The sequence below is a fragment of the Schistocerca serialis genome, chromosome 1, assembly GCF_023864345.2.
Source record: "Schistocerca serialis cubense isolate TAMUIC-IGC-003099 chromosome 1, iqSchSeri2.2, whole genome shotgun sequence".
Taxonomy (NCBI): domain Eukaryota; kingdom Metazoa; phylum Arthropoda; class Insecta; order Orthoptera; family Acrididae; genus Schistocerca; species Schistocerca serialis.
Window position 1 is genome coordinate 1197799064 of NC_064638.1, and position 144179 is coordinate 1197943242.

The 144179-nt window shown below is 42.9% G+C and overlaps 1 protein-coding gene across 1 annotated transcript; it reads right to left on the reverse strand.

The window, feature by feature from the left end:
• Window positions 1-29028: 29028 nt before the first annotated feature.
• Window positions 29029-103972, reverse strand: LOC126456537 (double-stranded RNA-specific editase 1-like). Its single transcript, XM_050092288.1, has 7 exons — window positions 103885-103972; window positions 72496-72693; window positions 72318-72419; window positions 39297-39466; window positions 29713-30093; window positions 29332-29521; window positions 29029-29222 (listed from the first exon to the last, which is right to left on the reverse strand). Exons 1-7 carry the CDS (start codon window positions 103925-103927, stop codon window positions 29149-29151), a joined length of 1158 nt encoding a protein of 385 aa, XP_049948245.1. The 5' UTR covers window positions 103928-103972; the 3' UTR covers window positions 29029-29148.
• Between the last annotated feature and the right edge of the window lie 40207 nt (window positions 103973-144179).

Below are 144179 nucleotides of genomic sequence, written 5' to 3' on the forward strand. Positions count from 1 at the left end.
CTCCACCTCCCTGTCCCACAATCTCCAGACGCTGCACCTGTTGGCATTCTAGTCCCTGCACAGTCCATCAGACAGCATTCATCTCTCGCCATCCATATACTATATCCCTCCCCCTCCCTCTCCCCCCTCCCAAATTGCTGTTTGCATCCCACGTGATAGTTGCTTTCTGGCCACAGATGCTGGAGTTGTCGAATGTGTGTGTGTGTGTGTGTGTGTGTGTGTGTGTGTGAGAGAGAGAGAGAGAGAGAGAGAGAGAGAGAGAGAGAGAGAGACTAATAAAGGTTGTGTCCGAAACCTCTGCATAAGTGTCTTTTAATTGTGCCTGTCTGCAGCTTAACATAAATTCTCTGAGCCTATAGATACTGCAATAACGAATTGCTCAGGATGCAGTTCAATTGAAGAGGAATCGACATCTCTAGAAAGGGCAATCACAGAAATTGGAGAGAAAAAGGTGTAGAAGGAGGGTAATGTGAAGAAACCATGGGTAACGAGGATATGCTTTAGTTCATCAGTGAAAGAAGGAATACGAAAATGTCACTTAGGACCGAAATGTATAGGAAATGCAGGGAAGCTAAGGTGAAATGAGTGCATGAAAAATGTGAAAAAATTGAAAAAAGAAATGATTGCTAGGACTGACTCAGCATATTGAGAAGTCAAAACAACCTTCGTTGAAATTAAAAGCAAGGCTGGTAGCATTAAGAGTACAATGGGAATTTCATTGTTAAATGCAGAAGAGAGAGTGGATAGGTGGAAAGGGTAAACTGAAGGCTTCTTCAAGGAGGAAGACTTGTCTGATGAAGTGATAGAAGAAGAAACAGGAGTTGACAGAGAAGAGTTGAGGTATCCAGTATTAGAATCACAGTTTAAAGAAGCTTTAGAAAAGTTAAGATCAAATACAGCAGAAGGGGTAGATAGCATTCCATCAGAATTTCTAAAATCATTGGGGGAAGTGGCAACAAACAGACTACTCACACCGGTGTGTAGAATGTATGACAATGGTGATATACCATCAGGCTTTCAAAAAATCATCATCCACACAATTCGAAGACTGCAAATGCCGACAAGTGCAAGAATTATTGCACAATCAGCTTAACAGATCATGCATCCAAGTTACTGATGTGATTAATATACAGAAGAATGGAAAAGAAAATTGAGGATCTGTTAGATTATGAAAAATTTGGCTGTGGGAAGGTAACAGCCACAGAGGCAGTTCTGGCATTGCAGTTGATAATCAAAGCAAGACTGAAGAAAGAGTGAGACATTTTCATTGGCTCTGTTGATCTGGAAAAAGTGTTTGAAATTCTGAGAAAAATAGGGGTAAGCTGTAAGGAAAGACAGGTAATATCAGTAAGTACAAGAACCAAGACGGAACAATAAGAATGGAAGACCAAGAATGAAGTGCACAAATTAGAAAGGGTGTAAGACAGGTATGTAGTCTTGCAACCCCTGCTGTTCAATCTATACATTGAAGAAGCAATGATGGAAGTAAGAGAGATTAAAGAGTGAGATTACAGCTGAAAGAATATCAATGTCAAGATTTGCTGATGATGACACTGCTGTTCCTCAGTGAAACCTGGACCTGTTGAGTGGAATGAACAGTCTGTTGAGTACAGAATATGAATTGAGAGTAAGTTGAAGAAAGGTGAAAAATAATGAGAAGTAGCAGAAATGAAAACTTCTTTAATTTGTAGTTTGATGTTGGATAACAAATGACAAAAAAAAAATTATTTCAAGTGATGCAGTTACAGATTAACATTTTCTCATTTTTTCCTTTACTTGTACTGTGATAGCTTGCTTCTTGTCATATTTCGTTATTCTAGGCCAACAAGAAGCACCCTTTAGGTTTTGGTGAGTGAGTATGCAAGTATCAAAATGTGTGACAAAAGGTCACATCATTTGACTGCATTCACGTAGAAGCTTCATTTTTTCATACCACCAGGGGCAATAGGCCTTAGTATGGGACAAATTTCAACTTAGTAAATCTACCCATTTCTGAGAAAGTGATACAAACGGATGGGCGGATGGACATACATACATCGTATAAGGGTTCCAGTTTCACTGACTAAGGTAAGGAACCCTAAAGCGCTTGTGATAAACTCAATTTATCACAAAAGTAAACAATCAAATCACAAGTCTCCTACAACTTGGAGCTCTGCTTTGATCCTACCACTAGATTCAAATCGGCAAATTGCAGTATGCAACACAAAAACGTTGTACCAATGGTGCTCAGGGTGCTACATATCTCCCCATCCCTCTTATCTGCTGCTTCCGAAATCTTTAACAGCAACAAATACCTTAACTAATTGCAGTGTTTAGTTGGTACATTACTTACTTTAAATTCCTAACTGTTTTAATTCATCAAATACTGAGTCAAAAAGAGAAGACGAATTGCCGGTATCTGTCTCTTAACAGCTTGTTTTAGACTTTTAAAAAATGGGAATCTTTGAAAGAAAGGCAACGTAGTTCTTGCACAACCCTGTCGCCCATTTTGCTATAACTGTTTATATCATGAAGGGTTCATGAGACCAGGACTTCTACAAAGGCATATTAGCAGTATGCAATGAAAAAATGAACTAATAAGGTAATATACACAGATACACTAAAGAAGTTTCAAAGTAACATTTATTTAGGCATAATCCATATCACTTCAGGCAGGGGGTTACCTTCATAGCGTTTCGTGTTACTGCATTTAGCATTTGTTAAAATTCAGGAGTAAGTAAAAAACACATATTTTTTTTGTTTTCTCTAAAAAAATTCCTGCTCCAAGATAGAGGCCTCCAAAGATGACACTATAAACACCATTTTGAAGATGTGAATTTCAGGAACATTTTTAAAATTCTGTATCTCTGTAGGAATTAGCTGATTAGAAGAAATTATGTACACAAGCAAGACAAGTTGGACTGCAGTTTCACAGCCTCCGACAGATGCCTACAAAATGAAGTATGGACCACAGTTCACGACGTACTGACATAAGAATTCTGTGTCTAACATATATATGTGTTTGGTTTGCACTTATGAAACCTTAAGATACTATTCCTAATACTTACAGTACACACAAATAAAATGAGTCTTCACTCAATTTACCACAATACCCATGACTTTATCCAAAAAGAGCTGCTGACAATTAAATTTAATTATCTTCTGCAGAGTACACAGGAATAATAATAATAATAACAATAATAATATTTAACACTAACAGCATTCTAAAATTTATTACTAGATATTTAATGGCATTGTCCCATTTCAGAACTGTAACAGGGTATACCCATTTAGTCGCTTGGCATATGTGTATCAAATTCTAAAGCACAAATCTATTACAAAACAGAATTATATAGTTGTATGAACCTGCAAATATAGTGTACATTTTCTTCCAGGCTAGGGGTCTCTAAGTATCCATGTTTGAAGGCCTTGTCTTCTATAATAAAGTTAAAAGTATCTGATATTTTACCATCTTGCTTTGCTTACCTGTACCTCTTATCTTTACACCAATAATGGGCATTTCCACAAAATTCTTACTATTGTAGTGGCTGGGTGCCAGGAGGTGTCATATTAAAACTTAGTGAGAACTTTCCAAGTAATTTATTGTTTCCAACAACAATGTTCTCAATGTACACAAGCAAGACAAGTTGGACTGCAGTTTCACAGCCTCCGACAGATGCCTACAAAATGAAGTATGGACCACAGTTCACGACGTACTGACATAAGAATTCTGTGTCTAACATATATATGTGTTTGGTTTGCACTTATGAAACTTTAATGCTGAGGAAGCACCCCAGTGGCCTGTGTAACGCAATGCTGTGTCGTGCCAGCCTTGGCAGGCCCGCTGAGTTCCGATGATGTCAGCATGGCTGCATCAGCAGCTGACTCAGCAGCCACCATCCTCGTTGTCTCAGCGCTGATCCACCTGAGCCGTAGGCTGGCCCTGCTGCTGCTTCTTCCTCGCTGGCGTAGCTGAGATTGTGGCACCAGCAATACGGCGTCCGAACCTGTGGCCCTCTAGCTCTTAACTTCTTTGGGTAGGCACCTGTGGCATATTTCCTTACTATTAGAAAACTTAAATGTGGTCTAGTGCCCTCTTAAAACCATGACATGAAACAAAATGTAAAAATTCCTTACTGGTCAACCACTGCTCGATCAACCCCTTACCTACTTGTCTCATGCCCTCGGTATCCAATCTACTGGGACTTGGACTACCTTTGGTTCCCTTTTGGAATTAGCTCTCTGCCTGATCAGAAAGAAGACAACACACAAAAAAGTTAAGGCTGTGATGACACTTGGCACAGAGGTGCTCAAAATGATCATTATTTGCTGTTGCCTTCACCTATACTGCACGACATGTTGAACAAGCTGTTCAGCTGATATGCACCCCTCTTGCTCTAAAATGAACTGGTTTACAGATATCAACAGACCCGGCTCCAGAGTTTGATTTAACAAGGTCAGACTCCGCATTGGCAAAAACTCTAAGGTGGCTTCTGGCCAGTACAGCTGTGGCTGCGTAACATTCAATTGCATGACTCCTGAAACTGGCAGGTGGAAGGTTGGTCCTATTATGTTACACTTAGTGCCATTGATTAAAATTCTGCTCCCCTTGAGCTCTATATGTTTCGCATCTGCAAATACTCCTCGCTCAAAACAACTTGCTACTACTACCAAATTCTCATACGTGGAGAAGATCCAATGGATCTTGAACCCTTGCAAGCTCAATCTTGGCTTCACAATGTCCTTTGGACAGTCTATTCCTTTCCCTCTAGCTATAAATAACTGCACCATGCACGTGTCCCATATTTGTAGCTTCACAAATTTTCCTCCAACATTCACTATTTTTGACCCAAACTCAACACCGATTGTGTAACTACTTTCATCCTTAAATTTACATTATATGAACTGGTGCAATAAACACAACTTTCCTGACGAGCACTGTCGATAACTAAAAATTTAAACAGGAAATTGTACAACTCTTGACATCATTCAATACATATTTACTACAGCTTTGCCACAAAATTTACTCTGGCGCATCTTTTTCTCCAGAACTGTATTTGATTTCTCCTCCAACAACACTCCACATACATCAGACACTCACTTCCCTTTTCAGTGACCTGAGGACGAGGATCACCATCACCCTTCCTCCCTCGTCAAAAGACTGCTGTCCCTAGCAGGCTCACAATACTCGAAAACACATATAAAATACAATGCCTAATTAATCTATGCAAACACAATTATACATAACCAGAAAAACAACAAAACTACAAATACTCTACTACTTTCTGGATCATAAAGCATACGATACTTCATGCTGTACACTATCTTCCTGGTTTTCTCTGTGTTTAGCACCTCTCTTCACTCTCTCTTTCTTCCTCTTTCCTTTCTGTGACATGCCTGCAATCACATCCGGACAACTCTTACATGGCCGTAACCACCCAATGCATACTATCATTGTTCTAGTTGGCAGCTGAAGCTTAACATTAATGGGGGATGTGGTTTCAAAAACTTGGTGTGGCCCTTGATATCTTGAGAGGAACTTCTTTGTTTTCCATTTTTGCGTATAGGGGATGGACAGCATTACCCATTGCCCCACTCTATACTGTGGTAAACTTCCTTTCCACTTAACTGCATCTTCCTGCCTTTCCAAAACCTTTGTATTTACCTTTTGTACCACTTTCCAAACATCCCGAATTGTCCTCGCGAATTGAAGTACAGATTCACCAGTCCATCCTTTCTGTAGCTTCACTAAACCAAACGCTAATGGCTTTTTTCACCTGTACACTACCTCATATGGAGACAAACTGGTATATTTATGGACTTTTGCATTGTATGCACATATAATATGCTTCAAATACTTGTCCCACTGATGTTGATGAGAATCCACATAAAAACTCAGCATCTTCCTGATTGTTCTGTGTACCCGTTCTGTCCTTCTGTTGGCCTGTGGATGCAACGCACTCGTCCTCAACTTCTCTACATTCAACAATTTACACAGTTCCTTCATTAAATCTGACATGAAGTTTGTCCCTTTCTCAGTAACTATTGTCTCTGGTACACCAGACTTCAAAATCCAGTTGTTTACTTATGCTTGTGCAACCAATGCTGCCTGTTGACTTGGCATAGCCACCATCTCCACGTACCTGAAAAAATGGTCTATTATTGTCGGAATGAATCTGTTCCCCAATGGTGTTTGCCTAAAATGTCCCAAGACATCAATCCCCAATAAAGAGAATGGACATGTTGCTTCCAGTAATCGTTGTAGCTGTATCTGTTTCTGACTCAAACCTGCTCTCTGCGCACATGGTATACAATTCTTGACATACTGATCCACATCCAATTTCCTACTTCTCCACCGATACCTCTCCGCCACTCTCCTATTCGTCGCTCTACACCTTCCATGACCAGATAACATGTGATCATGTGCTTCCTTTAAAACCTCATCCCTCAACTCCACTGGCACTACTACCCTTGGCCCTAACTTCATTTCCCTGCACACAAGACCGTCATACACATTAAATTGTGGCTGTGTTCGGTACAATTTACAATCATTGTCCACGTCCTGTAATTCTTGCCATACTGCTAGGTCATAACCTATGACTTCTACTTTTGTCACCTTCCTACTTAGTGCATCAGCATTACTGTGCTTCTTCCCAGGCTTGTGCACCACCTCGTAGATGAATTCACTAAGCCTCAGAGCCCATCTAGCAAGCGTAGTGGATGGATCCTTCAATCCCAACAACCACTTCAATGCAGCATGATCTTTCATTATCCGAAATCTTCTCCCATATAAATAACGTTTAAAATATGTGATTCCATAGATTACGCTAAGCCTCTCCCTCTCAGTTGTTGAGTAATTCTTCTCTGCTCCATTCAACTGCCTAGACACATAGGCTACAGGATGTTCTTTCCCATCAATTTCCTCACAAAGAACACACCCTAATGCTTGATTCAATGCATCGAATGCTAGTATAAACTCCTTTTCAAAATCTGGAAACATAAGAACCAAACTTGATGTTAACACTTGTTTCAGTTTGTCAAACAATTTCCGACGCTTTTCTGTCTACTCAAATTTCACACCATTCTATAACAATCGTATCAACAGCTGTGCTAAATCTGCAAAACCCTTCATGAACTTTCGATAAGTCATAGGGTCAGTATTGCCTCATGTGTTCGAATATTTTTACGGAATCCAAACTGATCTTCCCCGAGGACGGCTTCTAATAGTATTTCCATTCATCTGTAAAGAATTTGCGTTAGTGTTTTGCAGCCGTGACTTATTAAACTGACAGTTCGGTAATTTTCGCATCTGTCAACATCTGCTTTCTTTGGGATTGGAATTATTATATTCTTCTTGAAGTCTGAGGGTATTTCGTCTGTCTCAAACATCTTGCTCACCAGATGGTAGAGTTTTTTCAGAACTGGCTCTCCCAAGGCTGTCAGTAGTTCTAATGGAATGTTGTCTACTTCCAGGGTCTTGTTTCGACTTGGGTCTTTCAGTGCTCTGTCAAACTCTTCATGCAGTATCATATCTCCCATTTCATCTTCATTTACATCCTCTTCCATTTCCATAATATTGTCCTCAAGTACATTGCCATTGTATAGACCCTCTATATACTCCTTCCACCTTTCTGCTTTCCCTTCTTTGCTTGGAACTGGTTTTCCATCTGAGCTCTTGATATTCATACAAGTGGTTCTCTTTTCTCCAAAGGTCTCTTTAATTTTCCTGTAGGCAGTATCTATCTTACCCCTAGTGAGATAAGCCTCTACATCCTTACATTTGTCCTCTAGCCATCCCAAGACATATGACTGACATTTCAGGATGTTTAAGCCTTTGAGATATCAGAGTTTCAGTTATTTTAGGTGCAGCAACCATGTTAACTTCTCATCAAAGATAAGACCCAGATACTTCACCTTTTCCTTAAGAGAGAGATTGGTGTCCCCCAGTTTTAAAATGGGTAAGTTAAACAGACAGTGGGAACAATTAAAATCAACACAAACTGTTTTCTCTAACAAGAATTTAAAACCTGTGGTGCAAGACCATTCCTCCAACTGCCTGATCGTCACCTACAATTGCCAAGTAGTTGTGGCGAGGCTGGAGGATGGAGAGGTCATCCACAAATAAGGAACATAGTACTGGATCTCACACTGTGGATGTAATACTATTGATTGCAATGGCGAAAGCTGTGACTCTTAAAACACTGCCTTGCTTGAAACAGTCAGACAGGACATGCCCAACCTTGTATCTAAAATAGCTGCCCATGAGAAAGGACCATATTAAGAACAGTAGACGTCCACTGGATCACCACTGATGAAGCTGCGACAAAATATTATACCTCCAGGTAGTATCGTAGGCCTTTTCCAAAATGAAGGAAACACTAATAAGGTGTAGCATATGAAGGAAAGCTTGTAAAATTGCAGCTTTGAACAAGGTCAGGTTATCGAGTGTGGAGCAAAACCTCCTGAACCCACACTGGGAGCAACTGAGTAGGGACCTTGTTCCAAGAACCCACACTAGGGGCCGACTGACTATACGCTCCAGTGTCTTTCCTATGCAGCTTGTCAGGCTAATTCTATGCAACTAACAGGGTCTGTCAGATCCTTTCCTGGTTTTAAAATTGGGATTAAAATAGATTCTTTCTATGAGTTGGGAAAGTTGCTAGTTATGGATAATTTTATTGAAGAGCTGAAGGGGGACCTCCTTCAACTGTCAGTCCAACTGTTGCAACATGCTGTAGGTTATCAGGTGATATCCAGGGGTCGTATCACAATTAGCTGATGATGCAGAATCCAGCTCCCACAAGGGAAAGGCTGGTTGTATTCTTCAATGTTGGTGGAACGGAAATCGACATCAGCCTTCTCCTGTGCCTCCTGATGGTGACGGAAGGCGGGATCCTGGCTGGAATCAGCCATAATGGATTTATATGATTCAGCCATTGTCTGAACTATGCCCCTCATCGATGTTACAAGAGACCCCTGTATTCGTACAGCTGCTATTGGTGGTCGAGAGCTGTGCCTTGAGATCCTCCTGGTGGCTTCCCATACTTTACTTGCTCGAAAACAGCTAACTGCCTGTAAAGCATCCAGTTAGCCTTCTTGAATAACCATCTTGGAGGCTTCAGGATCTGCTCCATCAGGCAGATGGATGCAGATAGGGAAATGGTCCTCACCATGAAGGTCATCGTCCCCAAGAGCAGGCGAGCAGAATGGGAGGTCTGTGGCGGAAGACAAACCTGTAGCAGTACTAAAATGTGTAGCTTGACCCATGTTCAGCAGTATGAGATCTGCTGTGTGCAGTTGATGCTCAAGTGCTCGACCCTTGGGGCAAGTGGTGCGAGAACCCCATAGTGCACTGTGTGCATTGAAGTCCCCCAGAAGGAGAAAGGGGCAGGAGAGTTCATCAAGAAGGTGAGTGAAGGCCCTGCTGTCAAGAGGTTCATGAGGTGGTAGGTACAAAGAGCACACTGTGAAGTCAACATGGGCCACTATCCGAACAGCAACCGCCTGTAGTGTTGTTGTTAAAGGAATAGGTAAGGAGTGAAAAGGAATAGGTGAGGAGTGAAAAGGAATAAGTGAAGAGTGGAAAAGGAATAGGTGAGGAGTGAAAAAGTGCCCTTTACAAACACTGCAACCCCACCTTTTGCACTATCACTGGTAAGGTCATCTTTTCTGTAAAGATGATAGCCCCCAATTACACAGGTGTCAGTCTCTTTAAAATGAGTCTCTTGAAGGCAAAGGGAAAAGGGTCTATCCTGTACAAGGAGTCTCAATTCCTCCAGATGAGTCCTGTATCCATTGGAGTATGGGATCCAGTTCATCATTGTAGTCTTGATTTACTCCTGTCTTTGCACCAAGGTTGTGAGATGCTTGTAGAGTGAGGTGGAGTGGTGGGGCTGACTGCGTCTGGTGATGAGGCATCAAAATCCATGATGTCCTCATCAGTCAGACGTGCCAGAATGGTGTCTGATGGTGCCCGGGTCATCTTTTGACCCAAATGTTGAGTTCCTTTCCCTGCTCCCTTTCCCAGCAATGATGAGGGGAAGGAAGTGGTGAGAACCACCTTTCTTTGAAGAAAGTTGGCGTCGAGAGGCACTCTGCTTTTTGGGGTGCCTTTGGGCTGTGCACTGCGGAAGGATTACTGGTTTCTTCCATTATAGCTGCCTGGATTCCTATGTCTTTCACTTAGCTTTGGCACATATAGGTGCAACTACAGGTGCTAGTGGTAGATAATGATACACTAGACATCGTCTGAGTCGAAGTGTCGACCTTAATGACAGGTTTCTGCACCAAGGAAGCATAAGAAGTTGGAAAGACATGGGGTTAATGCCTGATAGTCCTTTTTGGCTTCTGTGTAAGGGATCTATTTGGTCACTTTGATTTACTGAATTTTGCGTTCCTCTGCAGAAGCAGGGCAGGTTCGGTTCTAGACTGGGTGGCTCCCAGAGCAGTTAATGCAGACTGCTGGAGATGGGCAGTCAGTCCTAGCTTCATGGACTGCCTTTCCACACTTCCCACAAGTTGCTTCGCCTCTGCAACTAAGCGTCGTATGGCCAAAAAATTGCATTTGAAGCATCACGTGGGATTAGGTACATAGGGCCGAACCCTAAGTCGGAGGAAACCTGCCATGATGTGTTCATGTAGCGTTGGAGAATTGAAGGTCACAATAAAAGTGACAGTCTTCTCAGTCTCTCTGTTGTTCTTGCATGTCCTTTGTTCCACATCTATGATCCCCTGTGGTGCCCATTCTTGTCTGAGTTCAGCAACGTCTATCTCCATAATATCAAGGCAGTTTACTACACCTTTGCTGGAGTTAAGCAACTCAACAATGATGTTGTACTCACCCAATTTCTGTGACTTCTTAAGGAGGTCCACCTGGTTGACCTAGTTAGCCTCTACAAGCAAGGAACCATTTCGCAACTGCTTAACAGACTTTAGGCTACAAGCCAGCCCTTATAAGCCTTTATGGATATAGAAGGGGGACACTTTTTCAAACGTCCCCTCCTTCTTCTTGATCACTACAAAGACATTGTGATTCATGACTCCTTAAGCCCCATTACAGACAACAAGTTGATTATCAGGAGGACTAGCCTCCCTTATTCATTTTGATGAATGGGTGTGAGAACTCCCAGGTGGTACACCCATCACACTGAGAGGAGAAGCAGAAGATATTGAGGGTTCCATCTCGGTCCCACAAGCAGCTAGGGAAATAAGGGTCCTCTCAGACAGATCCCCTCGTGCCTGAGTAAGCCTTATATAACTGAGGTGCGGCAGGTTCCCCAGAGGTTGCCCGCTAACGACTGTCCCACCTCAACAGCCATGCTTCTCATCAGCACGCAGCACACCTTGAGATTGAGTTTTTTTTTTATATAGAAGTTCATTCCATCCTCACGATCCAGGCAGTGAAGCCAAGATCCCTGTTCCCTGAGACACATAACGTTCCACCACCATGCCACACAGTGGTCACTGAACCATGCCCAGAGCTTATGTTGGCAGAGGGCTGATGGCATGCACCAGTCCTCAGCTCAGGAACCCTGGGGTCGCCAAGCCTGTATCGAGCAAACAAATGCTGAGCTCCTGAGGGCCCAAACCTGTCACTGACTTTCAGTCTGTCTGTAGATGCATACCAGATTAGAAGAATCACAGATGACTGAACATAACAGGCATTGGAGAATGGTAGGATAAGTATCCTTCTTGAGCACACGAAAGAGGTCCATCCGTATCACAGGACATGGTACAGACCATGCAAGGGGTGGGGAAGGGGGGTTTAGAGGGAGTCGTGGGAACACAGACTAAAGGAGGCTGTTGGAGGTCCTTCAGCAGAGTATTGAGTTGGATTCCAGCTGGCTTACCAAGTTTTGGGTGGTGTGCAAGCAGTATGAACTGTTGGTTATGGAACAGAGTTGAATGACATGGGTGAGTAGGCATCTGACACTGTGACTGGGTAACTAGCAAGAAGCTGCCGTCTAACCCGGAGTGGTGGGGCAGTGGCTTCCGCCAGCAGGCTGTCAACAGGGCTCATACGGATGCACTCTTTTGCCAACCACACACCAGTGTTGTGGACAGGGTCCAGGAAGCTCAGTACGTACAGTGCTGACAACCCACAGGCAACACATTCATAGTCCAAGCAAGATAAAATCTTAGCAGAAACAGTTGGGGAAACAGAGCATTTAGCTTCTTCACCCAAGTTGCCTTGAGCCACCAGACATGTGGCAGCCAAGTTAACTTGTTGTCAAATAAAATATCTAAGAATTCAAAAGTTTCAACAACTTCAAGTAAATGGTCACCAAGATAAATTTCTGGGTACAGGTGCACAGTCTGGAGTCAGCAAAAATACACAACTCGTGGTTTTGCAGCAGAAAATTGATAGTCATGATTCAAAGTCCAGTTATGTACTCTCCAGACAGTCCCTTGCAGTTGGTGCTAAGCGGTGCACAGTGATGCAGAGCCATAGTACAGGGAAAGGTCATCCACATACAGTGACGGAGAGACTGTGGGGTCCAGTGCATTTGTGATGCCATTGATAGCGACAACAAACAGCGTTGTGCTCAGGACCGATCACTTGAGGTACTCAAGTTCCCTAAACACAATGGTTGCTGGGAACTGAACCTACCCACACATAAAAAAGGTCCAAGAGACAGAAAATACTGTTTAAAATGGGTAAATTGCCCCAGAAACCTCACTTGTGAAGTGTAGGCAGGATGTGATGTTGCCAAGTGGTATTTTATGCCTTCTGTAGGTCAAAGAACCCAGCAATCAGATGTTGGCAATCCAGAAAAGCATTCCATATTACAGATTCCATATGAATCACGTGATCTGTGGTGGACGAGAAAGCCTGAAAGCCACATTGGAATTGTGATATATGCCATCCGGCTTCATGGCACCAACAAAGATGGCAGTTGACCATTCATTTAAGTAGCTTAGATCAGGTTAGATTTACTTTCATTCCAATTGATCCAAAGTGAAGAGGTCCTCCATGATGTAGAACATGTCAGAAAAACAATAATACATGACAAATATTTACAACTGAAACAAATAAGCTAATGTACCATCCACAGATCCCAAGTGGAATGATTGTCTTTTTTTTAATGAACACAATATGAAAGAATCATTTTACAAACACTAACGCACTGAATTTAAAATTCTTTTTTTATTTATAAGGTAATAAACATGTAAAAGAACTACTATAATGAGTAGAAGGAGTTGACCACCAATAAATCCTTTAGGCTTCTCTCAAACTGAATTTCATTGGTTGTTAAGCTTTTTATGGCTGCTGGCAAGTTATTGAAAAGTGTGTTCCTGAATAATGCACATCTTTTTGTACAAGAGTAAGAGACTTCAAATCCTTGTGAAGATTATTCTTATTTCTAGTATTGATTCCATGAATTGAGCTGTTGGTTTGAAAAGGTGATATATTTTTAATGACAAATTTCACTAAGGAATAAATGTATTGGGAAGCAGTAGTTAGTATCCCCAGTTCCCTAAACTGGCTTCTGCAGGATGTTCTTGAGTTCATACCACATATAACTCTTACTACATGTTTTTGTGCCCGGAAAACTTTAGTTTGGCTTGATGAATTACCCCAAAAAATAATCTCATATGACATTATGGAATCAAAATAAGCACAGTATGCCACCTTTTTCATTTTTATATCCCCTATGTCCGACACAATTCGCATTGCAAATAGAGATTTGTTAAGACGCTTCAGCAGTTCTGTGGTGTGCTCCTCCCAGTTCAATTTATTATCAGGCTGTAATCCCAAGAATTTAACACTGTCCGCTTCTTCTATCTGCTTGTAATTGTACATTAGGCATATACTCGTGGGACACACCTTACAAGTTCTGAACTGCATGTAGTGTGTTTTTTCAAAGTTTAGTGACGAAGAATTTGCTAGGAACCAGTGATTAATGTCCACAAATATTTTATTAGCCAATCTTTCTAAGACTACAATTCATTTACTATTTATTGCAGTGTTTGTATCATCAGCAAACAAAAAAACACCCTTTGTTTCCTGCCAGAGATAGATACAAGATTTGAACCATTTTGCAGCATTTCCTGTTTCACCACAATATTCTAATTTACTTAAAAGGATATTGTGATTTACAAAGTCAAATGCCTTTGACAGATCACAAAATATACCAGTTGCCTGCAATTTTTTATCTAATGAATTAAGTACACTTTCACTGTTAAGTGTAGATAGCCTTCTCAATATCAGAACCCTTTAGAAATCCAAACTGCGGCTCTGACAGTATGTTATTTGAGATAAGATGGTTATAAAGCCAATTGAACATTACGTTTTCTAAAATTCTTGAGAATGCTGGCAAAAGTGAAATTGGACTGAAATTTGATGCTATTCCTTTATCTCCCTTCTTAAACAGTGGCTCAACTTCAGCATATTTCAACCAAAGCTAAGCCCAAGGAACACTGCCATCCCCTCTTTATCAAGCACATGATATTAACTGTGGTGAATCTATACATCTACACAGCCCTGCTTTATGTCAAAAGCAACTTAAATGAGTTCGAGACCAGAGAGAACATACATCCCCACAACACCAGAGGCAAACTGGACTTTGACATACCAAGACACAGACTCACAAAGACTGCAAACTCACACAAAATAATGAGTTTAAAACTCTTCAATAAACTTCCAGCATCTGCTCGGTCACTGACCAATAATATTTTCAAACGTAAGGTTTATGACTGGCTTCTCAAACACCCATTTTATAAGATAACAGAATATTTTGAAATAAGCATTGACATTAGTATATAAGAATATTCCTAAAAGAAAAGGAATTAAATTGTAAAAACTTTACTGTAAAGTTGTTGTTAATTGTATATTTAATGTTCAGACCTATTCCGCTGTAAGTGGTCAATGGTGAATAAACTGAATAAACTTTCATTCAGGAAATAATGTACTGATAAATGACTGGTTACACAGATAGCTTAATGTGTTACTTTGCTCAGAATCACATTCTTTAGTTAACTTTGTTGATATTTCATCATACCCACTAGATGTTTTTGATTTTAAAGATTTTATGATTGACATTATTTCTGCAGGGGTAGTGAGTGTCAAATTCATAATATGGAAGTTACTTGAAATGTCTGGTCTGAGGTATTCCATAGCAGCATCTACCGAACCTGACAATCCCATCTTTTTAGTAACAGCTATAAAATGTTTGTTAAAAAGTTCTGCAACACTACACATCTGTCACCAATGTATCATTTACTCTTAATGCTATTTGTCCCTCTTCATGTCTGGTTCTACCGGTCTCCTCCTTTACTATATCCCATATTGTTTTTATTTTGTTATCTGATATGACTATCTTTTCCTTGTAATATATTTGCTTCGATGTCCGTATTACAGTCTTTAATATTTTGCAGTATTTCTTGTAATGCGCTATAGCATCAACATCAGCACTGTTTCGAATTGACAGATACAGTTTTCTTTTTGTTTTACAAGATACCCCTATTCCTTGAGTAATCCATGGCTTCTTTGTAGACTTTGCTCTAACCTTGGTTAGTTTTGGGGGTGAAGAGTGTGTTTGGGTTGGTTGCACCAGTAATCACACCTCTTTAGCAGTAGTTCATTTATTAACCTTAACACATACAAGGATCACAAAGGACTGAGCTGAACATGGCGGAACAGCCAAAGATAATGCTTAAAAGTCCAAAGATGAATGCATCTTCATCACCCCCCCCCCCCCCCCCCCCCCCGAGTAGCACAAGGGGAAGGGCCTCCATCCATAGTGTGTCGTGGCATCGAAGAGTCGCCTTGAAAGTGCGGTGCCAGCGCTAGACTAGCTCGTTACTTTGTGGGTGTGGGTGATACGCTGTGACACAGATGCGTCGGATGCCTTACAAATCCCGTTGAACAGGGCCGACTCAAATTGTCTGTCCTGGTCAGTCATGATGATAGCTGGACATCCGAAACGTGATACCCATTACTCGGCGAAAGCTCGAGCAGCAGTTTCTGCCGAAATATTGGGGAGGGGGACAGCCTCGACCCAGCGAGTTGTTCGGTCGATAGATAAGAGAACATAACGAAAGCCATTAGAGGGGGAGAGAGGGCCAACAATGTCAATATGAATATGTTGGAAACGCCCAGGAGGGATCAAAAATGTGCCGGGGAGGGGGGGGGGGGGTGAAGTGTGCTTGTGTACTTTGCAGCGTTGGCACACGACGGAGGAACGTGCCCATTGCTGGCAGTCCTTGTTGACATTTCTCCACACAAAGTGCTCCGCTACAAGGTGGGCGGTTGCACGAACACTGGGGTGGGCTAAATTATGCAATGCACTGAAGACAGCTCGATGGAGCATGGTTGGGATGAGGGGGCGTAACGTGCCCGTACTGTCATCGCACCAGATCTCACCAGAAATGACAGGGAAGGTGGTGCGGACGAAGCATAGTTAAGAAGTAGAGTCTGAAATCAGGTTTTGTGTTTCCTCATCAGCAGGTTGGAGGTTAGGCAGTTCAGAGAGGTCTAACAGCAAATGGACGGCATCGACTCATGAAAGGAAATCAGCAACTATATTGCCAGCACCCTTTACGTGTCTGACATTGGTGGTGAACTGAGATATGAAGTCCATGTATCTGACGCGGCGAGGAGGCAGGTCAGCTGGCGGGTTTGTAATGGCTGCAGCCAGGGGTTTGTGGTCCGTTAAAACATAGATAGGGCGTCCCTCAACATCAGTCTTAAAATGCTTCATCACTTCATAGACCGCCAGCAACTCCCTGTCAAACGCGGAATATTTCCATTGTGCATTGGTGAGCTTGCGCGAGAAGAACTGGAGAGGCGAAGTTTGACCGTCGATTGTCTGGCTAAGGACAGCGCCGATGGCAGTATTGCTCGTGTCTGTCGTGCTGAAAGGCTGCGCATTGGGATGAGGATGCGTGATGGTGCAGGCCTCAGCACAAAGATTTTTGAGGGCAGTGAAAGAGTCAGTCATTGCAAGGGTCCATGGAACGGGCAGAGATCCAGAAGTGTTGTTGCCTGCCAAGGCGTCCGTCAGTGGAGCCTGTTTCTCTGCAGCCCGAGGTAGATGTCGGCAGTAATAATTAACCATCCCCAGAAAACGCCGGAGCTCTTTGAATGATGAAGGTCTGGGTAGGTTTAGTATTGTTTGTACTTTCTCAGGGGGCGGTGAAATGCAGTTGGCAGAGACCTGAAAACCAAGAAAAGTGACAGCAGGTTGATGTAGCTGCAATTTGTCCTGGTTGGTCTTGATGCCTGTTGCCGCGAGAGAGTTCATAACAGTTTGCACATGTCGAATGTTGTCCTTGATGGAGGAGCTGAACACAAGAATGTCATCAAGATATGCAAAGCAGAATTTTAGGTCGAATAGCACTTCGTTGATGAAGCATTGCCAGGTCTGGGTTGCGTTTTTCAGACCGAAGGGCATGAATCGAAACTGAAATAACCCAATTGGGGTGGTGATTGCTGTCTTCTCGATGTCTTCAGGTGCCATGGGGATCTGTTGGTAGGCCCATTTGCAATCAATGATAGAGAACGTGGTCGCACCTGCGAGGGAACTGGTAAAGTCGGCAATGTTGGGTATGGGGTAGGTGTCCATAATTGTTTGTGCGTTTAGTCGACAGTAGTCTCCACACATGTGCCAGGACCCGTCTTTCTTGAGTGTCATATGTGTGGGTGTAGACCAGCAGCTGGCAGAGGATTAGATGATGCTGAAGCTTAGAAGTTCAGAAATCTGCTTTTTAAGGTCCAAGAGGCACTCGGGGCAAAGTCGACATGGTTTGCTGGAGATCAGGGGACCTGGCATGAGGTGAAGCTTGTGAACCATGCCGTTGGTGACGACGGAATGTTGCCAGCGGCACGGGAGGCGGTTTGTTTACAATGTGTGCTGGGCGAGGCCGGCGAGGCGTGGTCGTGGTGTTCGGATCCACTCGGCGGTTCCGACGGGAGCCAAGGCGGCAAAGTGTCCCAGGAGTCAACGTGACAAGATAGCCGCCGGCCTGAAGCAGTGGCACTGTGGTCGCGGGCGAAACGCTTGGTGCAAGTGCACTGTTTGTGTTGTCAGTGGTGGTCACACGGTGGCGCGCAGGAGCTGAAGTTGCGTAGTTTGAGGTGCTGTCCATGAGGGGCGGGGTAGGAGCCGTCAGTTCGGCAACACATGATGCTCATTGCGCATGTGCACTTGTGTCCGGCCAAGTGTCAAACGCTGCCATGTTAGGAGGGTGTGGCCCTGCGGAACTGTCAGTACGTGTTATGGCAGTCTTGATAGCACAGTTGCGAGGGGTAGCGGGAGGTAAACACATGGAGGCTCGATTGTTGGTACTGCAAGCAGATTCGGCGCACTTACTGACCTTGCTTTGTCCTTGCTGCAGTGTCTGTAATTCCTTTCCTGCATCGGAGAGCTGGAGCTGTGTTGCGTGGAGCCGGAGGGAGAGCTTAAAGTTTTCCTTGCATAAGCGAGCGGCGTGTTCAAGCTCGACAAGGCACTTGTGCGTGGTTTCTTGCAACATAGTCGACAGAGACAAGCATGTACGGATGAGATGAGCCTGGACCGATGTGTCATGGGGGGGGGGGGGGGGGGGGTTTGCTCGACGGAGCACAGGGGAAGTGAGTCTTGCACGGGTGACGAAACTCGGTGTTTCACACTAGGTCCGGTGAAAGTTTGTGGTGTCGCAAGAAGTCAATGCCTAGTACAGGTTCGTCAATTTTGCACATTAAAAAAAGTCCACTCAAGTTTGCAATTTGCGGAGAGTAAGATTATGTGGGAAGTTGAACCCGAGCATTGCAGTTTCATTGAATTCACGGTTTGCAGTGAAGTATGATGAGGGCGGATGTTCGATGATGCTAAGGACGTAGGCAGCAGCAAAACATCGTCGCCTGTGTCCACCAGGAAAAGGTATCCCGACAAAATGTCTTTTATGTAAAGTCGTCCACAATTATCCGGTCGTTCCTGGACAGAATGGAGCACTGGGGGCTGCCTGTCATGTTGTGCGCAGGAGGTGGCACCCGGACCTACCTGCGATTGGCATTTGGGAAGTAGCAGGGTGGTCTGCAGTTATGTGCTGCCTCACCAAACCATGTGTGGAAGTAACAGTACGGGTAGTGCTGTTGTATTTCCTGCAGAAGGTTCATGGCCAGTGGCGGAGGCCGAGGTTTGGTGGCCACAGGCCGAGGTTCGGTGGCCACAGCAGGTTCGGTTACAGGAGGGGGGCGTGACCGTGGGTGGAGCCGGTGACATCCCAGTTGCTTGTTTACTGCTTCCCAGAGCGAGCGGAGCGGTCAGCACAGTACGGCCGTGGCCGCGTCTGGACGCAGGGCGATGAGCCTGAACCTGAGACTTGTCAGGTAGGCAGTGGCTGGCTAAATAGAGCAGTGATGCATCGTGTAGCTTGTCAGCAATTGTCATTCTTTGCTCGACAGGTTCAGGAGACCTTTGAGCCAGAGCAAAGTGGACGTGAGGATATAGTTTATCTGACCCGATGGCAAGTGAGCTGTGTCAGAGAGTAGATTGGCGCTGACCAGGGCACGTAGCTGTCTCCAGAGCTGGGAAGGTTTGTCATTGCCTAGTTGCTTGACGTGGAGCACTTGCCGTATTGCTGCCCCAGTTGAGCGTGCATGCCGATGTAGAACTGTCTTTTTGGCTAGAGTGTACTGGGTAGGTGAGTCTGGGGCGTCGACCAGGACAGCAATCAAGTCATCCTGGTCGTGCAGGTGGATGATGAGGCACAGAAACCAGGTTGATTCGAGGAGTTTTTAATGGTTGAACACTTCGTCCACAATTTTGAACCAGGTTGTAGCTCTGTTGGGATTGAACGGCAGCAGCATCGATAAGCATTGTAGAATGTTCGGAAGAACAGGTTGAGTTGAGTTCGTCGGGGCACTGCCTGAATCGAGCTGTTGTTGTAGTATTCCAGGAGAGTGTGCCTCCAGGGGATGTGGCAACGACGGCTGTTCGGGTGGCAGTGTGAAGGTGACACGTTGTGGTTTCGCGTGATCAGTCGCGACGCAGAAGGCAGACGCGGGTGAGACACCGTAGTGTGTCGATTGGAATTGCAGAAGCTCAACATGTTGCGGGTGTGTTCGGATTGATGCGTCGTGGAAGACCGTCGCGGATGAGGCACCATGATGTGACGAGAACGGTAGTGGAAGCTCAACTGGAGCCGGCGCGGGGTCGACAGGTGAGAAAAAGTTCAAAGTTTGAGAATGCGTGTTAGTCCATGGAAAGCTCGATGTATGAGCAGAGCCGGGGGCCACCTGTGTTGCAGGGAGGCTGCGGAGGTGTGGGCTGTAGAAGCACAGTGTGGGAAATGATGTCGAACGTGGGATGGACCGTGCGAATGTTCACTGTTCATAGTCACTCCACTTAAAACGGTGTGCAAGTAAGATGAATGTCATAGCACAAAACACTGAGGCGTAGAGTGGGACAGAGATGAAGGTCAGGCGCAGATAAAAAGTTATTGTTCCTGTTGCAGGCTGAGGTATCGAAGTAGGAAGGCATGTGCTGATGCTGAACTGAGGCACGCGCGGGCGTGGTCGGATGATGAGGTGGTTGACCTATGAATGAAGCAGTTCTGGCCACGTGGCAGGTATCCGCATGGTACTGCACAGATTTCAGTGTGAAAAATTGTTGTCCTGGCGGTAGTAGGTTGTCCAACGAATCAGTTGCAGAAATCGGCATTGGTCCCACACTGCACAGAGATCCATAAGAGGTAACTGCACAGTTGATGAGGGAGGTCACATGTGGCGTGAACAAAGGCGTTTGATAGCTGGAGTCATGCACACTCCTAACCTCATTTATTGTTGCAGGCTCGAAAATTTCCGGCGGAATCATCGAGTGAGAGGCATCGTGTTGCAGTCCTAGCGGGTGTACATCGCCCGCAACATGATGCATGTTGATCACAAAATCCGGCATTAGGTGCTGGGCTGAAGTCATTGTTTGAATGCTGTGCCGATGTAATACATGCAAAAATAACCGACGCGTAGGTCGCGGAGACAGTAAAACAGCCAAAATGGAAGATGTTAGAACTCGGGGTCACCAGTGAGGAGTGTGTTCTGGTTGGTTGCACCAATAATCATACCCCTTTAGCAGTAGTTCATTTATTAACCTTAACACATACAAGGATAACAAAGAACTCAGCTGAACATGGTGGAACAGCCAAAGATAAAGCTTAAGAGTCCAAAGATGAATGCATATCGATGTTGGTGTCTATTTCATCGGCGCCACAGGGGAAAACAGTGTTCTACTAAGGTAAGCATTTTATTAGCAAAAGTGTTATATATTTTTCATTCATGCCATGAGCACTGTAAACATCAGTCCAGTGAATGTCTCTGAGGAGTGTCCTAAAATAATCAATTTTTGGCTTATTGATTACCCTCTTGAGCTCAGATTTAACAGATTTTATATGCTGTTCAGTAGTAATATTTAACAGAAGGAACTGCATGTCATGGTCTGAGAGGCCATCGACTATTGGTTTTGTAACAATTTTTTTCATTGAACTTTCCTATAAAGAAATTATCGATGTCGGGCTGTGAGCAGTTGGCTACCTTATTGGGGAACTTTACAGTGGGAATTAAGTTGAATGCTAGTGCTACTAACTGAAGTAAGTTCTTATTGGGAGAGACTAAGGAAATCTACATTGAAATCAGCAGCAACCAATATTTCTTTGTTTTTGGTTGTTAAATGGGCCACTACAGCTTCAATGTAGTTTATGAACAGATTAAAGTTACCTGCAGGTGCTCAATATACACTTAATATTATGAAGGAATTTTTGTGAAATTCTACTTCCGTTGCACATGCTTCCATATGCTGCTCTGGGCAAAATTTATGAATGTCTATGTTCTTAAATTTATGACAGTTCCTGATGAATGTGGCAACTCCTCCTTTCTCCATTTCTGCTCTACAAAAGTGAGATGCTAACGTAAACCCTGTAACACTTAAAAGTTCTATACCAGAGGTCACATGATGTTCAGAAATGCAGATTATGTCAGCTCGGTTTGAGGACTAGTTCATCTCTGCAGATAATTAATTCATTAATTTTATTTCTCAGTCCTCGAATATTTTGATGCAATAAAGATAGCTGACATTTCACATTGACTGAGTTAAAATTGAGTAGAGTTGAAATATCTGCTGACTGTTGGAAATTCTTAACCAATAGCCGTTTATGCTGATGTAATAAGCTAGAATTATGTTTTTTTGGTTTCTTTCTCAAACTGAAGGTTTGTCTCAATCCTAACCTCTTTTAAAATTTGGTTTCTTTCTGTCCTCCCTACCCTAAAAAAGGGTCTTTTCTGAACCCTATAACCACTGGTATTTTATCACTCTGACAGTGCCTCCCCCTGTAACTTTCCTGCTATTTTCCCTGCCAGTTTGCCCTTCCCTTTCCTCTTGAGGTGAAGGCCATATGTAGTATAATCCCACCTACTGAGAGAATCAACAGGAACCACACCAATGTGTGACCCTGCACCCGACATAACCAGCTGTTCCAACTCCAAATTAACTCTCTTGACAGAAGAGTTTAAATGAGGTCAGTCATGGTGCCCAAGAACAGATACAAACTGAACACTAGTATGCTTCGATGCTGATACAGTCTTTGCCAGGTCACACACTATACTGTACCCAGGATTACCTGCCCCACCCACTATAACCACGGTGTCTTCCTTAGTGAAATCTTTGCAAAGTGATCCTAAATCCTCTGTCATGTGCTCCAGACCAGCACTAGGTTTAAAAAAATTGGTGACCTGGTATTATGATCCTAGTTCATCCTGCAAAAGTTGGCCAACACCTCTTTCATGAGAACTACCTAACAACACTTTCTTTCTCTTTACTGATTTCCCTACATTCTTACTTTTCCATTTGCTGCTGAAAGTTTGTTGTGCCCTGTCTACACCTGCAACTGCTTGACACTCACCAGTTTCTAACTGAAGCAACAGGTCAAATCTATTTTCCACATTCACCACGAAGCTGTGAAAGTTCTAGGCCTGTTCCTCCTGTTGCCACTTCCCACCTCTCTTTACCCTTCTCCCTCCTTAACCTGTCAAGATCTCTCCTTACACAGCCCATTCATCAGAGAGACTGGTCGGTAGTTAAAATATGTGGGTCCTTTACCTGTTTTAGGACCACTGAGGTGGAAATTCTTCTTCCTCCAAAATACAATTAAAAAGTCTGAGGATATGTTTCATGCTGTGGGTGCAAAGATTTTTGAGCATTTGGTTGTGGATTTTTATGGATCCAGGGGCTGTACCTCAACACATTGCCAAAGTGCTGCAAAGCTCCTACACACTAAAAGGGGCATTGTATAAGAGAGGGAGACCTGTGTGGATGGAAGGATAGTGGGCAGTGCAACTTAAAATGTTTCAGGGCCAGGAAATGAGGATGATAATTACTGCAAATGGACACTTCAGTGAAGTGAGCTGCAAAACAGTTGGCAAGTACTGTGGGATCAGTGCAGATGTTACCATTGACAAGGATGCCAGAAACTGCCATAGGTAGTGGAAGCTCAAAAAATATGGCAGAGTTTAGTCCATACTTGGGACAATGGGGTGTGGGATTGCATGATGATACATATTGCTCATAACACTCCTGCTACCTTTTCTTTATTAAAAACTGTGCTTCTACCCAGAGTCTCTTGAATCCTGTTAAATTATCCATTGAAAGGTGGCACTTGGGTCATTAAAAACCCCTGCTGCAGTCCCTGATAGCTATGGCTATATCTCCAGACCACCACAGCACTGGTGGTCATTGGGATGAGCCGGAGGCCTAGTGGATCACTGCTGCTGCAACGTGAATAATAGTATCAATAGTATCGTATACCAATTTGTTGATATCTGTTGCATGACTGGCTGAAAAAGTGGCTGTAGAGGAGAAAGCCTGCCAGTCACGTTTACAAAGTGACCAACATGGAGCGTGTTTCCGATGTGTGTGAGTGGAGAGGGAGAGTGATAGGAAACTGGTCACTGTCACAAAGATCGCCATGGTTCAATTGCTAAATCAGGGGTAAGACACTTGGGCTGCAAACTGTGACATCAGTAATTGAGTTGTTCTGTGGGCCACACTGAAATGTGTTGGAGCTCCAGTGTTGAGTAGGCAGACATCCAATTCTGAAAGATGATGTTCTGGTACCCGGCTCCATGGGACAATGTCATCACCCCACAGAGGATTATGGACATTTAAGTCCCCCTGTAGAAGGCAGGGGGAAGGTAGCTGTTCCACTAACAGCTCATGATAGTGGGAAGGTCCATCTGGGGGTAGATAAACACTACATATTGTCACCCAAATTGACTGGCAGGCTTTAATGGCGGTGGCCTCTAGTTCAGTGGTGAGGGGCACCTGCTTACTGAAAATATCAAAACATACGAGGATACAAACCGCACCAATCGTCCTCTTGACATTAACACGATTGGTATGGTAAGGTAATCAGTTTTTCAGAACAGGGAGAAATGTTCCAGTAGACACTGCCTCCTTAAGTGCTATGCCAATTGTGGACTAAGTAGCCAGTAAATGACAGAGTTCATTCAGATTGCAATAGTAGCTGTTACAGTTCCACTGCTGGAGCATTGGTGTCAGGTATGAGAAAGTGGAGAATTGAAAATATGGGTGTGATTACTTTGCCACCAGACCAGTCTGCCCGATTGTGTGATACATTGTGAAGGTGCATAGGTTTGACCTTTGCAGAGGTGGGAAGCAGAATATCCAAAGCCGCAGAAAGTAATTTTTTCTGCTTATCCTTATTATCCTTGTGAGACTGATTTATGTGAAGATTTCCCCAGTTTATCTTCCAAGAGTGAAGAAGACTGTAGTTTTATTTGGCCTGCAGCCTGCGGCTTCTGGCTCTTGTCTTGAGAGGTGGGGGGGCTCGTTGGCAGGTGTCCTCATCCCTGAAGATGCCAGGGGATGAGCAGGCATCTCTGGCCACACCAGTGGTGTGGGAAGCACTGGTCCTACAGGGGTAGTGGGCATGGGAGCTGTCTTTCCCTCTCGCAATTGTGTGGCAGGTCCCAGAATACCTCCAGGCCTAGGAGGTATCATGCAAGGCCTTGTCATCGCTTGAGGTGTGTATTGACAACATTCGCAAAATTTAAGACCGTATCAGTTGGGTGACCTCTTTCAAAATTTTTCTTTGCTTCTTGACAAAACAGGTTGTCAGATGTTTTATACTCTTGAATTTTCTTCTCCTTCAAACACTGAGCATTGCAGTGGACAAGAATGGTGCAGTTATAGACAGTTGACATGTTTAGGGAATTGGTCAGAAGGTCTGCACTCAAGGGGACACCCGTCTACATCCCAACAGATAGCCTCATTAGAACAGTGGGAGGACATGTGTCTGAACCTCTGGACCTAAAACATCTCATTGGAGGAGGAAAATAAGGCCTGACATCATACCTAGAAGCCATGATCTTAATCTTCTCAGGCAAAATGTTGCTGTCAAAGACCAGGATAAAACCTCCAGTATCCACTGTTATCTTTGGCTCATTTCTGGATGAGGCACACAGAATGGACTCCATGCCATGAGAGATTATTATGCAGCTCTTCATCAGTTTGTAGTGTTGGGTCCTGATGGACACCTTGAAATCTATTGAGCATGTTATGAGGAGAAATGGTGACTGGTATATTTACTATCTTTACACAGGCCTGAAGTGCCTGTGATTGGTTGGTGTGCGATGTTTTGATCCACAAAAATCAATTTCTGATCTTTTCTGTCGCTGCAAGCTCCCCAAATTGATCTTCAGTAATTTCAACAGAAATCAGTGGTTTTGTTGTACTGAAAAATCTGCTGTCAGTTTGGGAACAAACCAAGAACATCAAACTGTCCACTTCCATTTGTCATTACCTAGCTCCTGTCTTGAGGCATGATCAAAGACAGAAGTGCCACAGGATTGTACACTTATGCATTTAAACCACTGTTCCTGATTGTAGAGATGGCCATGTTGGCATGACCACCATAAGTTTGATCTGTTTCATTGCAGATCATTCAGCCCAATGCCACTTGCTCTGGTCAGAGGCTCTCTCCATTTGTGCCACCCACCCAAGGCAAAGGCCATCTGGTACAGTAGCCATTGCCCTGAGTCCCAGCACCCTGAAATTGATAGGCACCTACTTCTTGGCTGACATGGGGAGGTTACAGCTCAGGCATTGGCAATGTGATCACTGCATTGTCAATGGGCTACCACCAAGACATCCCCACCTCAACAGACTGGCTACCATGCTGGACATAGGTGCAGAGGTAGATCAACTCGACTGGTAGGTGCAAAAGGTAACAGTGCACAGTGGAGAGTTAATGCACCACAGTAAGATGTACTTCCCCAAATGGCATGCACTCTGTAAAATTTGGGAAGTGGAGGTCAAACACAAAATGGGCACCAGAATTTAAAAGCGAAAAGAGGTGAGGGGAAATGGTGTTCAAAAAGTGAAAAGAGTGAAACGTTTGGAAGTCCAAAATATAGCCAAAATGCCAAGGTGAAAACATAACCAAATAAAGACACTCCTATTAGTCACATTTAACATCAGGCAATGAAGACCATGCATATATTCTAGCTCTCAACACCACAGGGTCTTCTTAGAAAATCAGTTTGACATCTTTCACAGAAAATATTAATTTCTTGTGGCTTTGTTCAAATGGCTGCGATGTCACTGTAGTTCTAGCCCTAAAAAATAACTGCAGTGCAAGGACTGAACTGGGCGAGTCTGCAGAAAGGTCACAGTTTTGTGAATGGATTTTGAATAGAGTGCACAATTGAGAAATTGACCCTTACGTACTTCTTTTCAGGTGAATCATGGTTCCACCTAAGTGGATAATTTAATTCACAAAATAACCATTATTGGAGTTCTGAAAAGTGTAGTGTAGTACACAAGGCATCCCTGAATGAGCAAATAATAGGAGTGTGGTACACTGTTAGTAGTGAGAGAATAACAGGCCTTTTTTCCAGGAAGCAGTTAACCATGAGAGATATGTGGAAAGCATTCTGTGGCTTTTTTTTGCCATTTCATGGAGAGAAAGTGCTGTTGTGACATTCACCAGGACTCTGCAGTGGCACATACAGCCAATTTTGTATTAAAAGAAACTCATGAAGTATTTCAAAGTATAGTTAACTCTAACATATGGATTCCTCATTCCCCCAATTTAACCCAATGTGATTTTTATTTGTGCGGGACATTAAAATAGGGTACAAATCAAATCCACACATGTAAGATGAATCTGAAAATAACATTTGTCAAAAATTGCTGCCATTACTCAGATGGAACTGCAGAGTGTGACAAGCAATTTCCTAAAGAGGTGTCAGTAATGCTGGAACAATTAAGGGAGGCAGTTCCAGCATCTCCTTGCTTAATATTACATGAGTAATTCACTTTAAGTGTTTTTGTTATGTATGCTAGAAGTAACTGACACTAAAAACCTTACTAAATTTGCTGTGGACCTGTGCTGCGCACACAGCAGCTGGCCTCACCAGCCAGCCATACACCACAAAAGCAGTTGTATTTATGACTCACCATCCTGTAGTTACACCAAATCTATGATATCACTTCACTGATTTATAATAACCACGTAATTTCTTTGGTAGACAGACTGCTATGGAATATGTACCTGATCATGCCATGAACAGACTATGTGTTCAAATAAAAAGTACCACTATAAGAGCAGAGGATCTGAACCACTGTGATGAAGCAAGCTGGGATATTTTTTACTTCCCCTCTTGTTTTGCCATCTTCCTCCTTAAAATTCATTTTGTTCATAACTAATCACTATCAGTATATGTGAGTATAATCTGCATTTTCATAAAAGGAAGGTTGGCCCTCAGTTTTAAAGAGTATAACACCAGATCTAATTTTGAGCTTAGTTTTATGTATGTAATTGATTTTCTAATTTATTTTGACTATTCCTAGTTAGTATCTTTATTTATAGGGTGAAATCAGTAACTGTTTTGTAACTTAAATTCTATTGTTGGTGTATAAACAAATATAAATTCAGTACTAATTATAAACATTTGGAGGAACAACTAATAGTATTCTTAATGGATCTATTTGGGTATTCGAAAACATGTTAGCAAAGCCAGCTCTTAATTAATGCCAAAGTAATTAACAGTTTTGTCAAAAGTATTGTCTGCATAATGATATATGTTAATTTCATCATTTAAACAAATAATTCAGACTAACTCTTTTAGAAGAAGAAAATTATTGTGAGGGTATATAAGGGCCCAATTTTTTGTCCTGAGACAGACAGTCCATGGCTGAGTTTCAGACAAGAAACCTGTGTTGGTTAGAACAACATTGCTTCAGCTTAACTGTGAAATAAGTGTTACACAATTAGGCTTTGTGTTAAAACAATGACAGTGTCTGCTCCATACATACCTTTCTATTCTTCAAGAACTGTGAACTTTGTGGTTAGGTTTTTACTGCTTGCAGATGTACAATAGTAAAATAGTAAAATATTGTATCAGTATGTGGAGGTTTGCCTGCAAGCTATTAATGAGGCTTATGGAAAGATTAAACAACAGTGCACTGGCCATATAACTGTAATGTAATGGAAATTTTGTGGTGCAGGTAAATACAAATAAGTAAATATTTAAGTGAGCTGGGTGGGTATATTAAATGCAGTCCATATGAGGCTTGATCCAATGGATTTCCCACTAAAAAATGTGTTCATTTGCAAATCAACAAATATGCAGTGTTCAAGGATATTTTATTATTTAATCGCACAGAACAATTTGCTTCTATATCTCTCATTTGGAAGGTACATTTGGTATTTCATGTACATAATGCAGCAGTCACAAAAATACAGAGGATATACTTTAATTCATAGAAAGGAAATACAGCTGTAGCTCATCTACAGCTAAGAACATAGCTTAAGGTTTGTCATAAGTAATGAAGACTTCATGTAAAAGACCAGCCTAATACACACAAATGTGCAACACCAAGGAAAACCATAAACAAATCTTTCATGTATTGCAGAAAATGTTATAATATGTGATCTCTTACTATCAGATAAGAAATTATTTAGTTATACCCTGGCCAACAATGGTATACTGTCATTAATAGATGAAGTGAAAGTGAATTACAGCTAATTTACTGCCTTAAGACTTCAGTGATTGTTGGAAACAGGTTTCAAAGTCAATATTACTACAGATATAACCAAGTCTTTACTACAGATCAGAAATTCCATGTGAGAAATGCATTATGTCCAAACAATATTGTTTACTGTCAGAATGAGTTAGTAGCATATCTTGAATGATCCAGCAAGACATGCAATAGCTGCTGCTTTCTTTGCCTCCTTTTTGGTTTTACCTGTGGACAAACATTATATTAATACTCAGCAATTAAATTTCCATTGCTATGTCAACAATAAAATCTTATCAAATTTTAGGAATATAAACTTGAACAATCTATTACTTACCCACACCACTGTAAGTCTTCCCATCAACAGTTACTGACATTGTAAATCTCTCATCTAGATGTGTGTGTTCCTGCCTAGCTTCAGTGAACTGTATTCCTGGTTTTAAATGATGTAATAAGAGAACAGGATGACAACCAGTTGGGTTTTCTGGAATTTTTTTCATGGGAGAATGTGCTGCCAGAACCAGAGGCTGTAACTGACATTAAGATTATACACAGGCACTGGAAAATGTTTTTCAAACATCAGATTTACAAAACGTCTGGCAATTCATTACTCACAGCAGATCAGCAAACTTCCAGGATAAAGCTGAAAAGGAAGAAAGCAGCGTGCTAGGTAGTGTTATGTGTAATATACCTGTCCAGCTGCTGCCACTGCATCCACCCTTGCTGGAGGTGGCAAAACTGGTTTCTGTTTACAAAAAGGAAGAGGTACATGTGTACCTTGACTCTGCCATTCAGTAAATAACTTGTACAGGGCAAATGAAGCCACATTTCCCCATGGCACATCATCCTCTGGGACTGGTGGCTTTCCCAATGCTTGTGCACTTTCAGCGATACTTCCATCATCAGAAACACCACTGCCAGCTGCATTGTTCACTTCCTGCTGCATGGGTTCAACAACTTCTGCATTATGCCATTTCTGTGTTTTCACTGCTGCATCAGACATTCTTTCCAAAAGTAAGTCTTTTAGAGCTTTTTCAGCAGCATTTTGCTTAGCTATTGATTTGGATAAACCTCCACCTACATACACCTTCCCATCCACCTGCAAAATAAATTTTAGAATACTGCCAGACACACATGGCTGAGTGATATACAGGGTGATTACAATTAAAGTTAAACTTTCAAAATGCTGTAGAAATAACACCACTGGTCAGAATGACGTCAAATTTCAACAGAATATTATCGGAGAAGGGGGAAAATTATGGCAGAAGAAAAAAAAATAGTGTGAAAATTGATCAGTAGATGATGCTGTGTGTGTCAGAATACATAAATGAAAACACCTGTTATGTGCACGACCCATTGGAGTTGTTATAAACATGCAGGATACACGGCTTTTCCTCCTTTCACGTCTGTGAAGTTTGCAATGATTGTCTCAATGCAGGACCGCACTCTGTTTGTATAGCTGTATTACACGAACGATGTCTGCACACGTCACACTGCAGAAGTTCTGGACACTTAAGGGTTTGAAGAAAGACATTGGTCTGATGACTGCTGTGGGTCTGGAGAAAATGATTCAGAAATTAAAAAAGACTGGTTCTTTTGGTGTGCAACCTGGTAGAGGGAGAAAATGAACTGATTCAACGTCAGTGGAAGCAGTGGCCACAGCAATTCATGAGGAGATGAGTGGTGGTGTGCAAACGTGTAGTGCATGGAGAATTGCCTGAACATTGGACATGCCTATGAGCACAGTGCATAAAATCTTATGAAACATCCTTCTTTGCTATCCACTGAAAATTATGCATGTGCACCAATTGTTTTTCCTGTTGACCTACCAGCAAGAAAGACCTTTGCTTTAAAATTTCTTGCTTGCATGGAAGTGGACAATGATTGGCCATGGAAGATTTTGTGGATAGAGAAAGCCCACTTCCATCTGACAGGATATGGCAATACACAGAATTGTTGAATATGAGCAACTGGTTCATACCAGTATCACTTCATCCCGAAAAGGTCACTGCGTGGTGCAGGTTTACGGCATCTTTTATCATAGGGCCATATTTTTTCAGAGAGACAGGTGCTTCCAGTTCTGTTACCTGTAATGTAACTGGTAAGCACTATGAGTGTGTTTTGCACAACCACGTCATTCTAGCTCTCCAACAGCTTGGTGTGTGGATAGGATCATTTTTATGCAAGACAGCACAACTCCGCACATTGCAAATCCAATGAAGCAACTGCTGAAGTGCCATTTCGGAAATGCTAGAATTCTCAGCCACCATTTCCCTACAGCCTGGCCATCCCGATCACCTGATCTTAATCCATGTGACTTCTGGCTGTGGGGCTATCTGAAAGATGTTGTGTTCAGTGTTCTGATTGCAAACTTAGCTGCATTGAAGGCATGCATTGTGCAACATTCTGAATGTGACCCCAGAAACACTTCGATCAATTGTGGAACATACTGTTTCTTGATTTCAACTTGTTGCAGAAAAACGGTGGACAGCATATTGAGCATGTTTTGCACCAGTAGCTCTGAAATTAATAATCCAATCTGATTTTGATTTATGCTTTTTATGTGGTTTTTGGCCTCAGGACAGTTAAAAACCAGTTTTTCCCATCCAATATGATATGACCTTGGGGTGGTGGATGGGCTTACATAACTAACAGTATCACACCTGTACACCAATGCACACTGTATAGTGAAGTTAGTTTGGTGTCAGACATACACCTTAGGCATTGTTGTATGAATCATTTGTCATTTGTAGTCAACCACTATTAAATTATGATGCTTACAGTGCCACCTATTGCTGCATTTTGTAATTATTTATTTTTCTTCTGGCATACATTTTCCCCCTTCTCCAATAATAGTCTGTTGCAATTTCATGTCATTCTGAGAAATGGTGTTATTTCTACAGTGGTTTGAAAGTTTAACTTTAATTATAATCGTCCTGCATATTAATGAATATATATTGCATTATACTGTGGACAGTCTAACATTATGGAAATGGCACAATTTTAATTGCTATTTTTTCAAAGTGTCTTTTAATGACAGTAGAAGTTAACAGCAGGTTAAATGAAACAAACTAACCTGAATAGTACAACTAACTGAACTGGTGTTCTTCAGTTTCTCATAGAATATTTGTAACGAAACAATCCACAGTTGTTTTGCCAGTTGTTGGTGTCCAAGGGACACAACATTTCAGCAGTTTATCATGTAACTCATCAGGCTCAGTCATCAAAACATTATGTCCTTTGGACAGCAGCAAGTGGCAGTATACCTATGGACTTGTGGCGGCAGCACCGTCCAACGCACGAAGGGCTGAACTACGGCACTGCCGACACAAGTAGGGGCAGCTGTACCGTTACGCCGAATTTCGGCAACGGTGCGTCGCACACCGGACCGCACGCGAACAAAGCTGCCACCAGTGCGAGCTAGTCGACGCGACGCGACACACGTCTCCCCAGTTCTTCCGCCGCGGACCACGTGCGTCGAGTCAACGTGACTCCGCCGTAAATGCGTACGCGCGGGCGTAAACGCAGTCGCCGTTAAATTGTCTTTCGTTTCTTCGCGGACGTTACGGCGCCTCCGGTCGCGCCAAGAGCAGAACATTCTGTGACGCGGCCTTTTGTCTCGCTCGGTCCATGCGGTCGCGCCACGGCTCGTCACTGGAGTGTACACCCTCCGGGATCGGTGACCGAGCCGTGCCGCCGGTGCAACGCGCCTATATAGGCGGACATTAGCGAAGTACATTATTTGTCATTTATTGTAACGGCAGGAAAAATAAATGTGTCCTGTCCAGAAACCGCTTTAGTCATTTATTGCCACAAAGCCTCTCCCATGAGCATAGTGCGTGGGCGCGGCGATAAATGCCGGTTCACTGCACATGAGCGACTGTAAGCGGGGATACCACACGTTCTCGCATCACTGGTGACCCCGACGTGATCTGAGGCTAAAAAACACGTGGTGACAAACGTTCGTCGGTACGAGAGACGTGGAACCGCGAGTAGGCTTGCGCGCATACGCCCGCGCTGAACAGTGCTCCGAAGTAATTTTTTTTTTAACTAACTTTTTTTGTATTTTTTTTGTGTGCGTATATTTTGATCGCGGACTGCTTAGTGTTATTTTTTTCTTTTCGTGTGTTTCCCTTGTGTTATTTTCACTGTGTGCTTTCCTCTTGTACGAGAATTCGACTCTGAACTAAGATGGCGACACTAGAGGAGTTGCGAAAGACCGTCGAAGAACTGCTCGCACGCAACACGAGGCTAGAGAATGAGCTACAGGCACGGACTACACGCGCGGACGCCGCGCAGCCGCAGACAGCTCCGGACAACGTTAGCGCGCAAATCCCCGCCACACCGACGCCTCCTACGACCGCCGGAACGCCGACAAGCGCTGGACGGGCATTGATCAGGCTGCCTCCCTTTTGGCCGCGCGACCCCGTGATGTGGTTCAGCCAGGTTGAGGCGGTATTTATGAGCAACCACGTGACCTGCGACCTGGCGAAATTCGGGCACGTGGTGAGCCAGCTGGACCAGAACTATGCGGCCGAAGTGCGGGATATAATCACCGCCCCACCGACGCAGTCGAGCTACAAACGGCTCAAGGAAGAGCTGATCCGGCGGATTTCGTCGTCAGAGGAACAGCGTGTGCACCAACTGCTGCGGCAAGAGGAATGCGGCGATCGGAGGCCCTCGCAATTCCTGCGCCACTTGCGGAGCCTCGCGCAGTCCGATATGGTGCCAGATTCGCTGTTGCGCACTATCTGGGTGCGCAGCCTCCCAGCTCAGGTGCAGGCGGTGATAGCCGCACAGACGGAGATGCAGCTGGACGCCGTCGCTAACTTGGCCGACAGGGTGCACGACGCGCTGACAACGGCGCCTAGCACCGCGGCTGCGGCAGCTTACGACTCCGTCCCCCCACCTCCGTGGCGGCCAGCGCCTCCCGCACCCGCATCGGATGCCGACCTGCACCAGCTAGTGCAAAACTTGATGGCACAGGTGGCAGCTCTCTCGACGCAAGTCGACCGGTTGGCGCGCTCGCAGCAAGAGGGCAGCACGCGCCGCAGCGGCAGCAGACCGGGCGATAGGCGGCGTGGCTCGCGCAGCCGGCAACGCAGCAACAGCCACTCCAACGGTACCCCGCCGACGTCACAGCACGCACAAAGCGGCTACTGCTGGTACCACGCCCGCTTCGGCAACGAAGCAACCAGGTGCCGCGCTCCTTGCTCGCACCCAAACGCCAGCTGCGACCGGACCTAGGCGCACCCGGCTGCAATATGATATCGAAGCGTCTGTTTGTTGCGGAACGGGGGGCAGGCGTGAGGTACCTCGTCGACACGGGTTCGGACCTCTCGATCTTCCCCCGTTCTATGTTACGAGACCGCAGGCGGGCCGAGGCACTCTGCCTTACAGCGGCGAACAACTCCACGATTAAAACTTACGGCACACACAGCCGCAATATAGATCTGGGCCTACGGCGCACGTTCTCGTGGACTTTTACCGTGGCCGACGTCAATGAGCCGATCCTGGGCGCAGACTTTCTCGGCCACTACGGGCTACTAGCCGACATCGCAAACGGCCAGCTCATCGACGCCACGACTAAGTTAAAGATAGCGGGACAGCGCCGGCAGGCTGCATACTACAGCGTTAAACCCGTGAAGTGCCCCGGACCGTACGCTGACATTCTGGAACAATTCCCCGACCTCACCCGCCCAGCCGGTGCACCGAGAGACATCAAACATTCGACGGTGCACCACATAATAACCACACCCGGACCCCCCACATCGTGTCGCCCACGTCGACTCGCGCCGGACAGACTCGCAGCAGCAAAGGCAGAGTTCGAGGCCATGCTGCGGCAAGGCATCGTGCGACCATCGAGCAGCCCATGGTCATCGGCGTTGCATTTAGTGCCCAAGAAAGACAATTCGTGGCGCCCGTGTGGGGACTATCGCGCCCTTAATTCGCGAACGGTGCCGGACCGATACCCGGTCCCACACCTTCAAGACTTCAGCTACGCCTTGGCGGGCTGCGCGGTGTTCAGCAAGATTGACTGTGCAAAGGCGTACACCCAAATTCCGGTGGCGCCCGAAGACATCGAAAAAACAGCCATCGTAACGCCCTTTGGGCTTTTCGAAAGCCTGTTTATGACTTTCGGTCTTCGGAATGCTGCCCAGACTTGGCAGCGGTTCCTGGACGGCGTCTTGCGAGGCTTGCCATTTTGCTTCGCGTACCTCGACGACATCTTGGTGTATTCCAAGTCGCCCGAACTCCACCGCCGCCACTTAACGACCATCTTTCAGCGCCTGAGTGAAGCCGACATCGTCATTAACCCCGCTAAATGCGAGTTCGGCGTGACGGAAATTGAGTTCCTCGGCCATTTAATTACGCCCACCGGATCGACACCGCTACCGGAGAAAGTTAAGGCAATACAGAACATGCCGCGTCCGCAGACGCACAAAGAATTACGACGCTACCTCGGCATGTTGAACTTTTATCGTCGACACCTGCCCAACGCCGCAGCGGTGCAAGAGCCGCTGACTAAGGCGTTACAAGGTCCTATCTCTAAAGGGAAGACCCTCGTGAATTGAACAGACGCAATGGAGCAGAGCTTCACGGACTCAAAAAGGAATCTCGTGGAAGCGACGCTGCTCGCGCACCCGGTACATGACGCGGACTTAGCTGTAGTCGTGGACGCCAGCCAGGCCGCCATCGGCGCGGAGTTACAACAGCGCGTCGGCGGGAGTTGGCAGCCTCTCGGTTTTTTCTCCAAAAAGCTTTCCGATTCGCAACGTGCTTGGAGCGCTTATGACCGAGAGTTGCTTGCGGTGTACGCGGCGGTGAAATACTTCCGACCGTCCATAGAAGCCCGACAGTTCATCATTTTCACCGATCACAAACCCATTACCCACGCGTTCGAGAACAACCACACTAAGTGTTCACCGCGCCAACTCCAGCAGTTAGAGTACGTGTCGCAATTCACGACTGACATTCGACACATTTCGGGGATAGACAATATCGTCGCCGATTGTTTGTCCCGAGCGTGTGCCGTTATTTCACCCCCTGTGAACTTTGAGGACGTGGCCCAAGTACAGGAGAGTGACGAAGAACTACACCGATTCCGTCACGACACTTCCAGCGGCCTGCAACTGGAGCTGGTGCCTGTCCCCGGCTCCGCACGGAAGATTTGGTGTGACACCTCAACCGGCATGCACCGACCGTTTCTCCCGGAGAAATTCCGACGCAGTGCCTTCGACCGTGTCCACGGACTGTCACACCCCGGCACCAACACCACTGCGACGCTCGTGGCTGCGCGTTTCGTCTGGCCCGGGCTTCGGAAGGACTGTCGCGAATGGGCGCGCACTTGCACCGCATGTCAGCGCGCCAAAGTCGTGAGGCACACCCACGCACCCGTGGGCACCTTCCCGGACGCGACACGCCGATTTGCACACGTCCACGTGGACCTCGTCGGCCCGCTTCCTCTCTCACAAGGCAAGCGGTACCTCCTAACTATGGTGGACCGCTTCACTCGCTGGCCGGAAGCAACGCCCGTCGCGGACGTCACAGCCGAGACCGTCGCCACCGCATTCGTCGACACCTGGGTGGCACGCTTCGGATGTCCCAGTCACGTGACAACTGATCGCGGCCGCCAGTTTGACTGCGCGTTGTTCACGCACGTCGCCAGACTGTGTGGCACCCAGTTACACAGGACAACCAGCTACCATCCGGCGTCGAATGGCATGGTCGAACGGTTCCACAGGACTCTCAAAGCCGCTCTAACCTGCCACGACACCTCATGGCCAGAGGCGCTCCCACTGGTGCTGCTCGGCCTGCGAGTCACGCCGAAGGAGGAGATCGGCGCGTCACCTGCCGACCTCGTTTACGGGCAATCTCTGACAATCCCGGGCGATTTTGTCGAAGATGCAAGTCTCCCACGCGACGCCGTGGCACCCACTCTGGCGGAACGTCTGCGCAGTCACATGGCCGGCCTCCGAGCGCACGCACCGACGCGGCACGGCACCGGGAAGATATTCGTCCACGCCGACCTGCAGCGCTGCACGCACGTCATGTTGTGTACCGACGCAGTACGGCCACCTCTCCGACCGCCCTACAGTGGGCCGCACCGCGTGATCGCCCGAGGAGACAAAACGCTGGTCCTCGAGTGCAACGGAAAGCCGTCGACAGTGTCAGTCGACCGCGTCAAACCAGCCTACGTCTTGCCCGCTCCATCAGCCACGCATTTCTTCGACCCGGCAGAAGATCTGTTCACGGACGACACTCCCTCTGCCAGCGGTCAGACGGAACCGGCACCCGGAGCCGCCGGTGACGCACAGCTGCAGCCTGCTGTCATCGCGCCGCCACGTGCGCCTCCCTCCACCACGCCCAGGCAGCCGGTACGGCCGCCCGGACCGCGCCCACCACAGGCGCACCGGTCGCCCCCACCACAGCCGCCAGCGGACTACGTCACGCGCGCCGGCCGCCGCGTCTGATTCAAACGGCCGTGCTGCGTCACCAGCGCGCCACGACACCCAAACCGGCAATCACGCGTCTGAGCCGCCGAACGCCGTCAGAATTCGGCGCCCACGAGCCGCCGTCCGCTGTAGAGACCCGACCTCCAGCTGCAAGTGCCTTCGGCCGGTAACTCCAGTCGAGCGTTCGTCACAGCTCCTGGACCCGCGTTCGCGTCTTTTGCCTCCGCCGCGTCGGGCGTTGAGGCCGGATCGGCATCCGCGCCTGCTTACCTCATTCGCTTCTCCGTCGAGCTCCGGACACCGCGCACCACACCGCCCGGCTTGTCCGTAGTAGCCCCCGGACCCGCGTTCGAGTTCCGACGGTACCGCACTCGTGCAAGCGCCTTCGAGACGTCACCACCAACGACCTGCAACGCACGCCTTCACGCACATCGCTACGGACAGTCGCAGCCAGTGCCTGCTGCCGCTGTCACATGCCGCCAGTTAGGTAACGCCCACCGCACGCTCGCCGGTCCGGCGCGCTGACGTCACGGGCCGCCGCCCTTCCGACGCCGACCGACCCCCGCCAAAGCTGCCGCACTGCCATCACGCAGTGCACGAACTTTTAAACACACGCACGCCACCGAACGATCGCCGCGTTTTCGCAGCTACGGAGCTCCGCTCTCCAAGGGGGGATCTGTGTGGCGGCAGCACCGTCCAACGCACGAAGGGCTGAACTACGGCACTGCCGACACAAGTAGGGGCAGCTGTACCGTTACGCCGAATTTCGGCAACGGTGCGTCGCACACCGGACCGCACACGAACAAAGCTGCCACCAGTGCGAGCTAGTCGACGCGACGCGACACACGTCTCCCCAGTTCTTCCGCCGCGGACCACGTGCGTCGAGTCAACGTGACTCCGCCGTAAATGCGTACGCGCGGGCGTAAACGCAGTCGCCGTTAAATTGTCTTTCGTTTCTTCGTGGACGTTACGGCGCCTCCGGTCGCGCCAAGAGCAGAACATTCTGTGACGCGGCCTTTTGTCTCGCTCGGTCCACGCGGTCGCGCCACGGCTCGTCACTGGAGTGTACACCCTCCGGGATCGGTGACCGAGCCGTGCCGCCGGTGCAACGCGCCTATATAGGCGGACATTAGCGAAGTATATTATTTGTCATTTATTGTAACGGCAGGAAAAATAAATGTGTCCTGTCCAGAAACCGCTTTAGTCATTTATTGCCACAAAGCCTCTCCCATGAGCATAGTGCGTGGGCGCGGCGATAAATGCCGGTTCACTGCACATGAGCGACTGTAAGCGGGGATACCACACGTTCCCGCTTCAGACTATTTTATTAACTGAACTGCAAATTGCAGTTGCACTTCACTGATAAAGTAGGTCAACAGCATTACCTGCTTCACAAAGACATTAATAACTCGCTGGTGATTTCTGTCAGAACCATATAAAGAAGTTCTATTAGTTTCATATTAATATCTAGGACACTACTGGGACACACTTAACCAACAACCAAGATGATCCATTTTGGTTTATGTAAGACACAGGTGTAGTCTTTTGTAATTTTAAGAATTACAATATTAGTTTTCTGACAATACTGTAACATTATACCAAAGGTTTGACTTATTCAGTTTATTTTATTTTTATACTATTAACTTTTGCTTCTTGTTCAATTTTCTTCCTCCTAAGCTGAAAATTTTTCCATTCACATTTGTTGTACGTACAAATCAAAAAACCACCATACGAAATAAACCACATTATTGTTAGCACATATATAATCTTATAGCTGCACTATATTTAATTAAAAAAGTGTAAGTCAAGTATGTTGGCATTGGATATATAAAAAGTAAATACTAACCTCAGCACTAACAACAAACATAGTTTGTGTTAGAGCATTTGTATGCTCCTGAAATGTAAAGTTTATTCCAGCTTTCAGTTCACGCAGAACCATCATGGCATTCTTTGGTTGCAACAGCTTCCTCAGTCGTGCATTTTGTTTTCTTTTTCTTAACTTCTTTTTCAACTGAACTATGATTGAAAGAAAAGCTTTAAATTAGTTTTTAATTTTTCAGGGTGCACAGCAAACTTTTATAACCACAAGATTATTTCAATTCAACACAGTTTTTGGAAAGGCTAATTTTTATGATTGTCCACATTAAGTTGTTATGGTTATTAAAAAGATTAAAACTGATACATAACATCACTAAGATATATTTCTATTCGTTGGGGGTGGATGAGGAATTTATTACTACTAGACAAAGCAAACCCTAGGCCCAGATGACAAAATTACGTACAGCCACTTTCCAGTTCACATTATTACCTCCACAGTGCAAGCACAGAAAATGATCACAGATACTGCATTTGTGAGTAGCTGCAACAGCTTGCTGTGAACCTCGTTAAATTTATCGACAATGAGTAGGGAAAGGAGTGGCAGCTTTGACAAAATGTGAAAGCAAAGCGTTGAAATTTAGCAACTCACTGGTTTGCAAATGTTAGGGGCAGATACATGGTGCCAAGCAGGCTGACAAAGTATCTAGCCCAGAGTAGAAATAAGCTGTACATGGCTATCCCATTAGTTATTTATTTACTTATTTTTTATTCTTGGATCACTTTTGGTAGAAATATTGGATACATCAATGTATTTTAGCAGCACCACCGTTTAGGATAGGGAAAGTTAGTTTTGTGCAACATTCTGAGCACAAGCTACAGCCAAGTGTGGACCGGATTGCAGCGAGTTACACATACCAACATTTGCCAAGTAGGATAGAGGCCACAGGGCTATCAAATTGCTGAAAGAATATACATAGTGGTTTTGCATGCCACAAATCACAGGCAGAAGGGGCCCACTGGCCAACCTAGTGTGTTATGATTACATGACATGAAGGGGCGCATATGGCAAAACAAAGGCACACAGCCACTTACAAATAGATGCGGGTTTCTAACAGGATTCATTCAAGTGTGGCAGCGCTCCTGGATGGCAGGGCATGTCACCACACCAGCTACACCCAGCAACAGATGGGGGCACCAGCATTCCAGTCCAAGGCGGGTCGCTGGTTCAACCATCTGAGGTTGATGCGGGGTATGTAGCCAGCCAGTGGCAAGACACTACACGGCTCGCTAACATGGGCAGATGTCCTGGCTTCCAACACACACCGGAGGCATGCTGAGGCCAGGTTGTGGGCGCTTGTCGCGATCTCAGCCATGCTGGCGACGATGCCGAGTCGGCAGGGACGCAGACCGCTGAGTCGATTGCCGCCACCCTGATGATGCCGTTACTCCACTGGCATACAAAGCCAACACACATTGTGAAGTGGTGTCCTCACCATTGCAGGACCCGGTGACGCAGACCAAGAGGAACGCAACGCTCTAGTTGGAAACAATGAAGCACTTGGAAAGTTCAGACGAGTCTTAATATGGTGCCTTCTACCTCTTCACACTACATTTGGTGTTGCTGTTACATTTGTGGCAAAAGTTGCCACTATATTTAGTTACAGAATAGCAGACATTGTCTGTCCAGTACAACGTTCGACCCCAATGCCCGCATTACATTCACAAGATGTGGTGAGTTTTGACCAGTTTTCTTTTGAGTATTGGACATTTCCTTGCCTTTTTCTGTTTTTGAGTATGGCTCATGGCAGGCCATTGTAGATTTTTTTTTTTTAGGGCTCAAAACTGTTATGGTCATTAGCGCCCGGTCCGTGACTTAGGAAACAGTAAAAAACTGAAAATGGAAACCAGCAGCAATGGGAACGAAAGTCATAAAATTGGAGAAACTAAAAGCAAAAGGAAGGGAAACTAAAAGCAAAAGGAAGGGAAACTAAAAGCAAAAGGAAGGGAAACTAAAAGCAAAAGGAAGGGAAACTAAAAGCAAAAGGAAGGGAAACTAAAAGCAAAAGGAAGGGAAACTAAAAGCAAAAGGAAGGGAAACTAAAAGCAAAAGGAAGGGAAACTAAAAGCAAAAGGAAGGGAAACTAAAAGCAAAAGGAAGGGAAACTAAAAGCAAAAGGAAGGGAAACTAAAAGCAAAAGGAAGGGAAACTAAAAGCAAAAGGAAGGGAAACTAAAAGCAAAAGGAAGGGAAACTAAAAGCAAAAGGAAGGGAAACTAAAAGCAAAAGGAAGGGAAACTAAAAGCAAAAGGAAGGGAAACTAAAAGCAAAAGGAAGGGAAACTAAAAGCAAAAGGAAGGGAAACTAAAAGCAAAAGGAAGGGAAACTAAAAGCAAAAGGAAGGGAAACTAAAAGCAAAAGGAAGGGAAACTAAAAGCAAAAGGAAGGGAAACTAAAAGCAAAAGGAAGGGAAACTAAAAGCAAAAGGAAGGCTTAAAAATCCACTACAGAAAGGGGTTGGTTGTCCCCTAAAAAAAGCTTCAAATAACTGACGTCATTTCACTGGCACTAATAAACTCAAGAACACGATCGGCTGAGCGCGTGTCATCTGCTAAAATCGACGATATATCAGGCGACAGCTGTAGACGGGAGCGTAATGGATTAAAATAGGGGCACTCAATTAAAAGGTGTCTTACTGTCCACAGCTGAGAGCAGTGGGGACAGTGGGGGGGAGGATCGCCGCTTAAAAGATGTCGATGGCTAAAAAGACAGATAACATACTGTATCCGCTGATGGCGGCGGATGTAGTGGACAGCCTGGAGAACAGCGTAAAGCTCCGCAGTATAAACCGAACACTGGTCGGGAAGCCGAAAGTGATTTGGGGTGTCGCCAACAATATAGGCACTCCCTACACCTAACGATGTTTTTGAGCCATCGGTGTAAATAAATGTGGCTTCCTTCATTTGTGCACATAGAGCAGCAAATGCCCGACGATAAACAAGTGAAGGGGTACCATCCTTGGGAAATCAACAAAGGTCACAGAGCAGGCAGATCCGGGGACGGAGCCAAGGCGGTGCTGTACCCCAAGTTGCCAAGAAGGTTTTAGGAAAGCGGAGGGAAAGAGAATGGAGCAGTTGACGGAAGCGGACTCCCGGTGGTAGTAGGGAGGAGGGGCGGCCTGCATACCCTACATCAAAGGAGGTGTCTAAAAAAATGTCATGGGCTGGATTAGTAGGCATGGAAGACAGATGGCTAGCATAACGATTCAGAAGGACTGCTCGCCGATTGGACAGCGGAGGTTCAGCAGTCTCAGCATAAAGGCTTTCCACAGGGCTGGTGTAAAAAGCTCCAGACACTAAACGTAATCCACGGTGGTGGATAGAGTCGAGACGTCGAAGAATAGACGGCCGAGCAGAGGAGTAGACTGCTTCCATAGTCCAATTTCGAGCGCACTAAGGCGCGATAGAGGTGGAGAAGGACCACTCGGTCCGCTCCCCAGGAGGTACCATTCAGGACACGGAGGGTGTTGAGGGATCGCAGACAGCGAGCCGAAAGATAGGAAATGTGGGAGGACCAGCACAGTTTTCTGTCAAACATAAGACCCAAGAATTTAGCAACGTCTGAAAACGGAAGGTTGACAGGTCCTAGATGTAAGGAGGGTGGAAGAAACTCCTTACGTCGCCAAAAATTAACACAAACGGTCTTACTGGGAGAAAAACGGAAGCCGGTTTCGATGCTCCAAGAGTGGAGGCGATCGAGACATCCTTGAAGACGTCATTCAAGAAGGCTGGTCCGTTGAGAGCTGTAGTAGATCGCAAAATCGTCCACAAAGAGGGAGCCCGAGACACCAGGAAGGAGACAATCCATAATTGGATTTATGGCAATGGCAAATGGTACAACACTCAGCACGGAGCCCTGGGGTACCCCGTTTTCTTGGGAGAAAGTACGGGAGAGAGTAGTGTTCACCCGCACCCTAAATGTGCGCTCTGCCACAAATTCGCGAAGAAAAAGGGGCAGCCGACCTCGAAAGCCCCAAGAGAATAGTGTGTGGAGAATGCCTGTCCTCCAACAGGTATCGTATGCTCTCTCCGGAGAAAATTGTTCATGATATAAGTGGAGAGAGCAACAAGATGGTCAACTGCAGACCGATGCTTTCGGAATCCGCATTGGGCAGGTGTTAAAAAGACTGCGGGATTCTAGCCACCAAGCCAAACGGTAATTCACCATACGCTCCAAAACCTTACAGACACTACTCGTGAGAGAAATGGGGCGATAGCTAGAGGGGAGATGTTTGTTCTTTCCAGGTTTCGGAACAGGAATGACAATAGCTTCCCGCCATCGTCTGGGAAAAGTACTGTCGGTCCAAATTCGATTATAAAGGCGAAGGTGGTAATGCAGACTATGGGTTGATAAATGGAGCAACATTTGGACGTGGATACCATCCGGTCCTGGGGTGGAGGAGCAAGAAGAAGAGAGTGCATGTTGGAGTTCCCGCATGGAGAAAACCATATTGTAGCTTTCGCGATTTTGAGAGGAGAAAGCAAGATGTCGCACTTCCGCTGCACGTTTCTTCGGGAGAAACGCTGGCAGGTAATTTGAAGAGCTCGAAATCTCAGCAAAGTGCTGACCCAATGAGTTAGAAATTGCGCCGGGGTCCACTAATGTATCATGCACGACAGTGAGCCCAGAGACCGGGGAGAAACTAGGCGCGCCTGAGAACCGTCGAAGCCGACTCCAAACTTCCGAGGAGGGAGTGAAGGTGTTAAATGAGCTAATAAAGAATTTCCAGCCTGCCTTCTTGCTATCGCGGATGACACGACGGCATCGCGCACGGAACTGCTTATAGCGTATATAGTTGGCCAAAGTAGGATGGTGGCGGAAAACGCAAAGAGCACATCGCCGCCCACGTATTGCGTCATGGCATGCCTCGTTCCACCAAGGAACTGGGGGGCACCGGGGCAATTCAGAGGTGTGTGGTATTGAACGTTCCGCAGCTGTAAGAATAACGTCGGTAATATGTGTGACCTCATCGTCGAAGCTGGGAAAGTGACGGTCATCGAATGTCACTAGAGACGAAAAAAGTGTCCAATCGGCTTGGGCAAACTTCCAGCGTCGCGGGCGCATATATGGCAGTTGAGGCTGCAGTCTAAGGACACATGGAAAGTGGTCACTCGAGTGTGTATCATCAAGGGCGAACCATTCGAAGCGCCGAGCTAGTGGAACAGTACCGACCGCAAGGTCCAAATGAGATACATTTGTCAGAGGCAGACAAAAATGTAGGGACCCCAGTGTTGAGGCAAACTAGATCCGCTTGGTGGAAGACGTCTAGCAATAGTGAGCCACATGGACAAGGATGTGGAGATCCCCAAAGTGGGTGGTGGGCATTGAAGTCCCCAACCAGCAAATAGGGGGGTGGAAGCTGACCAAGAAGATGAAGGAGATCAGCTCGTGCCATTGGTGTGGACGATGGTATGTATACAGTACAAAGAGAGAACGTGTATCCAGAAAGGGAGAGATGGACGGCGACAACTTGGAAGGAAGTGTTTAAGTGGATTGGGTGATAATGGAGAGTATCATGGAGAAGAATCATGAGTCCTCCATGGGCTGGAGTGCTTTCAACAGAGGGGAGATCATATCGGACGGACTGAAAATGAGGGAGAACAAAGCGGTCATGGGGACGCAGCTTTGTTTCCTGAAGACAAAAGATGACCGGCAAGTAGGATCGTAAGAGGAGCGACAATTCATCCTGATTGGCTCGAATGCCGCGGATATTCCAGTGGGTAATGGACATAGGGTGAACAGAAAATGGAGGAATGTGACCAAGGTTGCCGTCAACTCAACGACTGCTCAGAGCTTGCGACCGACAGCATGGAATGGCATTCAGCTGAAGGCAGAAGATCCTGATCCATAGGTTGTTCAGGAGCAGCTCCTGCCACCAGCGATCGGCCGGTTGATCGGCCACCAGCATTGCGCCTCGGCAACACAGAAGACAGCCGAGGGCGATTTCCGCCAGGTGGTGCTGTAGATGGGACACGCCTTGGCGGAGAAGGAGATGAACTGGGTTTCTTTGTAGCCTTCTTGGAAATATGATGTTTAGATGAATGAGGAACCGATGGTTGTGAAATTGGGGTATGTAAAAAATCTTCACGAGTATGCTTTTTTTTCGAAGTCTTGGTGTCTGACTTTTGGGCTCGAGATTTAGCAGAACCCGATGAAGGGTGAGCCATAGAGTGGGCAGGCGAAAGTGGTGAGGTTGAACGGGCAATCTTTGCACTGGCCGATCTGACGATCGTGGCACTAAAGGTGAGGTCGCAAGTCTGCGTGGCCGCCTCCTTTGTTGGCCGAGGAGAAGCAAGGACAGTGCTGTATTTTCCTGTCTGAGGCACGGTGGGCTGTCGACTGGCGAATAATTTTCGAGCAGCAAAGGTCGACACCTTTCCCTTCACTCTGATTCCCTGGATGAGCTTTTCGTCCTTAAAAATGGGGCAATCTCGAGAGGAAGCAGCGTGGTCACCCATACAGTTGATGCAGCGAGGGGATGGAGGTGGACAAGCACCCTCATGGGCATCCTTGCCACACGTAACACATTTGGCCAGATTGGAACAGGACTGGCTGGTGTGATTGAACCGCTGACACCAATAGCAACGCGTAGGGTTTGGGACGTAAGGGCGAACGGAAATTATCTCCTAGCCTGCTTTGATTTTCGATGGGAGTTGAACTTTGTCAAATGTCAAGAAGACAGTGTAGGTTGGAATGATGTTCGTGTCAACCCTTTTCGTAACTATGAACAGCCGTTACGCCCTGGTCAGACGGGTAGTGCTGAATTTCTTCGTCAGACAATCCATCGAGGGAGCGTGTATAAACGACTCCATGCGAGGAATTTAAAGTGCGGTGCGCTTCAACCCGGACAGGGAAGGTGTGGAGCAGTGAAGTACGCAGCAATTTTTGTGCCTGGGGGGCACTGACTGTTTCTAACAACAAGGTGCCATTCCGTAATCTGGAACAAGACTTTACAGGACCTGCAATTGCGTCGACACCTTTCTGAATAATGAAAGGGTTGACTGTAGAGAAGTCGTGACCTTCGTCAGACCGAGAAACAACAAGGAACTGTGGCAACGATGGAAGAACCGTCTGTGGCTGAGACTCAGTGAACTTACGTTTGTGAGCAGACATAGTGGAAGGTGAGGAAACCATTGCAGAAGAATCCCCCATGATTACCGGCGTCTCCGATGGCGCGCTCCTCCCTTGTGGGGGCCCTCTCTGAGGGCACTCCCGCCTTAGGTGATTGTTCACACCTCAGGTCACACCTCCCGACAAACGGGGCGGGGAATTACGCGTTACCCCATCACCGGCTATGCACAAAAATGCGTGGGTCGGCCTTCAGACACGCACAGGGAGGAAGAAAGAGAAAGGGAAAAACAAAGAAAGGGAAAGGAAAGAGGAGAGGTCTCAAATGCTGCAGCGGAGAAAAGGGTAAAGAGAAGAGGTAAAGAGAAGAGGTAAGGAAAAGACAAGGGCAAAGGAAGGATGAAGACATACAAGCAGAGAAGGCGAAAAATGCGTTACATTTACGACCGTCCGTCTCCAGACGTAGGCACGAACCATACTCCCAGAGGGGGAGAAAGGGAAGGAAAGAGCCAGAGGTGAGGGGAGGAGGGGCGAATATGGGGGAGAGGAAAGGATGCGGAAAAGGAAGGTATGCAGCCTGGAAAGGAAGGAGGGCCACATTAGCTCGGGGTCCCGTGCTTGCTACGCACGTATCCACAAAAGAGTTGTGGACCCCCTGGGGGGCATTTTAAATGTTTTGCATAGACATATTATTATTTTTTTTGTCAGAATAAGTGTTAGTGTATTAAGGGCAGTAAGCTTTATTTTTTTCGTGGCATTTAATTACTTTTGTATTGGTTTGAGTATGTTACCGAGTATGATGATACTGAAGCATAGGGAGTTGGGTTATTCTTGTACTTAAATGTTTTGTTTCAGGACTAACTGTGAACAAAAGCAACACAATGGCAGAGTCAGGGATGCGAGGTACGTCTGAACCCAAAGCAGTACGGATTTTGTTGGAAGAAGTAGCACAATTGACAGCGGACAATACGCAGTTGAGAAATGAATTAATATCTAGAAGCGAGCGGGAAACCACATCTGATCAGTCGTCGTTGCCTAGGGTGCAGGAGATTGATCCGGCTGCCGTGAGTTAGATTATTCCATTTTCTGGCAAGGCATCTGAGAATGTGCGTTCATTTGTGGCAGGCTTGGAGGCTTCAGCAGTGATGAATGTTTGGTCTGATGAGCAGTTGTTACACATAGCCAAGATTAGATTAACGGGTGAAGCAAAAACATATGTAAGGTGTGTTCTGAGGCCTTAAGGAAGGCAGGACAGTTAAAGAAGTTAAAGGAAGGGCTTTTACAAATGTACAAAAAAACAGAATAGCACTCAATACTTTAGAGAGAGGTTAAGTAAAATGTCAAAGAGACAGGGGGAGACAGTGGAGAAATTTGCGGACAGGATAAGTGAAACTAATGAGTATACTTTCAAGCTGGGTCCAAGTGATGAAGCAAATAGTAGGCTGAGCAAAGGGCACTTTATGAATTTTTTAGAGGGTTACCGGTGTGTATGTGATGGAAACTGCGTGAAGGGACTCCTAAAGATTTGTATTTGGCCATTCAGCTGGCAATTCAATGTGAGGAAATAGACGTCGCAACAGGGGTATGCAAGAGGCAAACAGTGTTTACAGTGGATGTGAAATGTTTTAAGTGTGGTTGTATGGGACATGTGCAGAGGCAATGTACCTAGTCACCGAGGAATAAAGGAAGCGGAGGTTGGAGAAGTGGAGATAGGAGAGGTGTTAAATGGTAGAAAAAGACCCACCTAAGTGAACTCCCGTTTAATTTCAATGCTATGAATACATATGCAGAGGTGGAATGTTCAGGGGTTGGATCCATAGGAACTAAACAGTTTAAGATTTTGTTGGACACGGGGGCTCAAGTGTCAGTGGCTACTAGGAATATAATGGGATGAAGAAAGTTAGACCCATCACGTTATAGGTTGCGTGGAGTGGGGGATAAGGAGGTCACACCTTTGGGGTTGGTGACTGTTGACTTTCGAATAGAGAAAGTCTGATTTAATGCATGCATGGAAGTAGTACCATGGGTAAGAGAGGGCTACGACATGATCCTAGGAGTAGATTTCTTGCATTAACATCATGCCAAAATTGACCTTGAACAATGAACTGTGAACTTGGTGGAATGTTATTTCAGCTAGGGGAAACTGTTGTCAATGCAGAGCAGTCGCAAGGGGTGTTCAACATAATGGACAAACCAATTTAACCACGTACATTAGCATTAAGGCTTAATTCACGTGTGTGTGTGTGTGTGTGTGTGTGTGTGTGTGTGTGTGTGTGTGTCTGTCTGTCTAGTGGCAAGGGGAAGTTGCTTGGGGTAAGTGCGGAGTCAAATCTACCTGTGAGTACAGTATGTGTTATTGAACCATAGGATAATGAAGTTTTGGGTTCACTGGCTTCTTTCATGAAACTTAGTGTTGTACGTGTACAGGAGAGAAATGAAGGGTGAGTAGTTCCCATGAACGTGGATAATTTTAGCGCTGTAGACGCGAATTTGAGGAAAGGAGCTGTAGTAGCAAAGGGCCGTTACCAGCAACTACATTAGTTCAACATAGGATACCAACAGGGAATGAAGCACCTGTTTACCATAAACCATACAGTATACCAAGGTATTTGCATCCGATTGTGGAGGATCTCATTGATCAGCAGCTTGCGAACAGTATTATAGAGCATAGTGATAGTTACTGGAGAGTGGGCATTGTCATTGTGCCTAAAAATCTAGGGATGGAACCGAGAAATACAGATTCTGTTGTGACTACTGATACCTCAATAATGAGACAGGAATGGACGCATACCCTATTCCAAACCTATCAGAGACTTTGGATTACTTAGGACATTGCCAGTACTTTCCTACAATGGATTTCACAAGTGGTTGTAATCAGTTACATGTGGCTCCAGAGGATCATCCAAAAACTGCTTTCTCTACTCCTGGAGGCCATTACCAGTAAATTAGAATGCCATTTGGTTTGAAAAACGCTCTGGCATTGTTTCAGAGGTTGCTAGACAGTGTCTTGAGGGGGTTTGAAACCAAGGCAGTTTCTGGTCTATTTAGATGAAAGTGTTTTCAAGTAGTATGGAGCAACATAGACAGTGGTTAAGGGAAGACTTTATGAGGTTAAGAGAAGCTCATTTGACATTGAGCCTGGAGAAGTGTCATTTTGCATTAGAAGAAGAAAAATATTTGAGTCATATTATCAGTAAGGACGGAGCGTAAACAGACATGAGGTTGGTACAAGCTGAAAGGGATTTTCTGGAACCAAAAACAGTTAAGGAAGTGCAGTCACTCATCGGATTCTGCAATTTCTATCAAAAGTTCGTGAAGGGATTTTCAGATGTAGCACGGATGTTGACACGATTGTTACAGAAGGGTGTGGCAAAAATAGAAGTCATATGTTATGACCTAGCAGTAAGGCAAGAATTACAGGACGCAGACAATGATTGTAAATTATACTGGACATGGCCACAGTTTAATGTGTACAATGGTCTTCTGTGCAGGTAAACGAAGTTAGGGCCAAGGGTAGTAGTGCCAGTGGAGTTGAGAATGAGGTTTTAAAGGAAGCACATGATCACGTGTTATCTGGTCATGGAGAGCTTAGAGCAACGAATAGGAGAGTGGTGGAGAGGTAGAAAAGTAGATGTGGATCAGTATGTCAAGAATTGTATACCATGTGCGCAGAGAGCAGATTTGAGCTGGAAACAGATACAGCTACAGCGATTACCAGAAGTGACATGTCCATTCTCTATGCTGGGGATTGATGTCTTAGGATCTTTCAGGTGAACACCATCAGGGAACAGATTCATTCTGGCAATAATAGACCATTTTCTGAGGTATGTGGAGATGGTGGCTATACCAAATCAACAAGCAGCAGTTGTCGCCAAAGCGTTAGCAAACAATTTGATTTTGAAGTCTGGTGTACCAGAGACAATTACTGTCCAAGGGATCAACTTCATGTCAGATTTAATTAAGGAACTGTGTAAATTGTTGAATGTAAAGAAGTTGAGGACGAGGGTGTTGCATCCACAGGCCAACAGAGCGACAGAACAGGTACACAGAACAATCAGGAATATGCTGAGTTTTTATTTGGATTCTCATCATCAGTTGGACGAGTATTTGAAGCATGTTGTATGCACATACAATGCAAAAGTCCATACAAATACCGATTTGTCTCCATATGAGGTAGTGTACGGGCGAAAAATGCCGTCACCATTTGATTTGGTCAGGCTACAGAAAGGAAGGACCGGTGAATCACTACATCAGTTTGCAAGGACAATTCGAGATATTTGGAAACTAATACAAAAGGCAAATGCAAAGGCTTTGGAAAGGCAGGAAGACGCAGTGGAGCATAAAGGAAGTTTACCGCAGTATAGATTGTCAGTGGGTAATGCTGTCCAGCCCCTATATGCAAAACAAAGAAGTTCCTCACGAGGTATCAAGGGCCATACCAACTTCTTGAAACCACATCCCCCATTTATGTTAAGCTTCAGCTGCCAACTGGAACAATGATAGTACACATTGGGTAGTTATGGCCATTTAAGGGTTGCCCAGATGTGATCCCAGGCGTGTCACAGGAAGGAAAGATGAAGAAAGAGCGTGCAGAGAGGTGCTAAGCACAGAAAAAACCAGGAAGATAGAGTACAGCATGAAGTACCATATGCTTTGTGATCCAGAAAGTAGAAGCAAGCTGTTTTGAATCGGGAGAATTTGCAGATGTGAAATGTATAGAGCTCGAGGGGAGTGCAATTTTAATCAATGGAACTGCGTGTAACATAATAGGACCAACCTTCCACCTGCCAGCGTCTATTTCAGTAGTCACGCAGTTGAATGTTATGCAGCCACAGCTGTACTGGCCAGAAACCACTTTAGAGTTTTTGCCAAAGCAGAATCTGACCTCGTTAAATCAAACTATGGAGCCAGGTCTGTTGTGATCCATAGAGCAAGAGCAGCACATATCAGCCCAACAGCTTGTGCAACATATCCTTCAGTATAGGGAAAAGCCACGGCAAATAATGATCATTTCGAGCACCTCTGTGCCAAGTGTCTTTGCAGCCTTAACTTTGTTATGAGTTGTTTTCTTTCTGATCAGACAGAGAGCTAATTCCAAGAGGGTACCAAGGGTAGTCGAAGTCCCAGTCAATTGGATACCGAGGATGCGAGACGATTAGGTAAGGGGTTGATCGAGCAGGGGTCGTCCAGTACGGAATTTTTACGTTTTGTTTCATGTCATGGTTTTAAGGGGCACTAGACCACATTTAAGCTTTCTAATAGTAAGGAAATATGCCATAGGTGCTGACCCAAACAAATTAAGAGCTAGTTAAGGGTTGACCTTGGGACCAAGTTTTTCCGAAGAGGGGAATAATGTAGCGGCACCACTGTTTAGGATAGGGAAAGTTAGTTTTGTGCAATATTCTGAGCACAAATTACAGCCAGGTGCGGGCCGGAATGCAGTGAGTTACGCATACCAACAGTTGCGACGTAGAATAGAGGCCACAGGGCCATCAAATTGCTGGGAGAGTATACTTAGCAGTTTTGTATGTCGCAAATCACTGGCAGAAGGGGCCCACTGGCCCACCTAGCGTGTAACGAGTGCGTGACGCGAAGCGGTGCGTATGACAGAACAGAGGTGCATAGCTACATATAAGTAGGTGCGGGTTTCTAACAAGATTCATTCAAGTGTGGCAGCTCTCCTGGACGGCAGGGCATGTCACACCACCAGCTACACACAGCAAGAGATGGGGCACCAGCATTCCAGTCCACTGCAGGCCGGTGGTTTGTCCCTCTGAGGCCGACGCAGGGTCCATAGCCAGCCAGCGGTGGCCCACTCCACAGCTCGCTACCACGGGCAGGCATCCTGGCTTCCAACACATGCCACAGGCAACCCAAGGTGAGGGCCACAGATTCGGACCCCGGATCACGGGCACTTGTCGCCGCGGTCTCAGCCATGCCGGTGAGAACCACGCAGCTGGCCGTCTGCGGCTCACACCGAGCGGCGCTGAGTCGGCAGGGATGCAGACCGCTGAGTCAACTGCTGGCATCCTGACAAAACCACTATTCTGCTGGCATACAAGGCTGACACACAGTGCATGCACGGGTCACTGAGACTGCCATTCCGTGCCAAGCCGTTTTGCAGACGGCAAAGTTGTGTCCTCGGGATTGCGGGACCTGGTGACGCAGACCGAGGGGAACATGGCACTGTAGTTGGAAACACCAAATCACTTGGAGAGCTTGGACAAGTCTTAATATGGTGCCTTCTACCTCTTCCCACTACATTTGGTATTGCTGTTATATTCGGTGGCAGACGTTGCCACTACAATATACAGGAGTGTATTACAAAGTGCGAGGTAACCAGTTAAAAGCATGGATATACACAATTTTTTTAACATTTAAGATTTTACACCATAGATATAAAATTACACATATCAGAGCATTAAGAAGAATATGCACAATTGTGCTTACATACAGTGACAGAACAGTGTCTTTATATTCTTTATATGGAGTTTCCAGAAGAAACTCTTCTTTAAGAATTTGAACACTTACATATAAGATACTCCTTTACACTGTTGCACTTTTATCTAAGAACTCCTTTACATTGCAACAAGCTGAGACCAGATGACCTTTTAGTTTTTGTTTGGAATCAGACAATGTTTTTAAGATCCTGATACTGCTTGTTTGTTTTATGAGGATTGCCCAGAAAGTAATGCACCACATTTCTTTCTCCAACAATTCTTTACTGAACATAATGAGAATTGCACACACAAAACAATGGCGTTTTATCTACACACACTATTTTTCCACATAATCTCCATTCCATTCTATGGCCTTCATCCAGTGCAAAATAAGGGCTTGTATACACTGTCAGTACCAATCCTTGCCCTGGTGGCAGAGCCAATGCCTCACTGTGTAAATCACCACCTAATCATACTCAAAATGTCTTCCACCAATTGCAGCCTTTAATGGTGAATGACATCAGCTCGCTGCTACATGTCAGGTATGACAGCAGTGGAGGGTCTCCCCAACCACTGCAAATCGTGGAGCTCCGCTGAACTGCCTTCTGATGACCTCACCCTCCATGCCCAGCAACTAATTGTAGTTATGCTGATACCAGATGCTCCCTGGACCATGCACAAGTGTTTGTGAATATTCCCCACAGTTTTTTTCTCTGCAGTGATAAATTCACTGATGGCACGTTGATTGTAACATACATCATCTACAGACATCATTTTGAAACTGTCCTGCAGCTATTCTACGTCAGAAGTGACAAACTTGGCACAATCCCTCAGGAGACTTCAAATAAATACATAACATTTCACATTCGTAGCATTGATTTCGGCTGCGGGGGGGGGGGGGGGGGGGGGGGGGGGGGCAAAAAAAAAAAAAAAAAAAAAAAAAATGCTGTGTGTTACTTTCTGGGCAACCCTAGTACAACACACATCCAGCTATTTTAGGTTCTTTGTAGCTTAAGTCTATTTGAATACATGTGGTGATTATCTTTACACTTAGTACTGTAGTTCTGTAAATTTTTGTTGATCAAAGCTGTACAGTTTTATTTTTAGGTGCACAATTGTTTCATGTATGTACAAAGAGAGTATGTACACTGTCAGTATTTGCAGTTATTAGAATTTATTTCTGCAGGACAGTCTAGATGACAGATTTCCAATGCACCTAATCACTTTATTTTGGAGTTTAAATAATCTGTTTTTGTGTATATTAGCTGCACTACCCCACACAGGTATACAGTAAGAGATATGTGGATAAATTAGAGCATAATACATTTTTAACAAAGTGTCCTGATCAACAGTGTGACTTTTTTCCTCATGAGAAGTATATTTTTGAGCATATTTCATCTATGTCATGAGAATTCCAGAAACTTACTGCAATGAACTTTTGAAAGGCAGGAGTCCCCAAGCTTGATATCAAGATCATCTGCTTTGAGTTTGTTTCGCTTCCATTTATGGAAAGGTTGCACCCCCAAAATGTGTGTTTCACCTATCCATCTCTAAACATGTCCTGGTTTCAAGGTCCTTTGTAGATTTACTTGTGATTAGTAGAGATGAGTCATCAGCATAAATAATCACTGTGTCATTTACAGCTTCTGGCATGTCATTTACATACAGAACAAAAAGTAATGGTCCCAATACCAAACCTTGGGGTGCACCACATTTTACCTAATTGAATGCTGAGAACACATTTTCCAGTCTGTTGCCATTTCTATATTTTTATCTCTATGCATTGTTGCCTATGTTTGATAAGTGTTTTGATAATATTGTTTGCTCTGCCTCTTATACTGGACTGTGAAAAGAGCTTTTGATAGGTTAGGAATAAACTACATACTTGTTCCCGTTTCTCCAGTGTCCCGATTACATAAGCTGTGAAATATGCCACTGCTGCTTTTGTAGATCGACCCTTTGTGAAACCATGTTATGCTCTATTTATTATGTTCTGTTTCTGTAAGAAATTTACTATGCTGTCTTTTATGGCTATTTCTACAATTTTAGACAGTACAGATATGATTGTAATAGGTTTGTAATTGCTGGGCTTCCCTTTGTTTCCTCCTTTATATATGGAAATTACTTTTGTTTTCTTTAGGCAATTTGGAAACATCCCTTCCTGCAGTGTTTGATTTATAAAGAATGTGAGAGGTTTACTTATGTATTTAGAAACTCACTTATTTTAAGGGATATGCCATCCAGTCCATCTGAATTTTTCTTTTTTAAGGATCTAATATTTATGACTTATGACTCATCTGTAGGCAAAAGGAATATACAATGTTACCATCTTATCATAACATTTAGTATAAGTAAGAGTGAGATGATTGTCACAACAAGAAAGAAGGAGAGAGGAACAACTGGAATAACAATGGGTGAGGAACGATTGAGGAGAGGAGAGTTTCAAGCACTTAGGAAACCTGATACAGGAAGACAGAAAAAACGACAGAAATATACGAGCGGGGGAGAAAATCAGAAGCATTTTGGAAAAGTGTCAGAAGCCTGATATGGAGGCAAGGATGTACCCAAAATCAGTAAAAAGGTTATATACCAGTCATACTATGTCCCAATCCTGACATATGCGTCAGAAACCTGGGTTATGAAAGGAAGAGAGAAAAGGGAAGCACAAGCTAGTGACATGAAATTCTTGAGAAACAGTATTGGAGTGACAAAGATAGACAAGTTAAGAAATGAGAGGATCAGAGAGTTAATGAATGTGGAACCATTACAGGAGGAGATAGAGAAATCAAGGCTGAGATGGTATGGACATCTTAAGAAAATGGAGAAGAGGATACTGTAACATCTCCTGGCAAAACACACATTATATGTGGTCAAACAAAAAAGATAAAATAAAATAAATTGAGCTGGATGATTATAATTTTATTTCTGCATGGACAATGATTGTGTGAACTTTATGTAATAAAGAGGAACCATTGTGTGTCATGTTTTATACTTGTATAGAATTATGTATCTATTTTTATAATAGAAGGAAACATTCCACGTGGGAAAAATTATATATAAAAACAAAGATGAGGTGACTTACTGAACGAAAGCGCTGGCAGGTCGATAGATACACAAACAAACACAAACATACACACAAAATACAAGCTTTCGCAACACACTGTTGCCTATCAGGAAAGAGGGAAGGAGAGGGGAAGACGAAAGGAAGTGGGTTTTAAGGGAGAGGGTAAGGAGTCATTCCAATCCCGGGAGCGGAAAGACTTACCTTTGGGGGAAAAAAGGACAGGTATACACTCGCACACACGCACATATCCATCCACACATACAGACACAAGCAGGTCTGCTTGTGTCTGTATGTGTGGATGGATATGTGCGTGTGTGCGAGTGTATACCTGTCCTTTTTTCCCCCAAAGGTAAGTCTTTCCGCTCCCGGGATTGGAATGACTCCTTACCCTCTCCCTTAAAACCCACTTCCTTTCGTCTTCCCCTCTCCTTCCCTCTTTCCTGATGAGGCAACAGTGTGTTGCGAAAGCTTGTATTTTGTGTGTATGTTTGTGTTTGTTTGTGTATCTATCGACCTGCCAGCGCTTTTGTTCGGTAAGTCACCTCATCTTTGTTTTTATATATGTATCTATTTTGAAAGATAATATCCGTGTCAGTGAGTACTGAAACCACCACAGACGATACTTATTAAATATCAAACAAAAATGTAAATGTATTAAACTGAGTATAAACAGTAGTGACCGAGCATTAATTTCTCTGTCATCCTTTTGGAGTTATGTGAGTAGGAAGAGCCTGTGATGCTATATTGTAAGCTTGTGTAGCATTCTTTTGTCAAGATTGAGAAAAGGATGTCATTAGGCACTGATTAGTAAAGATGTGTAAGAATTTAATCTGTCTAAATGTTTTGAAGAGAGTTACCTAGTGAAAACTTGTATTATGATTTGTAAGCTTGCCTGGTATTTTATCCCATCCTTTTAAGACATTTTCAGCTATTTAAATATTATTTGTGGTGCAGAGCTGTGCTATGAATGAACGAGCTGCTGCTGCAGCGCATTCAAACTGCATTAAATGAAACTAATCATACCGCAAAGAAGCGGACAGGTAATAGTGAACTAAAATTATTTTTTTTCGGCTTTCGGGATTGCAGGGCAGAGCAGCAGATTTTATGATGTGTTTCACAGGTGGACGCGGGCTGCAGATGATGTTATATTATTAACAGTGCAAAAAGATAATTTACCTTCATGACATAAAAGAAATCTTGCCGTGCGTGGTTCTGATCTGGCAAACATTATAATAAAAACATTTTTTTCCCTGATAATAGTCTCATGTTCTCATGTTGGTCGCGGTATTTATTGGTGTTTTAATGTTAACAAAAATCCACTGCAAAAAGAAGGCACCAACTTTCATTTGTTTCATTTATTGTGCCGCAGGCTGCACAATATCAAAGTTCCCACTCTGTCCAATTGAATAGTACGTGGCACTGCAAAATTTATATTGAACTTCCTAACTAAGCTTTTCTTCTTTGAGGAATGGCTCTTTTTATTTTATGTTGGAACAAAAGGTGCATTTGTGTGTAGACATACCAGCAGTGTTCACACAAATGACAACACACCACATCAACTGCCAACAAGACTTTGTAGTCTTGTCTTCTTTGCCCACAGAAACCGCTCACATGTTATAAGAGTAAGTGTGTTAAGAGTTGATTCAGCACATATCACAGCAAGGAATTGCAAAAATTATTTGCTTACTAAATTAGAAAGATAATGTCAAGAATATTCAGAACATATTTGCGTCCTAGCAAAAATTCCGGTGATGCGGTAAACAGAGGCCAAAAACAGGACTGTCCTGTTTTCTTTATGGGACGAATTCCAGTCAGCAGGTGTGCTTCTGTTCACTGACAACAGAGAAACAGGCAACGATGAAATTAAATTATTCTGTATTGTCGTTCTTTCATAGCACAGTTACATCGAATAATCCAAGTTGGTCAGTTCATCACTCCGTGTTTAAAGGAAAAGTCTTTGTTCTTGTGTTATGATGAAGCAAGCTGGGATAATTTTACTTCCCCTCTTGTTTTGTCATCTTCCTCCTTAAAATTCATTTTGTTCTTAACTAATTGCCATGAACAGACATGAGTATAATCTGTATTTCCATGAAAGAGAAAGGTTGGCCCTCAGTTTTAAAGAATCTAACACCAGGTCTAATTTTGTGGTTAGTTTTATGTATGTAATTGATTTTCTAATTTATTTTGACCATTGCTAGTTAGTGCCTTTTGTTATAGGGTGAAATCAGTAATTGTATCATAACTTAAATTCTACTGTTGACATATAAACAAATATAAATTCGGCACTAATTATAAACATTTGGAGAAACAACTGATAGTATTCTTAAAGGATCTATTTGGCTCTATTCAAAAACATGATAGCAAAGCCAGCCCTTAATTCCAAAGTAATTAACAGTTTTGCCAAAAATATTGTTTGTGTAACTATATACATTAATTAATAGAGGGAAACATTCCACGTGGGAAAAATGTATCTAAAAACAAAGATGATGTGACTTACCATACGAAAGCGCGCCAGCGCTTTCGTTTGGTAAGTCACATCATCTTTGTTTTTAGATATATATACATTAATTTCATGATTTAAACTAATAATTCAGCCTATCTCCTCTAGAAGAAGAAACTGTTAAAAAAACAGAATTTTTTGATGTATTCAGTTAATTTAATGAGCTAAGTTTTAATTGTAATTTCTGCAAATTTAACTTCAAACAACATGTAGTTTCAGTACCTATTATTGTGAGGGTATATAAGGACCCAATTTTTACTCCCGAGACAGTCAGTCCACGGCCGAGTTTCAGATGAGAAACCTGTGTTGGTTAGATCACCAGCAATGCACCAACTTAACTGTGACATAAGTGTAACACAATTAGGCCATGTGTTAAAACAATGTCAGTGTGTTTCAATAAGTAACTTTTTATTCTTCAAGAAATGTTAACTATGTGGTTAGGCTTTTAATGCACATAGATGTTCAACAGGAAAATATTGTAATAGTATGTCAATGTTCGCCTGCACCCTAGTAATGAGGGTTATCGAAAGTTAAACAATAGTGCACTGGCCATATAACTGTATTATTGGAAGGTTGTGAGCAGTGGAGGTAAAGTACTGTGAAATGCAAATGTGCACCTGTCAGCTACATCATTTAAAGTAGTCAGTGTTGTACTTCCACACTCATTTTTCAGCCAGTGTAGCAACGCAGTAAATTGACACTGAGGACAACAAACAAAGAAATAAAGCAGGCAAATCATCACATTTGGTGCCCCAACATGAGGACTACTGTATGTAGGCACAATAAACGAAGACCCTCTAATTTCGACAGTGAAGTGTGAACTCTAGCGGTTTACAGTGATTTAAATGGAAGAGATGCTACAGCCAATCAGCATTGGGGTTTCATGGCCATAATAAGACAGCAGTCAATCAGTGTGTGGGTTTTATGGAAGCAGCCATTGAGTACAGCAGCAGCCAAGCAGCACGCAGGTGGACACAGCTGACCAAGGTAAACAGGACTTCTCGCTGAGAGAATTACAACTTGCAGCAGCAGACGAGTCGAGGTGACAATCACAGCAGAGCAGCAGCAGACGAGTGATTAAAAACAAGGTAATTCATTGCAAAACTGTTTTGTATTAAATGATACATAATGAGTTCCTGCTACTAATAAGGGGAGTACACCATTCACTTGTTGCATATTTTTATGAGCTTCAAACAGGAGCGACTGCAGTAATGGATAGGAACTGTGACTGTTGTGTACAGATGCAAGCTGAGTTGGGAACCCTTTGCTCACAGCTCCAAGCTGTGCTGGCTTCCATCACACAGCTTGAGGCTGCTGCCAAGGGGCGTCACTGTGAGGGATCGGATGCGGGGATACGAGGTACGTCGAGTACATCCCACACTTCCTACGATCAGTCAACTACTGTGACCGCCCCAGGTACTGCCTGCACTGAGGTTGACCCCTCACCAGTGGTCGAGTGGGAGATCATTCCAAAGTCTGGCAGGCAGTGAAAAACTTTCCGAGCGGCCGATCATAGGACCTCCCCGGTTCGTTTGACGAACATGTTTCAGGCGTTATCTGTGGCTGACGATGTCTCTGAGCTGGATGCAGTCATCCACCCTGTTCCAGAGGAAGCTTCTCGGCCTGCAAGGTCTGGGCATTCACAGAGGGTGGGTTCGCTGGTAGTTGGGAGCTCCAGCATTAGGTGCATAATGGGGCTACTTAGGAACATGGCTGCCAAGGAGGGGAAGGAAGCCAGAGTGCACTCTGTGTGCATTCTGCAGGGGGGGGGGGGGGGGGGGGGAAGAGGAGGAGTCATTCCAGATGTGGAAAGGGTGCTTCCAGATGCCATGAAGAGTACAAGGTGCAGCCAACTGCAGGTGGTGGCTCATGTCAGTACCAATGACGTGTGTCGTTTTGGATCGGAGCAGATCTGTCTGGTTTTAGGCGGCTAGCGAAAATGGTAAAGACTGCCAGTCTTGCTTCCGAGATTAAGGTGGAGCTCAACATCTGCAGCATCGTCTATAGAACTGGCTGTGGTCTTTTGGTGCAGAGCTGAGTGGAGGGTCTGAACCAGAGGCTCAAGCGGTTCTGTGACCGTGTAGGCTGCAGACTCCTTTACTTGCACTATCGGGTGGTGGGTTTCTGGGTTCCGCTTAATATGTCAGGAGTCCACTACACACAGGAGGTGGCTACATTGGTAGCGGGGGCTGTGTGGAAGGGACTGGGTGGTTTTTTAGGTTAGAGGGTCTCAGGGAACCACAGAAGGGACGTCCGTCTAAAAGTGGGCAGGTGAAACACAGTAAGGTAGTTGTAGAAACAATTGGTATTGTAGTTGTAAATTGTCATAGGTGTGTTGGGAAAGGACCAGAGGCTCCAAGCCCTAATAGAAAGCACTGAAGCTCAAATAGTTTTAGGCACAGACAGCTGGCTAAAGCCAGAAATAAGTTCAGCCGAAATTTTTTAAAACGATCTAACAATCTTCAGAAAGGATAGATTAAATACAGTTGGTGGTGGAGTATTTATTGCTGTCAGAGGTAGTTTGCCTGGTAGTGAAATTGAAGTAGATAGTTCATGTGAAATAGTATGGGTAGAGGTTATACCTGACAATTGGACTAAGCTATTAATTGGATCGTTTTACCAACCCCCCGACTCAGAAGATATAGTTGCTGAACAGTTCAAAGAAAACTTGACTCATTTCAAGTAAGTACCCCACTCATAGAATTCTAGTCGGTGGTGACTTTAATTTACCCTCGATATGCTGGAAAAATTATATGTTTAAAACTGGTGGCAGGAATGAAACATCATCCGAAATTGTACTGTATGCTTTCTCAGAAAATTACTTTGAACACTTAGTTCTTGAGCCCACTCAAAGCGCAAGTGGTTGCAAAAGCATACTTGACCTTTTAGCAACAAATAATCCTGGACAAATAGAGAGTATTGTGACGAACACAGGGATTAGTGACCACAAGGCAGTTGCTGCTAGGCTGAATACCTTAACATCTACAACCATCAAAAAGAAACGCAAAGTATATCTATTTAAAAAAGCTGATAAAAATGCTCTTAACACCTTTTTAAAAGACAGTCTTCACTCCTTCCAATCTGATCATGTAAGTGTAGAAAAGTTGTGAAATGTTTTCAAAGTGATAGTGTCGACAGCAATCTAGAGATATATACCACATAAATTAATAAGTGATGGTACTGATCCCCCATGGTACACAAAACAGGTCAGATCGTTATTGCAGAAGCAATGAAAAGAGCATGCCAAATTTAAAAGAACACAAAATCCCCAAGACTGGCAAAGTTTTACAGAAGTTTGAAATTCTGTCTCGAAATCTGACAGAAAACCCAAAGGGATTCTGGTCGTAAATTAAGCACATCAGTGGTAAGACGCAATCAATACCTTCACTGTGCGATAATGATAAAGTCACTGATGGCAGTGCCACTAAAGCAGAGTTATTAAATATGGTTTTCCGAAACTCCTTCACCAAAGAAGACAAAGTAAATATTCCTGAATTTCAATCAAGAACAACTGCCAAGATGAGAAACATGGAAGTAGATATCCCCAGTGTAACAAATCAGCTTAAAGCACTTAATAAAGGCAAGGCCTCTGGTCCAAATTGTATACCAGTCAGGTTTCTCTCAGAGTATGCTGATAAAATAGCTCAATATTTAGCAATTATATACAACCACTCACTCACAGAAAGATCCATACCTAAAGACTGGAAAATTGCTCAAGTCACACCAATACCCAGAAAGGGAAGTAGTAGTAATCCACTGAATTACAGGCCTATATCACTAACGTCAATTAGCAGTAGGGTTTTGGAACACATACTGTATTCGAACATTATGAAGTACCTCTAAGTAAACTATTTATTGACACACAGTTTCAGAAACTATCTTTCTTGTGAAACACAACTAGTTCTTTATACTCATGAAGTAGTAAGTGCTATTGACAGGGGATGTCAAATTGATTCCATATTTTTAGATTTCCAGAAGGCTTTAGACACCGTTCCTCACAAGCGTCTTCTAACCAAACTGCATGCCTATGGAGTATCACCTGAGTTGTGCGACTGGATTCGTGATTTCCTGTCAAAGGTCACAGTTCGTAGTAATAGACTGAAAGTCATTGAGTAAAACAGAAGTAATATCCGGCATTCCCCGAGAAAGTGTTATAGGCCTTCTATTGTTCCTGATCTATATTAATGACATAGGAGACAATCTGAGTAGCTGTCAGATTGTTTGCAGATGATGCTGTCGTTTACTGTCTTGTAAAGTCATCAGATGATCAAAACTACTTGTAAAATAATTTAGATAAGGTATCTGCATGGTACGAAAAGTGGCAATTGACCTTGAATAAGGAAAAGTGTGAAGTTATTCACATGAGTACTAAAAGAAATCAGCTAAATTTCGATTACGCGATAAGTCACACAAATCTGAAGGCTGTAAATTCAGCTAAATACTTAGGGATTACAATTACAAATAACCTAAATTGGAACAATCACATAGATAATATTGTCAGTAGAGCAAACCAAAGACTGATTCACTGGCAGAACACTTAGAAGGTGCAACAGGTCTACTAAAGAGACTGCTTACACCACGCTTGTCCGCCCTATTCTTGAGTATTGCTGTGCGGTGTGGAATCCGCATCAGGTGGGACTGACGGATGACATCGAGAGAGTACAAAGAAGGGTAGCTCGTTTTGTATTATCGCAAAATAGGCGAGATAGTGTCACAGACATGATATGTGAATTGGAGTGTCAATCATTAAAACAAAGGAGTTTTGTCATTGCTACGGGATCTTCTCATGAAATTTCAATCACCAGTTTTCTCCTCTGATTGTGAAAACATTCTGTTGGCACCCACCTACATAGGGAGAAATGATCATCACAATAAAATAAGAGAAATCAGGGCTCACACAGAAAAATTTAAGTGCTCAATTTTCCCGTGTGCCGTTCGAGACTGGAACGGTAGAGAGAGAGAGGCTGAAGGTGGTTCATTGAACCCTCTGCCAGGCACTTTATTGGAACAGCAGAGTAACCACTTAGATGTAGATGAATGACCTTAACGAACAAGACAATGTGACAGAACAACTGTAGAGGTAAGTTGTTAAATGAACAGAAAGATCTTGGTGGGACTGGTTCTGTAGATGAAAGTGATTATAAATCAAACATGAATGTAACTTTGAATGATGGGGATGAAAGTCCTGTTGTAGATGGAAAGATAGAAGCATCATATACACTGTATGGTGATGTGAGCAAAATGGAAGAAAACAGTACAGAAGTGGATGAAATCATTGAGGTTAAGAGGAAGGAACCTAATAGCGAAAGTCAGCAAGGGCAAAAGTTTATGGCAGATGGAAATTTGGAAGCAACATTAAGGCAAATTATGAGTAGTTTTAATAATATGAGTATGAAAGAAGACATTAGTAGGGTGGAAAATAATATGAAAGAAGATGTCAGTAGTATGAAAGTAGATATTAGGAATATTAAAACTGACATAACTAGCTTAAATGATGAACTGAAGAAAGAAATTAAAAAGGAAATTAAGGTAGGTAGCTCTAGCCTTTCAGAATTAAATAAGAGGGTTGAGGCAGTAGGGCAAGATTGTGATGAAAAAATAAAGAAAGTAGAGCAGAATACTAATGAAAAATTAACATTAATGAGTTTTAAATGTGTAGAAGAGAGAAAGAAGCTTTGTGATGACTGTAGTAGGAGGGTGGAGGCTTCTGAAAAACAGTGTAAAGATGAAGTCAAATCTGTCGGAAATTTTGTGCTGAAAACAGAGTTAAGCTTTATAACCAAATGGATCAGATTAACAATGATTTATAAACAGAGGTAGAAACCAAGTGTGCAGTAGTGGTACAGGAAAAACTGGTAAAAGTAAATAAAAATGTAGATTCAGAATCAACAGAAATGGAGAAAAACATGGAAGGGGTACAAAACCAAAAGCATAGAGAAAGTGACAGTGTGTGTGATTCTGACAGTAGTGGTAATGATAGCAGTGACGAATCCAATAGTGATGAGGATGAGGAATTTGAATTTATAATTGATATTTGATAATGATGCCCATGTGGTATGTAAAGAAAGAACGAACAAAGAATGATAATATTAGGCCTAGTGAAGAGTTAGAGCTTGAAGTGGTAATGATGATCAATTTGGTAAGCAGGATGATGGGTTTTCCAGGGAAAGGATTAATGAGGATTTCTTTTACGAAGAAGATTACATGGCAAGTGAAAAGGAAGTGTGGCATCCTGTAATAACAGCAAGCATACAAGGTATAAATTTTAAGTGTTTACTAGACCGTTGTAATGATTTGAATGGTATTTCACAGGCATTTTTTGTATCTATTAAGAACACGGAGAGTATAGTAGTGATGCATGTTTCTGAAATAAAACTTATTGGTGCTACTGGTAAGCTATCAATGATTGAGAACAAAGAAGTAATATTAACAGCGGAATTGGCAGCACAGCTGTTGGAGTGCAATTTGTTGGTGATCCAAAATCTCAGAATTGATGTAATATTTGGAACTAATTCCTCGTGCAATTAGCAAGTAGGGGGTTCAACATTCTGTGTTGAGTTCATTATGTGGTGATAATGCTTACCCCACCTGTCTGTCTCATTTTTTGTGTTTTCTGAGGCAATCAAACTCTCCTCCTATGCTGTGTATAGTTTCTAAGTGAGTCAGGAACAGTGTCTTCTACTTCTACAGAAAGATAGTTATGTACAGAAATATTTTAGAAAAAAGTTTCTCTAGTGTTACCTATATATATTATTTTGTGTTAGGTGTAAGTAATGGAATTATAAGAGGATGGAAGAAAGTAAATGGGTACCAGGATTAAAGGATTTCTGACAAAGAGGTAAAGTAAACAGAAAATGAGAAGTGTCAGCATATATGGAAGATAATTAACATGGGAAGTAATTGGCTCATTGGTGCAGCAGTAGAGACAATATGCAGTAAAAACCATTTTGAATAATAGATCACATTATTAATTGTGGTATAATAGAAGTTTTTGTGTTCAGTGCAGTCAGTATATGGAGATAAATATCTGTGTCATGGTACAGCCTTTTCCAACTTTAAGGTATTTCAACTTTAGACATAATTGCCTGGAGTAATGTGTGGAAAGAATAAGCAAGGTTTGTATGTATATCACCCTTCAGGCTAGAATGTCAAGCAAATAATAGTTTTTCTGAGTGATAATTTCATCTAATCAGTAATGAGAGTTCAGTTAGCCTTAGCATAAGCATCTGTTACTGTGGAGTGTTTTTCAGCATAATCAATTTTGCATTAGATAACCAGAGCAGGTGTTTATTTATTAGAGAATGAAACAAATAATGAATAATGTTAGGGTCTTAATGGTTAGGGAGCCCGTCTCTGCAGTAGGAACATTTTTTGAGAATGCACTCAACTAGTTAACGAGGAAAGAAAGGTAAGTAAAATAATGGAGCTGACAGACATGAGTAATAAATGTGTAACTGTAATGATGATCTAATTGTGAACTAGGCAACATTGGGTACTGTTTATATTGTGCAATTCATGACACTGCAGCTGGGAATGAGAGATTAATGGAAAGAGCATCATTTTAGTGAGGTAAAAGTCATAATGCTGCATCATTGGATCTATAGGTTATTTGAAAAAATTTATTTGTGTTCTGAGGAATTATGAGCTTAAAGTGGTAATACTGGGATGAAGAACAGTACTTTTACTGATTAACTGATAACTGTGATGCTAGACTGATGTGAATATTCTGACAGGTCAACTATTTGGTAACATTTAGTGATTTAATGAGGTTTTAATTTTCTGGTTGTAAGAGTAGTGCTCAGAGTGGAGTAGAGAAGTGGGGCAATGATTTACATCCATTTAATTTTGATTTGAGTAGTAATTAAGTTTTTTTTATATTGTGACTATTTTTTCATAATGTAATGATTAGTAAATCTATGCTACTGCACATCTTGTGTTTTTTCTAGAGGCAATGCACATATTTCAGACACTAAGGTGATTTTTGCAAGTGGGAAAGAAATGAAAGTCTTTCGAGTTTAACCAGTTTCAGACAGTTATGACAGAGTAATGTTTTGTAGTGTAATGTGTACTTGATTTAAAAAATTTTTAGAGTCACCATCTTTCAGACTGTAGTCAATTTTAGTGATAATTATTGTAATGTTATGAAGACTATGTAATTTATCTATTTATAAAGTAATGACCATTATTTGCCATCAGTGTTAAACATTTTTTCCTTAGACTTAAGCTAGAAGTAAAAGTAAATATCCTAAAGTAGGGTATTTTATCTAATTTTTTCATGTACTGTGGCAGAGAAGAACCACCTCCAAGGGAACTGATTCCAGTGCACTTCCTTACTAACTGCCACTTGGGCCTGTTGAAGGTGTGGACAGCTTGGTGAGAAATAGCAGAGTGGAAGGGGGCTACAGTGGGGAATGGACAGGGGAAGGAAAGGGAGAGGAATCCACACAAGGTCTTAGGGAGGGAGTTCTTCCCCATATGGTTCACACTAAAAACAGGAAATTTTGAAGTGGAGGTCAAACCTCAAGTGGAGACCTAAATGCCAAAAAGGATGAAAGAACAACCAAAAGGAACAAAATTGCAGCCAATTCAGGAAACCGGGTGGACAGTCAGGTTGACATAAATCAGAACACCAAGAGAGGGGAAGGAAGTGGCAACAGGGAAGGAGCAAGTATAGAGAGGGAGGGAGGCAGGGGGAAGGAAATCCGGCCAGGGAAAGAAGAATCACACGAAAGAACTGTGAGACTCCAGGGAGACCGGGGGGGGGGGGGGGGGGGGGGGGTGTCAAAGTAGTAAAGTTTGGTTGGCTGAGTGTTTGGCCTGGCTGTCCCTTGCATGAATGAGCAGAGTGATCAGTTGGTTACATTGGCACTTTGATATCCAGGCAGACAACCCATTCATTAGAAGTGTCAACCAGTTTGTGAAATGGTGGCAAGGTTATCTCCATTCTGTAATGAAAGCCTGATGTTTCTAAGTTGTGCCCTCTACAGAGAAGTTAAGTTACATTAAATCTGAAATCTTGGCTAACTATCTGATCTGTGTGTCCATGTTAATTGTATTTTTTCTCTTTAAATGAACCTTGAACTCTGAAAGCCTTTAGGTATTAACAGCGATTGTAAAAAATTATGGCTGTGATGTTTTACTCTATATCTGGTATGCTTACATAACAAATGCTGTATTCTGTAATATCTTACAGAAGAAGAAAGCTTAAGTGAGCTTCACTCACAGTTTCAGAGCTGTGATTTTCTGTTGTTAAGGAGCGAAATAAATAAATAAATTCTTAGCTTAATTTCAAGTTTTGTAATGAATTCATGCTTCTGTTCACTTAAGGAGAGCATGTATTTGCTTAGAATGTTTAGCTGTTTTAAAAAGTTTACTTGTTACTGAGTTTGGCCCAGCTAATTAGCACTCTTAATTTATTTCAACCATTTAATCAGTAATTTATTTCTGCAGTTTTTTGTTGATGTAATAAAGTTTTATTTGTATTTTGACAGATTAATGTGTTGAATTTAGAATTCATTTATGTAGATTTTTTCTACAAATAGTATTGATACTTTATGATTTATTTATGTTTATTTTGAATTTTCTTTTATTAGTTATTTGTGTTTTAATTAGTGTTGCTTTTTTAACTTTATTAGAGCGTAAGGTTTTAGGTTATATTCAAATTCGAAAGGGTCCAAATAAAGTAGGTTTTGTTGGAATTCCTCAACCCTTTAGTGATGCTATCAAGTTAATTTGTAAGGAGCAGCCAATTCCTATTATATCTAATTATTTACTTTATTACTTTTCTCCTGTTTTTAATTTAATAATTTCCTTGGCTGTTTGAGTGATTTTCCCGTACTTAACTTATATATGTTCTTTTTCTTATGGATTTTTGTTTTTTTTATGCTGTACTAGATTAGGTGTTTATACTGTTATAGTTGCTGGTTGGTCTTCTAATTCAAATTATTCTTTACTAGGTTCTCTTCGTTCTATTGCTCAAACAATTTCATATGAAGTTAGTTTGGCTTTAATTTTATTATCTTTAATTATTTTAATTGGTAGTTTTAACATGTTTGATTTTATAAATTATCAGCTTTATTGTTGATTTATTATTATTTCTTTTCCATTAGCTTTAGCTTGTTTTGCTTCTTGTTTAGCTGAAACTAACCGTACTCCTTTTGAGTTTGCCGAGGGTGAATCTGAGTTAGTTTCAGGTTTTAATATTGAATATGGTGCAGGCGGTTTTACTTTAATTTTTTTAGCTGAGTATACTAGAATTGTTTTTATAAGAATGTTATTAGCTTTAATTTTTTTAGGTGGTGATTTTTATTCTTTTATATTTTTTATTAAGCTTGCTGTTATGTCCTTTGGTTTTATTTGAGTTCGTGGCACATTACCACGTTTTCGTTATGATAAGTTAATGTACTTAGCTTGAAAAAGTTTTTTGCCATTATCTTTAAATTTTTTTATTTTCTTTGTTGGTTTAAAGCTTATTTATTTCATTTATTTAGTGAAATTTTTTAAGAAAAGTTAATAGAAGAGTTAAACTTCTAGTTTTATGTTTTCAAAACATATGCTTTTCCTAAGCTAATTAAGTTATTATTCCTTAATTAGTTTATCTCATGCGTTTGCAACATGCACATTAATTAAGAAGTATGTAAAGTAAATAATTGTTAAGATTTGTCCTGTTATAATGTAAGGTTCTTCAACAGGTCGTTTTCCAATTCATGTTAATAAGCATACAACAACTACTATAATTCAGAATAAAATCTGATTGATAGGATAGAATTTAATACCTCGGAATGGTGTTTTATTATAAAATGGTAAAATTATTAAGATTCTAATCGATAAGAATAATGCAATAACACCTCTGAGTTTATTAGGGATTGACCGTAGAATTGCGTATGCAAATAAGAAGTATCATTCTGGTTGAATATGGACGGGGGTTACTAATGGGTTGGCAGGTACAAAATTATCCGGATCTCCTAGGAGGTAAGGATTAATCAAGCACAGTATAATTAATAATGATGTTATTAATACAAATGTAATAGAGTCCTTGAAAGTAAAGTATGGGTGAAATGGGATTTTTTCAATATCTCCATTTAGCCCTAGGGGTTATTAGACCCTGTTTGGTGGAGGAAAAATAAATGAATTGCTGCCATTGCAGCAATAATAAATGGTAGTACAAAATGAAATGTAAAGAATCGATTTAATGTTGCATTATCAACAGCAAACCCTCCTCATACTCATTGAACTAAATCTGTTCCTAAATATGGGATTGCTGATAATAAATTAGTAATTACTGTCGCACCTCAGAATGATATTTGACCTCAAGGTAAAACGTATCCTATAAATGCAGTTGCTATAACTAAGAATAGGATTACTGTACCAATTATTCAGGTGTGTATGTATATATAAGATCCGTAGTAAATTCCTCGTCCGACATGTAAATAAATACAAATAAAAAATATAGAAGCTCCATTTGCATGTAAGGTTCGAATAATTCAGCCATTATTTACGTCTCGGCAGATGTGAACTACACTACTAAATGCTATTTCAATATTTGATGTATAATGTATAGCTAAAAATAGTCCAGTTACAATTTGAATTACCAAACATAACCCTAGTAGGGACCCAAAATTCCATCAAAATGAAATATTTGTTGGTGCGGGCAAATCAACTAAAGAGTTATTAATGATTTTAATTAAAGGATGTCTCAATCGTAAGGGTTTATTCATTAGTAAATTATCTTATTTTACGAATAGGTCCCTGGTTAATGTTGGTGATTTTAACAACTGCTAATAGTGCTAAAAATAAATAAATTATTATTATTATTGTAATAATGAATGTTGGTCTATTATATAGTTTTTCTAAAGATATTGTTATTTCTTGATAATTGATTGAATTATCAATATTTATAGTTTCAGTATTTTTGAAAAAGTCTATAAATTTTGTTATATCTAAAATAATTAATGTTGATATGATAAATATTCATATTGTTAAGGTAATAATTATTGTAATTGATTTAGGTTGAAATATATCGTTTGATGCAATTCTCGTAATATAAATAAATAGGACTAATATACCACCAAGAAATCTTAAAAATAAAATATACGATAACCAATATCTTTCCATTATTGTTCCTGTTATTAGTCCAACTAGAAAAGTTTGTAGGATAATGAAAAGCATTATTGATATTGAGTGTCTTAATTTAATAAAATTAATATTTATTACGTTTGATAGTGATATAATTATTATTTTGATCATTTCAGGGGTTAGTTTATTTAAAATATCGGTTTTGGGGACCGATGATGGAAAGCTTTCCACCTCTGAAGTTTTAAAAGCGGGGGCTAGACTTATTTCCGGTTTACAAGACCGGCGTTTTTTTTTTTTAAACTATTAAAACTAATGTTTATATTCTCTGTCTTTACTTCTTTATTGATTTATTTTGCTGGTGTTTATGTTTTTTCTTCTAAACGTAAGCATTTATTAATGGTTCTTTTGAGATTAGAATATATTGTTCTTTCTTTATTTATGTTGGTTATTGTTTTTCTTATTGAGTTTGATTATGATTATTTTTTTCCTGTTATTTTTTTGGTTTTTTCTGTTTGTGAAGGTGCTTTAGGTCTTTCTATTTTAGTTTCAATAATTCGTTCTCATGGGAATGATTTTTTTAATTCTTTTGGTTTATCTTTATGTTAAAGTATTTATTTATAACTATTTTTTTGATCCCTCTTTGTTTAGTTAATAATTGTTGATGGTTGGTTCATTCTTTAATGTTTCTGTCTAGTTTTGTTTTTATGATTTGTGTTTATTCATATGCAGATTTAAATATGATTAGATATTATTTTGGTATTGATTATTTTTCTTTTAGTTTGATTCTGCTTAGTTTTTGAATTTGTTCTTTAATAATTACTGCTAGAGGTTCAGTTTATTTAAGTTCTTATTCTAATTTTTTTGTTTTTATAGTCTTAATTTTAATGATTATGCTTTATTGTTCATTTGCTAGATTGAGTCTTCTTTCTTTTTATATTTTTTTTGAGGCTAGATTTGGTAAAACAGTGAATATTGTTGAAAAGAAAATCCCTGGTGACCAATCCTTCCCATTTGAGTCCTTTCCCATAGTTCTTTTGGACATGAATTTCCAGTTTCAATAGCCTAAATTGTAACTTAACTATCAAACTATAAATATCACAGCCTGACTGCTCACCTCCAGCTGCCCCCGTCAATCCACAAGAACTTTTAACCATTACTACAGTACAGTACACAATGTATTGTGCTATCAGAATTTGTAGCAGTAGGTACCATTATTGAAAACATTACTTTCAAGAAACACTTAATTGCTCATTACTTTTTTATGTCACTTCTGCTGTCTTACTAATGCTCATTAGCACTACAGCTTGCATTAGATGGAGCCTGTTTCTCCACACTGATCCTCTTCCTGGGAGAGGATCTGTGACAGTATGAACTTGCTTCTTACACCCGCTCCCCTGTTCCTCCAGCTGCACAATATCAATGTAATTTCAACACTTAGGAAGAACAGTAAGTTGTGCATAAGAATAGTGGCAAATTCAAGCAAGACAAATCATCTCAGAGTATTTCACCAGGGCAACAGGTAAGATTGGAAAATTATTTGATCAGTTTGAAGTTCTTTCACACCAGAGAAATTTTTCAGTGCTTTTAACAAAACAATGCTTTCTTGCAGAGGTATAAGGTATTTTGGCAATACATTTTTAGCATTTCAGTATCACTCAATCTACACAAAGAAAGATGTGCAACTCAAGTACAGGTGAATTTGCACAAGCCTCCAACAACTCACCATTAAAATTAACCTACAGCGTGACTTTAAAAAGGCTAAAAAAAAAAAAAAAAAAAAAAAAAAAAAAAAGGCCGTGAGACTGATCAGGTAATCTGATTATTCAGCTACTGAGAATTACTCACAAGCAAGAGATCTTTTCTTCTGCTGTGGTTTTAGCATAACTTCACTTCCATCATTTGGTTTATCAGGATCAGCTTTTATCTGGAGACCAGCAGCTGGAGTGCCTGGAAGTACATTTTTAACAGTTGCTACACATGTCACTTGTGACTGTTCCTATAGTGGTGGTGGAGCTAGAGGTACCTTTGGCGCTTGCTGCTGAGACGCCAGTGATTGAGGTAGCGCTTGAGGAGGTGGTTGAAATGGTGGTGGCTGTCAATTTGGTGGCTGCTGCTATTGTGGTGGTGCAGTTTGTGGCAGAACCTCTTGCTGTAACTGGTGGGATGTTGGCAGGAACTGCTGCTGCAACTGCTGGGATGATGATGGGGGCAGCTGCTGTTGCTGTGATGTAGGGTGACGCAAGGCTCCATCAGGTTTATACCCACAAAAACACAACTAGATACTCAACTCTGATATAGATCAAGAAACAATACAGACAACTGTAGACACCAACTGGTTGTATGCAAACATTGTTCACTTAGATACCAGTCCATTACAACTGAAGTCTGAACCATATACAGAGAGAAATTGTAACCCAATGATACTACTGGCTCAAGGACAAGTGATATATGTGGAACAACACTGCCATCTCAACTAGGCAGTGCCATGTTCCACTACTGTATGTAGTGTAGCTGAGCATTATTTCTTCTCTTCGGGTTGTTACTCTCAGCGTATTTGAGAAAGAGATACATTACTTGCAACAAATTTCATTAAGGAATGAATATACTGAGAATCAGTGGTTTGAATACAAAATTCATTGCACAGGTTTCTACATGATGTTCTTGAATTTACACCACAAATGATTCTTATTGCACCCTAGAAACTTTTGCTCCATTTGATGAGTTACCCCAAATATGATCCCATATGACATAATAGAGTGAAAGTAAGTGAAGTATGCAAGTATTTTTTTATATTTAATCTCCTACCTCTGACATCTTTGTCACTGCAAATTCAAATGGCTCTAAGCACTATGGAACTTAACACCTGAGGTCATCAGTCCCCTAGACTTAGAACTACTTAAATGTAACTAACCTAAGGACATCACACTGGAACTTCAGAAATTCTGCAGTACTCCCAACTGAACGAGTTGTAATCCCAGAAATTTAACACTGTCAACCTCTTCAATCTGCACATCTTCATATGTTATACACATGCTGAAAGGAAATCTCTTACAGGTTCTGAGGAGGAGGAGGTGGTTAGTGTTTAACGTCCTGTCGACAACGATGTCATTAGAGACGGAGCATATGCTCGGATTAGGGAAGGATGGGTAAGGAAATCGGCCATGCCCTTTCAAAGGAACCATCCCGGCATTTGCCTGAAGTGATCTCGGGAAATCACGGAAAACCTAATCAGGATAGCCGGATGCGGGATTGAACCATCGTCCTCCCGAATGCGAGTCCAGTGTGCTAACTATTGCACCACCTTGCTCGGTTTACAGGTTCTGAACTGCATATAGTAGGTCTTCTCAAAGTTTAATGACAGTGAATTAGAATTAACCATTTATTAATGTCAGTGAAAATTTTATCAGCAGTTATTTCAAAATCTGTACCTGACTTGCTACTTATGATGTTTCTATGATCTGCAAACAAAACAGACTTAGCATCTCGCAATGTAACAGACGAGAGGTAATTAATGTATACAAGAAAATGCAATGGACCCAAGACGGAACCTTGAGGAACACCACATGTAATTAATTCCCAATCAGATGAAGACAGACTGCTTACTCCACAGGTATTTTGCAACAGCATCCTTCGTTTCCTATTAGATAAGACTCAAACCACTTCACTTCATTGCCAATGAAGTGAAGAGAATGCTGTAGTTCACACAGTCAAAGCTTTTTACAGGTCACAGAAAATGCCAGTAGCCTCTAATTTATTATCTAATGAATTAAGTACATTCTCACTTCAGTGTAAATAGTGCTTAAGGAAATGCTTTAACACAACCTTTTCAAATATTTTTGAAAAAGCCAGCAAAGGTAAATTGGTTGATGGTATCGCTTTATCCCCATCCTTGTAAAGAGGCTTAACTTCAGCATATTTTAACCAATCTGGAAAGGTTTCACTGGTAAGAGATTGACATATCCCACACCCACGAGAATCATCTCATTTTTTGGATCTATGGAACGAAAACTGAATCTAATCTTACACAAATAGAACTGAATTCACATGAACGTACTTTGATTAACTTCATTCATATGTTGTCATATCCACTAGAATACTTAGATTTTAAGAACTTAATGATGGCTGCTACTTCTTTGGGAGATGTGAATGTCATTTCCATTTTACTGGAGTTATTTTTAAAGACTTGTCTCAGATACTCCATTGCACTGTTCATGTAACCTGATAACCCCAAGCTGTCAGTAACAGAAATGAAATACTTTTCTAAGAGGTTTGTAACACTACATGCACTTGTTACCAATGTCCCATTACTTTTGAGCCATCTGTTCCTCTTCCTTTTTGGCCCCAGACATTTCTGTCTTTGCTATTAGATTAGATTAGATTAGATTTACTTTCATTCCGATTGATCTGTAGTGAGGAGGTCCTCCAGGATGTAGAACATATCAGAAAAACAATAATACATGACAAATATTGACACCTAAAACAAATAAGCTAATGTACCTTCCACAGGTCCCAAGTAGAATGATCATTTTCTTAATGAACACTATAGGAAAGAATCATTTTACAAACACTCATTTACTAAGATAGCATTAATGCACTGAATTTCAAAATTTAATTTTTTTTTTTTGTTATTTATAAGGTAATAAACATATATAGAACTACTACAATACTTATTTACAGTGAACACATTACTGCACTGAAATTGTGCAGAAGTTAGACAACACACACACACACACACACACACACACACACACACACACACACAAAATAAAATAAAATAAAATAAAATCTGTTGGTTCTACTGAGAAATCCATCAATTAAGTATGTGGCGACTATCAACTCTACGAGTGATATATCTCTGCCATAGGAGGCTCTCTGACCCATGCAGACCTATTGTGCGCCGCCATATTGCTTTCCATTCTGTTTTGTGCTGCTGACTGTGTAAGACGTTGTAAATATTCTCACTTAATAAAGTTGTATTAATGTATGTTGGTGTGTTATTTAATGATTGCCGCGGCTCCGCGTATCAGGAATAACCACATTGATGACCCCGATCTGTTTTAGTTCAATCGTGAGTGCTATTAACAGTGATTTGTATTGTGCTACGAACAAAGTTTCAACAACCGTTCAGTCCCTGCGATCAGACTTCTCAGAGAAAGTTTTTCAAAGTGGAAAATGAACCCATACCGGAAATCACGCCGCCAGTTTCAGTGCCAAAGTGAACTCTGCTGTCAACCGGATTTCAACCTACGTGGCTCCGAGATAACCTCAACGGTTCCCACTTGGGCACCGCAGCATGTTCCCATGCCTACGGCTGCCTCACAACTGGCGGACTGTATTCTGTTTATCGACGCCCCAGCACTGCCAGTGCCTGCCGTTCCTGCTCATCTGCTGCACCCACACATGACGCCTGCTCTACAGCCGCAGACTACGCAACTCCATGGATATCTTACAACCACTCAGGTATGATACAGCCGCGCCGCGCGCCATCCCGGCTCCTGTTCGTCTTCCGCACATTTTCCCGATGGTTTCGTCCGTCTCTGCCACGTCGGTTTCAACCGTGCCCGCTACACTCCCGCACCCGTTGTTACCAGCTCCTGCAAGACTACCGGCCGCCCCACCCGCACCGCTCCACAACATTTCATCGACTTCCGCGCCGGGTTCTTTCGTTTGGCAGACACCGGTCGCGTGCTCACCAGTCCGAACTGCACCTGTTTCCACGGTAGTGGAGAGTCTTCCACACCCAACCGTGCCCCCACCAGCCGGAGCCCCAGCAACTGTACCTGCCTACACTATGCAACTGAACTCATATGTCAAGACTGAATTCTCTCCTTGCACTCCTGCTGCTTGTATATTGTGTGGTTTTGTCCCTAATAACCAGATTAGTACAGCTACTGTGTGCCCGTCTTCTGGTGCCTACAATCCCAATTTGGCACCACTCTACACTGCTACACCGTCTGCACCTCCAAGTAGTGTGTTCACTGCACCGACCGTTGCTCAGTACCTCGCACCTAGCAGATTCCCGAAACTGCCAGCCCTACAAATGTATAAACGAAGAACCCTAAGACATCATTTGCATTAGGAGGGGGTCTTGCTCCTGAAGTAGGTACCTTGGGAGCAATGGAAGGAGATTTTCCCCTACTACCAAGGAGGCAGATGTATTCTGGAGGCCTGAAGGGCCCACTGTTCACGGCACAAAGTGTGGTATGACTTACTCGTGATGGTGATGCTAATGTAGCTGCAGAGTATGTAGACATCAACTGAATGAAGCACAATTGTTCAATTTTGTGTTTAGCCTCTTTGTAAGTCAACCAGTGCAGAATCTTTTACTCCATGATTTTCCGTTCCTTTTCGAGTACTGTGCAGTCTTACGAACAGGGGGAGGGCTGCTCTCCGCAGTTCATACAAGTGGGAGGTGGCGCACGGGACTACCTGGATGGTTAGTTGGCTTAAAAGAGGAGGAGGAAGGGACCAAACTGTGAGGTCATCGGTCCCTTGTTCCCAGTAAAATAATTACACAAGAGAAAGAAGAAAAGAAAGGAGACATACAGCACAATAACAGGAGAAAGGAAGACCAGAAGGACAACCAACACTACTATGGATAAACCAGGAAAAAAACCACAGAGAGAAACAAGAAATAGTTAGAAGGGGTAAAAATGTGTCACTATGTGACATTAAAATATCTACCCCAAAAGCATTAGAGTGGATAACACAAAGGACATGTGCTAAAACTTAAATATTATGATAAAACCCACCGTCACATGTAAAACTTGAAACTTAATCAGCCAATGAGGCGTTGTCAGTTAAAATTAATGGCAATGAGTCCGGTAACTGAATAGTCTCGCAGAGCAGCCAAAGGAGGACAGCACACCAAAGTATGGGCCACTGTCAGCCAGGCACCGCATCGACACTGAGGTGGGTCATCACAGCGCAGGAGGTAGCCATGTGTCACTCAAGTGTGGCCAATGCGGAGCCGGTAGAGAACCAGAGTCCCTGCGAGATGCCTGCATGGAGGACTGCCACACATTCATAGTCTCCTTAATGGCTCGCTGTTTGTTGTGCATGCTAAGTTTATGCCATTTCATTTCCCAAAGCCTCAAAACCTTATGGCATAGTACTGAATGCAGGTCTGTTGCATAAAAGCCTATCTCCATAAGCGGTTTCCATGTAGCCTGTTTGGCCAGCCTGTCTGCAAGTTTGTTGCCTTTGATTCCGGCCTGACCTGGGGTCGAGATAAACACCACTGAATTACTGGACAGTTCCAGGATATAGATTGACTCCTGAATGGTTGCTATAAAAGGATGATGAGGGTAGCACTGGTCGAGAGCTTGTAGGCTGCTCAAGGAGACAGTACACAGAAGAAACGATTCCCCGGTGCATGAACGGATGTGCTCAAGAGCACGCGATATAGCCAGTCATTGGCTCAGCAGTGAAAACACTGCAGCCATAGGGCAAGGAATGCTGTTCAATATGTCCTCCATGGACATACACGGAGCCGATGGAGCATCAGCCATTGAGCCGTCTGTGTAAAGAGACGAAGTGTCAGTGGAGAGCCGCGGTGTTAACTGAGTCCTTAGGGCCATGTGAAAGGTCCAAGCAAAGCTGTGGCCTAGGTGTACACCATGGAGGTGAACGTGAATGGGCCTTGAGTATAGGTGGTAAAGTCAAGGACTCTTGTTCAGAAAGAAGGGATCAGACACGAACTGCAATTGGAAGCCCTGACCTGGGTCGCCAATGTGAGAAATGAACTGCCGTGGGTGGGAAAAGGAGCTGGTGATTCAGATGCACAGGAGAACTAAGAATGTGTGCTACGTAACTGCAATGGAGACACTCTGGCTTCCACAATGATGCTGGTCACCAGACTCATCCTAAAAGCTCTTTCACTAGGCAAACACCACAGTGGTGCGCTGGGTGGACAGAACGCAATGCTGAGGGCGACACCAAACCATAAACCAGACTCCCATAGTCAAGGTGGGATTGAACAAGGACTCTAGAGCTGCAGCAGCATAGACCGATCTGCACCCCAGTTGGTGTTGCTCAGGCAGCTGAGAGCATTTTGGTGCTGCAAGGGCTCTCACTTAAGCTGACAAAGGTGAGGTGGCCAAGTCAACTGGGCATCGAAAAACAGTCCTAAGAAGCAATACGTCCCCACTACAGTCAGTAGATTGTCATTAAGATAAAGTTCAAGTTCCAGATGAACAGTGCGATGCCGACAAGTGCATGACATGACTTCGCAACTGAAAACTGGAAGCTGTGGGCTAGAGCCCATGACTGCTCCTTGTGGATGGCTCCCTGTAAGCACCGCTCAGCAACACCAGTATTGGAGGAGCAATACGAAATGCAGAAGCCATCTGAATACAGAGAAGGGGAGACAGTGGCCCTACTGCTGCTGCTAGGCCATTGATGGCCACTAAAAAGGGAGATACACTCAATACAGAGCCTGCGGAACACTATTCTCCTGAATACAGGGGAACTATGGGAGGCAACAACTTGGACATGGAAAGTACAGAGTGACAAGAAGTTTTGGATAAAAAAAACCATGAGCAGGCCCCGGAGACCCCCACTCATATAATTTGGCAAGGATATAATGTCACTAGATTGTGTCATATGCTTTTCGTAAATCAAAAGAGACAGCAACCAGGTGTTGGCATCTGGAAAAGGCTGTTCGGATGGCAGACTCAAGGGACACAAGGTTATCAGTGGTAGAGCAACCCTGGTGGAAGCCACCCTGACATGGAGCTAGTAGGCTACGTGACTCCAGGACCCAACCCAACCAGAAACACATCATACATTCCAGCAGCTTGCAAAGAATGTTGGTGAAGCTGATGGGCTGATAGCTATTCACTTCAAGCAGGTTTTTACCAGGTTTGAGCACTGGAATGATGGTGCTCTCTCACCATTGCGATGGAAAGACACTATTGCACTAGATCCAGTTGAAGATGAAGAGAAGATGTCACTTGTAGTTAGATGAGAGATGTCGGCTAAAGATCTCAATGCATGATGGACACGATGCGCCACGTAAGGCACCCTTCCCCAACAGACTCACTCACTCTTCAGGAAAATTTTGAAAAATGGAGTTCAAACCCTACAGGGGACTATCAAAAAAGCCGAAATGTGAGAGAATCCTTTTGGTCGCCTCTTACAACAGGCAGGAATACCTCAGGCCTATTCTAAAACCCAGGCCCGCAGGAGGGCGAATATGGCTCTTTTCCTTCTGTAGCCCTACGTTCCTCCCATGGTGTAGCAGGGAGGGAAACTATTAAGGGTCATATCTGTCAGCATTGTACTCGATCTTGACCTTCTTAGTTACTGCAGGTGCGGTACAGTCACTAGCAAGAAATGATTTAGTCCACTTCATTGCAGGTCATCTGTCTTGATGCCACCCACTCCGATCAGGGTCTCGCCCTACAGGTGCCACCCAGCCACAGCAAAGGCCACCTGGCACGATGGCCATTGCTGAAAGTCCTGATGCCCCAGGAAGACAGACATCTACTCCTTGTAATACATGGGGAGTTTACAGATCGGGCATCTGCAGTGTGATCCCTGTGTTGTCAGGGGGCTACCATCAAATGGGTACATGATGGCCCCAGCACAATGGGCTGGCTACTGTGCTGGATACTGGGTGCAGAGAAATACAATACTGTCATGGGGGTGAAAGAGGACAGGGGACAATGGAAGAAAATTACATATCCTGAAAAAGTGTCCTCACTCAAATAGTTGAATTGCAGGTGGAGATGCAAAGCCATGACAAGAGGTTCAGGAGATCAAATCTAAAAGCACTATTGATAACTCATGCACCAAGTAAGGCATCCTCCCCCATATGGACCACACTTCTGTAGAATTTGGAAAGTGGCAGGTCAAACCATAAAATGGGACCTAAACTTATAGGGCCAAAAAGTATGAAACTCCTTTTAGTCACCTCTTACAACAGGCAGGGATACCTTGGGCCTATTCTAACCCCTGGACCTGCAGGGGGAGCACTGGTGTATACAAAGTACCCTCCACAACACACTGCAAAGTGCCTGACAGAGTGTAGATGCAGAAAGGGGCAGCAGTATTACACCTGGCATCATGCTGCGAGAGCCATCAGGTATGATTTAGGTCGTGGCTGGTGGTGAACAAGGGAACTGACGGCACTATGGTACTTCAGGGATGTCCTGTGTTCATGTGTTACAGTTAATGTTGTTAATGCAACAGTAGCATGGTGCCATTTTTCAATATAACAATGCTAGTCCACACATGGTACATGTCCAACTTTTTCTGGCTGATTTTGAGGTACTACCATGGTCCACAATCCCTACAGATCCATCACTAAAAACAGATGTGTGGGACTAGCTCAGATGTCAACTCTACCACAGTGCTAGGAATCAGAATACCAAAGCTGCTAGCATTAGGGAAGGCTATAACATCTTTAAGACATCCTTCCCAATCAAATCAGTGGATGCATCCAACACCAGATAGGCGACAATGTTGTACTGACAAGTGGGCTTGAACAGCCAAGTTCTTTGTTATCCTTTTCTAGGTAATCCACTTCCTCAGGCAGTGTAGTCAAATGAAAAGCCATGTGCACTCCACAAGGTAAATTCATTTGAGAAACTGATGTACACTGAATGCTCCCCGGTGACCAGCATAGCCAAGTGATTGGTCTCCTTAGTTAGAGCTATAACAGGAGTGTAACAACAATATTTCAAAAAATCACAGAACAAAACTGAAAATACTTATGTCCAGGTATGTGGTCAATGTTGTACTATACAAATCTAAGATACATGTGTACCTCTTCAGTAATCAGGACATACATCTACTCCATTGTTGAATCAGGTTTTAGATTTGACAAAATATCACTATGGCTATGGATATCCAATGACCTGGGACAGAAGATAGGATTTAACATCCCATCAACTACTAAGTCACTAGACACCGAGTACAAATTCAGACTGGATAAGGATAGTAAAGGAAAGGAAATTGGACTTTTCCTTCACAAAGCAACACTGGATGTTTTGGCAAACAGAAAACCCAGATTTGGATGAGGATTTGAATTTAAATCCTTTTGGATTAGAGTCTAGTGTCCTATCACAGAATTATCTTGCTCAGTGGACGAGCAACAGTTTGTAATGCCATCCTGTTGGAAACAGCTGAGATACCTGTAGTCTTACAGTGTAAAATCACATTTCTTAGCCTTTAATGTCACTAATTTAGGATGGCAGAAGAATGTGCTTAAATGAATCTTGAAACGAATACACCTGAAATTTCTGGTGAAACTTAAAACTTACCAGGATGAAACAAGAGCACTGAAAGACATGGTGTTATGAAGGTAAGAAACATTACTAGAAACGATTATTTACCATACCTTACACTAAGATCAGTTTCAAAGAAAAATATGAGGCAGGTCCAGTGTCTTAATTTGAAACAGCAGACCAAATGACAGGAATGCAACTGCACAAAAGATGACTCACTATGAAATAGTTCCAAAGAACCATTGTCCTTCAATTAATTCTGTAGACAATGACATAGGACCAAAGTTATAACTCAAAGTGATTTGGAACATATGAAACCAGAAAATATTTATGCAGGAATCACGATTTAGTAAATGTAGCCAATTTGTTTCTCGTGTCTCATGACAATGGATGTAATGAAGTCTGCAGTACTGCCTATCTTCTTTGATGAGAAACATAATTAAGTAGGATGTGAACTCTCAACCGACACTAGGTAGACAGCATTTAGAGAAGAATTTATGTTCACATTTCATGTTACCTTCACTGGATAGTTTTTGTTCAGTTTTGTTCAGTGTGAACATAAGCCTTTCCCTAATGAGTTAGTAAAGAGTCCAGCATCATGGTCCCACATTCGGACATAAACCCTTCTGACTTTTTTGTGGGGTTATCTTACTGACAATGTTCAGACACCAGTTCCTGACTTGCAGACATTTACAGCATGAATACTAAATGCTGTAGAGGTGACAGAAGAGATGTCAGTGAAGACAGAAATCTAGTGTCACCTAGATGTTCTATGGACAAGTGGAGCACATATTAAAGTGTACATAGAAATGGAATAAAAATAAAAACTTCAGGAGTGAAACTACCTTTTGCAACAAACCACATAGCTGTATCTAGCATAGTTCCTCAGGAATGAAAATGTTGTAATCAGAGTACAACCACCCAGTATGTAGAAAACAGCTGCTGGAAACTCCCATATCCTAATTGGGGGTCCAGATATTTTGATAGCTGAGAGTGCTGTCACAATCTTCAGTTCAGATACAGACCACAAAGAGCTATTACCAATTAGTTGGTACTGTTCACAAAAGGGATGATAACAAAGCCGCTAAGCAGTTGCCTACATTCCTTAAATCAAGGCAGACCACTACAACTACTATGTTTTTTTAACTGAACAAATGTTGTGAAATGCATATTAGAACATAATAAAACATTTCAATAAATCAGTTGTCACATGTATTTCCACCTGAAAGTATGTAAAGTCTTCATAATGACAAACTCAACCTATGTAGCAAATACCTGGCTGCTCAAAAAATATTTTAGAACATAGTATTGGTCTTCCTTATCTGTGAAGTGTGGAATACTTTCAATAGGTAGCTATTGGACCTGTAGTATAATTTTAACATACTGGGCAGCAGTAGATTTTATTCTTTTATGCACAGATATACAAATTTTAAAAACTGATGCATATTGCAAATTGTTTTATCAGAAAGTGTATAATGCTTACAGCTTTGTTAACAGTGTTATTTGCTTGTGAATGTCAAACAAACTCCAGGTAGGAATAACAATGTAGGAAGAGAGATTGCTACTTACAGTAAAAATGACTAAGTTTCAGACAGGCACAATTAAGACACTTACACAAAGCTCCCAGCCACAGCCTTCATCAGAAAAAGAGAAACACACCATTCATACATGCAAACAAGCTCACCTCATGCTCACATGGTTGGTTGGTTGATTGGTTGGTTGGTTTAAAAGGGGGGAAAGACACCAAACTGCATGGTCATCAGTCCCTTGTACCCAGTAGAACAATTACCCAAGGGAAAGAAGAAAACAAAGTAGACATACAATGCACAACAGGAGAAAGAAAGAACCAGAAGGACAACAAACACTACAATGGACAAAACAGGACAAGAAAAACACAGAGACGCAAGAAACAGGGAGAAGAGATTAAAAACAAGAAAGCTGATTACCATGGCTGGCTGACCATGAGAATAAAAAAGGAGAATTAGCCACTCTGCAACACATTAAAACTACTACCCCACAAGCCCTAGGGTGGAGGATACAGAAGGACAAAGGAGGTGCGCTAAAACTTAGATCAAATGATAAAACTCACCCTCATGAATAAAATGTAGAACTAAAGCTGCCGTTGACACATTGTCACCCAACACTGAAGACAGGGTGCTGGGAAGGTTAAAAGTCTGCCGCAGAGTGGCTAAAAGTGGGCAGTCCAGCAAGAGGTGGTCAACTGTCATTTGGGAGCCACAGCGACACTGAAGTGGGTCCACGCGATGGAAGAGGTAGCCACGTGAGAGCCACGTATGGCCAATGCAGAGTTGACAAAGGACAACTGATTCCCTGTGAGAAGCCCACAGGGAAGACTTCCACACATTCACAGTCTCCTTAATGACACGCAGTTTGTTGTGCATACTGTTATGACACTCCATCTCCCAAAGCCAAAAAACCTTGCAGCATAACACAGAATGTAGGTCAGTTTCAGAGGTCTCCAGAAGTGGCTTCCACGTAGCCTGTTTGGCCGCCTGTCAGCAAGTTCATTGCCTGGGATTCCGATGTGTCCTGGGGTCCACATAAACACCACAGAACAACTGGACCATTCCAGGGCAGAGATGGACTCCTAGATGTTCGCTATCAAAGGATGGCAAGGGTAGCACTGGTTGATAGCTTGTAAGCTGTTCAGGAAGTCAGAACAGAGAAGATACGACTCATCAGAACAGAAATGGATGTACTGAAGCGCACAAGATATGGCCACAAACTCTAGAGTGAATACACTGCAGCCAGCGGGCAAGGAATACTGTTCAATACAGTGTCTGTGGACATAGGTGAAGCCAACATTACCATCAGCCATCGAGTCGTCTGTGTAAACAACTTCAGAGCCCTGGAACATGTCAAGAACCAATAGGAAGTGACAGTGGAGAGCAGGGAGGTTAACACAGGTCAGAACGAAGCTTCGGCTGAGGTATACACCATGGAGCTGTACGTGAATGGACCTCGAGTATATGTGGTAAGGGCAAGGACTCCAGTTCGGAGAGAAGGGATCACATGTGAACTGCAATCATGAACCCTGACCTGGGCCACCGATGCGGGAGATGAACTGCCTGCTGCAGGTGGGAAAAGGACACTGTAATTCAGATGCTCAGGAGAACTACGAATGTGTGCAACATAGCTGGTGAGCAGTTGTGCACGTCACATCTGCAATGGAGGGACTCTGGCCTCCACCAGGACACTGGTCACCGGACTCTCTCTAAAAGCTCCTGTCATTAGGTGAATGCCACAGTGGTTCACCGAGTCGAGTAAACAAAATGCTGAGGGCGCTGCTGAGGCATAAATCAAACTCCCATGGTCAAGGCAGGATTGAACAAGGACTCTGTAGAGCTGCAGCAGCATAGACTGATCTGCACCCCAGGGTTGGTGTTGCTCAGGCAGTGGAGAGCATTGAGGTGCCACAAGAGCTCCCGCTTAAGCAGACGAAGTTGAGGTAGCCAAGTCAATTGGGCACTGAAAACCAGTCCTAAGGAGCGATATGTCCCCAATACAGTCAGTAGATTGTCATTAAGATAAAGTTCAGGTTCCGCATGAACGGTACAATGCCGACATGTGCATGCCACATGACTACACAGCTGAAAACTGGATGCTGTGGGCTAGAGCCCATGACTGCTCCATGTGAATGGCTCCTCGTAAGTACAGCTCAGCAACACCAGTACTGGAGGAGCAATACGAAATGCAGAAGCCATCCAAAAACAGAGAAGGGGAGACCGACGGCACTACAGCTGCTGCTAGGCCATTGATGGCCACTAAAAAGGGAGATACACTCAATACAGAGCCTGCAGAACACTATTCTCCTGAATACAGGGGGAACTATGGGAGGCTACAACTTGGACATGGAAAGGACAGAGCGACAGGAAGTTTTGGATGAAAAACATCAGCAGGCCCCGGAGACCCCACTCATGTAATTTGGCAAGGATATGATGTCATCAGGTTGTGTCATATGATTTTTGTAAATCAAAAGAGACGGCAACCAGGTGTTGGCATTTGGGAAAGGCTGTTCAGATGGCAAACTCAAGGGACACGAGATCATTGGTAGAGCAACCCTGGTGGAAGCTGCTCTTACATGGAGCCAGTAGGCCACGATACTCTGGGACCCAACCCAACCGCTGACACACCATCATTGCAGCAACTTACAAAGAACGTTGGTGAGGTTGATGGGGCAATAGCTATCCACTTCAAGCGGATTTTTACCAGGTTTTAGCACCAGAATGATGGTGATCTCCCGCCATTGCAATGGAAAGACACCATCGCACCAGAATCAATTGAAGATGACAAGGAGATACTGTTTGTGGTCAGAGGCGAGATGTTTAATCATCTGATTGCAGATCCGATCTGGCCCAGGAAGTGTGTCGGGGCAATGTGCAAGGGCACTGAGGAGGTCCCGCTCTGTAAATGGGGCATTATAGGGTTCACTGTGGCGTGTAGTGAACAAGAGGATTTTCCTTCCCATCTGGTGATTAACTGTCCAAAACGCTGGTAGGTAGTTCTCCGACTCAAAGCGCCCGGCAAAGCACCCGGCAAAGTGGCCGGCAAAGCGCCCGGCAATTGCTTTTTGCATCAGTAGAGAGCACACCATTGATGTTAATGTTAGGGACACCTGTTGGGGTCTGATACCCAAAAAGACATATGACCTTCGTCCAGACTTGGGATGGTGGCATATGGCACCCAACAGTCAACACATACCTCTCCCAATACTCATGTTTCCTTCATTTTATAAACATGCAAACGTGGGCACGGAGCCACTTAAAGGCTATTTGGTGCTTTAGGGAAGGGTGCTGCTCATGTTGCTATAGAGCTCACCGACGCTCTCATTGCCTCAGTGACTTCCAGTGACCACCAAGGGACTGTCTTTCACCCTGTGCACCCTAGATAATAAGGGATCGATGCAGAAATTTTCTTTGTAGTGACCTGTTTGATCACAACATCAATGGTGCCACATGGGGGAGATTCAACAGTGACAGCAGAGGTGAAGGCTACCCAGTCTGCCTTGTTTAAAGCCCATCTGGTTAGGAGTCTTTGGGCATGACACCGAGGGAGTGATAGGAAGATGGGGATGTGGTGACTTGTACACAGGTCATCATGTGGTCTCCAGTGGATAGATTGGAGGAATCCCGGGCTGCAAATTGATAAATCAATGGCTGATTAACTACTACGAGCACACTGAAATGTGTGGTGTCACAAATATTTAAGAGGCATAGGTCGAGTTGGGACAGTAAATTTTCAACTTCTCTGCCACGGCGAGTAAGCATGGTGCTACTCCAAATGGGTTATGGGCGTTAAAATCTCCTAAAAGTAGGAAAGATTAATGGAGTTGATGAATCAGCGCAACCAACATGTTCAGGGGTACCGCACCATCTGGAGAAAGATACACACAGTCAGTTATTTCCTGCATCGTCCGTATCCTGAGAGCAACAGGCTTCAAGAAGAGTTTGAAGGACGCAGGTTCACTACATACCAAGTTGAGGACAAACACAAACTCCACCTGACACTAAATTATAGTCGCTACGGTTCCTGTAATATTCCCTGTAGCTGCAAAGGGCAGGGGTCCACACTGACAGGAACCAAGTTTCCTGGAGGGCAATGCAGAAACCAGGTGTAAAGCTCAACAGTTGCCGTGGCTCAGCTAGGTGGTGGAAAAAACTGCCCCAATTCCATTGGAGAATAACGTGTTTGTGAGACTGGGAAGGCATGAAACACTTAATGACGAAGTCTACGCCTCAGGGCAACTTGCTGCCACTGACTGATTTCCTGAACAGGCTATATCCATTGTGACTGAGGATCTGGCAAGATCTAAGTCCTCAGCAGACACCAGAATCTTCAACTCATCGTCATACACAGAGCTTGTAGGCAGTGGTGGTGGTGGTTTTTTTTTTTTTGGGGGGGGTGGGGGGGGGGGGGCGCTCAACTACTGAGGTCATTAGCACCCAGTCACAAATGTAAGTGCACAGATAATCTGGTAAAACTCAAGGGGGGGAACACCAGAAAGTTCTTACAAAGACGCAGATAAAATAATTAAAAGAGTTAGATGTCTTGGGACAAGTCCGTCAAAGTAATAAAATGAAGAACATGAGCAGCTGCTCGAGTGTCATCAGCTAAAATTTCCTGTAAGGTAGATGGCAGAGACAGGACAACACGAGATTGATTAAAACGGGGACACGACAATAAAACATGGCGTACTGTCAATGCATGATCACAAGGGCACTGCGGGGCGGGGTCACCAGATAGCAGGTAGCGGTGGCTAAACCGGCAATGCCCAATCCGCACCCCGGCCAAAAGGACCACCTCTCACCGAGATGGTCGGGAGGAGGTTGTCCAAGCTGTTGGGAACAGTTTTATGCCCCGGAGCTTATTTTCTTGAAGTGACGACCAAGTATCTGGATGCAGTCTGACCTTGAGGCCACAATGCGGGGAAACAACAGAGCAACCAACAGAGTCCCCCTGCTACTCATCCCTAAAAACAGCTACATGGTCGTGGTACTCAGATAAAATATCAGAGAATATCGCATTAAAAATGGAAGCGGGAGGGTTTTTTTTTTTTTTTTTTTTTTTTTTGTGGTTTTAGGGCGCACAACTTCAACGGTCATTAGCGCCCAGACTACGTGAGGAATGCACCGCGAGTCACAAGTTTAAAACAGCAACAAAACGGAAAACACGATAAAAGACAGACTGACAGGCATAGGATTAAAAAAGGAAAACAGCAGAATCAAATGTCCTTTGAGAGGGTTGTCAAATTGATAACATGAAGAACGCGAGCAGCTGCTCGTGGGTCATCCGCTAAAATGGCTTCTACAGTACATGGCAGGCCAAGATCAAGACGCAGGGTGTTAAAATCCGGACAGACCGTTAAAATATGGCAGACCGTCAGCAATTGCCCACAGGGGCAGAACGGCGCCGGCGCAGCCGTCAGCAGATGGCGATGGCTGAACCGGCAGTGGCCAATTCGTAACCGGGCCAGAACGACCTCCTCCCGCCGAGAAGGGCGTGAGGAGGACGTCCAAGCCACGGGAAGAGGTTTCAGGGCCCGAAGTTTGTTGTCTTTAAGTGCAGCCCAATCGGCATGCCACTGCGATAAAATGCGCCGACAAATTACCCTGCTACAATCTGACGAAGGGACACAACAAGATGCTGTCCGAGGCTGGAGGACCGCAGCCTTGGCCGCGGCATCTGCAGCTTCGTTCCCAGGGATACCGACATGGCCAGGAACCCACATAAGGCTAACCGGAGAACCGACGTCCACCAGCTGCTGAAGAGAGCGTTGGATCCGGTGCACGAAAGGGTGAACCGGGTACAGATCACTGAGGCTCTGGATAGCGCTCAGGGAATCGGAGCAGATGACATATGCAGAATGTTGGTGGCGGCAGATGTAAAGGACAGCCTGGTAGAGGGCAAAGAGCTCAGCTGTGAAGACCGAACAAAGGCCATGGAGCCGGTATTTGAAACTTCGTGCCCCGACAATAAAGGAACATCCAACCCCGTCATTGGTCTTAGAGCCATCTGTATAAATGAAGGTCATATTAATGAACTTCGAACGAAGTTCGATAAAATGGGAGTGGTAGACTGAACCGGGGGTAACCTCCTTCGGGAGCGAGCAGAGGTCAAGGTGGACGCGAACCTGAGCCTGGAGCCAAGGTGGCGTGTGGCTCTCGCCCACTCGAAAGGTTGCAGAGAGTGAAAAATTAAGGTGTTGAAGGAGGCGATGAAAGCGAACTCCAGGGGGTAGCAGGGCAGAGACATACAACCCGTATTGACTGTCGAGAGAGTCATCAAAAAAGGAACGATAAGACAGGTGGTCGGGCATTGCCAGTAGCTGACAGGCATACCGACAAAGCAGTATATCGCGCCGGTAGGTGAGTGGCAACTCACCAGCATCAGCATGAAGACTCTCGACGGGACTAGTATAAAACGCTCCGATCGCAAGTCGTAAACGCCGATGTTGTATGGAGTTGAGGCAGCGTAAGATGGATGGCCGTGCAGAGGAGTATACGAAGCTCCCATAACCCAGCTTGGAGCAGACGATCGACCGATATAGACGAAGCAGGACGGTTCGATCCGCTCCCCACGACATACCACTGAGAACACGGAGGACATTTAGAGAACGGGTACAACGGGCAGCCAAATATGACACATGTGGAGACCAACTAAGTTTCCTGTCAAATGTGAGACCTAAAAATTTTGTTGTCTCCACGAATGGGAGAGCAACGGGACCGAGTCGTAAGGACGGTGGGAGAAACTCTTTGTAGCGCCAGAAGTTAATACAGACCGTCTTCTCGGCAGAGAAACGGAAGCCATTGGCGACACTCCAGGAGTAAAGATGGTCAAGAGAACGCTGAAGACAGCGCTCCAGGAAACACGTACGCTGCGCGCTGCAATAGATGGTAAAATCGTCTACGAAAAGGGAGCCTGATACATCAGCTGGGAGGCAATCCATTATTGGATTGATCGCTATGGCCAAGAGAGCGACGCTCAAAACTGAGCCCCGTGGCACCCCATTCTCCTGGTGAAAGGTGTCTGACAGGACAGAACCCACACATACCCTGAACTGTCGATCCATTAAAAAGGAACAAATAAAAAGAGGGAAGCGACCGCGAAGGCCCCATGTATGCATGGTGCGGAGAATGCCCGCCCTCCAACAGGTGTCGTAAGCCTTCTCCAAATCAAAGAACACAGCTGCGGTCGGGCGGTTCCGCAAGAAGTTATTCATAATGAAGGTCGACAAAGTAACCAGATGGTCGACAGCAGAGCGGCGCCTATGAAATCCACATTGTACATTGGTAAGTAGGCGTCGAGACTCGAGCAGCCAAACCAATCGAGAGTTAACCATTCGCTCCATCACTTTACAGACACAGCTGGTAAGCGAGATGGGTCGATAACTGGAAGGCAAGTGCTTGTCCTTCCCCGGCTTAGGAATCGGGACAACAATAGACTCGCGCCAGCATGCGGGAACATGTCTCTCAATCCAGATGCGATTGTAAGTACGAAGAAGAAAACCTTTACCCGCAGGAGAAAGGTTCTTCAGCATCTGAATATGAATAGAATCAGGCCCTGGAGCAGAGGACCGTGATCGGCCAAGTGCGTTTTCGAGTTCCCGCATGGTGAATGGGGCATTATAACTTTCACAATTCGAGGAGCGGAAGTTAGGTGGCCTAGCCTCCTCTGCCTGTTTGCGGGGGAGGAAGGCAGGGTGGTAATGAGCGGAGCTCGAAACCTCGGCGAAAAAGCGACCGAAGGCATTGGAGACATCCTCAGGGACCACAAGGACGTCATTCGCGACCGTCAAGCCAGAAACTGGTGAGTGGACCTTAGTGCCAGATAGCCGGCGCAGGCTACCCCAGACAACAGAAGAAGGAGTAAAACTGTTGAAGGTGCTTGTGAAAGCAGCCCAGCTGGCTTTCTTGCTTTCTTTAATAACACAACGACACTGAGCACGTAATCGTTTATAATTGATACAATTCGCCACTGTAGGGTGGCGTTTAAAGGTGCGTAAAGCACGTCGACGAGCACGTAAAGCGTCTCTACATGCTGCAGTCCACCAGGGGACCGGTACGCGACGTGGAGAAGAAGTAGGGTGAGGGATGGAATATTCAGCAGCAGCGAGAATGACGTCCGTGAGGTGTGTGACCTGACGATCGCAGCTTGTGAAGGTTTTATCCTGAAAGGTCGCCCTGGAAGAGAAGAGCCCCCAGTCTGCCTTGGAGATGGTCCAACTAGAGGAGCACGGAGAGGGGGTATGCTGCAGGAGATGGATAACACACGGGAAGTGGTCGCTCGAATATGTATCAGAAAGTGCATACCACTCAAACCGGCGTGCAAGTTGGGGAGTACATATAGAGAGGTCTAAATGGGAATAGGTGTGAGATGTGTCCGAAAGAAAAGTAGGGGCGCCAGTATTGAGGCAGACAAGATTGAGCTGGTTGAAAAGGTCTGCTAACAGGGAGCCCCTCGGGCAGGATGCTGGAGAGCCCCAAAGGGGATGGTGGGCATTGAAGTCTCCAGTTAACAAAAATGGTGCAGGTAGCTGAGCAATAAGTTGCATCATGTCTGCCCTGGTAACGGCAGATGACGATGGAGTGTAAACGGTACAAATGGAAAATGTAAAAGTGGGGAGAGTAATGCGGATGGCTACTGCCTGCAGGCTGGTGTGCAACATGATGGGATCGTAGTAAATATCATCCCGGACCAGCAACATAACCCCTCCATGGGCCGGGCTACCTACCACAGGGGGTAGGTCAAAATGCACAGAGGTGTAGTGTGCCAAGGCAATTTGATCGCATGGGCGTAGCTTCGTTTCCTGGAGGGCTACGACGAGCGGACAGTGCAAGCGGAGCAGCAACTTCAAGTCCTCTCGGTTGGAGCGAATGCTGCGAATATTCCAGTGAATAAGTGCCATCGTAAGAAGAAAAGAAAGACGAAAGAAGGGGTCACCTCGAAGGCCACTGAGGGCCTGGCTTCGAGCGAGCACTGCCGCCGCTATCAGTAGGCGGACAGTCATCGTCCATGGGGTCTATAGGTTCGTCGGCCATCTTGGGAAGATGGCCGGGAGGGGGAGCTTCCTCCGCCAGATGTTCGGCTACCAGCGGTGCGGCCAGGCGAAACGGATGACGGCCTGGGGCGGCAACCGCTGGGTGGCGCAGGAGAAGAAATGCGCCGTGGCGGAGAAGGAGAACTGTGCTTCCTATGAGCCTTCTTGGAAGGACGTTTGGTGGAAGTACCGGTCGAAGGCTGGGAGGTCGAGGTACGGAGGAAGTCTGCACGGGATGGTTCCTTCTTGAAGGCCCGTGCATCGGACTTCTGGGTCTTCGTCTTGGCAGAAGCTGATGAAGGTGCTTGTGGCTGAGGGGTGACGGGAGGAAGAGGAGACGTTGACCGGGCGATCTTAGCACTGGCCGAACGGACGACTGTGGTGCTGAAGGTCAGATCGCATGTCTGGGTTGCCACCTCCCTGGTAGTCCGAGGAGAGGCAAGGACAGTACTGTATTTCCCCGCTGGGAGCAGCGTGGGCTTCCTACTAGCCAATAGCTTGCGAGCAGCCGAGGTGCACACTTTCTCTTTGACCCGAATTTCTTGGATACAGCGTTCTTCCTTATAGACAGGACAGTCGCGGGAGGATGCGGCATGGTCACCCTGACAGTTCACACAACGAGGAGACGGAGGTGGACAGTCACCCTCATGGGCATCCCTGCCACAAGTGACACATTTAGCCACATTGGAACAAGACTGTCGAGCGCGATTGAAACGCTGACACTGGTAGCAGCGCATAGGTGTCGGGACATAGGGGCGAACAGAAATAACCTCATAGCCCGCCTTGATGCGCGATGGCAGCTTAACACTATCAAAGGTCAAGAAAAGTGTCCGGGTCGGTACAAGGTCATTGTTGACCTTTTTCATGACCCTATGGACAGCCGTCACACCCTGCTCAGCGAGGAATGATTGAATCTCCTCGTCAGTCAATCCGTCGAGGGAGCTAGTATAGACCACACCACGAGACGAATTCAAAGTTCGGTGAGCCTCCACCTGCACAGGGAACGTGTACAGGAGTGTGGCCCGAAGCAGTTTTTGTGCCTGAAAGGCCCTCTCAGTTTCTAGTAATAAGGTACCGTTACGCAACCTGGTACAAGATTTGACAGATCCGGCTATGGCATCTACACCCTTCTGGATAACGAAAGGGTTGACAGAGGAAAAATCCTTTCCGTCCTCAGATCGAGAAACGACGAGGAACTGTGGGGCAGGCGGTAGTACTTTTGTCACTGGTGGCCGGTCACGTTTCCATTTTTGGGCAGAAGTCGAGACAGATGGAGTGAAATCCATTGCGGAGGAATCCCCCATGATTGCCAGCGTCTCCGATGGCGCGCTCCTTCCTTGTGGGGACCCTCTCAGAGGGCACTCCCGCCTTAGGTGAATGTTTACACCTCAGGTCACACCTCCCGAAAAACAGACGGAGGGACCAATCGGCATGGTCAGAAGGTATCAGCTCAGGCAATCACCCCTCCCCGGGCCTGGCCTTTACCAGGGGGTACGCGCGTGCCTTACATGTCTACCCAGGGTGGGGAATTACGCGTTACCCCGTCACCGGCTACGCGTGCAAACGCGTGGGTCGGCCTTCAGGCACGCACAGGGAGGAAGGAAGAAGAGGAAAAAGAAGAGAGAGAGGGAGAGAGAGGACAGACTGTCTCAAACGCCGAGGCGGAGACCAGAGAAGGCAAGGAGTAGAAGGTAATGAGAAGGCAAGGAGAAGAAGGCAATGAGAAGAAGGCAATGAGAAGGCAAGGAGAACCAAGGAGAAGAAGGCAATGAGAAGGCAAGGAGAAGAAGACAAGGGAAAGAGTAAGGAAGACAGTGAGGTGGAAAAGAGCAAAGAAAGGAACCAAAGAAAGGAAGGAAGAAACGAGGAGTGAAAAAGCAAAATGACCGCAAATAGAGGTCGTGGAACCGTCCGTCTCCGGACGCAGGTGCTAACGACCCCCTTGAGGGGGTGGGACTCCGTTTAGTCGCCTCTTACGACAGGCAGGAATACCTCGGGCCTATTCTAATCCCCGGACCCGCAGGGGGGGGAAGTGGGAGTGCTATATCTCCTGTACCACATCAAATCTAAAATCACTGAGTGTCCCCAGTAACCAGGGAAGAAGAACCTTTGATTTGGTGTCATACTGGCTCCACACCAAGTGACTCCATCATACGCTGAACGCAGATCCCAAATGGCTTTGAGACTCGTGGATGGTTGGAAAAAAGGCATTCCAGGGGTGGATGAGCAACAGTATGGTGGGCGGGTGAAGTTGGAGCTCCAAGGAACTTACATGCCTGATACCATGAGGAGCTGGCACCAGATGGTAGGTGGTGCTTGTTGGTTCCTCACCTCAGCACAGACGCTAGGTATGGAAATGGTTAAGCACCTGTGGCCAGCCGAATCCCCTCATGATGGACAGCGACAATGATCCACAAGTAAGAGGGCCTCACTAACCCATACACCGTGCAACCATAGTCTAGCCATGAACACACAAAAGCCCAATAAAACTGAAGGAGACGCACCCTGTCCCCTCCCCAAGACACACACCACATACACACCACACACAAAACCCATCTTTGGAGGCCACTTCTCTAACCTCTGCACTGTAAGTTGCAACTGACAGCTCACTGTTGCAACACTGGAGGGAGAACAGAAAACAGCAAAATCATCCACAAATAAGCAGCACTGTACAGAACTCTTTACGCAGATGTGATACTGTTGATGGCTATAGCAAAAACACTGCTCTGAGGAACACCATTCTTCTGCTCAAATTGATCAGACAGCATGTTACCAGCTTGGGTCCTGAAAAACTGCTGAGATAGGAAAGACCATATGAAGATGGGGAGGTGGCCACAAAAGCCCCACTGACGCAGTTACGTGAGAATACAGTGTCTCTAAGTAGTATTGTATGCCTTACTTATATCTAAGAATATCCCGATACAGTGATGCTTACGGAGGAAAACCTGCTGAATAGCCGCCTCTGGGGGGGGGGGGGGGGGGGCAGTTTATCAACAGTGAACCAAAATCTTTGGAATCCACACTGAGACCAGCTAAGGAGTTGCCTGGCCTCTAACAACCAGACCAGATGATGGTTAACCATTTGCTCCAGGGCCTTTCCTACACAGCTCGTTAAGGCGATACTCCAATACTGAAACATGAGCAGTCCTTTCCTGGTTTGAGGAGAGGGATCAGAATTGCCTCCCTCCAGGAGTTGGGGAAGTTGCCTGTCTGCCATATTAGATTAAGACATTGAAGGGGGATTTCCTTTGATGCCATTGGCATGCAGCACCAGATTTGGTCATGACCGGGTGCAGTGTCACTGATCTCAGTCAGTGGTGATTTGAGCTTCCACATGGAGAAAGAGGAGTTGTAGGCCTCAGAGCTGTTGGAACTGAAGTCCAACTTTTCCCTTTCTATGATAGTGACAAAATGCCAGATCCTGGCTTGCATTGGCAGTAGTTTGTGTAAAATGTTCAGCCAGTGTCTGAGCTACGTCTCTGGGTGATACTTGGAGGCACTCCTGTTTCAGCACTGCTGCTATCAGTTAACGGCAGCGTTTACCAGAAATTCTGCAGGTAGCTTCCCATACTTTTATATAAGAAATGGAACAATTGATGGAATCCATGAACACTTGCCACGACCTTTTCTTTCTCTCCCTAATGATGCATCAAGCCTTGGCCCTCGCAACTTGAAATGCCGTAAGGTTGTCTGATGTCTGTCGGCATTTAAAATGTCAAAGAGCTGCACGCCTTTCCCGGATCACGGAACGGCACTCATCTGTCCACCAAGGTGTGGGTTACCTCATAAGATGACCTGAGGACTGTGGGATGGAGAGATCAGTTGCATGATGCATCACTCATGTGATGTGGTCCACCCATCTTTGGACACAGTCACAGAGTTCGAACACAGCCAGCTGGCTGAAACACGTCCAGTTAGCCATGCTGACCATCCATTTTGGGGGCATAACTTCAGGTGGTGGGCCATTTAGTAGGTGAAGGCAGATAGGGAAGTGGTCACCTGGACTGAAGGTCGTCAATGACCTCTTACTAAATAGAGTTAGCGAGAGCAGGAGAATAGAAAGAGAGGTCGATGGCTGAGAATGACCCAGTAGCAGCAGAGTAATGTGCGAGTACCTGTGTTGAGGATGCACAGCTATTGAGATGTCATAAGGCCCTTCAAAACCCAACCCCAAGTGCAAGTATCGGTTGAGCCCCACAGAACATGATGGGCATTGAAGTCTTCCAGGAGGGATAGTCACGGGAGTTGTGCAATAAGATCCGTGAGAGTTTAAGAGTCTAGGGAATGTTGTGGAGGTAAATACAATGAGCTAACAGTGATCCTTTGACACACATGAATTTGAACTGCAACTGCCTGCAGGTCAGTAGCCAAGGGGAGAACAGAGGAGTGGTATGCATTAGTGACAATCACTGCGACACTTCCCTTGGCCCCTTCTCCCGATAGGTCACCCTTGTGATATAGTGTATAACCCTGCAGCACAGGGACATCTGTATCTTTAAGATGCATTTCTTGTAAACAAAAGCACAAGGGACGTGCCTGTGCTGGGATTTTCAGTTCCTCCACATGAGTCCTGAACTCATTCATGTACCACTATAGTATGGAAGCCACGTCATTGGAGCGGTTATAATTTACCCCTATCTTTGTACTGGGGAGGTGAAGCACTTTAAGAGTGAGTGTGAGTGGAGGGACTGCCTGGATCCAAGGCCTCTAACTGCATGATATCCTCCTCATAAGTCAGACAGGAAAGAATGACCTCTGACAGTGCTCGGGACAGGTTTTGACCCGAACATCATGAGCCTTTCCCTTTGAGGCTGAGGGGGAACAGCTGCATTGAGAGGCTCTCTGCTTTTGTTGTACCTTCTGGATGCTCACTGCGGAACTGTTGTGGGTCTTTCATGGTGCAGCTGACTGGATTGCTTTGTCCTTACTTTTTTTCTCTTGACTTGTACATATGCATGTACAGGTGCTTGTGGTGGATATAGGCAGACTTCCCATTATCTGTGTCGAAGCGTCTGCCTAGGGAATAGGTTTCTGCACAATGGAAGATTATAAGGTGGCAAAGATGGGAGATTTTGTCACCTCATATTCTGTTTTGGCTTTAGCATAGAGGATCTACCTGGTCACTTATCTTCTGTATTTTGCATTCTTCAGCAAAAATAGGGCAGTCTCTGCTCCAGATTCAGTGGTTCCCAGAGCAGTTGATGCAGATCACTGGAGACAGGCAGTCAGTCCCAGAGTCATGAGTGGCTTTTCCGCATTTCCCACAGGTCACTTCACTGGCAGAACTCATGGTTGTAAGGCCAAAACATTGGCATTTATAGCACCACATAGATTCTGGAGTGTAAGGCTGAACATAAAGTCAGAGGAGCCCTGCCATAAGATGTTCACACAATGTCAGAATTGAATGTGGCAATGAAAGTCGCAGTCTTTTCAGTTGCTCCATTACTCCTGCACATTCGTTGCTCCACATTGACTATTCCCTGGGATGCCCATTCTTGCTTCAGTTCTGCTGTGTACATGTCCATGATATCTCAGCATGTGACAACAACCTTACTGGAGTTGAGAGGTGTGCATCTCAACAATGATATCATAGTCACCCAGTTTCTGCAATTTCTTAAGAAGGTCTGCCTGCTTTGACTTGTTTGTTTTGACCAACAATGAGCCATTATGCAATCGTTTTGTAGATTTTAATGTTGCAGCAAGGCCTTCCAAAACCTTATGGATATAAAAGGGGGACACTTTTTCAAACGTCCACTCTTTACTCTTTATCACCAGAAAAACATTGTTATTCATGACTCCATGAGCCCATGAGCCCCGTTACTGCAGTCAAAGTACTCTTATTATCAGGAGGACTAGCCTCTATCATTCTTTTGGATGAATGGGTGGGAATATTCCCAGGTGATATACCCTTCCCTCTGGGAGGAGAAGATGGTTTCAAGCATTCCATCTTGATCCCACGGGCAGCTAGGGAAATAAGGGTCCACTCAGACAAAGCCCCACGTGCCTGAATAAGCCTTATAGTAATGAGGTGCGACAGGTTCCCCAGAGGTTGCCTGCTAACGACTGTTCCACCTCAACAGCCATGCACCCCATCAGCATGCAGCACACCTTGAGATTCAGTTTTTTTTTAATGGAGGTTTATCCCATCCTTGCGATTCAAGCCATCAAGCCAAGATCCCCATTGCCTGAGAGACAAAACAGTCCACTGCCGCATCTCTCAGCAGTCGCCGAAGCATGCCCCCAGAGCTTATGGTGGTGGGGGACTGGTGGCACAAGTCCCCAGCTCAGGAACCCCAGGGTCGCCAAGCCCGTACCCAGCAAATCAATGCTGAACCCCTGTGGTCTTTTAGGATCTGAACTGGAACACTCTTGAAGACAAACTATCCCAAGAAAGTGTTAAAGTTTCTAGGAATATAATAGAATCCCCTTTGTATCCATCACATAGGGATCATGAGGATAAGATTAGAATAGTTACTGCAAGCACAGAGACAGTCAATCAGTCTTTTTTTCCTGCACTCCACTTTGAATTCAGAAGGAAGAAACCCTAATAACTGATACAATTGGACATACCCTCTGCCTTGCACCTCACGGTGGTTTGTAGAGTAAAGATATAGATACTAGAAATCCATAAGTATGTTATAAAAAATGTGGAAGTCATACATGAAAATTTTACTGTCAGCATGATACAACACAAAAGGAAAAACTTCATGTCCATCAGCCTACAAAACTTCCACAACAAACAGTGATATGCAAATTTACTGTAGCCTTCCACACAAAGTAAAAACCATTTCACACTTTTGTAAAGCCCCAAGGGCATTCTTATTAGATCATTGCTTCTATTCAGGAGCAAAATTTGTAGAACATCTGAGATACAGAAGACTTTAAACAAGACAGTGCAGCTACTGCAAGCAATATGAGCTTATTTGTGGATAAAGCTGAATTTTATGTATCTACTGAAGTAATACCATATTTTTACTGTTTTCTGTCCCACAATCTGGATTTTTTTTTTTTTTTTGGCTGAATAAATAAATAAAATCTCAAGGTACCATTTGTCAAATTTCACATTTTTTGTGACAGAGTTGTCTTTAAGTGAAGGTACAAAATACTAATTGCAATACCAAATGCTTTTATTATTATTTGTACTTAATACTAGGACCACAGAGTTACATTGCACAAACTGAAGACTGCTTTCTTTCGCACTGCAAAGTTATGATTTTTAAAAAATTACAAATTTAAAGCACAGCATGGAAAAGTGTTTTCAACATTTTTCATAAACTAAATGATGTATCCTACTATTTTTACATTGTATCAAGTACAAATGATGGCGTGTGACGAGGGCCTCCCGTCGGGTAGACCGCTTGCCTGATGCAAGTCTTCCGATTTGGTGCCACTTCGGCGACTCGCGGATCGATGGGGATGAAATGAAGATCATTAGGACAACACAACACCCAGTCCCTGAGCGGAGAAAATCTCTGACCCAGCCGGCAATTGAACCCGGGCCCTTAGGATTGACAGTCTGTCGCGCTGACCGCTCAGCTACCTGGGGCGGTAGTGGCCTACATGCTAGATGCATAAAAAAATTGAGGCCTTTGGGTAAACTCATTACTTACAATGAGCAGTACGCTCTGAAAACAGGGAACTGGTGCCTGACTGATGACGCCCTTCAGCCTTCAAACCTAAATTTATCAAAAACAGAGTTAGGAAAGTGCTATTTCGCATTTTTACTGTTAAGACATGTAAGTGTCCGTGCATCAAATATGACTAAATGCAGAGATGATCACCTTATCACCTCCGATGAGACTACATGGAATGACCTGAAGGGGTAAAGAAGGAAGGACAAAGTAATAAGATTTTCAAATGAGAATTGAAGAAAGCACTTCAGGAGGTCTTTGAGGAGAAGAAAGCTTTGGGCCGTAACAGAGTGCCATCTGAGAAAGTCGTAGGTTAAAATTCAGTGGCCAGACTGACGTAGTAAACAGAATGTATGAATGGGAATTTGGCTTTAAAAATCTACCTGAGACCATTTTAGTTCCTTTACTTTGAAAGTGCAACACAAAAGAAGAACTGTAGGACAGGCATGTTATAAAGCCTGTAAAGAGTGTCATACTAAAGTGACAACTGAAATCTAGGAAAATGCTGGGAAAGACCCATTCCTATTCAGAATGGATAAGGAAACCAGCGATGCTATAGGGTGTCTGAGGTTGATAGGAGAAAGAGTGATGGAAATGAACAAGGTAGTGTGCATTTTTTATTGGCCTGTAGAAGGCATTTGATAGTCATACAGAGTATTTTAAAAGGCAGCATAGACTGAAAAGATAGATTAATGAAGAGGATGGACATTAAGCAGTGACAATAGGGAATAAGGGGACAGAAGAGAGGAGTGTTGGAAAGAGTGTAAGGCAAGGATGCTCATAGTCATTGAAGCTGTTCAACAGTGAGAATTACCGAATGAGGCAGTGCAGCTGTTAGGTCACTAACACCTTATTTAAGAGGGTAGGGCTGCTCTGTTCAGCCATCTCGATTTGGGTTTTCCCGTGTCACTAAGGCAAATGTCGGGATGGTTCCTTAAGGCCACAGCCAACTACCTGTTGAAACCTGTGCAATACAGCCTGCAATTTATATTTCATTGGCTGTACAGATGAATCCAAAATGTTCATTTCCTTATTTGCGTGTGCAGTTCCTCTGAGCTCTATACAGTTAGACACATTGAGTCTAAGCACAAAATGCTTTTTTGTGACAAATAGTACTCCCTAGAGTAAATTTTCCTCGATTTTGTTTCAGTTACCTTAGAAGGACACTTTACAGCCTTTGTAACATGAAAGAGAAAACTGTCTTAGTCTGCACTCTTTTGCGTTGCACTTTTTAGGTAAAGGAACTAAAATGATCTTAAAGAGATTTTGAGGCCAACTTCTGCTTACTGGTTACTGAATTTGAACCTAAGAGTGAGAGTCAGATAGCACTATATCACAGCTCAATGGTTCCTTTTCCATGAACTCCTGAAGTGATTTCTTCAAATCTCGTTTGAAAATCTTAGGACTTTAGTCTTCTTCATTCTACACCCCTTCAGGTCATTCCACGTAGTCTCGCAGGAGGTGATAAGGTGATCATCTCTGCATTTAGTCATATTTTGTGCACGGATACCTAAATGCCTTAACAGTAAAAATGCCAAATAGCACTTAATGTTTTCGATAAATTTAGGTTTGATGGCACAACGGTGTGTACCCAGTCATTGGTCAAGCAACAGTCCTATCCCTATTTTCAGATACCCACTACTCAGTAATGAGGCGACCTACTGACATCAATTTTTTCATGCATCCAGCATGTAGGTCAGTAACTAGAGTTACCAAATTGGGCTAAACGCGGATTGAGTGGATTTTTCGGGTCAACCCGAGTTAGATTTACTAACTAAAGTTGTATTGTTAGATTTAGTAACTCAAGTTGTATTCACACGGTGCGCGGCGACCGTCGCTATCGATGAAGGTATTGCGCGAGGTTGACATTTTCCGCCGTCGCGCCCACCGAACCCGAATTGAATCAGGTCACGGCCGCCTGTATTAATTCTATGTCTACAGAACGAGAACGACACTACACTAAACTCATTGATCTATAAAGTGTGGCTCATAATTTCGTTTAATGAATATTCGTGATTCGTTTGGTAAGTGCTTTTTATAAGGGTGTCTACATACAAACAGCGTCGTGGCAATTCTGAAAAATAATACACTGGGTACAAAGTGACAGGGTAACTAAGAGCAAGTGATAACTTTATACCATTACTGCTCGAGCCGTGATATTTGGCTACCTCAAGATCGTCCGCTCGCCGTCAAAATCCTTACAGCAACTTCCAGGTGTTATGAGTATTTTTGAAATGCAGCCTATTGCACAGCAACTAGTCATGCACGTAACGAGACATTTGGCTACATTAAGATAACGTCCGATTACCATCTAAATCTTGCAGCAGATTCAGAGTGTCTCACGAGTACTTCAAATTTCAGCCTATTAACGCTCGTAATGAGGCATTTGGCTATCTTAAGGTCGTCACATCGCCACAAACTATTACAGCCAATTCTGGGTCTATCACTACCTTCTAAACTTCATGTCAAAAGACTAAATTGCGACCTGCAGCACAGTAGCTTGCTAGAGAAAATTGCAGTACGAGGAACATATTTCTTTGACGTAAGATATTGATATTTGAACATCTGTATAAAAAGTGTGATCACCTACTTCATATACGAACACTTCGCAAACGGCGCAGACGCTAACGAGCGTAATGAACGCTAGTACTATTTTCCTAGAACTTAGTTTGGTTACGTAATTTTAGAGAAGGTACAGCCCGAATAGACATAAACGTGGCAGACGACATCGACCGTTTAGCTTTCCTTGCCAAATCTCTTTTGAACAAGCTACGGATCAAGTATTTATGAATCGGGTTATCTTGGGTTGAGATTATTGCTAACTCGAGTTGAACGTGTTGCACGACGGTGGGCGCTTACTTTATCGCTATTTTTTTTTTTTTTTTATAGTTAGGCACTCACTGCCTTGACGAGGATACAGTAAAACCCAAGCCGCACGAGTCTCTCTTCAAACCTAAAAATATTATTCATTTACGGTCGTGACGCTTCATTTCGCTATCGATGATTTATAATCTATACACGAAGTTTCGGATAGTCCACAAGTCAAGTCTACATTCAAAATTTCGAACAAATAGAACCAATACTGCGGCGTTCAGTCATAATAGTAAACATTCATACAGCCCGATAGCCTTCAAAATCTACACAGCAAGTCTCAGGTTTTTCACAAGTCTAGCATAAAAATTTCGAGCCGAATGACCAAAAATTGCGCCCTAAGTAGTATCCGTCACGCTTGTGACTATGTAATCATGGACTGGGGAACCACGAAATTCAGGTTGATTTACTGAACTGAAAGTTAATCTGCGCTGATGCGAAAGAGAACGGCACTGGAAGTTCTCAGTGTTTTCGTCCCACCTCTGTTTTACCTTGAACTCTAGCTACACGTACTTTCAACTCTTAACTCTGCCGTAAACGTTAGTTGGTCCATAGCTAATGCTCCCCCTCCACCGCTCTCGCACAGGGCAACGGCAGTTTTTCAAGAACGGCTTTCCCGGTGGGCGGTGTATATCGCCAGCCCGTTACGTTTATTTTCAGTCGCTCCGAGTGCGGATGGCCTTAATTCTATTCTGTGTTTAGCGCTATGGAATCCCAACATATCAGACATTTTAGCGGGCCGAAAACATGTCAGTTTAATTCTGAAGAACTTCTTTCGATCTTTTACACTCAACGTTAAAATGCAGGAACTTAGAGCAAATAGAAGGAAACATATCAAGTTACTTTACTTCCAGCTACGAGCCGAGTCTTAAGTGCCATTAAAAATCAACACAAGTATAATTAGTAAATCAAAGATTTCTCCTAAAAACTACATTTCTGAACAAGTCTTGCAGTTGTCAAATAAATGTTCGTACTCACAAAATCAAAATCGCTGCCAAAGGTCCATTCAGAGCGGACAATATAATTGTATCTGTGATGGCAGGAATAACTCAGACTCAGTCTGATAAATAACGTACGCCTGTTAAGTATGAAACAATACGCTTACGTAATTTAACACTTACCCATTCCCTGTCCTATCAGCCGCCTTTTTGTATCGTACGACATGGCGATCGTACTTTGCTGTTCGTCTACGTTTGCTGTTATCAAAAACGAAGAGGCAAAAGATCGGTAGATGCGACACCTACTACAAAAGACAAAAAATACTACTTAATTGTTAACAAAAGTACAAAAATACCTATGCAGTAACTCCTAGTAATCGCGTCTTTCAACCGTTCATCCTCTTTATGTGAAAGAGAATGTTATATTTAAAAAAAAAAGAAAAGAAAAAGGGGAGAAGCTTATGACCAAAGGGCTTAGAATCTATGGCGATGTTCTAAAGTACGGCCACCTGTATTCGTTATTTACCTGGAGGGGGTTTGAAATGTGGCAACGTTACGTTAAGACCTACCGCAAGGGCGTTGCATGGGGCTGTGGAGAAGAGCAGAAATAACCAGAGGTGTAGCAATAGCCTCATCACGCCAAGCGACCAATGAAAAAAGTCAGGACTGGAGGCCAATCGAAAATCGCTATGTTTCACACACGTGCGTGTTTGAATTTGTAAACTACGTCCTACTTGCTTTGTATTCTACTTTGTGTTTACCTGTTTGAAGCTCGCAGCAAATGGAGTTTAAAAGCCCCTATACACGGACCAATCGACCGACAAATTTTATGTATGTAGGCGCTGTGGCCAACCGACCGACCAACGTTTCTTGTCGGGACCATTCAACAACCGACGAGCCCCTCACCAGTCCGCCCAACAAACTGTGCCGCCGGACGAAAGATCGTCTTTTGTCAGTACGCGCTTGATTAAACGCTGTTCTAATTCACATGACAGAGCGCGTGGTGGAAGAAACTTTAATGTCAGAGTTTGCGGAGACATTTAGTAACGGCAGATGTTTGTGGGACAAGTCGTGCGAGGATTATAACAATAAAGATGAAAGAGACGATGCACTTGTTTCAATTTTTAACGAATCCATAATAGTTTCATGTGTCACACAGAGAGAAAAAGAGATGTAGGTTGTATTTTAAGAGAAAACGACAGAAAAAGATATAGACTGTATTTTAAGAATATAAGGCCGTCAACCTTGTGTATCTCGTTTTATTTCCGATACTTATCGAAAATGAAACCGAAATCAAACAGATTGTTCTTACACTGCGTACAGTATCGGAAGTAGAACCTAAAAAGCGAAATATGGCAGTCAGTGGATATTTATTCATAAAATATACTTGCCTATTGTTAGAAGTGTTCAATAGAGTCCAGCACACATCCTAACCTTCTGCTAAGAAGAGCAAAGCCTGGGATTGTTTTTTTTTTTTTTTTTTTTTTTTTTCTTCATTTCCGACAGTTGCTAAATGCTTCGTTTCTTATGTATCGGTTGTATTTATTAGAAGTGTGCTCCACCACCATTTGTAGTCTTTCTTCCTCTAATGTGAAATGAGTTTCTTAAACTAACTGTGCCGTATTTTATGCTACATTCATAAATGAATTAATAACGCTTACAAGAATATCTTGTGTCTTATTTAGTTTGTTTTGCCATGATTTATTCCTCAGGTACCTAGAAATAACGTTGCAGACTCCACGAATCATTTTAGATAGTAATTATGGGGCTACAACAGCACTGACGTTGAGGTCATCGTAACGTCCGTCAGTGGCTAGAAACCGTAACGTAGCTAACAGCCGCTTATCGCATCTTACAGCCTCTCCATGACTGTATTCTATTTCGTTAAGAAAGGTTTGGTGATGTTCAGTAGCTCCGAAATGCATGTTTCATCCATTCTTGGATGATTACGAATATCATCGGCTCCCAGCTCACAAGTGCATGACCGAAAGTGTTTCTTTGCGTTAGCCACTTCTTTTGCCTACAGGTTTCTCTCGGCTATTATTGGTCTTGTTACCTCTAAAATGGCCAAAGCAAGCCACAATTTTTGTTTCTGTGTATAGCGAGGTGGAATTTCGTGAAACTCAATGTACTTAAGATAAACAATTCACAATAACAGGGCTGTCTGTAGTCGCTGAATGCAGTCGGTCGGGACGTGTGTAGGCTATGTGACCACATTTTTATTAAAAAAAAAAAATAGGCCAGGTTCGAGTAGGACACACACACTGAGGGTTCCTCACAAACTTAATTACATATACATCTGGGAACCGACGATCCCGATGATTTTTGTCTGTTTTCGACACTGATATTGCCAGGTTATCACAGGTCTATTTCCGCGGCTAAACAAGGGAAGTAACGTAATTCACAGAAGTTCGCATATCGAGTTGAATTGAAGGGTAGCATCATCTCACGTTAGATGAGAACCCTACGTCTTAGTGACGTAACGCTACGTCATCGTGACGTAAATAAACCTAAGCCGACTCCATGAGTACGCATATCGATCTTTGCAGTTGTACCACAGAGGTTGCACGGTAACGTGAAAGCTAACTGTAAATACATGTGTAGAAACGAAGTTACAGCAGTTGTGTGGTATGTTCAGCCCAGTTGAATTAATTATGAAACTGGAATGCCAACAATTTTGGATATTATTGTGTGTCTTGAACAAAATGAATGTCTGAACGATGGAACCATAACGGAAGTAAAAAAATAAACGCTTGCATTCATTTTTTAAATCCGATGAATCGACCATAAATCATGTAGACAGAAACGTGAAATAATTAATTATTAAGCTGCAACCCAGAGAATGTGGGATGTTATTGTGTGTTTCATGAACATAGCGAATATCTGCACGAAGGAACCATAACGACAACAAAAGTAAAAAAAGCGAGTAATCACTTTTTTTTAAAAAAATCCGATTAATTGTGCATAAATCATGTGGAGAGAAACGTGAAATAGGGTGAAATTAAAGTGTTTCGTATTTTTATGAAAGCCAATGGCTTGTACATAATTCTTCTGGGCAGAAACGTTAAACCGAGAAATTAATGTGGTTCCAAAGATAATTCCAAATGTTGCTGGAATTTTAATTTTGTCTTCATGCTGCAAATCAGCTCGGAAATAAATTATTGCTGATGATTATAATGTATAATAACACATGTCATTATTTTTCTTTATGCGTTGTATAATGTGAAAAAACAATGATATTTCATCTATAATTGTTACATTTTCATGTTTAAGCACTATCAACTATGAAAAAGTACATTTCCTACTAGGTGCCAAATGATGTTGAACACTGACTGGCACAATGGGAGAGCTACTTGACATAATAACCCCAAGAGCCCACAGTTCTTAGCAGCACTACGTGATGTTTCATATGCAGTGATGGAATACTGTGTTTGTTTATTCTCTCAATAGATATGGTATAAATTTTAGGGGTGTTTGGCTATTTCTAAATTGCCTAAGAGTCACACAAAAAGTAGCTGAAAATGGCAACAGCACTCACTGCTTTCTGTTGCTTAAAATGCTGGTAAATGTGACTTGCATGTCATTGTATTTACACAGTACACACGCATGAAGAAAAATAATATGTGTTATAACAGGTCAGTACACTATAATCATCAGCAATAATTTACTTCTGAAGAGCAAAAGTTTCTGTGCTGATCTATAGCATGAAGGCAAAATTAAAATTCCAGCAACATTCGGAATTGTCTTTGGAACCACATTAATTTCTCAGTTTAACCGCTTGACATAAAATCCCGAGTAAACTCGTTTTTTAATTCTGACGAAATAATAAAACGCCGAGTATACTCGGGCCTATCATTTCCGACTGGCACACGTTTTAAAAGGCCGAATTTACTCGTTCTATCTCGTGTTTTGGCAGTTCCTTGATATTTTCGGTAGATATCACTGTGGTGTGTTACTCTGAAGTGTATATTTCTAGCAAGAGATGTATCTGAATCAGGCAGTTGTACCAGCGGTCACTCTACAATCTGTTCTTGCAGTTTGCCTGTTATTTCCTCGCGTTTTATGAAAATGGAGAGTGAAGATGAGTTTGATATTGAATTTAGTGGGTCTGAGAGTTCTGAAGATAGCTATGAAGAGAGTTTGGAAGAAGGAAGTGATGAATCAGTTTCTTATGAGTGTGAAATTGCAAGCGCCAGATTGTGGTACGAGATAGATCCATCTAAGCCATTGCCACCTGCTCCACCACGTTTTCCTTTTACAGGTAAATCTCAAATTAATTGTGAACCCTGTATTGAAGATGTCTTGCATTATTTTAAACAGTTCATTGATGATGGATAAATTTTGGTTCCCGAGACCAACAAATATGCAACACAAACAAACGTCTCGGCATGGAAGCCAACAACAATTGATGAGATTTACATATTGTTGCTGTAATATTGTTACAAAGCATTGTGAAAAAACCCACATATCAGATGAACTGGACAAAAAGAGCTACATTAGCCACACCAATTTTTGGAGAGGTTCTACCATTGAAGAGGTTTGTCAATTTGAAGAAGAACTTACATTTTTCAGACAATGCAACCTATAACGCAGAAAGCCACCCACAACCCAAACTGAATAAAGTATGGCCTATTGTGAGCTACCTATCGGCTAAATTTAGAAACAGCTGTGTTCCAGAAAGAGATCTCACTGTAGATGAAAGCCTGCTGTTATATAAAGGACGACTAGGATGGATCCAGTACTTGCCGCTCAAGAGAGCTAGGTTTGGCATAAAAACATTCATGTTGTGTGAGTCACAGACTGGATATGTTTTGTCCCCAATTATTTACGTTGGCAAGGGCACTACATTTGAGGAAGAATACAAGGATCTGCCAATGTCGTCACAAATTGTAATGACACTAAAGCAACCCTTGGTAAATATGGGATACTGCTTGACTCTAGATAATTATTATAGTTCTCCCCAATTGCTGACCTTCTGCTAACAAGAAAAACAGATATGTATGGCACCATGCATCCTACAAGAAAAGTAATTCCGCCTTTTTTCCGGATCAAGAAACTGAAGAAAGGGGAAGTTGCAGCATTCCAGCGAGGTAAACTGACTGCATTGAAATGGAAAGATGTGTGGTGTCACCGCCAGACACAACATTTGCTAGGTGGTAGACTTTAAATTGGCCGCGGTCCGTTAGTATTCGTCGGACCCACGGGTCGCCACCATCAGTGATTGCAGACCGAGCGCCGCCACATGGCAGGTCTAGTCTAGAGAGACTCCATAGCACTCGCCCAGTTGTACAGCCGACTTTGCTAGCGATGGTTCACTGTCTACATACGCTCTCATTTGCAGAGACGACAGTTTAGTATAGCCTTCAGCTATGTCATTTGCTATGACCTAGCAAGGCGCCATATTCAGTTTCTATGAATGTATTCTGAACAGATAATATTGTGAATCATGTACCATCAAGAGTGACGTTCATCATTAATGGATTAAGTTATGTATCAATCTAATTACGTCCACTTTCTGAATTCTCATTCCTTGTCATGTTTCAGACCTCAAGTCAGGATAGTTCTTCTCTCCTTACGCCAGCCTGCGTGAGCTAAAACACGTGCATTTCGGACTCCACTAGTTACACGGTGTTGGCTCTTCTGCCAACACAAAAATAAGAGAGACGTCTGCGTGCTGTCCACTATCCAGAATGCAGAAATACAAACACGGAAAGTAAGAAACAAATATATTGCCAAACCAGTGGCTGTATTTGCTTATAATGACGCAATGGGGGTGTGTGGATAAAGTTGATCAACACATCACAAACAATCCATTGCCACGCAAGAGGGTAAAAAGTATTACAAGAAGATATTTTTTTATCTATTGGAATTAGCGGAATGGAATGCCTTTGTCCTATATAAAAAACATGGAGGAAAGCTCACTGCCATTGACTTTCGCGTGGCTGTCGCTGAACAGCTCATTGCCGAACATCAAGGGGAGGAATGTTCACCCAAAGTAGTGGGCCGTCCATCAGCAAAATCAACCCCAACGTGACTTGTTGGACGTCATTTTCCATCTATGATTCCTCCGACCGAGAAGAAGCAGAATCCAACAAGAGCGCGTAGGATGTGCAGTAGTGTGGGTGATGGCAGAGGGAAGAAGACACGGAGGGAATCAAGGTACACGTGTAAAGACTGTGGTGTAGCTGTGTGTATTGATCCTTGTTTCAGGGTATTTCACACAGTCACAAACATACACTCCTGGAAATGGAAAAAAGAACACATTGACACCGGTGTGTCAGACCCACCATACTTGCTCCGGACACTGCGAGAGAGCTGTACAAGCAATGATCACACGCACGGCACAGCGGACACACCAGGAACCGCGGTGTTGGCCCTCGAATGGCGCTAGCTGCGCAGCATTTGTGCACCGCCGCCACCGTCAGTGTCAGCCAGTTTGCCGTGGCATACGGAGCTCCATCGCAGTCTTTAACACTGGTAGCATGCCGCGACAGCGTGGACGTGAACCGTATGTGCAGTTGACGGACTTTGAGCGAGGGCGTATAGTGGGCATGCGGGAGGCCGGGTGGACGTACCGCCGAATTGCTCAACACGTGGGGCGTGAGGTCTCCACAGTACATCGATGTTGTCGTCAGTGGTCGGCGGAAGGTGCACGTGCCCGTCGACCTGGGACCGGACCGCAGCGACGCACGGATGCACGCCAAGACCGTAGGATCCTACGCAGTGCCGTAGGGGACCGCACCGCCACTTCCCAACAAATTAGGGACACTGTTGCTCCTGGGGTATCGGCGAGGACCATTCGCAACCGTCTCCATGAAGCTGGGCTACGGTCCCGCACACCGTTAGGCCGTCTTCCGCTCACGCCCCAACATCGTGCAGCCCGCCTCCAGTGGTGTCGCGACAGGCGTGAATGGAGGGACGAATGGAGACGTGTCGTCTTCAGCGATGAGAGTCGCTTCTGGCTTGGTGCCAATAATGGTCGTATGCGTGTTTGGCGCCGTGCAGGTGAGCGCCACAATGAGGACTGCATATGACTGAGGCACACAGGGCCAACACTCGGCATCATGGTGTGGGGAGCGATCTCCTACACTGGCCGTACACCACTGGTGATCGTCGAGCGGACACTGAATAGTGCACGGTACATCCAAACCGTCATCGAACCCATCGTTCTACCATTCCTAGACCGGCAAGGGAACTTGCTGTTCCAACAGGACAATGCACGTCCGCATGTATCCCGTGCCACCCAACGTGCTCTAGAAGGTGTAAGTCAACTACCCTGGCCAGCAAGATCTCCGGATCTGTCCCCCATTGAGCATGTTTGGGACTGGATGAAGCGTCGTCTCACGCGGTCTGCACGTCCAGCGCGAACGCTGGTCCAACTGAGGCGCCAGGTGGAAATGGCATGGCAAGCCGTTCCACAGGACTACATCCAGCATCTCTACGATCGTCTCCATGGGAGAATAGCAGCCTGCATTGCTGCGAAAGGTGGATATACACTGTACTAGTGCCGACATTGTGCATGCTCTGTTGCCTGTGTCTATGTGCCTGTGGTTCTGTCAGTGTGATCATGTGATGTATCTGACTCCAGGAATGTTTCAATAAAGTTTCCCCTTCCTGGGACAATGAATTCACGGTGTTCTTATTTCAATTTCCAGGAGTGTATAAACAATGGCTCTAAATTTTAATGCTTAGTGTTGCTGTTCACTTTTAGTGCTTTGATGCACAGAATTACTGTAATTTTAAGAAAAAAAAAGATTCAGCCTATTACGAGTATACTCGTGATTTTAAACCAGGGCTATTTAGAGATGAAAATGTCCATTGTTAAGCACCTAAAAAATAATTTCATTGTTATTGTCATTATTGTGCTTCACCGAATATTTCATTTTGGCAATAAAAAAATTGGTTGAAAAAAGAACCATCATATTGTAAATAATACATATGTTAAGAGGTTAATGTTTCCGCACAGAAGAATTATGTATAATCCATTGGCTTTTATAAAAATACGAAACACGTTAATTTCTCTCTATTTCACGTTTCTATCCACATGATTTATGCACAGTTAATCAGATTTTTTTTAATGACTAGACGCTATTTTTGACTATCGTTATTGTTATGGTTCCTTCGTCCAGACATTCATTACACCAAGAAACATAATATAACATCCAAAATTGTTGAGATTACAGCTTAATAACTAATTCAGTTGGGCTGAACATACCATACAACTGCTGTAACTTCGTTCCTACACATGTATTTACATTTAGCTTTCACATTACTGTGCAACCTCTGTGGTACAACTGCAAAGATCGATACACGTACTCATGAAGTCGATTTAGGTTTATTTACGTCTCGATGACGTAGCGTTACGTCACTATGAGTAGGGGTCTCCCAGGGGTCTCCTTACCTAGCGTGAGATGAAAGAAGCGGCTCGCGGGCCCCGAGGAATCATGACATGACGTCGTCTGTCTCGCTAGCCAGTATCGCGGGTACTTTTCGAAACGCGGATATTCTTTGAACGTGACATGCTGATGCCTTGTGGGTGTGTGTATAATGGCGGGTTTTGTGTGCGTTAAAGCGTTTCACTCACGGAAAAAAATTGATAACACTTGCTGCAAAAGCACATGTTTGCAGAGGAGAAAGGATAGTTTATATTCCACACATGGACGGTACGTAACTTCCGTTGGTAATCTTATCATGCGCAACAAACGTAACGTGACTGGTAAATCTACAGAAATTTTATTCTTTGTGCCTACAGTATTCTGATGCATTATGTTACCCGGTAAAGTTTCTTTCAATGCATCTATGTGGATTATTTGTGGTAACGGCGTATTCTCATAACAAATGGCTTTGGTATTTAAGTTGCAGTCATCGTAACCTTTTCCTGATTAAAAATTGTGTGGTAACTGTATTCTAACTTCAGTAACATGCACATTTGAAAACTTTTGAATGTTCTAAATTACATGATGGACCATAGTCAGTATTTTTTACAGTAAAATAGGTATGAATTGCAGTGACTGAATCCAGATTTGTGAGTGGTGTAATCTGTTTTTGTAATGGATGTTTCAGAGTTTCAGAAGTGAAAGTCCAGAGAAGAGAAGACAGCGAGAAGTAGCTTTTTGTCTGTTTCATGGTTTATAGGCCTACTGGGGAAACTCACCATGTAAAAAAACGAGTAACGCATCAAGCTTGGTACCTCTATGGTGATGTGGTAATCTGAGCATTGTTAATAAAGAAATTAATTCAGTGTGTGTCTGTTTCTTTTGATTCATTTATCATGTTGCTTATAGTTGATCAAATTTAATTAAAATACCCAGGTGATGATTTCAACATAAATTGAACTATGTGCATAGCTGTTTGTAATAGCTTTACTGTTTCTCACAGGTAAAAGCACGAATATTCACCATCCTCTGGCACGACTGTTCACTAGTCAATTATGGCAAAAGAAATCATTGACTCAAAGCATAATTTGCTCGGTAGACATAATTGGAAATGGCCTTTTTAGTTATAATTTTACGTTTTTAGATTATAGTAGTCCCTGAGACATTATCTTTTGCATTTCTTGGCCCTGACATGATAAGTAATGGATGTTTCACCACCAGGTCAGGCATACAGCATTAAGTGTGCTGCTCTGCTGTCAGCAGCATGTTAGTCAATGTGTTAAGCAGGCATTTAGGAACTCTGAGTGTGAAGTATATGCATCTGTACAGTCTTGGCTAAAAAGATACAGCTAGAACGCTAATTACTCTTTCAGGAATTATCCTTACACAGTTAAATATGTATCTAAAACTGAATTCATGAATAACTTTGTAGTCATTTAATTGTTTGGTTTTGTAAGACATTTATATAAAAATACTGCAGATCCAAAAATCGCCTGTAAATGGTAAGGAATATCAAATAGGGCCTATAAGTAAATATATTTCCGCAGTAAGATTAAAGTGTAAAATTGCTGATATCTGGTTTTTACCATGAGATCAGTGCTGGCCCCAGCAGAGCAATTTGCTGTGACCACCGGCACCTTCATGCCAGGCAACGGGTTAATACACAAAACAGGGCAGTGCAAGACTTGGTCTGTAATTCTCATTGGTTGAAGCAACTAAAATTAAATGTCTGAGGTATGGTGGAACTGTGTTATTGTTATATTCCCCAGCATGATTTAAAATTTTTCCATTGAAAAAGCACTGACAGTGCGTAATATATTTTGCAACTGAGAATAGACATTAAAAATTTATGTGGGAATATATTTAAAGAAACCCTTTCAAACCAAACCTGACAATTATATTGACACACAAGTAAACCCACCTGAATGGCACACTGCGTTTCGCAAGCATTAGCTGTTGGTGTAGAATAGGTAATTTACACAGAAAACTTTTCATACAAATTTCATTGTAAAACACACTAAAGTTGAGGGAAAGATGCAATGCCTAGATGAGTTAAACGTGGACACACAAGAATTGGTTTTACTCAGATATATGGAAAATTAACTTAAATATTATACGACATATAACATATATATGGCATATAACACATCTGAGGTGCAAATCTGTGGGGAGGAGAGACTGCATTGAACCTGTCATGTATAGTGCACATTTTGTTGCAGTGCTGGGATGATGTCATCCAGATTTCAAAATTAGGCATCTAGTAATGAAACCCTCATCAGTTTGAATATTTAAAAATAAACACACCTGAAAATGGAAGCTGAATTTGGACTTTCAATTAAATTGGAAAAATTTTCTTGTTTTGCACATTCACTTCAGCTGACACTTAAAAGCACAGGGTTAGTAGCTCTTATTGACCTTTGTGTCTGCCACAGCGAACATGTTGAAGATTTTCAAGTAACAAAGTAGTTGTTGACATTCTGGTATTAATGGATGACAGCAGGAAACACAGCAATGAAATAATGTGAATTACTTAAACCAGGAATTAAACAAGTCTACAAAGCTTTGAACACAGTCACTTCACACTTCTTAGTCTCTGCATATTTGTGTGCTATAACTAATACAGCAACCTTTTATTTTCTCATATTTAACCTGGGACATGTGTCACATCTTACTTGCTTTCCTAGAACAACTCTAGGTTTACAAGATCCACATTTCAGAATTCTGGTAATTGCTGAAAGTGTGGGTTGATAGCTGTCTCTTCAGATATGATCTCATCAACTGCCATTTCAGAAACTTGAAGCAAAAATGTATTTATTCAGTTTTCTGTCAGTGATGAATATATCACTTATGTATATACCACACAAATATTCATGATGATATAGAACAGTGCAGAGCCATTTTCTGGGACACCTGCTGGTTAGACTAAACTGCACACTTCACATCTAGTGCATCAATTTCTTCATAGGTAGTATCATAGTACACTACTATCTCAGGCTTGATTGTAGTGATGCTCAACGAAACAGCGTTATGCCTTGAAGACACTAAACTAACAGCCTTTTTAAGTTTTTGAATGAAGGATATAAGTAAGTAATATACCCAAAAACAATTACGTTTTACATTTTGCTGTCAGGAACTCTTTTGGAATCTTTCCTTTTATTATTGTTATGTACATGCATTGCCTTTTTGTGTCCTCTTCCCAGTTTGTCAAGTAAATCTGATATGATTAATGAGGATATTTATAGTTACAAACAAACAAAAAAATGTGGTGACAATGCAACCTGCAAACCAAGATCATCCTCCAAAACTTTGCAAACCTAGAAAATAAGCACAATGATTTGGACATAATAGCATGTTTTAATAAGCCAGATGTTTCAGTATTTACTGAGCACTGGTATACCAAAAAAGAACCTTATTATGCACCCATTAACAAGGAATTTCTGCTTATCTTTCAGTAGGGATATCAAACCTTATGGTCATGTTGCAAAAAGTGGCAATAATTGGTGCTCAAAGATGTAATTCCTTATGTGTTGAAGGTGTTACTTAACTTTCTGCGATAGGCTATAGATGGGAAAGGAAACATGATTTTAGACATAGACAGACCTCCATATGAAAGTTCAGATTTTTTTTTAGCTAATCTGTATCAATTTCTTGTAGAGAGAGATAGTAAATACTCTGAGAAAATGGCTGGGTAATTATGCTGATAATTCTTCACAGTTTAATAAAACCTTATCTAACACAAATCAGTTTTCACTCTCAAGAATGGCGAGTGGCACACACAGATCTAACATTACTGATATGTAATACAGGGTACCCAGAACTTTGTACTGGGATACTTTCTTTTGTTGATTTATGTAAATGACAAAATACTGCTCCCCAGATTCAAGGATAGTTCTGTATGCTCATGCTACATCCATTGCATGCAAGTGTGAAGATAATGGGCTACTACAAAAATTATAAAACTGTATTACAAATGAAATAATTCAGTATTTCTATGAAAGTCATCTCACTGTCAGCACAAGATAGCAGCAGTAATGGATTTTAACCCCACGAGACAGATTTTGAAATTCAGTTGTGCACTGGAACTGATATTGTCATCAAAGAAAACTACTGCTTGGTTACAGTTAAACTTAGTATATTTAACATGTTATAACGTGGAAACTAATTACCATACAGAACATAACTTGGTAGCATTAATGTCAAGGACATGGGGAAGAGAAATAATGCAGAATCCATTCAGTTGAAACACTTTCAATGTGCTACTACAGTACACTATAGCATTACATACCAGTACCATTACTGGTGACGGTGATGGAGGCTGTTATGAAAAGCTTGCGATTTTATTCGATGTGGCAAGTTAACAGAACTTTTTATCCATGTGAGTAAAATTATTGTGTAAAATCGATAGCGCAGCTTCTTACATAAGTCTCTTCAGGGCTCTTTGGAGTCTTTTAATTACATGTCAACATATTTACTCCCTAATAGTATTTGTTGTTTGTATTTACTCTGTTCAGTGAAACGAACTTGCAAAAATTGGAAGTAAAAACAATGTCCATGTAGACTATACATCAATGCCTACGATTCAGAATGGAATTTTTCATTGATACAAACGTCTGTAACAGGTTGCTGCTAGACATCAGGCAGAAAACTAAAAATCCAAAGATATTAAAAAAAATATGAAATAAAAAAATTATTTTATTAGCCTCTCCTTATCATTATAATTATAATTAATTGTAATTAAACGTAATGTTTCAACTCAAGGATGCATATGCTGGTTATCACTAAGATTCAAATTAACATAATTTTAATGATACCATTATATGTAGGGCTGACAGTACTCATTGTAAAATTATGAAATGCTTCGTACGAAGTATGAGAGAAAAACCGCACTTGAATGAAAAAAACCATTTCTAGCTATCAGGCTCATTACTTCCTTCCTCTGGGAAGATGAATATGTTTTGTGACTGGAAATGAGGGGAAGATTACTTACACCACCCGTATAGAACACTTATGTGACACATTCTTGAGTACTGTTACAATGTTTGAGATCCAGGTTAGATTTAAGCAACACATTGAAGCAACTCAGAGGCTGGATGCTAGATAGGTTACCACTAGTTTCAAACTATGTGCGAATATTATGAGGATGCTTGGCAAACTAGTGTGAGAATCCCTGGAGGGAAAACAATGTTCTTTTTGTATAACACTATTGAGAAAATTTAGATGGCATGAGAAATCAGGGCTTGTATGGAAGATATCCTTTCTTCCCTCTCTCTGTTTGCGTGTGGAACAGGAAAGACAATGATTTATAGTGGTACAAGGTACCCTCCACCAGGTACCATTTGGTTGCTTGTGTAGTATGTATATACATCAAAATACGGAAGAAAATTGTGACTGCCTACTACATTAAGAAGTAATAGTTGAACTAACCTAAAGCTTCGTGATTTACTTCAAATGTTTTGTCCCACTGATACACTCTGGACATCAGTGACTTGCGTCTATAGCAGTCTTACAATTTGGAGACATCAGTATTGCTTAGATCTATTAATATTCCGTCATTGGGCTCTTTTTATCGAAAGATCACATAAACTGGATTTTTGAGAAACCACATACAGGAAGATGTGATTGGCATATAGCTGTTTGTTTACAGAAAAACAACAATCAAAATTTAGTCATATAGGTAACACACAATGAGCAAGATCACATATCTGGGCTAGAGCACTATACTGGATTTCGCCCCCTCCCCCCCCCTTTTCCCAAGAAAACTTGGCTGGAATAATAAGTTTATTTGTAGCATAGTCTGAGGTCCACATTAGGTTGAAAAGCTATAAATTTGTTGACAGTTGTGGAACACAGCGAATGAGAAGTAAAGGTTGTGGTAACAGACAGACTTGTGGCTTTGCCTAATATTTGTTTGCGGCATATTTAAATGCACTTTCCCACATTTAACGCATTTCTCATAATAAAAAAATCTAGGTCATTCCCAAAAAACATATATTAGAAAATGAACAAGCATCCGGCGTGTTTTGATGCACTTTACGTACAGATATCGTACACAAACTGGAAAAATGCAATGGGCGTTCCATCCGTATCCTTTACCGTATTTGATTCGCTTTTCCGCATTTGCTACTGCTGGTATGGGTTCAAAGACAAATTAATGCTGCAAACATCTCAGTGGTAGTTAGCCTACATTAGTAAGCTGCAGTTAATGCATTAAAACATTTAGACACATGAATGCGTAATATGTGTTATGCTATAAATCACTGTGCCTTTCGAACAATAATTTGTAATCAGTTGGCTTCAATCAGTTGCGTAAGACTCTAATATGTAACTTTGACTACGCTGCGGATTATTATGTCACCAAAATCCAGATTATTCGCATTCAAACCTTCTTTCTACATTTAATTCTGTTGACGGAAGCTTCATTCAAACAATCTGGATTGATTTGATGTTCCAAAAAAACAGCTGAAGGCAAGTTTGTATAAGCCTTCGACCTTAGATAGTATCTATGGTCGAAGGTATAAGCGCTGTGGCCAACGTGTGACGTCACTTACGTCAACAGAGTTATTTACTGGTCTAGTCACCAGGCAGCGCTGTCATGCTTTCAGCCTTTCTGATGATGTCATGAAGTGATTCCTCGGGGCCCACAAGACGCAGGTTGAGATGAATGCTACCCCAAGTTGAAGGCACAGATCTTTGACCATAGATACTAATAGACTGGGCATGCTGTACAGATGCTACGCGCATGGTATAGTTAAAACATAAAATTATGTTCCTGTTGGCAAAACGTCGGCGGGGTTTCAAATCAGCACGTCGTCTTCCGATGTTTATACCCTACTTTCTCCACATTTCTGAAGAGAATGCCGTGTAATTCCAGCGACAACTCTTTTTTTTTGTAAAAAATTAAGCCAGAGCTACATCTGACCAGGATCTGTTGCCATTCCAGTTATAAAACCCTACCAAATACGTCACTTGTGTGAACAGTGAGAAAAAATTTATAGAAAACTTTCAATTGAAGTAAACGCGATTAAAATTATTTTAAAAAATTAGAGTGAGTTCGTGTCCAACCTAAAAACATTGGATGCTCGGATTTTTGAGCTCTCGACACTTACATGAGAAAACAAACATTTGATACAGTTGCCTGAAAAAAGCAAATGCAAATATAAAGGAGTGTTAAATACTGTTAAACAGTAAATCTAGGAAATTCTATGAGAATTATGTGAAGTAACGTAAACTGATACATAAACTGGAAACAGTAAAGCTGAGAACTCCAACAGAAAACTGCTTATGGTTTACCATAACCTTGGTTTTGGACTTGTAAATGAACTAAAATACGGCTGTGTGGCATAGGGAAACAGTCACAGAACGCAAACATTTTCCGAATTCTGAGGTAAAATTTGTTAATGATATAGACTTCATCATACTTTTCCGCTGATTCAGTTACATTTACAAAGTTAAACTGACAACACTATACCTCATATGAAGCATGTCACTAACACTCCTGTACAATGCTGTTTCTGGCAAATTTACATGCACATTGAGATCAGTTAACTATGGTAGACAGATCCCTTTATCCTTATTATCTTGAACTTTTTCTATTAACAGTACTTAATGTAAATCTAGCATCACATATTTTCACTATAGTTGTATGTACCTTTATCACCATTCTCCACATCAAGGTATTTTCATCTTCCATTATTACGTAATCAGTGTGTCTCACATTATAAGATTCTTATTTATTTAGTTTTGGTCCTGTGACATCTTGTACAGATATAGCACAGGTCATTAAATGATACAGAAAGTTAAAAACTACACACACACACACACACACACACACACACACACACACACACACACACACACACACACATGCACATTACAATGCTGTGGACTACAAATGTCTACATTAAAACAACATTAAATGTACAAGTAGTTAACTTTAATAAACAAATAATTGTTATAAATTGTTTATTAATTTAACATTAAAAATTCTGTTTCATTCTGACGGATATTCATTTACAGAGTAGAAACTGTGGTCCATCAGACATGACGTCAGCTTTTTTTTGAAAAAGCTGTCTTGCTTTACCAATTTGATGTTGTTAAGAAGGCGGTTATATAATTGTGTGCCTCTGCGAAGGACACTCTTCTGGTAGTCTGATGCTCTGGTATATGAGACATAAATGTCATTGCCATTTCCTGTTGTCTCATTATGTACAGAGCTGTTCAGCTGATAGGCATTGGAGGTTCTTAAATATTCTCTTACAAGGACTATTGTTTCAAATGTATATAGGCATGGAAGGTTCAGTATCTTTAGAGTAGGAAAAAGAGAGCGTTATCAACCTTGCCTCTTTATGTTGCAGATGATTCTGATGGGTTTTGAAAACAGATTGACTACAGGTTGCATTCCCCCAAAATATTATTCCATATCGGATTGCTGACTGAAAATGTGTGTGATATGCCTGTATTACTATTTCTATATTACAGCTTGTGCTTAGTATCCGTAGCATATAACAGACTGATGATAGCTTGGTTGTAAGAGCTTTAATGTGTGTATTCCACTTGAGATCACTCTGCAGATATATTCCTAGGAACTTAACATCATCAACTAATTTTACAATGTTGTTGTTTATTTTCAATCCATGTTCATTTTGTTGTTTATAGTGGGATATATGATATATGATATATCAAGAGCGCAGATGGAAACGCAGTTCCAAACAAAGAAGGGAAAGCAGAAAGGAGGAAGGAGTAGTGGGTCTATACAAGGGCGATGTACTTGAGGACAATATTATGGCGATGGAAGAGGATGTAGATGAAGATGAAATGTGAGATATGGTACTGTGTGTAGAGTTTGACAGAGCACTGAAAGACGTAAGTCAAAACAAGACCCCGGGAGTAGACAACATTCCATTAGAACTACTAACAGCCTTGGGAGAGCCAGTCCTGACAAAACTATACCATCTGGTGAGCAAGATGTATGAGACAGGCGAAATACCCTCAGACTTCAAGAAGAATATAATATTTCCAATCCCAAAGAAAGCAGGTGTTGACAGATGTGAAAATTACCGAACTACTAGTTTAATAAGTCATGGCTGCAAAATACTAACACGAATTCTTTACAGACGAATGGAAAAACTGGTAGAAGCCGATCTGGGGGAAGATTAGTTTGAATTCTGTAGAAATGTTGGAACACGTGAGGCAATACTGACCCTATGACTTATCTTAGAAGATAGATTAAGGAAAGGCAAACCTACGTTTCTAGCATTTGTAGACTTAGAGAAAGCTTTTGAAAATGTTGACTGGAATACTCTCTTTCAAATTCTGAAGGTGGCAGGGGTAAAATACAGGGAGCAAAAGGCTATTTACAATTTGTGCAGAAATCAGATGACAGTTATAACAGTCGATGGACATGAAAGGGAAGCAGTGGCTGGGAAGGGAGTGAGACAGGGTTGCAGCCTATCCCCAATGTCATTCCATCTGTACATTGAGCAAGCAGTAAAGAAAACAAAAGAAAAATTCAGAGTAGGTATTAAAATCCATGGGGAAGAAATAAAAACTTCGAGGTTCACCTATGACATTGTAATTCTGTCAGAAACAGCAAAGGACTTGGAAGAGCAGTTGAACGGAATGGATAATGTCTTGAAAGTGTATATAAGATGAACATCAACAAAAGCAAAACGAGGATAATGGAATGTAGTCGAATTAAGTCGGGTGATGCTGAGGGGAATTAGATTATCAAATGAGACACTTAAAGTAGTAAAGGAGTTTTGCTATTTGGGGAGCAAAATATTGGTATCATCTGCAAATAAAATTTTCTGTTTTGCATGGACAGTGTCATTCAGGTCATCAGTATACAATAGAAAGAGGATAGGACCTAACGTTTATCCTTGTGGCACACCATATTTGGTGGTGGTTTTTTCTGATGTGTATGTTGTTCTTCTTGAAATGTTTTCTGTTATTGTGTCTTGTTTGAGAACAACCTTTTGTTGCTGGCTAGTAAGATATGATCTAATCCATTCACTTGGAATACCTCTAATTCCCTTTCTTTCCAACTTACTTAGTACAATACCATGATCTAAAATGTCTAATGCTTTGGATAGGTCCAAGAACATTCCAGTAGCCATTTCCTTTTCATCTATAGCTTTTACAATGGAGTGCAAATATTCATAGACTGCTGTGGTTGTGGATCTAGATTGCCTGAAGCCATGCTGATGATTTGACAGCAATGAGTTTTTGCAAACAAACTCTAGCAACCTATTATAAAAGAGCTTCTCAAAGATCTTTGAGAAGCCACTAAGCTGTGCTACTGGTCTGTAATTGTTGACATTGTCTGTGGCTCCCTTTTTGTGCAAGGGGGTTACTTTTGCAATCTTTAGAAGATTTGGAAAGGTGCCTGTGGAAAAGAAGTGATTAACAATATACTTCAGAGGTTCTACAATATGATATCTTGTTTGGTTTATAATACAATCTGGAATCTCCTCAAAACCACATGAAAGTTTCTTTAATGAGCTCATTGCCAGTATGAGCTCACTCTGTGTGACCTGCTTTAGAAACACAGACCCCATGGGAGGTTTATAGTTCTCAATGCAATGCATATTAGTAGGTTGACAGTTGCTTTGAATAAGATCATTTGCAGCTTTGCCAAAGTACTCGTTGAAGATATTAGCTACAGATACTGATTAGCATCAGATACTTGTTTGTTTTCCAGCTTTAAGTTAATATTTTTTGTCACTGGTTTTGTGTGTGTTTCAGATCTGATGATGTTCCATGTGGCCCGTGTTTTATTTTTTGAGTTGCAGATATATTCATCATTTCCCCTTTTCTTTGCCTCTTTAATAACTTTCTGTTAGATCTTACTGTATGCTTTGTCATAATTTTGCATTTCTAATGATATATTATTATTTTTTTTATATGAATGTAGAAATCTTTTCCTTGCACTGGAGTTTTTTATGCCCTTAGTAATCCAACTTTTGTTTCTGGTTGGTTTTAATTTATGTTGCTTTAGTGGGAAGACTATGTCAAAATAGTACTTACATGATCTATGAAAGTTATCAAACATTCTATTTACATCTGTTTCGTTCAACACTTCATCCCATGTTTCTCGGCTTCATATGTTGTAAAAGTTTGCTATATTGCTATCACTGAAATCGCTGCACTCAGTTATTTTAATGAGGAATAATTTCTCTGAACACAATTCCAATGATAACAACACAGCCTCACGATCACTGTATCCCATCTTAACTGCTTCACTACTGTATGGAGAAAAAGTTTCTTGAATAAAAATTTGGTCTGGTGCAGTTTTACTATGCCCAGTGATTCTTGTTGGTGTATTTACTGTGGGGATTAAGTTGAAACTCTTTGTCCTATACAGTAACTCATCTTTGTTGTTTGAGGGTTTCAAAAAGTCTATGTTGAAGTGTCCACAAATGATTTTCTTTTTCTTCAGTTCAACAATATTTAATATCATTTCAAATGTACACAGGAGTTATTCTATGTCAGCGTCAGGGGATCTGTATATACTTATAATAACTAGCTGAAAGTCAGTAAGTTCAATAGCCGCCATTTCAAAGACTTTTTCTTTATTAAGTTCAGGATATGTTTGGATTGCTTTATACGTTAAATCTTGCTTTGCAAAGATAGCAATGCCTCCATGTTTATAACAAGACTTGCAAAATGAACTGACTAGGGAGAAGCCAGGGATCCTTGGTGTTTCTATTTGCGGTTCTTCTACCCAATGTTCTGTTATGCAGATAACATCAACAGCAACATCATTATTTCTAGTTCTTGCAATTTGTTAGTCAGAGACTGAACTTTATGATACATTGTATTAAATGGCAGAAGGTTGGATTTAATTTGCTTACTGCAGCTACTGCTTTTGGTCATTTCTGATGAACCACTCAGCTCAAATAAAGTCATGACCCTGTTTATCTTGTGTTGTTCTTCTTTGCTCTGTTTTCCACTAAAAATCATTCTGGTGGGAAGGCTTTAGTCTTCTCATTCTGCCCTGCTCAATGGACACTGTTGCTGGTGTTGTTTCTTTTGTATTTATAACATAATCTGGAACTTCTGCACCTGTATTCACGATGCTAGCATAACTTTTTCTTGGGTATCTTCCTTGAGAGGTATCCGGTGTTGACACTGATTGTGTAGTCCTACTATCAGTGTGGGAGCAATCTTCTGATGCTGTTCCTGCGGTTTGGGACACTTCATTGGACTATAATTGACTATGATTAGCTTCCTGTGAAACTGTTAGTACTGTATCAGGTAGAGGAATGGTTGTTAAATCAGGTGTGCTATGCGCACTTCTCAAAAATTCCACAATTTTTTTTTACTGAGAAATGATTTTACCCTCCTATTGAAGGGCATGCCATGTCTGGTAAAGAATTCACATTCCAAGTCCCCTGTAGGGAGAAATAAAGCGTTCTGAAAGGCTTGGCAGATTTTGTAATACCATCTGTTGGCTTTCTGGATCTCTTTGTTCACACAGGAGAAATCTGGAAGATCTTGCTTGTGTGGAATTCCCACAGCAATATTCGTTTCCTTGTCCCGTAATGTCATTGTTTTCATTAAGCATCTAGTGGCTTCTTTGAGTTCATTTTTGTACATGTTGTTAGCACCTGCTATTACTACCGTGTGAAACTTCCCCTTTGAACAATTTTACAGGACTGTGCTTAAACTGACACACAATATTTTGTTAGCGCAACGCAAACTGACTTTCAAAATTCCCTACAAAAGAATGGCCCTGACTAACATTAAACTATACCTTTCACAAATCACTTACCTCACAAAAATCTTCGCTGCTCAAGCTACTGCAATACAGCGAGCGCCACTACTGCCAGCTAAATAAAAGATTCAAACTATGGAAGGCACTAACTACTGATAGGGATAGTTAGCAAATGAAAGATATTAATAGAGAACAAACAATGTATTTACCTTGATATCATCATATATAAATATAGCAGTTCATGACAAATTACAAAACTCCGCCATCTCTCTCCCCACATCCACCACTGCTGGCGGCTCACCTCCAACTGCGCAATGCTACGCGCTGTTCACAGCCAGCTGCCTAACACTACAATGGCGAGTATTACAACAATGCAAAGCAGCCACAGACTGCACACAGCACAGCCAGTGACTTTCATATTGAGCGCTACATAACGTTGCCAATAAGAAAACATAAACAGCCTACTTACATAGAGAAAACATAAACAGCCTACTTACACGTGCACCATTCCTTATTGGAGCAATTCTTAACGACTTCACACACAGGAGCTCCTAGTTTGATGATACTGGTGGCGTTTACACTGTGATCACTTCGTAAAATGTTTGTGATTCCTCTGCCATGACTGTCAGAATATTTACTGATTTCACGTTTATTCCTCGGCTCTTTACATGTTGTTGCCTTGTCATTCTTTCTGTTCTTTATAAGCTTTGAATTAGTTATACTAGGCGACGAAATTTTGTCACTGTTACGTGGCGGTGCATGATAATTCGTCAGTTTAAGTATAGGATGGAAATATGAATTGCACACAGTATCTTGAGACGCTTCATTACTTCTAGATTTCATAGAGTTTTGTGTAATATACCTTAATGAATCTTCAAGCATCTTGACGTAGTTTCTGGCGTCTTTTACTGCACTGAGCAGTGATTCTGCACAGAAAGTTTCGCACCTTCAATGCACATTTGAATTGCCAATTCACGACCATCACACTATGTAACACAGTCCACGCTATTTCCTTATTATCGGCTCGCTTGAAACATTCAGAGTGGCACAATTTCTGAAATGTTGAGCACATTTGGAGTCCTTTATCACTTTTTCACTACAAAAACGGCACTTGGTACAGATAAAATTATCGTTAAAGGCGGAGCGTTTTGCCACAGCCTGTATACCTTCCGCCATCTTGTATTCTTAAATAGTACTAAAATGAACTGGAAAAAAATGTAAGCTTACTTATAAGTCCGATTAACAGTAACTAAGTATTAGTAGGGCCATTATTATAGAAGGTGTTACGTAGAATGTAATCATTATAAATTAAGAAAACTAACACCAATCTATCCTTATTTTATATGTATGGAATCTAGCTATGTTTCCACCTCCCACAGTCTTAAATGCTTGCTGTATTAGAATCCCACTTATATACACAAATGTTGGCCCCTGGGAGCCTCAAATGAAATGATGTTTTTACAAAAGTGACTACTTTCCATGCAGTAAGAGCTACCGAGTATCTATGGTCGTAAGCACTGACATACATATTTGTCTGTGGTTGAACGCAATGGAGGTAGAAAAAGATGGGAGTTGTCTTTACATCCACTTGAAGCCAATGTCCGGGATCTGAAGCAGCCCAAAACATTAGGTTCACTGCATTTATACCTCCATGGTTCACCACTGTGATACTTCCCTGTGACATCACTCTGACATGCCTGTGCCCAGGTTCGAGTATGTTGGGTGCTTTGATTGTGTGAAGACATTGTTGCTTCATCAAAAATTCCAGCTTGCGTTTTTTACAGATGTATTAATCAATTCGATCTTAGTCTAAAGTTTAAAAGAATCACATTTCATTTGAAAGTGTATCCATTCAAGCAAAATTTTCTTGCCATAAACTCCTCACACTGATTGTTATTCATTGTTCACATTTCGTCCCCCTTTACAAAAGATTCTGTCTACAATGGCTGGAGACAGTGGTCATGTGTGTGTGTGTGTGTGTGTGTGTGTGTGTGTTGTGTGTATGTTGTATTAAAGTGTATGCGTGCTTCACTTCCTTTCTGAAGAGTGCTTTGGCTGCTCAGCATACAGGTAGCAATCTATCCATTTCACAGTATAATTATTCCTTCATGAAGTTTGTTGTAAATAATCTATTGCACTTGAACAGGAACAATGTTGTACATATTTACAATACCAGAAGAAAAAAATTACATTCATTATGCATGTTAAGAATATCTGTAGCACAAACAGGAGTTCACAATCCAACCAAAATTTCTGATCAGTTACCTGTTGATATAAAATGCCTGACAGAGAGCAAAGTAAAATCTGAAACTAGATTGAAAAGTTTCTCTTTGATAACACCTCCTATTCCACAAACGATTATCTATTATTGAAATGTGTAAATGGTTATTACTAGGAATTAATGACTAATATCTGTCTGTCTGTAATTAAAAAACTAATAAATGATTAACATGATGGCACATTTACAAAAAAAAGAAGATCTCAACATATAATGACTCGTTCCATTTCATTATGATTTATCACGCAAATGACACATGGAACATGCAATTAACTAACTAAGTAACTAACTATCTATGGGTATATCACAAAACATGGTATAGGGTTATATACTCTGAAAATATTAAAATGAAATTCAAAAGTAAAATCAAACAGATGATCAAAGTAGATGTATATTCCAGTTGTGCTCTGTTTGGTTATTTCTGAAAAACTGACAGAGGTACTGGTTAGAAATAGTGCAGGAAAAGAAGCAGACAGGCTGTTGTTGGAAACGTTGACCGACATCTTACACAAGTTAGGCAATCTTTACTAAAAAAAGTTACTCACATACATCTTAAAGCAAAATATCCATTTTAGGGGAGTCTTAAGAGTTGGAGATCATTCCCTTAATGACATTTATAGCACTTCACAATGCTGGAAGATGTTTAAAAAAGTATGTCCTTTTTTTACCCTGTAGATTGCCATTATCGTACACACACTGAATGACACAACATAGGTAATATATCAGAGTGAGAAACCGTGTAAACTACAGTGACACTAATGCACTGACAATCTAAAAAAACAAGAACTCTATTCCACAAAACAAGAACTCTGTTTGTTGACATATGCAAGATATGATAGCATGCCTTGTCGCATTCCTCATTTCACACATTTATGGATTAACAGAGAGCACATAGGTAAGTTTTTTGCAAACATGAAAATTAAAAATGTTGTGCAAACGATTTGAAAGTAGAAAATGTGACTAACGGGAAGCAGTAGCAGTAAGCAAATAAGCCTTGGTTTCGGAGTTGCAGCTTCATTAGCTATCGATACAAATATAGTAAAAGTGGAACGAAATTCGTTATGAAAGTAGCCTTTTGACGCCACATCCTTCTCTTCTTGGTTGTGTGAAATGTTACATTAACAAAACAAGCTACATTAACAAAGTCAAATGTTTCATATCACTTATATAGCAGGTCAGCAACTGGAAGCAACTAATTCCATATATTATCTGGGAGTAGTCATTAGGAATGATTTAAAATGGAATCGCCATGTAAAATTAATCGTAGGTAAAGCATATGTCAGACTGAGATTCATTGGAATAATCCTAAGGAAATGCAGTCCGAAAACAAAGGAAGTAGGCTACAGTACACTTGTTTGCCCACTGCTTGAATACTGCTCACCGGTGTGGAATCCATACCAGATAAGGTTGACAGAAGAGAGAGAGAAGATCCAATGGAGAGCAGCGCACTTCGTTACCGGATCATTTTGTAATCGCGAAAGCGTTATGGGGGTGACAGATAAACTCCAGTGGAAGACTTTGCATGAGAGATGCTCAGTAGAACAGTACAGGCTTTTGTTGAAGTTTTGAGAGCATACCTTCAACGAGGAAGCAAGCAGTATATTGCTCCTTCCTATGTATATCTCGCGAAGAGACCATGAGGATAAAATCAGAGAGATTAGAGTCCAGACAGAGGTATATCGACAATCTTTCTTTCCACATACAATACGAGAGTGGAATAGAAGGGAGAACCGATAGAGGTATTCAAGGTACACTACGCCACACACCATCAGGTGGCTTGCAGAGTATGGATGTAGATGTAGCAGAGCAAATATGCATTGAATACCAGAAAAAACGTTCAAAATTGCGTTCTTGACACTAATTTTTTCATGTAAGCACTGTAATTTTGTAATGTCTGCGTATGCAACAGTTGTTGCGTGCACAGACAGCGATAATGAGCAAGAAGCAATCGTAGTATGATACGTTTTGGACCCCGCCTACTCTGGCTAAAAAACAACGTACAGCCTAAGCCTATAGTGCGATCTACCTGTCTTTTTTTACTTCCATGTTGAAGGTGTTGTGAATGTTAACCACGATATTAACTTTGAAGACAAAATTTTTGGCGTGTTGAAAGTTCTGTGTTTGTTATTGTTTTCTTCAAGATTCCAACGTGTTGCACAGAACTGTAGCGTAAATATGATTTTACACAAGCGACTTTTTCGTCAAAATTGACTACTCAAAGTGTGTACGACTTTCGTACTTGTGTGTAAATCAGCGACCAATCACGATGTAAGTGTGTTTATGACGACAGTGATCTATATACGTGGCTGACGAGAAAGACTCGTTGGCCTCGTCTGTAGATTGTATCGAATGTGGAGTTTTAAATTTCTAAGTATGCTGCACGCTGCGCATGCATGGAGACAGAAATTTATTTTGTGATTTTGTGTTTTCTTAATCTTTATTGAGTTGTTTGTTTTGTTTTCGTGGCACAATGAATAGTTACACAAGCCCCTGGTATTTTTTCCTATTACTATTCTCCTACAAAAGAGACGAAATATCTAAAAGAAAAAAGTTCTTACATTCTATAGGGAAAGAATCTACACTGTGCAAAGGTAAGAAGGTAAATCGATAAACGTATTTTAATGAAAATTATTTCAACAGTAGAAAACTCAGAATTACTGGATGAGATACATTATTTTCGTTATTATTTGGCACCTATAAAAAAGAGAAAATACAAATGATGAAGGAAAAAGGTGGTATTTACTGTGTTCTACATACTGTCTGATGTGTGTGTGAGCACATATTTTCTTGTGAAAATAAATGTTTGTCCTCTGAAGTGTCTGGAAGACATATTCGCTTTTCTTTCAGTTCTCAAGAGTGCGAACAATTTATCACACTGCCTTTGACTAGAACTTCCACTATTAATTGTGCTCTGGTCATTAACAAACTCTATTGACACTGCTTTTTCCTACACTTTGTTACTATAATTCGATTTTTCCGTAAAAAGGGTACTCCCTCATAGCCTCACTTTCATCTTTCAGATGCCAAACTCCACAGCAGATAGCTCTCACAACCCTGGAAATTATGGCACTGACATGTAAACGAAAATGACGACTCGAAACATAAAATACTCAACATTGGAATGAAACGTCAGGGGTGTGGCAGTAAACGCACTTATCTCGAGTAGTCAATTGAGTCAAGAAAGTCGAACATACACTCCTGGAAATTGAAATAAGAACACCGTGAATTCATTGTCCCAGGAAGGGGAAACTTTATTGACACATTCCTGGGGTCAGATACATCACATGATCACACTGACAGAACCACAGGCACATAGACACAGGCAACAGAGCATGCACAATGTCGGCACTAGTACAGTGTATATCCACCTTTCGCAGCAATGCAGGCTGCTATTATCCCATGGAGACGATCGTAGAGATGCTGGATGTAGTCCTGTGGAACGGCTTGCCATGCCATTTCCACCTGGCGCCTCAGTTGGACCAGCGTTCGTGCTGGACGTGCAGACCGCGTGAGACGACGCTTCATCCAGTCCCAAACATGCTCAATGGGGGACAGATCCGGAGATCTTGATGGCCAGGGTAGTTGACTTACACCTTCTAGAGCACGTTGGGTGGCACGGGATACATGCGGACGTGCATTGTCCTGTTGGAACAGCAAGTTCCCTTGCCGGTCTAGGAATGGTAGAACGATGGGTTCGATGACGGTGTGGATGTACCGTGCACTATTCAGTGTCCCCTCGACGATCACCAGTGGTGTACGACCAGTGTAGGAGATCGCTCCCCACACCATGATGCCGGGTGTTGGCCCTGTGTGCTCGGTCGTATGCAGTCCTGATTGTGGCGCTCACCTGCACAGCGTCAAACACGCATACGACCATCATTGGCACCAAGGCAGAAGCGACTCTCATCGCTGAAGGCGACACATCTCCATTCGTCCCTCCATTCACGCCTGTCGCGACACCACTGGAGGCGGGCTGCACGATGTTGGGGCGTGAGCGGAAGACGGCCTAACGGTGTGTGGGACCGTAGCCCAGCTTCATGGAGACGGTTGCGAATGGTCCTCGCCGATACCCCAGGAGCAACAGTGTCCCTAATTTGCTGGGAAGTGGCGGTGCGGTCCCCTACGGCACAGCGTAGGATCCTACGGTCTTGGCGTGCATCCGTGCGTCGTTGCGGTCCGGTCCCAGGTCGACGGGCACGTTCACCTTCCGCCGACCACTGGCGACAACATCGATGTACTGTGGAGACCTCACGCCCCACGTGTTGAGCAATTCGGCGGTACGTCCACCCGGCCTCCCGCATGCCCACTATACGCCCTCGCTCAAAGTCCGTCAACTGCACATACGGTTCACGTCCACGCTGTCGCGGCATGCTACCAGTGTTAAAGACTGCGATGGAGCTCCGTATGCCACGGCAAACTGGCTGACACTGACGGCGGCGGTGCACAAATGCTGCGCAGCTAGCGCCATTCGACGGCCTACACCGCGGTTCCTGGTGTGTCCGCTGTGCCGTGCGTGTGATCATTGCTTGCACAGCCCTCTCGCAGTGTCCGGAGCAAGTATGGTGGGTCTGACACACCGGTGTCAATGTGTTCTTTTTTCCATTTCCAGGAGTGTATAAAAGTGGCTTAACTCAGCAAAAAGGCATCAAGCTATTCTGAATTCTAAGAAACGGCAATCGGAACGCGAAATGGTTGCAAAATCGTTGGAGAGAAAAATAGAAACTTACTATGCATTTAAAAGTTCTGTGAGCAAAGTAAGTTGACATTTTAAAATAATTTTAGCTAGAATATATTTATTTTATTATATTTTATTAATTTAATTAACATGATCAGATTAGGGCCATGAGGCCCTCTCTCACATCGGACCAGTGTTTCACACATATTACACATGCATAAGATTTCTTCACTTTGAGGCTCCATCTGTAATGAACAGTGATGAAGGATGTTTTCCTGTAGCTTCTTATTTTTTATTTTATTTTTTTTGTAGCCATGTTTTCGACCAAGTGATGCTGTTCATTAGAATTTATGGTGTCTTCTGTAGCACACATAAACTAGGAAACATGCACTCTGTAATTACAGTCACACGCAAAGCGTGAGATATTGTTAGTCTGGACGATGCCAAATCAATTTTATTTCATTTTGTTTTCTATAGGGCCATCAAAAACAATCTCATGTCACTGTACGCCTAACAGGTCGTTGATAAGTCATCTCCTCAAAGAAAACATAACAAGAATGAGGCAGCTTGTGAAACCACGCCACATAGTCGGATAAGCTGAAGGCAGTGGATGCTCCTGCACAACATATTTGGGAGCAGAACCCCATCTGCGCAGTTCTGTGCATTCACAGAGAAAAACGTGCCTCGTCCGTCCAAAGAATATTTCCTGGCTTAGTGTCATCCATTCCCATATGTGCCAAAAAACGGAGGGCAAAGTCCTGGTGTTGTAGCTTGTCTTGGGGCTTCATTTGGTACACACACTGAGTCTTGCAGAGTTGCCAATGTAAAATGCACCTCAAAATCTTTTGTCCTGTTGGCAAGGAGAGAGACAATCCCCATAACACAGCCCAAGCACTGGCTTCAGAATTTGAGGCACGTGCTGCACAAGAAGACTATAGCTACAGCAACTTCATCAACAACTGCCACGGGAGTCGGCCGCCTTCCTCTCCCTGCTGCATCATTTAACTCACCTCTATCTTCAAATTTCTTGAGCATATTCTTTAGCCCATTGATTGATGCATGATCCCTTCACAGCTGTGTCAGTCAACGATTCCCGCAATGCAGCACTGCTATTAAACCAGCATTGCAAGGTCTTCCTTCTCAACAGCCATAGTGTTTCATTTTGAAAACTTCAACCTTGATAACCATTACACCAATGTCGCTTCACAAAAGAAACCGAAATGTGTCGTCAAGCGATAAACAGCATACCGACGTCAAAACAGGAAATATTTCAAATGCGGGCTGCTTTCAGCGCCATATTTTCACCTGGTGGTAGGCAGTGCAACTATTATGCTTTCAGCATACCACGCAAGTGCACCTATTAATGAACACACCTAGGATGTTTCAGCGTCCTGATTCGCAATTTTGGAGACATCTGTGAGCAATAGAGAATCCTAGCATCTTGCCAGAAGCGTCATTGTGCACCATGTGGATGCTATGATTACCTACCTCATTACAGTCAGGGCTAATTTTTAGTGAACAAGGTCCGGATGATTTTGAGCTAAATTTGTAAGATATACTTTACGAAATCCAACAGAGATAACAAGAAGCAATTTCAAGACACAACAATGCCTTGGATTTCAAACCAGCTACCTCACCACAGCAGCCCCGAGCGTGCAATGACACTGGACACCGAGCCAACGCCAGAATCACCGACAACAACCGACCGCAGGACGCCGACCCGCAGACATGCATGACCCTGCCCCCCATCCCTTTCTCCTGTAAACAATAACAGTGTGACAGCTGACATGGGGACGTGGTCTCATCTTTGCTAGTTTCACACAAGCCTTATCAGCAGAGTGCACAACTCTCAACACCTTGCGAGTTCCCAAACTCCAATGACGGCCCAGGATAGGCGCACTGGACCGCCCCATGAAATCAAGACGCCTACGCAATAATAAGGAATGTCAAACCAGCCTGACTCAATGTGTTTAATCACACGTCAAAGAAGCAGTTCCCGATGTATACAAGAATGGTAGTCAGTGTCATGGCAGGCACAACAACATCATCATCGACAGTAGGCTCTTCACACACAACTCAGAGCAGCTAATGACACATCAGTGTGACTATTCGTAACTGTCAAATTAACAGTAGATCTTGGACTGGCAACAAAGTGCACTTGGTAGTTCATGACAGCAGACATGTGCGAACCAATCTTATGAGCGGATTTCCTTCTCAATTTGAAAGACAACAAGCTCTTGTTGGCTTGTCCTCTTCCATTTCTTTCCATTTCTGTCACTCAGTCGAAATGCCATCGGTGGGAGCGGGTCGATTCAGGACTTGGAATAACGTGTGATCGTGTAGTGAGAGCTCTAACTTCATTTCCTCTGATTCATCTCATTTCAATATTTTTTCTACTGAACCTGTGAGTGCGACCATTCTGTGAAGAGTGGTGCGCTTGAGAGAATCATGTGTGGTTGGGCCAGAGAGTTCCCAGAAGACAGCTGGTCGGTGACAATAGCAGGGTGCTGACAGAGGCGACCCCTGGGGAACGATCAGCATTTTGTATCAGCTGGGATGTAGAGGCCAGTGGTGCAGTAGAGGTTTGGAGGTACTGGCTGGCACCTCGCCGAGTATGGCGTGCTGGTCGCTGTCTACGCGCCAGGCATGTGCAATTTCGCGGTGGCGTTCTCAGAATTTGATGCCTGCCATTGTTAGGTGCCTGACAGATAGAAGCTTGGGTGCAGTTTCTCACGCTTCTGTCCTCCAGCGAGCAGTAAAAAATATGGGAGATGATTGAAGGATTAAAGATGGTTCATGCTGACATCAGAGAATGTCACTGAAGTTTGGCTGCAAGTCTCTCAATTGGAGCTGTACTTTGCATGGTATTTTTGGAGGGGCCATGTGAGACATACAGTACAGAGTTTATTGGTGAATGATCCCACACACAGCCTCAATTCCAAGTGTTGGAACGTGGAGGGGCTGAGGCGCGTTAATTTTCCAGAGTTGGTGCGATGAGGAGAGTTTTTGAGGGGTGTCATCTGCACTGCCAGGAAGAGAGTGTTTCATCGTGGTGTAGAAGACCAAGTTCTTGGTCGACATGGGAGTGATTACCGTTACAGCAGCCCGGACAGAGTTTTGCGGATCTCATTCTCAATCATCGGTCAGAATAAGTTACCAGTAGTAGGGCAAAGTGGGTATCAGCGCATTTTGTTAGTGCAAGTTGCCTGCATCAGGGGCAGGTATGCACTGAGAGGAAAACCTATTGTTCTCCTTTGATTGAAAAGTCATTAACCTATTATCTCCTTTGATTGACACATCATTAACCGATTGTTCTCCTTTGATTGACAGGTACTTAACCTATTGCTCCCCTGACCCTCCTCCTCCCTTTACCCCTCCCCCTCCCACTCCCACTCCCGCTCCCACTCCCACTCCCCCTAACCCACCACCCAGGAAAATTCCAACCCACCCCCACCCCCTGATTCAGGTTCACTCTCAGGACTGAGTTATTTGAATAGCCCCCTCTCGTTCTTATCAATTTGGTTGACTACTTAATTCAACTGATCGATTTATTAACCCCTACCCCTCTGTTAAACCCCCATCCCCCTCTCCACATCCTTCCAAAATGGCTCAAAAGGCTCTGAGCACTATGAGACTTAATATCTGAGGTCATCAATCCCCTAGAACTTAGAACTACTTAAACCTAACTAACACACACGTCCATGCCCGAGGCAGGGTTCGAACCTGCGACTGTAGCGGTCGCACGGGTCCAGACTGTAGCACGTAGAACCGCTCGGCCACTCTGGCCGGCTTCCCACAATAACACAGCATGCATTCTTCATAGCTATCCTAATTGGACATACAGTACATTACATATCAACCCTTCCCAGAAGTCGTAAAGTGCCGCAGAAATAGATAATGGTCACTTTTATTGTTGTTGTAGGAGATTTCGTGATGTCTCAGCTTGTCTGCATGGAAATTCTTGTGCTAACATAACCTGTTTACGAAAACAGTCCAGAATAACATCCATTGTATTCTTCCTGATGGTCCAACGAGGTGCCCAATGTTACCCTTCCTGGAAATTGTGACCTCCTGATTTCAACAAACGTCTTCAAAGTGGTAAACGTTCTCACCTCTAAAAGCCTTCATCGTGTCTGTGCCTGCTTGCAAAAACACCATTAATCAGAAAAGCATACTTGTTTTTGAGAAAGAGAGCACTGTCTCAGGGCAGATGGAAAGATCAGATACAATTATGCAAACAGAATTCGAAGCACTGTCCTACAGAAGAGAAAAATGGCTTAAATTTTCGGTGTCATACAGCTACTGGTCTAGAGATGTCATAATGCCGCAATGGCGGATGAGGGACAGCATCCTGCCAGAGATGGATGGTCTACTTCAACTTATCTTTGAACACTTGGACAAAGAAGACATCACGTTTCTCTCAGAACTTTCTGTAGATACCTTGCTCCTATCTTGTTCGAATCAGTCTGTAGAGGCTCCTATGCCTCAGCAAAAAGTATGTTTTGTGAATGAATGGAGTATTCTTTTTTGCCCTTACTGATTTTACCCCCAAAATACTGATGCTGCCAGTGTGGCAGTGCTGTCCGCCTTTTTTTCTGCAAACAAGACTATTTTGTACAGATCGCCATATTACACAGACAGTTAAATCCTGCAGAAGTTGTCTACAGGTCAGGAAAAGTGGGAAGACACTTCCTCAATTACACTGCTCGGCCACTGACGACAAAAGCTTGAATAATTCAGCATGAAACCAATCTCCAATCTGGCTATATATCACCTCATGCCATTTCGATGTAGTAAACACACAATTCCTATCCTGCACCATACAAAATCACAACTCCTGCACCCTGCATATAGCTATCGACCATCAGACTTTCGCACATACATCGCAAAGACAGACAACATAAGCACATGGACCGTATATAGTCCGAGCAGCACTAGATATTTCCCATCAGGTCGATAGGTCATCCACTGCAGCCCATGGTCACACGTCATCTGCCCCCACACATACACTGGCCAGACGCATGACCACAGCACCCTCAGCAGACAGAGGTCAACCTCCGAGCTGTTGTACAAAGGCTGTGTCGGTTTCCCTCGGCACAGAAGCGTTACTGTTTCTGGCCCCAATCTGCTTGCATTTTTACATGGTTCGCCAGGATATCATACCATTTAAGCAACCCTAATCGATATCAAGCACATAGCAGTATGCTACCCATCGTTTGAACTGTATAATTCCGAAGATATAGATTGGAAATTATTTCTCTAGAAACCCGAAACATTAGCGAGGTGAAGCGTGGTGCATACCGCTGAGTAACTAGAAACTTATCTCGTCTGCGAAGACCTTTATGTGAAAACTCGAAAAAAATAGATGAAACTGATATTTTCACCCTTGAATACCGATGTCGGTGTTATAACAGATTCCAAATCGTTCTTATCATATACAGTGTTTGTCATGTCTAGGGAACCATCAAACATGTCTTCCTCCCAACTTTCACCTGCTAGATGCACACACCACAATCGATGTTCTCTCAACCAAATAGAGATGGGAAATGTGCAGAAGCTGTCAACTGCACAATTTACATGGGAGGGAATAATCGTCCAGCGGAAACACATGTGCATATTGAATCTTCTCAAATTTCCGTGGGGAACACACGTGATCATGGAAGCTGCCCAACACATATTGAGTATTAGTTCGCTATTCAGCCGTCTAGAGGAAAAAACGTTTAGTCCCAACTGGCCTTTCCATTCTAATGCCTCCTGCTGCTAGATTGAAATGTGAATCATTCCCACCGCAGGCCACCACCGCCGCGCGCCACGCACGCCAAAGAGAATCGTCCTAGGAAACCAGCCACATAAATATTTGATCACTAAAATTACAATTAAATATTATGATTGCGGTCTCAACTGGACTACATTTGACAACGAGTGATTTATCGGAAACATCTCCTGCTGATGGCTGTGGCCCTGGAAATAGAAATATCTGTACCATTCTTATGACTTTCATTTCCTTTGCAGCTATCGCAGTATTCCACATCACATCCATATCTTCCTTATGACTGAACTAAGTCATTTTATTTGCATAACTAAAGTAAATTTTAATCTGTTAAACCGATAGTTCTGTACTGACAAGTTACTCTGTAACTGCAATATATGGTATGTTGGCATTTAATACGTTCCAAAATATCTTTTTGTAAACTAAGATATTTCTGTCACTAACTGTATCTCACTTGTTAATTATGTTTTTAACTTTGTTTAACAGATCTGAAGATGGGCAGCTAGCCTGAAACCGGTCATTGAAAATAAAAAATAGTGATCACAGACTGAAATGCCATATTTTTAAGAGTTGGAAGCATTTAATGCTTTCGTACATTGTGAAGAGTTTCCTGTTATAAGCAATGCAGAGCAGGCTGTAATTTCTACGATAAAAAACTCAATGGTTCTCAATGTCGCCTCACTTTTTGAAGGATTGCTGTGCCACTTGCGAACTGGCTGGTATTCACTACTAAGGCCACATGTGCTCCAGGGATGGTTTATGATAGGGCCACTGTGTCAGCTAGGCTATTTTTCAGCTCCTTAAAGAGAAAATTCTTCTCTGGGGTTTGCCGCTTTTCAGCTAATGCGTTGGTTTGAGGTATCTGAACATCAGTGGTTCCAGGAAGGTGGCGGCGATACAAATTTACCAATCCGAGAAACGCCTGAACTCTCGGTAGCTCTGAGGTTGAGGAAGAGAACGTAACACCCCCAGCTTTTCCAGTAGAGGGGAGATGCCTTCACACATGTTCACATGTGTGTGAAATCTTATGGGACTTAATTGCTAAGGTCATCAGTCCCTAAGCTTACACACTATTTAACCTAAATTATCCTAAGGACAAACACACACCCATGCCCGAGGGAGGACTCGAACCTCCGCCAGGACCAGCCGCACAGTCCATGACTGCAGCGCCTGAGACCGCTCGGCTAATCCCACGCGGCGAGATGCCTTCAGTCGACACTCTGTAGTTAAGGAAAGTTACCACTGTTTCACCAAAAGTGCACATATCCTCATTTAGTGGGACTCCACGGATATTTAGCCCACTTTGACTTTGTCAAATGGTTCTCATGGTTCCGGTCATTTTCGGAAAATCTCTGTGTGTCATCCAGAGCAGTCCCCTCAGTGCACCATCCAGAAAATTTTGCCATGTCTGGACAGCATTTTTAAGCCCAAAAAGCATAACCAAAAGTTCAAATAGCCCAAATGAGGTAATCATTGGGGTCTTTAGTATGTCTATCTTTGCCATAGCTATCTGACTGCAAGCTTTATGGCAATCTAACAAACTGAAACTTTTGTGAAATCCTGGACTTGTGACATAGAGTATTTATCTGGAAGGATTCTGGCGTTCAGTGCCTGGCAGTCACTACATGGACGTCATGATCAATTTCTCGTACAAACAAGGTTTCGAGGAGAGGACCATGAGCCATTGGATGAGTGTAAGACTATTTACTGTAACATCTCATCAAAGATGGCCTCAGTTTAGTGTAGATGATCAGATGTTATTCAGCGAATGCATGAAGAAATTGGCAGACCTGGTGTTGGCTGGATGTAGTGTACTCTCTTGTGCTTGACCCACCCCTATCCATAGCAGGTCACAGTGACTTGGAGGCTGCAATAGTAGGCGAAGAAACTACTCCATGTTGTTGTGTTCTGAGCTGTTGTGTTGGTTTTCGTGCAGACTGAAAATTAGACTTCACTTCCAAAATAGCAGCCTCCAGAAAATTGCCCTCTCTACGTAATTCATTTTATTCATACCCTTTTTCTTCACTCTTTTCCTCCAAGTTACAGATAGCTGATTCGTGGTTGCTGCAATAATGGTCCCAGCAGTCCCTATTGTCCTCCAGGTTAGTCCTGCTGAGGATGCCCACAGAATGGTAGACACAGAATGTCAGTTGTCCCTTGACTCTGGAGATAATGCAGCTGTTGACAGTATGAATGAGGTGTGCGTCGTGTAAGTCCATGAAAAAAGCATTTTTCATAAGGAAATCCGCGCCTAGAATGACGCAAAACCCCACCTGCACTTGGTAGAGAGTCCACTCTCAAACACCATTGTTTTTAGTCCATATGTCTATAGGGCAGAGTCATTGATGCTTTCAAGGGAGCTGCATTGGTGCATTTGGTGTAGAGGAAGGCACTGACAGGCAGCATGTTGACATCTGACCTAGTCTTGACTAAAAACTTCAGTCCTGGAAGAGTCATAAAAAATGAATAGTCTGTGAAATGCCGCATGTCTGATTGTTGCTCAGGAAGTTGACTTGGATGTTGTAGCATCATCCTTACTTATACTCAGCTTGCATATCCTAGCACCAGCCTATGGAGGTAGATGCTGCTTATAGTCACCATGATCTGTCACCCCTAAAACAGATCGTTAGAGGCATTTGGGTGCTAACATAGTGGAAAGCACTTTGTAGCTTGAAAACTGAAATGCCTGTGGAACGAGCAATACCCTGTCCGGTTAGGTTCGTGTCGTCAGAGTTGTTATGGGTGGTCAGTTTGAGCAACTGAACTGTCTTCTGCTGCGTACTGCAGTTTCAAAACCTACAGCTGTTTAGTCAGCTTATTGACAGTTGTGCAGAGAGATCAGAGATCATAGGTGACTTTCAGTGGTCAGTCGTGGCTGAACAGCTCAGCAGTGCTGCTTCGGCTGGGTCCAACAATACTTACTACTCTGTGAACCACGGTGCTTTCAGCGGTGGTCACGACAGTGTCTGAATCGAATAAGGCGTGCATTCTATTGGCACTTGTACAAACTCAAATAATGGCCGAATCTTGTGTGCAGTTAAGATTAAATTCGCCTGCAGAGGCGACTTTGCTGCGAAATGTATAACAGCCAAGCATCTGAAAGAATGCTATAACCAGCCATGGCGCTTAAGTTTTTCCAAAAGTTGGAAGGCGACCTGCCGCCGCATTTTCCGCGATAAAGAATCTGTGTTAGTCACTGATCTGTCGGATTTTTGCCGTGAGACATCAACACCATCTCGAGTGTGCTGTAAGCTTGCTGGGAAATGAGGTATAAAATGATGTCTGACACTACTGAAAAGCACATTGGTCGAGGTTGCAGGTCACCAACATACATTGTTCAGATTCATCACATGTTTACTGTTGCACGGAAATGTTCTCTGCAATAGCAGACTAGATATCTGGCTGTTCGGGTATGAACAGTGAAGCTTGAATTCGTAATCATGATGTGGTTGGGCCATGAGAGCTGTTGAATGGAAAGTATGTAAGTTATGAGAATGGCACTAGCATGAGTGCTTGCATCAGGAGTATGTTCACATTTGGTTTGATGTCACGAAGTCCTGCTGTATGGTTGTGCGAAACAATGTCTTGTGCTAGTGGTACTGAATCTGATGGCATGACCGTTATGGGTAATCCCTTGATGTTGTGGTTGATATCGCACATGAGGTGCAGAATCCTATAACAGAGGGCCAGTGTAGAACTACAGTTTCATTCATGATGTCATGCATTGCACCGTCAATGGCGCCGAATAGGTCGTATGTGAACGACATGCCGATATGTATTGAAGCGACTTACGCATTAATAATGTGTCCATTGTAGCAGGTCGGGGTTTAGAGACACTAGATATTGAGCGTCAGTGTCAGAGGCGAGCAAAGGTCGTTATTTTATCAGGGATGGTGGGAGGGAAAGCGACACTTTCTGGGCCATGGAATGGGCTCTTTCCCTGGCTCAGTAGGTGAGGTGTAAGAGAAACATTGGTGGTTCCACTAACAGCAATTTATTGAGACATAAGACCCTTTAAACAGAGTATTACAATATGTTTTAGCTCGCTCAATAACCATCAGTGCATCCGTCCAGGCGACGTTTCTTCATATCTTCTTTCTCCCCTCAAACGACCTCCTCAAAGGACCACCTTACGCCCGGTTGGCGGAAGTATTTATTCGGTGTTTTCGCAAAGGTCGCGAAGTTTCTAGGGCGGGGACTGATTCTTCGGTCGTCGGTCTATGCTTCTCATGAGATTAGAGATTAGATTAGATTAGATTAGAGATTAGATTAATACTAGTTCCATGGATCATGAATACGATATTTCGTAATGATGTGGAACAAGTCGAATTTTCCAATACATGACATAATTAGGTTAATTTAACAACATACTTAAGTTAATATAACAATTTTTTGTGTTTTTTTGTTTTCTTTATTTTTTATTTATTTATTTATTTTTTTTAATATTTTTGTTTTTTTTTCTTTTTTTCTTAATTTATATCTAAAAATTCCTCTATGGAGTAGAAGGAGTTGTCATTCAGAAATTCTTTTAATTTCTTCTTAAATACTTGTTGGTTATCTGTCAGACTTTTGATACTATTTGGTAAGTGACCAAAGACTTTAGTGCCAGTATAATTCACCCCTTTCTGTGCCAAAGTTAGGTTTAATCTTGAATAGTGAAGATCGTCCTTTCTCCTAGTATTGTAGTTATGCACACTGCTATTACTTTTGAATTGGGTTTGGTTGTTAATAACAAATTTCATAAGAGAGTATATATACTGAGAAGCTACTGTGAATATCCCTAGATCCTTAAATAAATGTCTGCAGGATGATCTTGGGTGGACTCTAGCTATTATTCTGATTACACGCTTTTGTGCAATAAATACCCCAAAATATGATGCCATGTGAAAGCAATGAGTGAAAATAGGCGTAGTAAGCTAATTTATGTTTATCACCAAAATTTGCAATGACCCTTATTGCATAAGTAGCTGAACTCAAACGTTTCAGCAGATCATCAATGTGTTTCTTCCAATTTAATCTCTCATCAATGGACATACCTAAAAATTTGGAATATTCTACCTTAGCTATGTGCTTCTGATTAAGGTCTATATTTATTAATGGCGTCATACCATTCACTGTACGGAACTGTATGTACTGTGTCTTATCAAAATTCAGTGAGAGTCCGTTTACAAGGAACCACTTAGTAATTTTCTGAAAGACAGTATTGACAATTTCATCAGTTAATTCTTGTTTCTCAGGTGTGATTACTATACTTGTATCATCAGCGAAGAGAACTGACTTTGCCTCTTCATGAATATAGAATGGCAAGTCATTAATATATAATAAGAACAACAAAGGACCCAAGACTGACCCTTGTGGAACCCCATTCTTGATAGTTCCCCAGTTTGAGGAATGTGCTGATCTTTGCATGTTACGAGAACTACTTATTTCAACTTTCTGCACTCTTCCAGTTAGGTATGAATTAAACCATTTGTGCACTGTCCCACTCATGCCACAATACTTGAGCTTGTCTAGCAGAATTTCATGATTTACACAATCAAAAGCCTTTGAGAGATCCCAAAAAATCCCAATGGGTGGTGTTCGGTTATTCAGATCATTCAAAATTTGACTGGTGAAAGCATATATGGCATTTTCTGTTGAAAAACCTTTCTGGAAACCAAACTGACATTTTGTTAGTACTTCATTTTTACAGATATGTGAAGCTACTCTTGAATACATTACTTTCTCAAAAATTTTGGATAAAGCTGTTAGAAGGGAGATTGGACGGTAATTGTTGGCATCAGATCTATCCCCCTTTTTATGCAAAGGTATAACAATAGCATATTTCAGTCTATCAGGGAAAATGCCCTGTTCCAGAGAGCTATTACACAGATGGCTGAGAATCTTACTTATCTGTTGAGAACAAGCTTTTAGTATTTTGCTGGAAATGCCATCAATTCCATGTGAGTTTTTGCTTTTAAGCAAGTTTATTATTTTCCTAATTTCAGAGGGAGAAGTGGGTGAGATTTCAATTGTATCAAATTGCATAGGTATGGCCTCTTCCATTAACAGCCTAGCATCTTCTAATGAACACCGGGATCCTACTATATCCACAACATTTAGAAAATGATTATTAAAAATATTTTCAACTTCTGACTTTTTGTTTGTAAAGTTTTCATTCAATTTGATGGTAATACTGTCTTCCTCTGCTCTTGGTTGACCTGTTTCTCTTTTAATAATATTCCAAATTGTTTTAATTTTATTATCAGAGTTGCTGATTTCAGACATGATACACATACTCCTGGATTTTTTAATAACTTTTCTTAATATAACACAGTAGTTTTTTTAATTTTTGATAGTTTCTGGGTCACTACTCTTTCTTGCTGTCAGATACATTTCCCTTTTCCGGTTACAAGATATTTTTATACCCTTAGTAAGCCATGGTTTGTTACAAGGTTTCTTACTAGTATATTTAACTATTTTCTTGGGGAAGCAGTTTTCAAATGCATTTACAAAAATGTCATGAAATAAATTATATTTTAAATTGGCATCAGGTTCACGGTACACCTCATCCCAGTCTAACTGCTGTAGGCTTTCCCTGAAATTTGCAATTGTTAAATCGTTGACTGAACGTATTACTTTGGAGGACTGTTTAGTATTGCTGAATGGAGCTATGTCATATATTG

Coding starts and splice junctions, on each gene's coding strand:
- LOC126456537 (XM_050092288.1), bottom strand. CDS start 103,927: ATGTCGTACGATACAAAAAGGCGGCTGATAGGACAGGGAATGG. Junction 39,467..72,317: donor GAAGAAAAGATCTCTTGCTT/GTGAGTAATTCT, acceptor TTTCAATCATAG/TTCAGTTGAAAAAGAAGTTA. Junction 29,522..29,712: donor TTTTGCCACCTCCAGCAAGG/GTGGATGCAGTG, acceptor TGTCAGTTACAG/CCTCTGGTTCTGGCAGCACA.